Source organism: Poecilia mexicana, unplaced genomic scaffold, assembly GCF_051168715.1.
Source record: "Poecilia mexicana isolate PSO_F unplaced genomic scaffold, ASM5116871v1 scaffold_16, whole genome shotgun sequence".
NCBI lineage: Eukaryota > Metazoa > Chordata > Actinopteri > Cyprinodontiformes > Poeciliidae > Poecilia > Poecilia mexicana.
The window spans coordinates 12133590-12257082 of record NW_028263385.1 but is presented as its reverse complement, the minus strand read 5'-3'; the positions used below and the strand labels follow the sequence as shown (position 1 = coordinate 12257082).

The 123493-nt window shown below is 40.6% G+C and overlaps 3 protein-coding genes, 1 long non-coding RNA gene and 1 pseudogene across 7 annotated transcripts; 2 read left to right on the top strand and 3 right to left on the bottom strand.

Annotated features, from left to right (window-relative positions):
* Positions 1 to 1982: 1982 nt before the first annotated feature.
* On the bottom strand, positions 1983 to 19896 carry LOC148155004 (uncharacterized). The gene is made up of 3 exons (XR_015765630.1): positions 17650 to 19896; positions 2568 to 2684; positions 1983 to 2065 (listed from the first exon to the last, which is right to left on the bottom strand). It is a non-coding gene; the product is annotated as an uncharacterized LOC148155004 (long non-coding RNA).
* Positions 19897 to 20057: 161 nt separating this feature from the next.
* Positions 20058 to 49187, top strand: atp1a3b (ATPase Na+/K+ transporting subunit alpha 3b). Of its 2 annotated transcripts, none has more exons than XM_014987138.2 (23): positions 20058 to 20199; positions 20305 to 20402; positions 35196 to 35270; positions 35804 to 35863; positions 36370 to 36573; positions 36781 to 36894; positions 37529 to 37663; positions 37761 to 37878; positions 40334 to 40602; positions 40681 to 40879; positions 40975 to 41219; positions 42166 to 42358; positions 42501 to 42676; positions 42750 to 42886; positions 43109 to 43259; positions 43662 to 43830; positions 44369 to 44523; positions 44621 to 44744; positions 45655 to 45800; positions 45898 to 46028; positions 46112 to 46213; positions 46296 to 46387; positions 47619 to 49187. In XM_014987138.2, the coding sequence occupies exons 2-23, from the start codon at positions 20397 to 20399 to the stop codon at positions 47645 to 47647; spliced, it is 3030 nt and encodes a 1009-aa protein (XP_014842624.2). In that variant the 5' UTR covers positions 20058 to 20199; positions 20305 to 20396; the 3' UTR covers positions 47648 to 49187. The 2 variants fall into 2 exon arrangements, with proteins under 2 accessions (XP_014842624.2, XP_014842623.2); XM_014987137.2 differs by having other exon boundaries at positions 35157 to 35270.
* Positions 49188 to 50733: 1546 nt separating this feature from the next.
* On the bottom strand, positions 50734 to 55362 carry rabac1 (Rab acceptor 1 (prenylated)). 2 transcript variants are annotated; one of them, XM_014987140.2, is made up of 6 exons: positions 55223 to 55362; positions 53373 to 53517; positions 53049 to 53261; positions 52753 to 52850; positions 52439 to 52540; positions 50734 to 51543 (listed from the first exon to the last, which is right to left on the bottom strand). In XM_014987140.2, the coding sequence occupies exons 2-6, from the start codon at positions 53501 to 53503 to the stop codon at positions 51455 to 51457; spliced, it is 633 nt and encodes a 210-aa protein (XP_014842626.2). In that variant the 5' UTR covers positions 53504 to 53517; positions 55223 to 55362; the 3' UTR covers positions 50734 to 51454. The 2 variants fall into 2 exon arrangements, with proteins under 2 accessions (XP_014842626.2, XP_014842627.2); XM_014987141.2 differs by having other exon boundaries at positions 53373 to 53514; positions 55223 to 55327.
* Positions 55363 to 55614: 252 nt separating this feature from the next.
* Positions 55615 to 70588, top strand: dedd2 (death effector domain containing 2). 2 transcript variants are annotated; one of them, XM_014987139.2, is made up of 6 exons: positions 55615 to 55719; positions 56037 to 56232; positions 57776 to 58289; positions 58364 to 58486; positions 58804 to 58944; positions 68763 to 70588. In XM_014987139.2, exons 3-6 carry the CDS (start codon positions 57818 to 57820, stop codon positions 69158 to 69160), a joined length of 1134 nt encoding a protein of 377 aa, XP_014842625.1. In that variant the 5' UTR covers positions 55615 to 55719; positions 56037 to 56232; positions 57776 to 57817; the 3' UTR covers positions 69161 to 70588. The 2 variants fall into 2 exon arrangements, with proteins under 2 accessions (XP_014842625.1, XP_087869663.1); XM_088013537.1 differs by lacking the exon at positions 56037 to 56232 and having other exon boundaries at positions 55617 to 55719.
* A 35090-nt stretch (positions 70589 to 105678) lies between these two features.
* On the bottom strand, positions 105679 to 108735 carry LOC148155003 (uncharacterized; annotated as a pseudogene).
* Between the last annotated feature and the right edge of the window lie 14758 nt (positions 108736 to 123493).

Genomic DNA, 123493 nt, shown 5'->3' with positions numbered 1-123493 from the left:
AAAGCCGAGCACTGGAACGACTGAAGTGCGCTCATAATAATCTCTTGTATAGCATGTATTCATGAAGTGAAGCAAATGCATTAGCTACTAATCCAGTTTGAAACTAAAGACCAAAATATCATTATTCTACTGTAAAGCATTGTGTGTTTTTTTTTCCTTTTCTTATTCAGCTGACATGACTTTTTATACATTAATCTTTTATTTAAGGTGTCACAGCTGTCAGGGGTGCGTTCTCTACTTAACACTTAAATGCGTTTGATAAATATTGAGTCTGTTCATGGAAAGTTTTGTGGACACAGATCTGTACGAACATTAGGCTCAAAATTAGTTACACTCCTGACTAATCATTGTCGTTCTGTCAGGTAGTTTGTTTTTTTAAAGTATAATTGTAAAATACATTTACTGCGTAATAGCTTAGTGCAAAGTTGGAAACGTCAAACCCGGATATCATCATTAGCAGCTTTAGTCAGCAGTGACGTATGGCAATGTTTTTTTATTTTCCGCCTTTTCTGGGCAAATACCTGCTTGTGCTGCTCCCCAACAGATGCCTCCCTGGGCACGGAGCCACATCCTCCAACTCGGGTCATTTGTAAGACTTGTGCTGGCATGTAAGTGGTTCTAGTGATGCCAGCAGAATATTTACTCTACGTAGGATAACGAAGCAGAGCAATCAAAAAAAAACAGCCCAAGGGAAATGTTAGACTGAATGAGAAACGCTCCAGAGTCCATTCATTCATGTTAGAAACTGTCCAAACTGGCTCTGCTGGTACTGAGTTTAAATATTCTGATGATCTTTACTGTTCATCACTTTCCCTACCTCTTACTATCATTGTTTATGCCCTGACAGAGGGTCACACTGCTTTGTTTTGTCAAGTCTTATTTATATTCACAAAATGTCTGATCTTGTTGATCCTGCTGCTGTTTTTATGATTATGCAGTTGTTAAAGAGAAAACACACCTCTGACTATTTGCTTAAACGAATTTGTCATCGTTTGGTGTCGATCCCTCGACTCCCAAATCAAACTGGGCAGCATTTCAATCACAGTTGGATCTGCTCTGCTTGAATTAGTTTGTTTGTTTATTTATGCATCTCGGTAAATTGATATATTATTATTTCAGTGACTCAAACATTATTTGTATAGGTTAATTATACACAGAGTAATGTTTTCAGGCCTTTCTTTCTGTTAATTATGATTATGATCATTTAAGGTTAGAATAATACTTTAAACAAAGCAAGAACATATTTTTAATACAGAAATGTAAACTTAATGCCTGCTTTAAGGTTGTTATTTTTAAATGGCACATTTATGCTGACAATGAGCTTCACTGGGAGGCGTATTCTAATTTACTGAGATGTACCTGCATCTATTCATTTATTTCTTTATTTTATTACTCTTCCCTGCGTCTGCAAGCGTTGTTGGTTAGCGTAGTTTTGCAGCTTTCAGAGCTAAAATGCAACTGGGAAATTTTGCTGCAAGAAAGATTCAAATTAAAGTCTTTGTTAAATCCAGTGCACTCACATCCTTGGAAGGTAAACAGCAGCCGTGTTCACATGCGTCCAACTTTGTGGGCTTGTTTGAGTGACATTTAATTCTGGAAAGCGGTGATGCCGTCTGCTTTTTAATAGTCAGTGCTATCGGCTCAGAGTGGATCTTTTCTTCTGAGTGACTTTCTCTCGTTTAACCAGACGGGATGCCTGTCGTGGCCTTTAAACATCTTGTGAAGTGTTGCTGGTTTCCCACAAATGAAGTTATCCGTAATCATAACCGTTTCCTGAGTTATTATCAGCGGGGAGCAGTTTGCTGTGACAGGGCGGCATCTTTCTTCTGCCGAGGTGTTGAGTGTGTGAGCCGATAAGAAACCAGACGCAAACAGGTGGCTTTGAAATCAAATGTCCCTCAATCTTTTTTTTTTTTTTTTTATGCTTTATGTGCTTGTGTCAGCTAAATTAATTCCCAGAATCCCATTTTGCAATAACGCCAAGTCTTGTCTCCGCTTTTATTAAATCATGTGTCAAACGTGCACACATGCTTGGTCTCTTCACCCTGCTAAAGATGAGCTCCACCTGGACAAGAAGAAGCAGACAGACAGAGAGATGCTGTTAGCTTTAGTCAGCAGACATCTACACCTTCGAAATGTGCTACAGTAGAGCAAAAATGCACTTGAGTCAGCTGATTTCTAGGACCCATTGTACAGCGCCTCCGGAAAGTATTCACAGTGCTTCACCTTTTCCACATTTGTTATGCTAAATTTTAAAGTTTTAGAGAGTTTTGTAGAAAACCAAGAAACCAGATCTATGCAAGTATTCATGGCCTTTTCTTAATATTTTTTTTTATCCTTTGGCCACAATTACAATCATTATATTCAAAAATGTGAATAAGGCTGTAACATAACAAATGGCCAAAAAGCGAATTAGTGTCAATACTTTCTGGATGTACTGTTGATCTTAAAAAGGCAACAGCATATTGTTCAGATATGAAAAAGGTTAAAGCCCAAAATGTCAAAAACATTATGAAACAAAAATGGTCTTAAGGCTATTTATCTGCCTCTTTTTTTTATCCGTTTACCTGCTTGTCCTTGCAGAGTTGCTGGTGCCCGTCTCCAGCAGTCAATGGGCAGGCTGCCACTTTATCACAGGGCAATAGAGAGAGTAGCCAAACAAGGAACGATGCACACACTCCAATCTAGACAGGACATAAAAAAGGCCCTTCATGAGAACGGTGGAGGATCTGTGATGCTCTGGGCCTGTTTCTCCTCCAAAGGCCCTGGGAAACTTGTTAGAATGCATGGCATCATGAACTTTGAAATGCTAAGAGGCTTTAGATAAGAATATGGTGGACTCTGCCAGAAAACTGAAAATGGGTCAGCGCAGGGTCTTCCAGCAGGATAATAATCCAAACACACGGCCTAGAAATGGTTGGCTAGACACAAAATCAACCTTCTGCTGTGGATATCTCCCTCCACCGACTTAAACACTGTGGAAAACCTGTGGACAGAGCTGGCTGGAAGAAAGCATGAGAGAAAAAGAGTCCTGCCTTACTCTCGTGAAACGTTATAGTTGATAGTAAACCTGTCCAGTAAATGAGGATTATTTTACTATACGGTTTCTTACACATATATCTAAGGAGTCTAATTAATGTATTGGGCACTGCAGCTCCTGGTTTTATAAATAGTGAGAAAACAATTCAGAGTTTAAAGGTGTTATATTGAAACACAGCTTTGCAGATCTTTGAAAGATATTTGTTCCTGTAAAGTTGTCTTAAGATGCTCCTGGAAACTCAGTTTGTTTTCCTGTTTTCTTTATATTGATCAGTACAAAATGTGTCCGAAACAGCTTTCAATGAGACTTTGTGCCCCTTGTTCTTCCTTTGGCTGTGAAAGACTCAAGCTTTAACTTTGATTTCTCCAAAAATAACCGTACTTTCTTGCCTGTCGTTTTTGCCTCAGTGTTGGCTGATAAGACAAAGACGACTAAAAACAAAAAAACGTGTCGAGTAACACAATGAGTTCCACTACCTCCGCCGTGAGAACCCTGTTTGTTTGTCTGAGGTTTGCGTTACTTCCACCTGAGGGCGGACGTCATGTCAGTAGCACTGCAAGAGAGGCGACAAATGTCATGCTTGCCTCATGCGAATTACGATGATTGATTTGTTTTCTCCTGCTTAATCAGAAAAATACCCAAAACTAACATATTCAACTATTTTAGCCAATTAGTTTTTACTCAATTTAATGTTCATCTGCTAAATATCCACAAGATAAAACAACTCAATGGACTTTGACCAATAACGCCACATTTAAGCTACTCAAGTCGCCGAGTCGTGTCTGTTTTTGTGGTTCGCATTAAAATCTCCACTTGTTAGTCTGCTAGGATGTGTCCAGATGCTCTCGTTAGTTTGATGAAGCCTGCAGCCGTATCCACGGTTCTCATGGAAACGGCTTTGCAGCTTTAAAATCAGCCCATCGAATCCACAAATACGGTTGACAGATGTCAAAAAGAACATTTGTTATATTCAAGCACTCGTTTAATCTGTCTGATGAAATATTTCTGCACATTCAGCAGCTTGCCTTTACTTTGGCCACTTTGTGCTTTGATTTTCTCTTATAGCACATCAGTTTAAAAGGTAACGTGATATTGCTTCAGGATCAGCCAAGAACGGGAATCTGCCTCAGTTGTTTCTGTGTGCATGTTTTGCAAGCTGCATGTTTTTGGCATGCATGACCTCAGGAGAAATCCTTCCTTAAGCATCGTGGAATACACTAGAGCACGGGGAATTTAACCAAAAAGGCCGTCAGGGTCACACCGTCTCTCCTCACCACGTTACTCCGTCTGGACGGACGCATATCTGCTCAAGATGTTCCAAGTAAAAATGCACATGAATGCAATTTAAATTTTAAACAAGGGTATAAAGGAAGGAAATGCAAATGGTTTTCAGCAGAACAAAACTCCTGCATGCCATCTGATCTTTAAACAGATGTTATGCTGCTGGAGTTTGTTCTGCTCTTTAAATATTTAAGTCACTTCGTCTCAGTGTTGGTGGTGTTTTGTGGATGTATGTGTAAGTGTGTGCCATATGACAGTACAGAGATTGAAAAACTAAAATTGGAAATGTAAATGGTAAAATATCATATTTATATATTTTTAAACACTGCCAGCCCAGTAAGAAGAAATAAAATGAATCTCTCCACCCCCGCAAAAAAAAAAGCTAAATTTAGGAAATCTAAACAATATTTGGGAATTATGCTTTGAATTGGGTAATGTTATTTATATGTTTTGCATTTGCATGAGTTTATTTTCATATATCTGTTTCTGTGCTTATTTCTAATGCTACGCTAATTTTCCAAAAATACCAAATCATATTTCATTTAAGGCAGAAAGTTGTATTCGTGATATAAGGGAGGGAAAAAAACTAATTGATGAAAAGAACCACAGTGTTTTGCAGAAGTTTACATTCGTCTGACACATTCTGAATGTTATTACTTACCATCTGTGTTTCTTAGGATTTTATGTTACAGACCAGAAAGCAGCCATTTGCCATTTTGCTCTTTCTTAAAATAAAAGTTGGAGCAGAAGAATCTACATGACCCTTCAAATATAAAGCAAGTTTATCACTGTCAATTTTATATAAAAAAAAACAAAAACACAATTTTATAATTTTAGCTTGTAGATTAAAGACAAAGATCAAACTTTTATAAGAAGACCAAAGAAAACATTTTCCTAAATGAAACTGTTCAAATCTTTGGAAAATTAAGAAAAGATAAAACAATAATATAAAAATACAAAAGTTAACATGAAGTAAGAGAAAAAAGAGCTAGAATGTTAATCTTTATATTTAAAAGCTTTAATGAGATCTTTACAGCTTTAGAACAAAATGATGTGGAGCAAGTCCAGACAGATCAACACAACGTGATGCATCATTGTGATGTGAAATTGTGATGAATCTTCTGGAAGACTGGCGAGTATTTATGCAATCCAGCTGAATCGGCTCCTTATAGAAACACATTTTGATGCAATTACAGCTGCAAGTCTTTTGGAGTACATCTCTACTAGCTTTGCACATCTAGACCTTCAAGTTCTTTTCCTATTCTTCTTGCCAAAGTAGCTCAAACTCAGTCGGATTTTAAGAAGACTCAAAATCTGACTGAGTTTCCAGTTTGATTTAAGTCTGGACTTTGACTGGACCATTTGAACACATGGATATACTTTTATCTAAACTTTTTCACCGTAACTCTGGCCGTATGTTTTTACTCTTTCTATGTTCGGATGATGGATGGAGCAGTCCCCCATGCTTTATAACCCAGCCCTGTTTTAAACTTCCCCATATCTTTTTCTCTCTTGTTTCTTGGTTTTCATGAGTTAATGTTCTCAGACAAACCTCTGAGGCCTTCACAGAACAGCTGGATTTATACTGAGAATAAATTACACAAAGATGAACTGTCCAATAACTAGGAAACTAGTGTTATAGTGGCAATGGATTTTTCTTAACGGACCCCGAGTAGGAATACCTGCCACCTTTTTCCATCACATAACATCCCGGTAAAATACGCTATATTTATGACAAACGTGAAAATGCACAAAAGATGAGAGTTATCTCGTAAAGCTGAAAATACTGTCATATTTCCTGCATTTATATAACTGCCAATGGTTTCCTCTTCCAAATCCTAAAGTGTTTCTGTGTTTTTCTTCTCGCGATGCGTAACATCATATAGAGCTAATCTCATCAGCCAAAGCATCTTGGTGCTCAAAATATCATCAGATAAAACGGCTGCATCGTGGAAACGATTCACTGCGTTGAGAAATGGCCTCTGGGAGGATGTGTGGCAGGTGCGTTTCTGCAGACACAGTACACTGATCTGGAAAAGCAGTCCGAACTCCTCCCCTGACAGTGATTTATTTCCAGCGCCGTTTGCAAGGGAAATTGGTGGTTGTGGTGTTGCATCTCTCATTAGTTAGCACAATGCAGGCTGGAGAAACCTGGCAGGAGGCCTGACCAGAAGCACAGCGCCATTATCCAGCCTTATAGTGACATGAGGAAAAACCCTCAGATGCATGCTTTTCAAAGATTGTCATATAAAAATTCAGGATCCATTTGCTTCCAACCCCATTTGCCACGACACTCTCAAATTAAATCCATGTGCAATCTACTGACCTTCAGATGTTCTTAATTAGTGAATAGAGTCTGGATGTGAGTGATTTAATCTCAGTATAAATCCAGCTGTTCTTCGAATGACTTGTTTTGTTAGAGAGTGTTTTGTATGGGAGAATTTTACTGACATATCAAAAGCTTACATTTTCAGTTTGCTCTGAACTTAAATACTTGCACTCGAAACTTTTAAACTCTCTCAAATATTCTCTGCTCTCCCTCAGATTTTCTTCTCTCACACAAACTTTCTGCTCAGGTCAATTCTGCGCTTGCAAACCTACTTGCTTGCCAATTCTTTTATGCTTTCTCACTCATCAAGGAGGACCATTGCCTAGCAACCATTACAGCCAATAGAATGACAGTGTTCCTCTGGGAGTGTGTGGGTATGCTTATGTGGCTACAAGAGATAGCTGCATCTCCCCTTCTGACGAGGTATAGAAAACAACTTCAGCTTTCTGCTCCTTCCTTCATGTTGCAGTTGTCAGGAAATCATGCCATGTTCCCAAAAGAATATTTGTTTGTCAATTTAATGGTTTTCAAACTATTCCCTGCGATCGTTTGTCGAGTGAATGCAGAAATGGTAGCACCCGTGTGTTCTCTGTAGCCATTATCTGCTAAGCGTGTCTTAAACACCTGTTTCTCATTATACTGATGCTGTTTTAGACCACATTTAATGTGTCAAAGAAAGTTTTAGCCTGGCACATATGTTGATGATATAGCTAATTAAAATGGATCAGTTTTTTCACTATTTTGAAATAACTTGGTTATATCCTACAAGCAGGGGGAAGCATATTGACTACTTCTATTTTTCATTTTACCTGGAAATCCAATGATATAATTACTCTCTTTTACAAAGGTGTCAGTATGCAGAAGGTGTTCATGTGGGCTCTTTGTGCTAATACTTTGGTACACATGACATAAGACAATACCAACTTGCAAATAACTCTTCAGCAACATACAGGAACTTGTTTTAAGTTAATAATTTTGTAATAATGATACAAAAACAATACTCCACTAGCAGATTATTTCACATATAACGACAATTTTTCCCATGTTAGAAGAGAAATAATCTGCCAGTGGAATTACAACTTTGCTTTGTATCAATATTAAGGATTACAAAAAAAAAGCTCCTATATTTTGCTGAAACCTTATTTGCAAGTTAGCATCATCTTGTTACAATTATAACTGCTCTCAGCATTCATATGCAGCCTTGCAGTGAGATTTTCCAACAGATATGCTGCCCTGTGGGTAACACATGAGTAACAAGATGAGGAGAAATGCTGGGATGACCTTCTACTGTTTGGGGTTGATTAATAAAAATAGCTTACATCTGTCATTCCTAATCATCCCCATAAGTGATTAACCTTTCACCTGGTGTATTTGTGGAATAATGAGACTCGCATGCAGTATCGAGTGGGGGGGAGAAAAAAAAAACGATATATCGTGACGAACCTGTTTCCAAGTAGTTAACACTCAGTCCTACCAGAGGAACACAGTCTGAGGGAGTCAGTAATGAGCACAGAGCAGCCCCTTTCTGCCAGAGCGGCGCTCAAGATAAGGACACGAATGCACATCCAGTGGACAGGCCCAGGGGCCGGATGATACAGAGACACGCACAAAGGCATGCAGAAGCTGCACTTGACACAAACAAGACAAATAATCTTCTAAAATTAGCCCACACAGTGCAGAGGCACATTCTTTTTTTTTTTCTGCAATCTTTGAAAATTCAAGCTGTGCATGCGTAAGTAGTCTGGAAGGGAAGGAGCCGGAGCGGCCGGGGCGAGGTGGGCCATTGTTTGAGGTGAAACATTGCTGAGGTTGCCCGATTATCACAATGCCATGCTGGCACTCCATCACTCTGACTTATTGGGTACAGCAAGAGCCGGGCTCAGTCGCACGCGCAAACTGGGTCACGTTCCAGGCGCAAAAACGCTGACGTACGCAAGTAACAACATATTAAGATGGACTGTGCCATTCTTCTGCTCTACATCTATTCCGTACGTTTTGTCAAACTCAATGGAGAAATGATTTATGGGCAGAGGAGGAGTATACTACATGGTTGGTCTGGATCACTTCAAATAACAGATTTTTCTTTTTTGTTAGAAAATGGGCTCCAGCTCAGTGTTCTCGCATTCCTCTTGCACCTCGAAGAGTAGTTAAACATGTAGGGTTTTATTTTGGCAATGAAACTTGTCAAAATTGCTTTATTTATTCTTGAAATTCGTTCATTTTGTTTAGTCGGATAGTTATGTCTCCTGACAGGCTGTCATAACAGTTGTACGTTGCTCTTGACAGTTGGTGGTTACCGTAGCAACCAGTAACTGTCAGCTTGTCCCTTTTTTTCTGTTGCCCTCTAAAAAAACGTGGCGTGTATTAAGGATCGGCTCCGTGTTTTCTTTGCAAGTATCGTATTTTATATTTTAGATGAATTGTATACAGGCTCAGAGTTTCATGTGTAATTTTGCCATGTTTTGTGTATGTTTTTAATTGTTATTTTCAGTAGTACATTTTAGCTGTTAACGTTACATCTGTTAATTTCCGTCAACTGTTCATTGGGGACTTTTAGCTGTATAGTTTGTTTAGGGTCATTTGTTGTATTTTGTTTAATGCAAAGTCAACTGGATCTCAAACGAAGAATGTCTGCAAATGCTTATGAGATAATACATCTCTTGGTGCCACAGCAATGTTTCTTGTCCTGCTGCCACTGGGTGCAGGTGATTTCTTTCTAACTTAGCAGTTCTGACCTTTAAGCCATCTGCCTTGGGGACGTTTTGTACCATTCGTGCATCCATTAGCGCCCTCCTTAGGGGCATGATTGGTGCCCATCTTCATGGAGAAAGAAACCAGGCTGAGATGAGAACCCAGGACCTTCTTTCTGCAAGACACCAGTGCTACCAAATGCCCCCCTGTGCAGATAAAACACAAATTGTGTGATTTCAGTATTTTTAAGCTTGTGTGGCTTTATGCAGCTTAGGAGCTGATTTTGTTTTTCACTGTTGCCTCACATTAATGAGGCGCCGGGCTTGAGTCTCAGCTGGATCTTTTCTGTGAGGTGTTAGCATGTTCTCCATAAGCATTCGGTTTTGGAATGAACAAGCCTGAACACAAATTCCACATTTTCTAGACATTAATTTGCCAAATAATTACAAAAGTGTGTAATGTTTTCCTTCCAACTCACAATTATGGATTTCTATATCCCAGTAAAATACTTTGTAATTATGATTTTGGTGAAATTTGGAGAAGTATCAGGTGTGTGGGTGCTTTTACAAGGTACTGTAGGTTTCAGAGAAGTGATCTTTCCTCCTATTATTAAGCTTCCTTTTTCTTCGTGAAATGGAGAAAGGAAATGAATCCCTTTCGTCTAACTTTTACCTCCATTTTCCCCAACTAAATTAAAACTGGATCTTGAATCTTAAGTCTTAATTCTCCAGTCTCTCATCTTTTGCAAAGCACTTCTTATGCAATGCAGTAAAGTGACATGCTGTCAATTTAATCTGAACGGGGTGACGTCTGCATGTGTGTCACCGAGTCGGAGAGAAAGAGGCAGAGAGGTGGAGTTTGGCAGGACAAGCTGAACTTTAAATCCTCTTAGGCTCCTAAAATGAAATATCTCATTCATCTGTCTGCTGTCTGTCTGCATCGCCTCATTATTTCGTCCATGTGTCCGTTTCGTGTAGTAGTAAATTGCTTTTGTGCTTCAGATGAATACGGCTGACATCTTGCTGAGTTTTTTTTCCCTCTCAGATTTCCTCCCACCTTCCAGTACTCTCTGTACCAGCTCTTCATTTCCTCTCTTTTACTCGACTCCTCTGAGTGTTCTCGCCTCTCTGCACTCTCCCCATCCCTCGGCCCCCCTGCAAGGTCGTTCCCAAGGACGGTCTGCTCCCAGCATCCCCCTGCCTGATTGGCCGACGGGCATTAAAGGGCCGGTTCCCCCGTGGCGCACATGGCTCCTCTTCAGCTCTGCCACAACACTGTCATCGTTGCCATCACTCCTGAGGCTACTTACTGTACTCCCTTCACACACACTCACACACACCTACAAACTGACTCACATGCAGCTATCAGTTCATGCAACGCCACAGGGAGCACGGGAAGCTGACAATATTTCTTACATGCTCGCAATCTAGTTTCCTAAATCAGGTTGGGGATGCTTCCTCACTCCGTATGACAGGTTACTTATCACAATGATAAAAGATGCTGGGCTGCAAATACCCCAGTGTGCACTGAAGGAAAAAAAAAACACTTGACCCATGCTGACGGAGAACTAGCACCGACTAAAGTAAGCAAATATTTCTTTAGAATAATTTGCGCACTACAAGCTTCTGAACACACAAAAGGACCCAGACAGTCAGCAAAGTGGCCACATCACAGCACAGGCTGAGTAAAATGTGCTGTCTGGGCTGGAAGAGGATTTCAGGGTGGCTGGTAAAACATAATGAGAGAACATTAATGAAAGGATTCAGGAAAAAGAAAAAGTTGGTGCACCTTTTAATAGGTTTTCCAGAGTGCACATGTTCAGTGAAAAGCTTCTCTGCTAATCTGCTGAGTTATAATCGCATCCAAAAGCCATTTTCCCTTCATCCTGAGGGCCTCATTTACAACGTCACAGTGAGGCATGTGGTGCAAACTGATCCAAGCATTTTGTCTCATCGCGTAACCAACTGGAAGAAAGCGTCAGTTGGAGGAACTAACTCAGACTTGTGGTGATTAACCATTTTAGATGTAATGACCTTCATATTTAATGAAAAATAAAATCCAACATGAATTAATCTCATTTTGCAGTAGGATTATCTGATGCTGACAAATTAATCTAATTTAGGAACAATTCTTCAGTTTTAATCAATTAATAGGATTATTATCCTACTGGTCATGTGATGAGCTGGTGACCTCACCTCCCACCCAGTAACCTCTGGAGATTCACACCAGCATCCATTTTTTTTTGTGTGTTGACCATTAATTGTCCAATTTACATAAACAAATTATTTCAGAGTTACAAAAACATTTAAAAACTTCCAAAATTTTCCAATTCCCTCCATGCGAATGTGTTGCACACGGTGGACTTTAAATTATATTCAAATTTTATCTGGTATGTTTTTTGTTGTATTCAGATTTGTCCTAAGATAATTATCAGAAATTAAATTCCCTGAAATCCTCAAGGTATTGGAAATCCATTGCCATACACATTCAAAACTTACCTAAATGAACACTTAAATGTTTTAGTGTAACAGCACAATAACACTTTAATTTAGTTTTTTTTTATGCAATTTCTGTCTCAGTCCCACTTTTTCTATTCCTCCGAACAAGCAATGAAACTAATAAATGCCAACAGCAGCTCCTCTGGCGGTTTATACTCGAAAAGAGAGAAAATCGAACTCATCAGAGAACATGTGAAAGCCATCAAGGGCGCACAACACATCAGATAATGAGAAGAGTGGTTCTTGAAAGCAGCATATGGAATAAACTCATTTGTGTTTCCTAATACCGTTTGTGCCGCTGCGTGCATCTCTGAGACATCTTAGATCACATAAAGGGCTTTTTGGAGGTGAAGGTTGTAGCGGCAAGGATTCAGCCTTTATTGCGTTTCTACCTACGATTCCTGCAGTGCAAACACCAAAAACTGGAAGATTCTATGATTATCTTGCATCTTAGCCCACACCTTCCCCATTCAGGCTAATAAAAGCTGCCTCTCTGGGTTTTATTCAATAATAATAAAGAAAAACAAACAATACAAACAAACAAATGGGACTAAATTCATTACCTTCTTGCAAGAGGTAGTACAGTTTGCAATCACAGAGGGAAGTGAGCAAAGCAAACATGAGAACGTTCTGGTTCTGAGTTCAGTTAAAAGTGAAATAAACCCTGAAAAAGTTTTTCAAAAGAGAAATATGAAGAAACGGCAAGATTTAAATGAAATATGTGAACTAAATTTGTGATCGCTGAGCAAGTTGACGTTAGAATTGTAAACATTTGAAAAATATTGCTCTGGAAAAAAAAAAATACCTGAAATATATCTAGTATAATTATATCTAGTACAAACTCTTACATTGAAGGTGCAGCTGGTATCACTGTTACCTTGCAGCAAAAAGGTTTCTGTGTTCAAATGCTGGCCAGAGAATCCGGCATTCAGATACTCTGGCTTCTTCCCATTGTCTAAAAACACGACTGTTGGGTTGGTTGGCTGGTTTCTCTAAATTGCCCTTAGGCGTGTGTGTGCAGATTGTTTGTGTTGTGTGTTTCTGTGTTTTCCGGACGGACTGGTTACATGTCCTGGACAGGTTAGCCATCTGACCCAATGACTGCTGGAGATAGACACCAGTCCTGAGTGGATGGAAGGAGCTACCTTACTTAATAGAAGTAACAAAAGCTTTAAGTGCACATATCATATTGGGATTAATGGGTTTAAAGGTCATTATCATGTGCTTATTGATTTAAAGGAGGACAGATACTTGCCTTCTAATGGCCTTTCAAACTTCCAAAGGCAGCTTTTAATGTCCTATGCTTTCATTTTTAATATTGCTTCATTCCTGTCTCTGTTTATAAAGTTATAGATTTTTAATACCAATCACTTCTCCACAAAGTGTTCAGATCAGTGGTAACTTTTCTTGAGGAACATCGTGTTCTTCTGACCTTTTTCCTGAGAGTATCCTCTGGCTGAGTTGAGGCTTGAAGCAGAGCTTTGCTGCAGTGGCTGAGATGCACTGAGGAAAGAAACAGCCTTCAGAGGAAGAAGGGGAGCAGAGAGAGGAGAGAACAGGGGGAGAGGATGTGCTTTCAGACTGGATGGACGGGTGGAGTGACAGAGGAGGCGACTTAGAATAATTTAGTGTGCATGGGTTGAACATTAGATAGACTGAGGTCTGTGTAGATTTCACTCCTAAGGAACATCTGAATGTTTCTCTGCATTTTCTGTGAGAATCTGTTTCCCCGTGCTGGCTCCGTCTCAATAAAACTCTCCCTCTTTTTCTTGCCTTCTGTATTGAACATTTTCACGTAGCCGGGGAAGCTAATCAGGTTTTCTTAAATCTTTGCAGTTATATAAACTTTTATTTTATTTTTTCATCCCGTCTATCCAGTCACTTCAGCTAAAAATGTGGCATGCCAGCATTGCTATTAACTTTTCTGGAAACTCTGTAATCTATGTAATCTACACAGTGTTAACAATTTCATTACATCATCCATGCACTTAAATTCATTGCAAGAACAATTGACTCCACCCGATATTTGGGTGCCTGGAGCACAAAGGCTTTGTGGTGCCCCACCCAGAACAGGAATAGCCAGCAACTCTGTATTTTTCAGTGCATTCCTCTTAGACAGACACAATAGACTTTAAGTGGTATTAAAGCAAGGCTACAAATAAAGCCTTGTTTATTTGGACAATAAATTAAATGTAACAGTGTGGAGTGTGATACTGAACTAGGGCTCCTCCTATAAAGTGCAACTGGAGTAAGACTAATTTTTTGTGTTGTTTTCACATCGTTGTTTGATGCGAACCCATAAAAATACCCATCAAAATGGTCTGAGTGACTTTGCAGAGGAAACTGACCAATATTATCCTGACAATTTCTTTTGCTTTCTTGAGGAAGATTTATTAGGAGCTTATTAAAATTTAAAATCTTTTAAGTCTGCTGAACTTCTCCACACATTGCATATTAACAAACTTTAAGACATTTTTGAAGCAGGATAGATGTAAAAAGCTGCACCCAAAGTTTATGTCAAAGTGAAACCTCTTGTTTGTACACAAGCTTTGCGCTGATGCTATTTTCTATTTTCTCAATCTTATTTACCATTTAGAAGTCAAATGAAAGTACAGTACACACCACATCCCTGGAAGTACTTTACTCTGTTCTTACTGTAACTTTAGATTCATAAGATTTATTTATTAATAAAAAATATTTGGAAAAGTGTTTCCTCTGCCAGAATTTGGAACTTAGTAACTCTGTTAATTATTTGTATTATTTCTTTTTCAGTTCTTTAAAATATATATATATATATATTTTTCTGTCTAATGACATCATTTCAAATGTTAAACCATATATTCTCGTCAGTCACGCATTCTGGAATACTTTTTTACTCTTTGTTGAGTCATTTCCTTGTCGGCTTCTTCCTTTACTTGAGTAAAAATATGTTGAAGTAGTTCTACTCTTGCGTTCGTACTCTACACAGGTTTTGTGAGGGATTTAAAGAGGACGTTCAAAACAACGACCAGCACTCTCAGATTCCAGATGAGACCGCAAAAAAATACAAAAAGAAGTTTGTAAAACTCCTCACAGATCATTTCTGGACCTACAGCAGGTTCTTGAAATGGTTGATGCGAAAGTGCATGACTGTACAATCAGAAACATAAATAGCATAGTTTTTATTTTTCTAATCTTTCTATTAAAAATTTTTTAGAGAATTGGCTCATAGACAAAGTTACATTTCATTATAAAGACAAAAGACTTGTCTTCCCTTCCCAGCCTCCTAATAAAACTTCAACCCTGCGACCCTTTTGCTCTTCTGATAACCAAGCCATCACTAACAGTCCTATTTCACTAAATCCCAGAGGAATTTTCCACCATCCGCCCCTCTCTGTCCTCCTTCATCTTTGTCTTACTTAATTCTTACACTCTCCCCTCGTCCTTTTCCTCCACTTCTCCTCACATGCTACGTTTCTGTCATCCTCTTTAGACCCATCTGCCTTTCAATCATCTCTCCCCTGCCATGTCAGTGCTCTCGTCTTTTTCCTTCCCTCCCCTCTTTTCCTCTCTCTCTCTGTCTCTTTTCCTCGCATCTCCATGTTCTGGACTTTGTGAGTGGAACACAGATTATGTCAGACGTTTATAAAACCGGATTAGCCAGGATCACCTTCAGGCAGGCACGCGCACATGAACACGCGTGCACAAAGACTAATGACTCCATGCATCCCTATTTATAAACCTCTATTGTAGCTGTGTATAGGTTTTCTTTAGGTGCTTATAATGGCTTTGGACTGCAAAGGTCATTTATTTTAATGGGGGGGAAAAAAATCAAAAACTTGTTTAGTCTCTATTTAGGTAATGACCCTAGGTTTAGCGGGTAATGTGTTCAAGTAATTTGCATTAATGTGTTGTAAAGTCTTTCCAGCTTTTTCATAAAACTGTATGGATGTTACTTGAAACTACAATAATGTCCCCAGCAAAATCATATAATTGATCAAAAATCTGCTTTGAGAATTATTTCCATCTCACTGAATAATCTTGATTACAAATTTTAAGAAGCAAATATATTCTGCACATTTCTCAGATTAAAATGTATAAACAATAATTACACTTTAATTAGGAAAAACCCCACAGTAGTTGGCTACTAATCATGACGGCTTAATTGAGTAAAAAGAAAGAAACAAACAACCAGATCTAAAGGTATTAATGCTAATTCTACTGTATAAACTAATAGCACAGCTGAATGGGGAGTTTATAGTTTGTGAACTTAATGTTCAAATTACCAGTTGAGCTAATTAATGCCAGATGACTTTGTTTGAATTTAAAATGTTGAAACAAAGCATACTATTAAAAAAGGAAAGTTTATTACAAGTAAATCTGACAGAGTGATTAGTCCTGATTTTGACCTGGTTGGGAAATGCTTCACTGTGGTTTCTGGTTTCTATGAGAACAGCATCGTTCTTCTGGAGGAGGAGCGCTCACGGGGGCCTGATCGACCAATCAGAGATGTGATTGTTTTGTTTTGTTGAACAGCTGAGGAGAAAGTTTTCTTTTCATAAACACAATTCTTTAGACCAGAGAGAAACTAAAAATACCAACAAAGTGTTATTGTTGATAAGATACTGTATCATGACTCAAGCTGTTTTCAGGCTTTAAACATTTCATCATTATATTGAATGACAGGTTTGTATTCAAAGTTTACCTAAGATTTTAAGTTACCTAATTGTGTATTATTTCCAATGCTATCAAATGAGAGTGATAATATTTTGATCCTCTCCATCCTAACCTAAGACAAACAATGCTAACAACTATCTGGGGAAGTAGTAATCAGATTTACTATTTTTTGCTGGAGATTGTGAAGCCAAAAGACTAAGTGCTAAATCAAAAGGTACTTCAACAAAATTAGTTTAAAGGTGTATCCACTCATACAACCGGGTTAACCTGCTTTCCCCCTGCAGATTTATTTACTACTTAGTGAAATAGTACATGATGCTTGTCCTATTAGAGGTGGAAAATGTCTGTAAATCAGTGTGATATATGTCACAAATGAAGAATTTCTTCATGCATGTGTACAATTTTCAGAGCTGCTGTATTTTGAGCTAACAAAAACAGTTCTTGTAGCTGGAGGTTCAGATCGGAGGTGATTTGCGAGCTACAAATCTCCTAAAATTGTCTCCCGGCCAGGTCTTCTTTCCCAGCATCACCTGACTTCACTAATGCCTTTGTGGGAGTAAATCTCTTTAGTGACAAATCTCTTAAAACGCCACCCAGGAGGTTCTGATTTCTTTTGTTCTGGAGAAACTAATAACCCTATTTGCTCTATAATGCGTCCTCAGCAGAAAAAGCCTCCATGGATGCAGTGCAATAGCGTCCAGACTATTTTTGGCATGAGGATTCACTGACACATGCTGTTCTATTTTAGTCTAACAGAGGCGTATTCTCCTCAAACCTACACAGACGCACGACTTCTGACTCTCGAACCTTGTGACATGCGACTCATCCACAGCTCTGACTCACAGAAACGGGGAACTGGAACCATGCTTCCCAGTGTCGCACACCATGGGTATTCTCATGCATACTGCCACACGTGTGTGTGAGGTTTCATCCTGAAAGCAGTCCTGTGCTGAGCCGCTTTCCAAGTCACACAAACCAGCACTATAATGATTAGCATGAAACATAGTCACCAACATGAAACCAGTTTCCTATCGTTAAATCAGTCACAGGAGCAATAACCCCCCTGATATTTTACCCCTCTTTCTCTCTTCTCCCTCCTTGTTCCTTTCCTTGTCTCCCTGCACCCCCGCCCCCTTCCCCAACCTCCTCAATACCTGACTCAGCAGAACAAGTCAGAGGCAAGGTCATCTGGTTGCTGTTGCTGTGTAGCAGGAGAACTGGGTGATTTTTCTCCCCTCCATCCTGGTACTAAGAGGACGGTGAGCTTTTCCCAGCGGGGGGATGAGAGGGTGATCAGAGGGGGTACAACATGAAGGCGTGACAGAGGGTAGGACATGGTAATGCAGGCAGCCATTTTGGTTTTAAATGAGATTGAAAGAACTTTATTAACAGCAGTCTAACATAACATCGACGAGCGGCACTCTGCATCATGATTAAATTAGTGTCCAATAATCTGTGTAAATTGTCTGACTAGTATAAATAATTAAACAGTTTTTGATGCAAAGAGTCCAAGACAAAAAAAAATCATTATCAGAAACGGGAAGCTCAAGACTCTCATGAACAAAAAAAAAAGAAATGTCTCAATAACAGAATCCACAATTAACCTTAACTCTAAAGACACTGGAAGTTTTAATTATTGTTTGAAAGATTAATTTGTTTCCAAAAGAACTTCTTCACTTGGTCCCAGGAAAATAATGATTTTGACTACTGTGATTTTCTCTCATCATTCTGACCATGAGCTTATACATATTAATTTTAGTTATTCAGTGTCACTGTTACTATAATTTAATTTCTCCCAACACAAACACGAACCTTACTGATCTGACAGGTAAAATTAAAATCTGTTTTAATCCAAATTCTTCAATTTCAAATTCAAGCATTACAAAATATAAAATAACATTGCAGTAAATACAGAATTTTAGTGGAAAACCTGCAAAACACTTGGAACTGAGGTTAATCTTCCAGCAATACCCTAAATCTACAACAGACAGAGTACAGAGGAATGATTTAAATTAAAGCATAATCCATGTGTTAGGAAGCAGCAGACCTAAGTCCAGTTGAGAATCTCATATGATTCTCAACTGGAGATGTGAGAGAAGTGTGACAATTATCCACACTTTTCAGATGTTTGCTTGTTAATAGAAATTAAAATCATTTTGCTTGTATCCACCTTATTTCTCCAGATTTTCACCAAAACACCACAAAAAAACCTCCAGTGGAATTAAGTCTATGTGCATTTAGACTCAAATAACAACTCGACTGCATCACGACAGCATGTTTTTGAGGAGCGCTGCAGCAGAGTGTCCTTTAACCCTCGAGCAAACCCCAGACCGATGCTCTGAGGTCCAGTGGTACTGCACGGTCATCACTCAGGCCCTCAGCAAGGAACGCAGCGAGGCATGGCTGCAGTACGCTGCAGGGCCAGCACAAGTGACTCTGACAGCTTTAATCAGGCATTGCTGTGCATGCATGTGTATGCTACCCTCCTGTATGCTACCCTCCTGACTCCATATGTATGAGTGTATATGTGTGTGTGAGCTCTCACTGCAGCATCGTGGACTCACAGCTGCAAATAGGCCAGCCTCGGTGAGGAGAACGTCCTCTGTGTGTCTGTCTTTGAACTCTTTGGCACTGTCACAGTGTTCACGCAATATTCTCTTTCCACGCCCTTGACATGCTGCGTGCTCAAAGGAGGCAACATCCATCAAATTCCTCACATCTCATGATTTAAAAAGGTCCTGGTAGATTCAAAAACTTTTTAGAGATGTTTGACTTATTAAAAAAAACTAAATAATACAAATAGAGAGTTGGTTTTCTTCCACCAAGGTACACCTGCCTTCACTTTTTGATATAAAGTGCTGACTCTGCATTGGCAGAACTGTGCATGTGCTGATATGAGCAGTAATGGCTGCTTGCTGATGTCTGCAGACATGAACAGTAACACATTGATTGCAAATCTGTGACTCCAGCCCTCATTGCAGTCTTCTTTACATTTTGAACAACCCACCACGCACACCTCCATTTACACCTGCAGGTAACTGGAGGTATCAATGGAGGTGTGCTACAGATGCTCGTGATAGGATGACTGAAGAGACATTTAGGTGTGTTCATCACATGCAATATAGTAAAACACAAATCCTCTATTTCTGGTGTTACATAAGCGCAGAACATATGAAACAATTACAGCCACGACGACTTGGATTCTAACCTTGTGCGTCCATTTTTTTTTTTTTTATAAAAAAAAATCAACCTAGAGACTCGCGATGCTGCTGGATGCGAGCTGCGGGATTCTGCAGTAAAGCAGGAGGGGCAGCTTAGCTTTCTGATTGGCCCGCATCGATGAGACGCTCGGAATACTGATTGGTCGCCTTCGCCGGCGGTGGGCGGGTCCAATCGACCCCTTTCGCTTCGCCCATTCGCTCAAGGAGGCGCTTCTTCCCCCGGCGGAGTGGTGCAAGCTGGAAGAACGGGGAGTACTGCGGCAGCCGGCAGAGCCGCGGAAGAGCATCGAGTCCTGGGGAGGTAGCAGGTTTTTTTCTTGCCGGGTCCTTTTCACCGCAAGTATCAGAGAGCAGAGGTTCCACGCGTGATGCTCCGCTTGAGACCGCGACATTTCATCTGAAAAAACAAGAAAAGAAAAGAAAAAAAGAAAGACGTCTTACGAGAGAAAGAGGGCAGCCTGACCTTTTTTTTTTTAAAAAAAGGTTTGAGCCTCTCTTTATCCCAACTGTTAAGTCTAGACTGCAGATATCCTCTCTACTGTGTGTTTAAAGCTAAACAACTGCGCTTACACTGTTCTGCTTTTCAAGGCGAGGCATTCATACACTGACTAATTCAACGTGAGGGGCTGACACCTCTCAAGCGGTGCATCACCTGAGAGAAGAAGAATAATTGCGCCAACATGGGGGTAAGACACACCATTTCCAACTTTCTTAACTGCGTTGTAGCCCAGTCGAAGTGGCCTGAAAACCGAGGGGTGGTCTCCTACCTTTACTGGCATATTTTTGAAATAACCGAGCCGTGATGTCGTTTTGGATATCCTGTGCAGCCTCTGTGTCTGAGTGACATTGACTCTAATGCGGAACTGTGTTTTGCCCAGCTCTCTCTATATACTGCGACAAACTGGTGCGGCCAGAAGCTCCTGTTAGATCAGAACCGCTCAGTTGGGTTTTCACCTCTGCGTCAGGTTTAAAGGTTCGGCTGAGTTTAAATCTGATGCATAATGCAGGGGAGAAGGAAGGTTGTCTTGTTAGGTGTCTCGTTTGGCGTGACCGCAACCTTCCGAGCCAGTAGGCCCTAATCGGTTTATTCCTCCAGATTGTTCTTGTGTTGGGGGGGTTAGGGCGGGATGGCACGTGTTATCTGCGCCCATCGTGGTTTAATAATGTTATATTCAGGTGTTGTATTCACATACTTGTGCAGCTCTTCTTTTGTGATGACAGAGCACATTGAATCCACCTTCCTCCCCATTATCATCATCATCATCATCATCATCATCATCATCTTTTTCTTCTCCTCTCCGGCTCTACGCAGCTGCTTCTGTGCCATTGGAAGGCATTTAGCGCTGAGGACGCGTCCTTTCCACTGGATGCTGTCAGCCGAAGACACCCTCAATGACCCGTGCGTCATAATGCGGTTACCAGGAATAAGTGTCCCACCAGCTTATTTCTCCTTTAATTTGTGACATAACATTGGAACTCGATAATCGCCAGCAATGGCCACACATTCTGGTGAAGAATAATGAGACGACGCTATCTGGTCTCCACATCTTCATGCGCGCATCTTTAAAAAAAAAAAAAAAAAAAAAAACCCATCTTGGTTAAACTTGTCACAGCCGTATCCGTGAATGAATCAATAGATTAATTTGCAAACCCTGGTGGAAAATCACCAACTGTGAGCTGCGTGTGAAATAATAGCCGGGTTTTGCGCATTTTTTTTTTTTCTTTGCTTCATCACCATCTGGTGATGCTGGTTGTAATTTTTAATCTGATGCAGCGCCACGCGGGGATGAATGATGCGGCGGCGTGACGCTGCAGACGGATCTTCAAGGCGCCGGGAGAGGATTTATGGGTCCGTGTGAGCGTCTTTTCCTTCTAAAATGTGCTGCTTTTGCGGGCACTGCGTCAAAAAGGAGACGAGAGAACAGAAAGTGCTTACGCACGTAGCTGCGTACTGATGTGGGGACGTTTGGTTGTGGCTGTATGTGGTGTGAAGGGGAACAAGTCATCCTTTGGGGCACAGTGTGTTCCTCCAGGGGTTGGCATTATGGAAGCCAGTAATTGGAAGAGCAAATAGCGGAGATCTGTGAAGGATGCCGAGGTGACCCTGAACGCTGGGGAGAAAAGACGGATGCAGGTTCTGGAAATCCTACCATTAAATCCCAGATTTCCATTTTTCCTTCACGCGTCTTTCCTCTTTCCTTCGAGAATGTCCTCTTGGCGCACCGTGCAGCGGCTGTCCTTCCACAAGGCCGCAGGGGGCATCGCTTGTGACGCCGCTTTCCGCGTCAAACCAGGGGCGGGGCTTGTGCCGTGGAAATTCCCTGCAAAGAGCTGTGATAGGCTGGAACCAGGAGCCACGCACAAAAGGGACAGCGCTGATGCTGTATAGAGGGGAGAGAAGAAAAAAAAAGCTTTAACATGTGTCAAGAACACAAGGAAGACATATATAGATATTTCTAATTTTAGCAAGCATCCCTTCAGAAAAGGATTTTCACTCTCTCACTCCGCCTCCTCGTCTTGCACGCCGCTCCTTTTCATCCCTGCACTCACTGATGCAGCTTTTTGCCTTACAGAGTCTGAAATTGATTACTGTATAGGAGGAATGTAAAATGAGAATGTGCATCAAGGGCCTCACAGCTGCATCGACTGCTGCTGTTCACCTTCAGACACGTGATTCAGATGGTGGTGGTTGGGGGGCGCTGATGAGAGAACAGCAAGGTGGTGGCTGCATTTTAAAGAGAGAAACAAGGAGTTAACGGAATGGCGACTGAGTATGGACGAGGAGAGGGGGAGGGCTGCTTGACTGTATATCCTGTTACGGGATAATGACCTGAAGCTCACATTACCGTGGCTTGTGTTTCCCTCTGCTGCAGCTTGTGGGATTGGTTATCAGGGGCAGAGGAGGCAGGTGGGTAGCAGGAGGCGGTGTGGGTCTGGGTGGTAAGGGTTGATGAGCAAGGATAGAAAAAATAGGATGTCACCGTGTTTGTCAGGAGGTCATACTGCCTTAGAGCGGTGTGACATTAAGTCCTCTGTAAGATATGGAATATAAAGGTTTCTAGGACAGTGTGTGCATTTATTTTTGCACCACTAGGGCGTGTGCAGGATGGAGGAGACATTAGCCTTTTCTAAAGGTAATGAAGGAGCTGTGTGGCTGCTGCGGCTGCTGCTGCTGCAGAGGCGCAGCCCTCAGTTTGGTGCAGAGAGCTGCACCTGCTGCATGGTGCTTTGTGGTGGCTGGTTAGTCCCTCATGATGTAGAAACCAGCAGAAAGAGGTTCATACACGATGTGGTTCCCCTACATGTGTCCAGGGATTCGGTTAAGGTCAATAGGCTCCTTCGATTTAAGCAACATGACAGCTGCTGCTCCATAGGAAGCAAAAAAGAGGAGCAACGCTCATGAACATTCTGATTTCTCCCATGCAGTTAAAGGAGCTACATCTCCTTTTGGCTTAAAAAAATCAATAGTCCTGAAAGGTCACATCTGTGCTTCATAGCTTCAGCTACACCCTAGTTTGATGCAAAGGCTACAAATGAAAATGTGGCTTGACACTCATGTTCATTATGCTCTTTGCTCTCCTGCCCCCTTCAGATGGTCAGCTGGATTCAGGGATTTAACCACAATGAACCCTTAAATTATTCATAATAACAACAGATTTCCCTAAATAAAATCTGGTTTATCAAAATAATTCCTGTTTTTTTTGTCTTTCAAATTACCAATCTGAGTTCTGTGACTAATGTAATTGCTAAGACTTTCCAATTTCTCTCTCTCCGATACTGTACTGTGCATATTTGATAATCTCCTACTGCAATTCGATTCTGTTGTTAAACCAAGATTTACTTCCGATTAGCTGATCATTACCTCTTGGCAATTCTTCTGTGCTGTGTAGGAAGAAATAATCCAAATTGTCAAGTAAACTATTGTTGTTCTCTCAGATACACTCAAAAAAAAGAGAATAGATGACAAACTTGTAGAAAACTTTCATTGATTCAGAGTAGGTGAACTTTGCAGTCACAAGGCCATTAACTTTTTGTTTTTGTTAGTTTTTTGTTGTTGCTTTGACTGGGATTAAAGTCAGTTTTTGACTAAACAACCTTCTACAGTAGTTAACTCAAACTGGTAGCCTGTTTTGCTCACTTCCATTTCATCCTTTGAAATGGAAGTGCTTATTTCTGGTTAGTTGGCTACTTTTATGAACTATTAGGATAAATAATGACAAAATAAGACCCATATCAAAATACATTTATAAATATGATTTCCTTCAGGGAAATGTTGTACAGTAAGTAAATAATATATATTTAAGAATTACTGTACACAGTGTTTGTCTACTCTGGCACAAAATGTCCCCATAGGGTGTTGATGCAACTTCCTGCATCTCTGGTGGCAGACAGTTACTTTCTGTTCTGGAAAATGTGCACAACATCGTGACCAGATGTGCAAAAATACAAAATGGAGGAATGGAGGAGGAATCCATGTAAAGTGAATGTTTTTGAGCCAGAACTAACTAACTTTAGTCAACACGTTCACATTAAAAAATGTGAATTCAACTGCTATGAGAGGCGGCTGTGTAACTTTAAATTTAACCCAACATCCACTGTAATCATCCAAAGGTCCACTTCTGTAATTTGCAGGCTACGTTTCCCATAAAACACAGAAGTTAAGCCATCTTTCCTCTAAAGGTCAAGTTGTCTCTTTAAGGCATTACTTTAAAACAAGATTATATTAGACTTAGTGATTGATATGGCCAAAAGTTTCCAACTTAACATGCTGATGGTCTCCCATAAAGAGAGTGCTTCGAGAGGGGTAGGTAGCCTGACTACAGCAACATGACACTGACAACATTTCAAGGCGTTGTCCTGGAGATGCATGTGTCCCTAGATGAGTAAATCAAGGCACAGTGGGCAGGCCTGCACAGACACAATGTGTAGAGACTGTTTGTTTTTTTTTCCTTCCAGTTTGAAGATTAACACTAAATAGTGAAATGTTTCATTGGATTGTTTAATTTGTTTTAATGTCTTATCTATTTGATTTTTTAGCATTGTAAATAGATGAATATCAGCTACTTTAATAAATTTAGTCAGTCTGACCAGTCTTATGAATGAACCTAGAAAATACAACACATTTAATCAATAGACGACAACGGATATAGGTTTATAAACATTAAAGCAGTGTGGAAGCGTTACTGATTAAATTAAAGCTGATAAAGAACCTGGGAGTTGCCTAACGGACTAAAGAAAATATATTTTATAGCCTAATTCCGGGTTTTGACTTCAATTTAGTCTAAAAGAGAAAGAAAAACAAAGGTATAAAAATTAATGGATTAATATGATAAAAGAAATGGCTGAAGGTTTTTCATTTAACTATTTAAGCTTTTTTATATACAATATTAGGAATACATTAAAAGATGCAAATGAACAACTAATTCAATTACTTTTTAAAAGAAAATAAGAAAATAAACATTTTATTGCTAAAAGTGCAACAAGATAACATCCCTAATCTGTTGATTAGTTTTTGAATTAACCACTTAATAACTAGATAGAAAAAGATGCCTAATAGGAGCTTTTCTTTAGAGTTTGAACCAGGTGGGGCTAAAATTATGCCACATATTTACAGCGAATTATTTTTTTTCCTTAAATCCAAAACATGTATTTTTTGTCCAATTTTGACTTAATGGCTGCTCTGAATGTATTGTTCTTTCAGCAAAAGGCCCCTTTTTTGAGTCTGTATACTTCAGTTAATGATTAATCAATTACTAAATTAGTTGACAATTGTTTCAATAAGAGATTCATCACGATTAATCTGATTAATCATTTCAGCCCTGCTGTAGATGGAAAAGACCCCAAGAAGTTGGAGGCTTGCAAAACTTCACTCATAAATAGATGAGCATACATGCAAACATATATACTGCTCAAAAAAAAATAAAGGGAACATTTCACTTTAATTTTGTGTGTGGCTCCAAATCCAGGCCTCCATTGGTTAATAAATTTGATTTCCATTGATGATTTTTGTGTGATTTTGTTGTCAGCACATTCAACTTTGTACAGAACAAAGTATTCAGTGAGAATATTCCATTCATTCAGATCTAGGATGTGTTATTTGAGTGTTCCCTTTATTTTTTTGAGCAGTGTATTTGTTCCTTCCTTTCTGGACAAAACAAGTTGGGCGCTGTGGCCAGAACCACAGTGCTTCCTTGTTTGCTTTTTCAGAATGTCTACTGCTGCTCAAACAATCAGAAGCAGACATGTGGTGTAAATATTGCAATGATTTAACTGGATAGGACATGCTATATAACTAAATGTGGACTTCTTTTTTGGCATCCTGGCTTGTGTTTGGTAAAGTGTCAGCAGTGACTGTCGTCATGGCAACGATGAGTTGCATAACAGCACAATTTGGAAAGTTTGACAACCTGGTTCATTTTTGAAGAGTTTCTTTGACCAAGTTGACAAGCAAAGAGTCTCTGGAGATGAAAGGTCAAAATTAAGAGGTGCATTACTTTACAGATACATGCTTTAACCCTAAAATTAACTGGTGTTAGCTTCTGTGTGTGTGTGTGTGTGTGTGTGTGTGTGTGCGTGTGTGCGTGTGTGTGTGCGTGTGTGTGTGTGTGTGTGTATAAACATATGTGTAGCTCCACTCCACTACCCCGTCCTACAAATACTCTCTCTCAGACAGAGCGAGTCAAGACGCTCCCTGCACAAGACTGGAAGCAAGATTTACAATGCTAATCCAATCCAGCTGAAGTGCTGCACAGTTCTGCTCACTGGGCTTGATCAAGTCACACAGCTACACCGTCGCTTTTGTTGCGTGATCAGATGAAGACGGTGACAGGACACACAGATGGGCTGCAGGAAGCGAAGGAGAAAAGAGGGGATGAGACGGGTTGTGGCTTAAAGAAGGGATTTCCAGTTTGAGTTGTGTTTGACTTTATTACTTTGATTTGTTTATTTTTTTATCTTTAGAGTGAAACACAGGGGAGATGATTTAGAGCTAAAGAGAGTTAATCTCTCTTTGTGTCTGCAGGGTTTAGAGGTTGAGATTTTCTGTCTGTTTTTATAAGCGTCTGCATTGTGTTGCATTAAATGTTTATCGCTCACAAATATTGTTTTATCAGATCAGACTGGTGCAACTGACTCATTTTCACAAAGCTTCAATGAAAGCATTTCCTCGGTCCTTTTTAAATTCCCGAGGCTTTTATATTTAGAGAAATTTCTAGCCATTCCCTCAATTTCCAGAAATCTGCCACTTTTGACATATTTTCCCTTTGTTAAAACACTTTACTCTCAAGTATTTTTTGTTACAAAGAAACTAAACTTGCTTATTTATCCAAGCATCTATATAGAAACCATTGATTTTACCCAGCCTCAGACAAGCTCACTTCTCTCAGGTAAATGTGAGGATTTAATTAAAAATCTTGCCTTTTCCTGGGTGTGCAAAGCAGCAACAGTGGAGCAGGAGAAGCACACATTGGGCTAATCCAGTGCTGCGTTCAGAATGCTTAATCCCAGTAGTCGGGTCCCTTGTTCTCCAGCCTGAGCCCCCCTTCTTTGGCCCAGTGCCCTCCGTCCTGCTGCAAGAACCAGCAGATGGCCCAAGGACCTTGCAAGGTTGCACAAACACATAATCAGTGATAAATGAATAGCAAATTTACACTCAGCTGTTGTAATATTGGATATTCAGTCTAGTAACAGCATGTATTATATGTTTTTCATTAGATTGTCCATGAGAAGGACAGGAACAGTCTAGTAACACGAGCCTGAAGAGTACACTGGTAACTTTGCCATTTATAATTAACATGGCTCTAACAAACAAACAAACCTATAAGCCTTTACTTACACCACTACACACACTCATTCATGTGACTAATAAGATGGTATTCCTCAATAAAGCTTTTAGTTTGATTAACATGTAAATCATTACCACACGACAAAAATTAAACAAAGAAATGAAAATCTACAGATACAATGTGGCATAATAATTAAAAGGGGTAAGCATATTTAACAATCCTTGTTTATGACCAGGAGCTTTAAGACTAACAATGTTTTTATTTCATTACTTCATGAGCACATATTCAAAGTAAAGATGTAAATGTGCTCTTTTGAGTCATAGAGCTTCTCAGCTTTATGCATATTTCAGCTGAACAATGACGCAGACTGGAGGTCGAGGTCCTTCACATTCCCGCCGGACAGAACAAAGTGGTGAGATGACCCAGATTGGATCAAATGTCCACCTCTAGTTACCTTTTAAGATGCCAAGAACCACGTATCCAGTTATGTGCCTTTGGTTTTAGGTTCACTCATTGTGTTGTAAAGTCACCATGAAGTGAAAGCTCATGTTCATCATATTTCCTGTTCATTTATCTGCAGACCATTGACTAGCGTTATGATATTGGTCTCATATAATAAAACAGAGAAGTAGAAATGGCAGTTAATTTTCACACTGCCATGCAAGAGCATTTATAATCATATGTAGATTGTTTCATTTTTGTCAGTTACAACCAACAACTTATAGATAGACAAACAGAAAGTAGAGCATAACTCTGAAGTTCGAAGGATAGAAATGCATAAATCCTTAACAAATGAAAACATGAACAATTTGTTCTTCCTCCTTTACTCTAATATCAGCACTACAGTTGTTTTGTGAGAGCTTCAGTGGTTTGAGAACATTAATAAATTAGCAGCAGCATCATTACGAAGACCAAGGAAGTGCTCTGGCCTGATGAGAGTCCAAACATAATTTGATTTGGGGCTACATGCATAAATGTATGTGAAGGAAAACAAACACTATAGATCACCCTTAATTTAGCATCCCCATGTTGTTACATGAGAATACTTTAGACTGGCAGGACGATGCTGGGGGAACACCAGTTAGAGATGGCAACCATAGCAGAGGTTCACCATCCATCAAGTAATAGAAGGGCTTGGATCAAACTATATTCATGTGTTTGAATGGCCTAGTCAAAGTCCAGATTTGAGCCCAGAGAGTCATTTGTGGCAGAAATGTTCTTCACCTGACTGAGCTTAAGCTGTTTTGCAAAGATCAGAGATAGAATAACCGGCTTGCTGATGTGCAGACCTGTTACAGATAAAACACAAAGGACTGGTTGAGTCGAGAATTAAGTTTAATACATTTGAAATCCACACTTTTTACATTTTTGATTTTGGAAAGACTTGAAATGTGCTGTTTATGGACGCTATCTGTACAAAGGTACCACCTTTCTTTCACTTCTTCCACTTAGTAAGACCAACACACTACTTTGTGTTGGTTTATCAAATAAAATCCCAACAAAAGCCTAGAAGTCAGTTAGCAGCAACAGCTTGACAAACGTGAATAACTCAAAAGGCACTGAACTGAGGTTAACGCTGCTCATTGCTCAATAAGAGATGTAGAAAAAGAAGTGTTGCTCTGGGTGTTTTTCCAGTGTACCACTTCCCCTTCTGATGTCATTCAACTGAAACTGAATGCCTCCACAGGGCCATTCTTACATCTGTGGGAACTTGCAAACCTAATTTTGTTTGGTGCAAAGTCCGAATCGTGTGCAGCAAAAAAGGAACTTAAAAAAACAACCTCCTCTTTTCAGTTGAGCCCATAATCAGTTGGCATGCTCCAGCCTGAGGTCGTTAGCATGCTTGACATGATTGTGCCACACCTAGCCAGAGAGTACCCAGTCTGCAACCACAAACCAAAAACTTCACTAGATTTCAGTGTGGTGTTTATGTGCACTATCTGAGGTTTAAAGAAAGACGACGCAATTTAAGACGCAAAGGAAATTAAATTTGGAAGATTATGTTTTGAAGATACTAAATATTTCATTGAGCCATGATAATGTGCCTGTTTCGTCCCTTCCACATCTTCCTCTTCCTCCTACTGCCGCAGTGCGTGTAGAAGCTGCTCAAACACACTGTAGCCAATTCAGTGACTCACCTCTGCTAACAAAGGCGCATACAGACATAAGCGCCTTAAAAAAATGCAGAGCAGTCCTGAATCCATCAGTGGCCTTAAACTAACAGCAGCGAATCCAGTGTCCAGTTACAGATGCATCAATTATTCCTCATCCTGGATAACATCAGGGGATCCTCAGAGTACCAGGCCGCTGCTGAGCTCTGTCACCATGCCAGCAGCCATGCCGCTCGCCATGGCAACCGGCTCTCCTAACACACTCTCATCAGTGGCTTTTTCAGGGCAGATTTGCAGAATCATTTAGGAATCAATTGAAAACGAACATTGAAGCAGCCCCTTAGTCAAGTTATTGATATTTTAAGTGCATTTTAATGAGCTAAAACGTCTCTGGATGTTGGGGATCATTCTGTAATCTGCGAAGGAGCAGCGAGATTTTGCTGTTTCTCAATAATGTAATCGATAAGCGTGTCCATCGTTCTGTTTTTGCTCTGTGCTCGTGGGGGAGTGAGTGTATGTAATTTCAGCCACAAGTCTCTGTTTCCTTCCTCAGGACAGAGGGGGCTCATTGAATTACTCAGAGATGTTGAAGACAGCTGGATAGCTCCACAGAAACACACAGGCAGGACCAGTGAGAATAGATAAACACAAAATATGGATAACAGGAGGCATATCCTTTTTTACCGTGTTTGCAAAACCGTTCTGTACTCTCTGACCTTTTCCCCATTTTGTTAGGTTAACGTGTTTTAAAGAGATCACAAACACAGAATAGTGCAAAAAGTGGGAGAAAAATATTTGCATTATGTTTTTAAATCAAAATCTAAAACGTGATGTGTATTTGAATCTTAGCCCCTTTAATCTAGTACACCTAAAAACAAAATCAGACTTTTTGGCCTACATGGAAAACACTGTGTGGGGAAAACCTAAGACTGAACACATTGTTCCCACAGTGACAAACGGTGGTGGCAGTATCATCCTGTAGGGAATCTGTTCTTTGGTAAGGATAAAAACTGTCATAATGTATTTTTTACACACTGACCTGTATGGACAAATACAATAAAAAATCTTTCTAGCCCACTTGATTGTGGAGAAACATTGTTACATTGTCAGCATAAACTCATTAAAAATGGACAGAGCATGGTGATGGCAGCATCATGCTGTGGGGACGGTTTGAGGCTTCTCCTTACAGCAGGACAATGACTCTAAACATACAACTGAGGCTACAATAAAATCAAATTAGATCAAATTCCCATGTTAAAATGGCCTAGTTAAAACCTGGACCGAAATCCAAATGTGAATCGATGTGAAAGCTTGAGATTTTACATCCGATAAAAGGACACCTCATAAATCTACTACACTTTTTGTTGGCTTATTACATAAAATCCCAATAAAATACAACAAGGATTGTTGTAATGTGAAAAAATATGAGGACTTTTGCAAGACATATACAGATGAGAAAATGAAGATCCCACTGCACTGAACCCCATGGAAAACCTCATGGTTATTTCACCAGATATTGATTCCTGAGTTAAAACATTAGTATTGTTGTTTTTAAACGAATATCAGCTTGTTTTCTTTGCATTATTGGAGGTCTGAAAGCGCTGCATCTTCTCGTTATTTTGACCATTTCTCATTTTCTGCAAATAAATACATTTTTGCTTGGAATTTAGGAGATATGATGTCAGTAGTTCATGGAATAAAATAACAATGTTCATTTTACTCAAACATATACGTATAAAAAGTAAAATCAGAGAACTGATCATTTTAAGAGGTTTCTTAATGTTTTTCCAGAGCTGTAGATACATACACAGTTTATTGTTCATCTTGCTAAATGTCTTCTCTGATATTTCCTCTTTGCCAATCAAACAGTCACTATGCAAACATCTTACTCAGTAAACTGACGAGGATAAGCTGGCCACGTTTCCTTTCTCTGTGACTCAGGCTCACGAATACACTCTCACTCTTATTTGTAAATAACACCTTCAGGCACGCATAACCTGACATAAAAATATGGTTTATTAGCAGTCCATGATGTTGAGATCTGTTAGAGTGCCGTCAGTGTGGGTCAAAACACTCAATATTTAATTAGACTCCTGAAAGACCCACGCCTCCTGGTGCTCTCCCCCCCCCCCATCCTCTCTTCACCTGCTTTCCTCTCACCTCCCACTGATGTCTCCTCTTCCATGTGCCTGTCTATCATCCGCTTCGTCACATCAGTCTCTCTCCCTTTCAGATCACTTCTGTTGTTCGGACCGGTTTGTGTAAGCAAACCGTGTGGCTTTTAGATATCTGTGTCTCCGTCAGCCTTAGCACATACAAGAGCAGGAAGGCTGCTGAAAGGACTGTTTGTATTGTTCAGTTATTGTTTGTGGAAAAATGAGGCAGAACAATAAAAAGGCAGAAACACGCCTGCTAGTCCCATCACTGGAGCTGAAGAGTCGAATTACTCTTACGCGTAATGTTGCGTGACTTCTTGTTCAACGGTCCTGTTCCCAAACAGATAATATCCCACATAAGTTATGACACACATGTACCTGTGTCAGCACATCTCCACCCACCTCTTTTTTACTCAGGACACACTCACACACCTGTCTCGGTGGGGTTTGGCAGCAGCAGTACTTTTCCACTACACCAGTGTCTCTGTGTGCAGCCTCTTCATCACCAGGCCTGCCTCGACATGCTGCAGTGAGAGATTTGCTTACCTGCTCTCTTGTTACTCAGTGTGTTTGCATATGAGTGTGTGTGAGTGTGTGTACCTTTTGCAGTCAGGTCAAACGGTCTCCCTCCCGCTGACGAGCTGCTCCCCTCCCGACAAGCTCGAAAGAAGGGCTTTATTGTTTGTTCCCAGCTCAGATGTGGTCGTTGAGCAACACAATGGCGCCGCTTAATTAAGTGAGAATTGTCCTGCATATCTGGTGTCATAAAAACTCTGTGCATGGGGAGCGAAACCTGAGAGGAGGGTTTTGGAGCCCGAAAAAAATAAATAAAGAAAGAAATTGCATAACACAGGGGCTTCATTTCAGAGGGGTTGCACAATGGCAGAACAGTTACAATTCAAATGGGAGATGCAGGGGCAAGTTGCTCTTTGTTCCAGTGTAGGTGTGTTTGGCTTGGTGTGGTTTGTTTGGGCAAGTCGGTCAACACAGAGGAAAAATGTTCAGATCATAATTCATACTACCCTCCCCACTCCTATACCTATTAAACCAGCACATTTTCAAAAATAAACACACATTGAAGATTTACCTTTAAGATCAAATCTGCTTTTCATTCTGAAGGTAATGGAAGTTAGCTGCTGTTTGATGAGGTTACTTCCAAATGTCACCATTAGAGGGCGCCAGATTAAATTAATTTAGAGCACTAGCCACCAGTTTATTATTATTAATAAATTAAGAATTAGCCATGAAAATTAGTCAAGTCAATGTAGACTTTTTGGCAGCTTAATTATACATTATTATTTTTATTATTATTACAAGATACTTTTTTTTGTATAATTCAGAAGATTTTCTGTTCTCATTATCCAAAAATGTATATGAGATCAGATTATTATGGGGCTCCACTGACCACCATTGTCTCCTTAGGTCTCTAGTTACCTCTGACCTTTGTCAAGTTGAGCTGCCTGAAATACTGAATGTGCAGAGGTTTAGGAGCATTACTAATAATTAGACCACTTTTTAGTCTTCCTCTTTTACAATCCGCTGGGGCTGTCTAGCGGAAAAAAACTGGTTTCACAGTGTTGACGTCACAGGAAGAAGTATAACTGAAAACCACATTTTTTTTCCCCTCCAAAGTGTTCATGGGAAACCAGCAGTGGTTTTTTACATGCATAGCTTCATGCCAATAAAATGCATTGCATTAGGATTTGAAGTCAGTGGATGGATATTTGTAAAGTGGATGAAAAATGGGACATGTTTTCCACAATTTTACACAACTTAAATCAAACACTCTAAAACAAAATCCTGTGTAGTGTTTTGCCTTCTGAAGATGCTGAATTTACAAATAGAGCTAACTAGTATTTAGTTTAGTTTCAGTACAAATGTAGCTCTCTATGAAGACCTCAGATGTTTCTTAGAAAATACTGGTGAAAAAACATCATGAAATGGGTTTAATAATTTTCAGAACAATGTGTGACATGTTATGTGAGGTAGAAAATGAAGACTGCTCGTCACCATAAACAAATCATTCCACTTCCACACATGGTAGTGGCAGGATGCTTTTCTAAAACAGGGATTGGGAAGCCTGTCAGACTTTAGAAAAGGAAATGCTGGATGAAAACCCCTGGGATGGAGGAGTGTGTATGAACCTAAACCCAGGGCTACAATAGAGTCGCTTAGACTGAAGCCTATTCATGTATTACCCCATTAAAGTCCAGGTCTAAATGCTAAATACTCTCTGTCCGTCCCTTGTTATGGATTCGTTATTGTGCAAAGAAGAATGGGCCACAGTTTCAGTCTCAAGATGATCAAAGCAGGTGGAGACATGCCTCAAAAGACCTGCAGCTACTACAGCAGTGAAATTAGGTTCTATAAGATGCAGACTCACGAGGATCGTATTAAAATACATAAATCTAAATATTGAAAGATTTGGGAGGTACGGACGATTTTGCGAAACGCTGTCCCATGTATGAAAATGCAGTTTTCTGCATTAAGCCAAATACTTTTAATTTGTCACTATACTTGCTGTGCACTTTAATCTTTCCTGGTCTCTTCTGTTTGTTCTTTATTTTGTTCATTGCTACTTTGAATTAAAATCAGGTGTAGAATAGTTTTTTTGTGTGTGTGTCTTCCTTTTCAGCTGCATGTTGGCCAGGTAAATAAGACTTAGAATTGACCCACCTGGATAAATAGGTCAAAATGAAATTGTAAGATAAAGTCTGATTTTTGTCCTGTGGGTTTATATTTACTAATCTTGACAGCAACGGCTCGGCTCTAATATTACAAAGCATATTCGAACATAAGAAGAAGTGCTTTGATCGGTGTGCAGCCTTGGATTCTGCTCTGCCTCCCTCTGATGTCCTCATGGCTTCCTGCTTTATAATTAAATAAAAAGGAGCAGGTTAAACCATTTTCACTCTATTAGGTGGTGGTGTGACCTTCTGGGCGTTTTGTTTGTCAGAGCATTTGATCAGTGGATGCCAGATGGGTCTGGCAGAGACAACAGCTTAAGGCTTTGATGTGACTTCACAGTGCTCTTTTAATAGTGGTATGTTCAGGCATACGCCTTTGGTTTTCACTTTGAATAGCATTTTTTATATATATATTAATGTTTTTAATCTTTTACTTTCCTCACTAGCTGAGATTACCGAACCTCTCAAGGCCACCTCATTAGGCTACAACATAGTTTTTGGAGTATTTAAACTTGTAGAAAAAGATCAATCATCCCTAATTTCTGGTGCAGTTTGTGAATGATAGATACTCCTAGAAAAGTAGAAAAGATCCTCAATGTGTCGAGTTCTTTAGTTTATGTGAGAGCAGCTAAACTCAAACACAAAGGCTTTCTCCTCAGTGTAGTCCGAGGGCATGTGTAAAACATGTGTGTGTGTCTGTAGTATGGACGTTCAGACAGTTACCGCGTTGCCACCACACAGGACAAAGATGACCGATCCCCCAAGAAGAAGAAGGGGGCCAAGGACATGGATGACCTGAAGAAGGAAGTGCCCATTGTGAGTAAAACCTTCTCTTCGTGTGTTTTATAGCTAAATATATTGTAAATTATTTCACTTTGTAACCTGTCAATTGGGTTATTTTTTAAATTATTATTATTATTATTTTATTTATTTTTATTTTTTTAAATACTCCATGCCTTTGGTGAAGGTATTTTCTTTGGCAAGAAGAAGCCTAAAGGTTGATGTTTTGCCCATTAGAGGCGTTTGACTTTTTATCAGGATGCTGTGAGTTTGACTCCACATTTCAGCTCAAGAAACAGACAACAGGGCTGCCATACCTGGCTGCCTTAAGACTCTAATCTCTCAGGTGAACTGCATGCATGGAGTACCATTATAAATATTTTATGCGGGTGCTTTACAAATACAGAAAACCTGCCATATATTTATTATCGTTCAGGACTGTTTCTGCTTAATATTGCATGGACAAATGATTACAAGGCACAAGATTTCTGACATCGCAATGTATTAATAGGTGTTTTTGTTTGTTTCTTTGTGTCTTTGTTTTGTTTTGTGTTGTTGTTTTTTTGCAGACGGAACATAAGATGTCTGTAGAGGAAGTATGCAGAAAATTCCAGACTGATATTGTTCAGGTGAGTCACGTTTTCATGGTTCACCACAAGGTGGCAGCAGACCGATTCAGATGACATACAGCAGTGAGAATGGTCCTCAAGTAGAAATACAGGCACACAGAAAATTAAAGGTTTCAATCAACTGTAATGTAACTATTTTATGATAAATTTCTAATTTTAGGATCAAATTACCATAAGATAACTTTAAAAATTAGCCTTGGGAGTCTAAAATAAAAGTATTTTTCTCTAATCTGCAAGGAGTCATAATTATATGTACAAGCTCAAATGCTTATCCTCACTTATATTTGATTCATTATCTCTTAGCAAGTTGCATCTTGACTACACTGTTTGCAGCCATTTACAGGCTTCTGACATAATATGTGTCTGTATGATTTTAACCTTGTTTAGATTAGAGAAGTCAAAAATAAATGCAGACCCAATTGTCACTATAAAATCACTAAGATTATGTGTTTTGTAATCAGTTCACCCTGATGTTGACGTGCATCCTTCCTCCCTTCTCTGCCCAGGGACTGACCAATGCCAAGGCAGCGGAGATTCTGATCCGAGATGGTCCCAACGCTCTCACCCCTCCGCCCACCACCCCGGAGTGGATCAAGTTCTGTCGCCAGCTGTTTGGTGGGTTCTCCATCCTGCTGTGGATCGGCGCCATTCTCTGCTTTCTAGCCTACGCCATCCAGGCAGCCACAGAGGACGACCCTGCAGGCGACAATGTGAGCAAAGCTCTCGTCATTTTTCTACATAAACACGTCCACATATGGAGCGGCTACACCTCATCGGCGCCTCCGTCACACTCATGAGTCTGAAGAAGCAAATAAAAATAAAACCTTGACTAATTGAGTTTAGTGTCACGCACTGCAGCTTTGCTCTTCACACCTGTGCAGATGTTAACCTGCTTCTCTGTCTCTTCTCTGCCACAGTTGTACCTAGGTATTGTGCTCACAGCCGTAGTCGTCATCACTGGTTGCTTCTCATACTTCCAAGAGGCCAAGAGCTCCAAAATCATGGAGTCTTTTAAGAACATGGTGCCACAGGTAAGAATGCAGGAAATATAGGAAACGTTATAATTTTTCTTGTCAAATTTGAAAAATACAAGCTATTATTGTGAGAGTGAAATGTTTGCAGTGATAGAGTTTCTGCTGAGTGTGGGAAAGTTATATTATAATGGCCTGGATCATAAAGAAAAGTCGAATATGGATGACAAAATCAAAGATTTCTGAAAAATTAAATGGATTTTTAATCACAAATTTATTTTTTGTCAAACCTAGTGTTAGTGTTTGTCAATTCAAACTTATTCAAAATAAAATAGGACCATTTCTCAGCTTTTTGGTCTCGTGATTAAACTGTTCTCGTCATATCGATCATCTTCCTTGTTCCTCCGGATGAAAATTATCCCCACTGCATAATGGTGACAACACTGTGTTTCAACAGAAATCCAAGTGAAATACAGCATGTATCTGGAAATTTGTACAGAATGTGCTTTATAAACCCATTGCATGAATTTATTTACAAAAAAAAGACAAAATGAACACTTGGAAATCCTGATGGAGCTGCAGATAATGTCTCCATAAAGGTTTAATTTGAGCCCTCAAGCTCTCAAACCAACTTTAGCTCCTCACAATCTATTTATTAATATGTTCATGTATTCTCCACCCTGTGTCCCTGCAGCAAGCGCTGGTGATCCGCGAGGGTGAGAAGGTGCAGATCAACGCTGAAGAAGTTGTGGCTGGAGATCTGATTGAGGTGAAGGGAGGAGACAGGATCCCTGCTGACATCAGGGTGATTTCTGCTCATGGCTGCAAGGTACAGACACAGACTCAAACCGGTGCAACAGTTGAAATTATATCAGTTTTAGTGTATTTTGATTCATTTTTGTATCTATTTCTGTGCTTTCCGACAGGTGGATAACTCCTCCTTGACAGGAGAATCAGAGCCACAAAGCAGGTCACCTGACTGCACCCATGACAACCCTCTGGAGACCCGCAACATTGCTTTCTTCTCCACCAACTGTGTGGAAGGTACTGGCAGCGAACAATGATCTATAAATTATGTCATTTTGCACATCTATAGCAACCTCCACAATTATTGGTGACCTCATGCAAAAACATTACAAAATCTGGTCTTTAATTTGAGAACATTATGTCCTCTAAGGAATAGAAATCCTTCTCAAAAACAAAAGCAATTATTTCATTATTAAACCAATGCAGTGTCGCATTTCTGTTTTACTTTTCCAGCTGATCAGAGTGTCAGGCATAAACATAGAGGGATACAGAGGATAATTTATTATATGGACGCTTCAAAATGGGAAAGACAGAAGAATGTGTCAAGTAAATGTGTGTTGATCTTTGCAGTTGATGAAATTGGCTACAAGAAAATAGCTGTTCACCTAAATTTGCCCATATTAAGAGTTAATTAAATGATTTAGATATTTAATACAAGGTTTCCAACGTGTGGCCTGTGGTTTATCTCCGGCCCTCTTAATAAATTAGTGCAGCCAGCGATCAATATTCAAAAGTTGGATAAATGTTACCCTTCCGTACAGGCGGCTGGTTCACAGGGACACTTAAAAAAAGAGGTTTACACTGATGCATATCAAGTTAAGAGCTTCTTAAAATGGAAAAAGGTTTGAGACATCACAAAGTTTTTGTATTTTATTTACCATGTTTTTTTTTGTTTTCATTTTAATTTTATAGTAAATAAAATTACTATATTTACTATATAGTAATATAGTAGGATTAAACATCTGCGACTTGTACTCAGAAGCAGACATGGGAGCACATTTTCATTAAACCTATATATATATAAACTTATATATATATATAAAAAAAAAAAATTCCCTTCTCACCGTCTGTGGGTGGTCTCTCTCTCTTTCATCCTCTGAGCTCGGGTCCTCTACCAGAGGCCTGGGAGCTTGAGGGTTCTGCGCAGTATCTTGGCTGTGCCTAGAACTGCACATTTCTGGACTGAGATGTCTGATGTTGTTCCTGGGATCTGTTTGAGCCACTGCTCCAGTTTGGGGGTGACTGCCCCGAGGGCCCCGATGACCACAGGCACCACTGTGGTCTTCACCTTCCAGGCCTTCTCCAGTTCCTCTCTGAGGCCCTGGTATTTCTCCAGTTTCTCATGCTCCTTTTTCCTGATGTTGTGGTCACTTGGTATTGCTACATCCACCACAATGGCTTTCCTCTGTTCTTTATCCACCACCACAATGTCCGGTTGGTTCGCCATTACCGTCTTGTCTGTCTGGATCTGGAAGTCCCACAGGATCTTAGCTCGGTCATTCTCCACCACCTTTGGGGGTGTTCCCCACTTTGACCTCGGGGCTTCCAGTCCATATTCGGCACAGATGTTCCTGTACACTATGCCCGCCACTTGGTTATGTCGTTCCATGTACGCTTTCCCTGCCAGCATCTTGCACCCTGCTGTTATGTGCTGGACTGTCTCAGAGGCCTCCTTGCACAACCTACACCTTGGGTCTTGTCTGGTGTGGTAGATCTGAGCTTCTATTGCTCTGGTGTTTAGGGCCTGTTCCTGGGCGGCCAGGATGAGGGCCTCTGTGCTGTCCTTGAGTCCAGCTTTCTCCAGCCATTGGTAGGATTTCCTGATATCAGCCACTTCAGTTATTTGTCGGTGGTACATCCCATGTAGGGGCTTGTCTTCCCATGATGGTTCCTCCAGCACCTCGTCCTCTGTTCCCCATTGCCTGAGACATTCGCTGAGCACATCGTCCGTTGAGGCTTTGTCCTTGATGTATTTATGGATCTTGGATGTTTCATCCTGGATAGTGGCTCTCACACTCACTAGTCCTCTGCCTCCTTCCTTACGGCTCGTGTACAGTCTCAGGGTGCTGGATTTGGGGTGGAACCCTCCATGCATGGTTAGTAGCTTCTGAGTCTTAACATCCGTGGCCTTCATCTCTTCCATTGGCCAGCTATATATAGCAAGGCCTTAAAGAAACAGAGACCTATATAAAGATTTTGTTGCATTTTTAACAAAGAAAACATGATTATTAAAATGATATTATTACATATTAGTTTTTTGTTTAACAGGTATAAATAAAAATGAATTAACAACAAAATTTGGTATTTTTAATTTTGAAATAAATTAGAATTTTGTTACCTATGAACTTTTGAATAATTTTGACCCACATGGTTAAATGTTTAGACACTTCTGGATTCCATTAAATCTGAATGAGGACCCAGGATTATTTTTTACAGTTAGGAGCCTGGAAGAGGAGAAAAAAGTAAAACGGCAGTAAAAAGCAGCATATTGGCGTTATATAATCTCCATTACAACCATTTATTTCAAGGTGTTCATACATGGCTTTACAAGGTGCACCAATATTTTTAAAGGACTCTATTGTTGCCTCTGAAAACTTAAGGAAAAAGCACAATTTAAGTAGAGATCCCTGATATGACTTTTGTCACTTACAGTATGTGGTTCCGTGTTGCTCTTGTTTTTGTGTCTAACCAGGCACAGCACGTGGTATTGTCATCTACACCGGAGATCGCACAGTCATGGGCCGCATTGCTACTCTGGCCTCCGGTTTGGACACCGGCAAAACCCCCATCGCCAAGGAGATCGAACACTTCATCCACATCATCACAGGTGTGGCCGTCTTCCTGGGCGTGACCTTTTTCATCCTGGCCATCATCCTGGGTTACTCCTGGCTGGAGGCTGTCATCTTCCTTATTGGCATCATTGTGGCTAATGTGCCTGAGGGACTGCTGGCCACCGTCACTGTAAGGGTCCAGAGGTTCTGGATTCACGTATTTTAGGGGAATACAGTGAATGCTAACGTTATGTGTGTGTGCCTGCAGGTGTGTCTGACTCTGACTGCCAAGCGTATGGCAAAAAAGAACTGCCTGGTTAAGAACTTGGAAGCTGTGGAAACCTTGGGCTCCACCTCCACCATCTGCTCTGACAAGACGGGCACCCTGACCCAGAACAGGATGACCGTAGCCCACATGTGGTTCGACAACCAGATCCATGAGGCCGACACCACCGAGGATCAGTCAGGTTAGAGAGGAAAGGCCATGTGGCACAGACGGCGCAGGCGTTTAAAACATGCTGCACAGCTCTAACCCATCCCGTCCTTCCCATCCTTCCCTCAGGTGCTTCTTTCGACAAGAGCTCAGCAACATGGCAGGCTTTGTCCCGTATTGCTGCTCTGTGTAACCGTGCGCAGTTCAAAGCCGCCCAAGACTCCGTGCCCATCCTGAAGCGAGACGTGGCCGGAGACGCCTCGGAGTCGGCTCTGCTGAAATGTATCGAGCTGTCCTGCGGCTCCGTCAGGTCGATGCGGGACAGGAACAAGAAAGTGGCCGAGATCCCCTTCAACTCCACCAACAAATACCAGGTGGGTATTTTCCTCAATATTGATGCCTATGGACAACTTTTATTACACTCTGAAACAAGAGAATGGTGTTTAGTTTATTTGCTTCATGTCATTTAATTGAGTTTGTCAAACTTACTCTATTTACATTTGATTAACATGACACCTTAATAAACTTGAGTATTTACTTGGTTAAACTCAGTTTGATTACTTGTAATAAATTAACTAATTTTTTTTAAGTTGCATCACCTATTTGTTTTTTTTTTAGTTTAACTGTATTATCATATTATCAATGCATTTATAAAGTATTCATACCATTTGAACTCCAGTTTATTTTACTTTATGTATATTTTAGATCCACATCAAGTAATGTGGATTTTTTTTGGGCTTTGACTAGGTCAATTTTACACATGAATATGTTTTGACCTAAACCTGAAATCTAGCTCTTGTTGTATGTTTATGGATTTTGCTGGAAGCTGAACTTCCTCCACAGTCCCATGTTTCCACTCAGATTTAGCTCAACATTTAGCTCCATCCAGCTTTCCATGAAGACAGATCAGCTTCCCTGTTCCTCCTAATGAGAAACAGACCCAAAGCATAATGGTTCTACCACCATGCTTCATCATGGGGATGGTGTTTTCAGATCTATTTGCAGGATTAGGTTTTCACTGCACAAATGTTCTTTGAAGACGACTGTATTTATACTGAGATTAATTACACACAAAGGGTCACTTTTTATGAATCATGTGACTTCTGAAGGCAATTGATTCCTCTAGATTTTATTCAGGAGTGCAGTTCAGAAGAAGCAAATGCAAATGCATGCAACACTTACATTGACCACTTTGTTTTGTGAAGTTTGTGTTTGCAGTGCAACAAATTACAGAAAAGTTCAAGGTGTATGAATACTTTTGAAAGGAACTGGATGCCTTACGCAGCAGGGTTTATCTCAATCTCAATTTTTGTCATTCAGCTTTCAATACATGAGACAGAGGATCCCAATGACAACCGCTACCTGCTGGTGATGAAGGGCGCCCCTGAGAGGATCCTAGACCGTTGTTCAACCATCGTGATTCAGGGCAAAGAGCAGCCTATGGATGAGGAGATGAAGGAGGCTTTCCAGAGTGCATACATGGAGCTGGGAGGACTGGGAGAGCGTGTCCTGGGTGAGGACCCATACTGGTGAAGATAGATGATATTTGTTGTTGAAGTCAACAGTAGTGCTCAAAGAATAGTTTACACTTTTCTAAAATGGACAGAGTGAAGAAAAATGAATTACAAGTAGTAACAATTGGCTTTCCCCTGCAGGTTTCTGTCACTTGCTCCTGCCAGAAGACCAGTACCCCAAAGGTTTTGCCTTCGACACAGATGATGTTAACTTCCAGACGGAGAATCTTTGCTTTGTAGGCCTCATGTCCATGATCGATCCTCCTCGTGCTGCGGTGCCAGACGCAGTGGGAAAATGCAGATCCGCTGGTATCAAGGTGAGTTATACGAAATCACTGGATTGGATGCATCTTAAGGATGGATAAAATATTAAATTGGTTCCTGTTGTAGGTCATCATGGTCACTGGTGACCACCCAATCACAGCCAAAGCCATTGCCAAGGGAGTAGGCATCATCTCAGAGGGAAACGAGACAGTGGAGGACATCGCAGCTCGTCTCAACATACCTGTTGCTCAGGTCAACCCGAGGTAAACATTTGCTGTCTGATATGCACAGAAGGCAAGGACGCACCTTTTAGTGAGAGAACAACCTGAATGATGCATTTTTGATTGATTTATTTATTCAACAGACTCATGATCCACGTTGACATAAACAACAAAGACACATAATACACAACAACAAATAAAAAAATGTATTTGTTTGCATACTGGTGTATCCACAAAGCTTAAGTGTTTACTGTTTACATTTAGGGATGCCAAAGCTTGCGTGATTCATGGCTCGGACCTGAAGGACTTGTCTCAGGACCAGATGGACGACATCCTGAGGAATCACACAGAGATCGTGTTCGCTCGGACCTCCCCACAGCAGAAACTCATCATTGTGGAGGGATGCCAGAGACAGGTTGAGACATTTTGACATTGTTTTAATGAAGAGGCTTATAAGAAACGTTTTGCTGTCTGGAATTACAGTAGTCTGTGTCAGACATGTTATATTTGTTCACCAGCAGGTGGTGCTAGATGTCCAGTAAATGGACATCTCCAGCCAAAAGGAAGGAAGTTAAATAAATAAATAAAATACCTTTTAGTTGCATTTCAGATCGTTTAAACAGTTTACATCAGAAAACAAATTCAACCTGTCAAACATAATCGTATTTATACCTTAAAAAAACAAGATCACATTTATTATAAATAATACTTCCACTATTTAGTCTTCTCAGAATGTTTGAGTTTGACCATTTTTTAAATGAAATGCAGTTCCTTTGGTAGATCATCTCAGCATCTGTTCTCATGCCTTTTCTCTCAGGGTGCCATTGTCGCTGTGACAGGTGATGGTGTGAATGACTCTCCTGCTCTGAAAAAGGCCGACATCGGTGTTGCCATGGGAATCTCAGGCTCCGATGTGTCCAAACAGGCTGCAGACATGATCTTATTGGATGACAACTTTGCCTCCATTGTCACTGGAGTGGAAGAAGGTGGGAAGGCTCAGTGGAGAGGACTGAGAGACTGAGATGAGATCGATAACGTGTTGATAATGGAAACCTTAAATAATGGAAGACGGTGGAAAATTTGATTTCAGAAAAACATAATCTGATGGGAAGTCTTTATGAATAAAATATATACAAATCAATGAAGAATAGCATAATTTGGGTATTATGTCAACCAAGTGTGGTTTAACTTTTAACCAATCTGATTCTGGGCCAGTTAATCAGAATGTAGTTAGGCTCAGTAAACTAGGTTTGGTTTAATCTATATCTTAAATTACTTTAAAAAAAAAAAACAATGTTCAGCTTAAGGTATCTTTATTTCTTTTTGCATCAAACATTCATACTAAGCATAAAGTACTTTTTGTAAGTTTTTCCTTTCTGTACTGACTAAAGGACAGAAGGTTTATGACCAAGGCTTTTGGTCAATGTGTGAATCTTGAACATAGCTTAGCATTTTAGCATTTCTATGCCCAGATGTCCATTGTAAATGTTGTCTAATGTGATTTTTCCACTTATTCACCATCAGGCCGGTTGATCTTTGATAACCTGAAGAAGTCCATCGCCTACACCTTGACCAGCAACATCCCAGAGATCACCCCCTTCCTGTTCTTCATCATCGCCAACATCCCTCTGCCTCTGGGAACCATCACTATCCTCTGCATCGATTTGGGAACTGACATGGTGAGGGCTATTAAAGCCAGACAGTGTGAATTTATATACATACACTTAGAAACAGCTGTGCAGTATTGAAGGTTATCTCTTACTCTTCCTTTGATAGGTTCCAGCTATTTCTTTGGCTTATGAAGCAGCTGAGAGCGACATCATGAAGCGTCAACCCAGGAACCCCTTCAGAGACAAGCTTGTAAATGAGAGGCTCATCAGCATCGCTTACGGACAAATCGGTGCGCAAAAAGAGACTAAAACTAAGTGTACTTGCAATTATTCACAAGAATTGTATGTAAATATAAGCTATTGTCTGAAGAAGTATCAAAACAACTTTAAAATGATATCAAAATTATCTTTGAAAGTTAAAAATCAAGACAGCTAAAATTATGGGGTGATTTGCTGTAGACTATATTTACATTTAAACCTCTGAAAAGTTAGATTTTTCTCTGTATCTATCAGAAAAACATCTTTAGTGAATGTAATTCTTTTTTACTGGTTAGAACAAATGCCAGTTAAATGACTTATAATAGGCCTTTTATTCCACAAAAGGTCACATTCATTCCTATTGAATGTGATATCCTCACCATTAATAGTGAAAAGGTAAATTTTGCTCCGAAATTAAAATGTTAGGTTTTAATTCCCCCTCACATGAAACACTATGAATAAATCCTGAACTTCAGCTGTAAATCATTTCCAACTTTTTGAAACAGCTTGGATTTTGCTAATTTATCAAATCAGTAAATTTTCAGTTTAAATTCTTGAAACATGAGATTAAAGATCGTTTGGTTGACTTTAAAAACAACAACACATCTTTGTTGGACCAAAACATGAAGGTGTCAACAACGATGAAAAAATAAACTACAAATTATATTCTGGGTGTCTTTACTTATTGTCTTTTAAAATTCTCAAAACTGCAACACTAATTGGCTAATATAACATATATTTAGGTGGATTATACAGATAGTATGAAGGTTTGGAGCACAAATAGACTTGTTGATATCAATAAATCTACTGAAACTGTAAATCATGCCTTGGCTTCTTTTAGATGGATTACCTGGAAGTATTTATTTTAATAAAACCTTATTTTAGTCTTACTTGTTGAACATAAACCATGTCTACATTATGTCCACCTGTCTGCCACCACAGGAATGATCCAGGCCTTGGGAGGCTTCTTCAGCTACTTTGTCATCCTGGCTGAAAACGGTTTCCTGCCCAGTCGACTTCTGGGCATCCGACTCGACTGGGATGACCGCAGTTGCAACGACCTGGAAGACAGCTACGGCCAGCAGTGGGTACGTGTGCTTTTGTTTTCTACCGTAGTTTCAGTATCTTTCTTCATATTTTGCCAGCTGGTCTTACTCTCTATCTGTCGTCTCCTTCCTCACACAGACATACGAACAGAGGAAGATTGTCGAGTTTACATGTCACACAGCCTTCTTTGTCAGCATCGTGGTGGTGCAGTGGGCCGATCTCATCATCTGCAAGACCAGACGTAACTCTGTGTTCCAGCAGGGCATGAAGTGAGTGCTGGAGCTACACATAAGCATGTCTAAAAGTCTTCATGAATTGTTCTTACTGATACTTGCTGCGTTTCTGCGCTCAGGAACAAGATTTTGATCTTCGGCTTGTTCGAAGAGACTGCCCTGGCTGCCTTCCTGTCCTACTGCCCTGGCATGGATGTGGCTCTCAGGATGTATCCTCTAAAGTACGTCTCAGAGACCAAGGTTTCGCTCTAAGACCTGACATATTTCTTGCTTGCTTGATTATGATTCCTTTCTTGTTTGCAGGCCTTCCTGGTGGTTTTGTGCATTCCCATATAGTTTTCTCATCTTTGTTTATGATGAAGTACGAAAACTTATCCTCCGCCGGAACCCTGGCGGTAAGTCACTGTTATTAAAGTTATTATTAAAGGTTTTGGTTATTATTAAAGGTTATTAAAGGTTTTGGTTGTAAGGAAAATATGAGATTTACATTTTCGCGCTTTTGTGTTCTTCTCCATATGATTGAAGTTGTGCAGAAATTGTTCTTTGGCAAGTTTTTCAAAAGCACAGTGGTTCTTCTCTCCACCCAGAAGGTGTCCTTTAGGTTCAGGAGTGTTTCTTAGTGGAGAGAAAAAGGCAGGTCACGTTCTGCAGAGCCGTTGTCAGAATAAGCTGGTGTGTGTTCTTGATAAAGGTCAAAGCCATTTTCCCAGCAGCTTTTCTTCTATTTTTAGCCTTTTTTTGTTGTTTCCTGAATTTAGTATAAAATATTTCACTCCAGATTAGGTCGTAAGTCTTTGCTTCTCACATTTTTTATTTATTCATTTAAAAACATTAAACAAACAAACAAAAAACATATCAATAGTGAATTTAAGAAGTATTCCATGACTTTCAAATAAAACAAAAATTTACTTTCATATTTGGATCACAGAGTTACAGTCTGTTCCCTCTTTCCTTTACTCCAGATTTATTTCTGACATTTCTGAATCTGGAGTGGCTTAAAATAAGGAATGTGACAGGAATATTGGAGCATAACCAGGATACACCTTTCTGTACAGGCTCTTGTAGATTTTGACCTCAATGGCTCCAAACTTGCAAATTAGCTTTGCTTCTCAATCCTCTCTAGGCTACAGTCTTCTCTGTCCATGTGTAGTTTTTTTCTAGCACACATTTTCCTTCCACTCAACTTTCTTTCAAAATATACTTAGATACATCCCTCTGTGAACAACCAGCATGTTTCACATTGACCTTTTATGGCTTACCTTTCTTGTTGATGGTTGCAGTGACAGGCAATGCTGGTTTACCATGATTGTGAAGGCAAAAATGTTCCTGTATTAAAATCTTTATTGTAAATTTCAAGGAAATTAAATATTGTGTTTCATCAGCTATGTCATATCTATCAAAGTGAACAGAGATGAACATCTGAGCCATATCACTTTGCAAATAATGAATCAGCATGCCACCTTTAAATTGAATTACTGAAATAAATGACCTTTTCAACTATAATTTACTCAGATGAACCCGTTTTCTTTTTGGTGTTGCTATTTAAGAATGCAAATATGCACATTTCCTGAAATGTTTCTAACATCAAGTGTGAACTTCTCTGTGTTTTTCTTATTTGTGCTGCAGGTTGGGTGGAGAAGGAGACATATTATTGATCAGTGGAGCACCTTTGCTCGAGCCCCTTTACATCTTCTACTCATCCGTTCTCCCCTTCACTTCATCCTCGGCAAGACTCATCTCCAGACGCCCTCTGCCCCCCTTTTAAAGACAAAACCCGCTTTCAAGCAATTTCCATCACAGCTGCCCCAAAGATTAAAAACAGCAAAAGCACCTTTACAACTTTCTACATTGCCCTGCGCCCCTTCTCCTTACCTCCTATGATACTCTTTGCATGTGTTCTCTCACTGCTGTGTACTTAAACCAATATATCTACCAAACGGCAGCTGCATATTGTGTATGTAGATTTGAATGAGCTGAAGATACAGATGGAGTGTCTATGCTCTGCAAAAAAAGGACCATCCAGCTTCCTGTCCCCTCTTTCCCATCCCCTCTGTATTTTAGTAGGCCCATCTCCTTTCTCTCCTCGCCAGCAGCCCTCTGCTTGTCCTCCAATCACACACAGATTAAAAAATCACACCGAGTGATCCCAAACGCCGGCCACCACTTCGACTGCCACCTCTCGCCTCTGTCTCCTGTTTGTGGAGGAACCGCAGAGTGGTCACCTCCCCGACGATCTCACTACATCTATTTTTATTTTTCGTTTCATCTGTTTTCCACAATCAGTGTTGTTGTTTTTTTAATATGTGGGGGCAGGAGGGATTTTGATGATTTATTTGTCTTTTTTTTTTATCTCTGATACGGGAGAGAAGGTGTGTGAGAGCAGCTTTTCCACATTTAGGCTTAACAAAGCACATCTCATGGCGTCCTGTCCTCCCTCTTGTTCCCTTCTGTCTCTCACAGCCCTCCTCTCCCTTTCCCTCCTGCCCCATTTGTCTCCGTTTGTGTGCACAGTGTGAACCATTGTCGTTGTTAATAACTATTACAGTACATCCCCTCCACCCCAAGTTGGTAAATCGACTCAATCTTTCTGTGTGCTCTAGGAAATCTATATAATTCTATCCCTGAATTTAAATGAGACAATAAAAAAAAAAAAATATTGAAAATATGTTGAAAAGCAATGCAAGAGAGACATTCATGAAGAGCATAAACACTTTTGGTCAGGATCTGTGTCTCTCTTTTTGTATTTTCTTTGTTTTCTGTTTTTTGTTGTTTTTTTTTTTTTGCTGGTTTCTCAAGAGGCTAATCTTCAGTGTAACAGCGAAGCAGGGTGTCAGGCTGTGTTTATCAAACCAAAAGGCTTCAGGTTCCCCATCAAGGCATGTGTGCAGGTATGATGTGGTGAAAGTGTGCTGCGATGTAGTTCGAGTGGCGACAGTATGAGTCCATGCACCCGGGGCCCTTCTTACAGGCCCCAGGTCCTGATCCCAATAAGTCCGGCTCGGATCTGTGCACACTTGCGTGTTGGAGACCAGTCGAAGGAGGCCAGCAGTCTCAGCTGGGTCCATCCCAGACCACAGAAAGGGATGAGATTGAAGAAGAAAAAAATACAGTCATACAAAACTTGTAGAAATATTGTGTGTCAAATAAATGAAACCAACACCAATAAAACATCTAGAACATTTAATACAACCTAAACCTGCGTGTTTGGCTTTGATTTTGTGTCACTGACTTCCTGCGTCTTTCATGTCGAAATTCCTCCAGTTTCCAGAGTGAAGTTTTCCAAACAGAAACACAAAAGTTTAATATAAATTTACGGATGAACTTAAATTCACTGTAAACTCATGGTGAACCAGGTTACACATCGCTTCAAGTGTGGAAGCAGTAAAAAAAAAAGATTAGTAGGAAGCAGTAGGATTGATAAAATCCTGATATTTAAACGTTTTTTTTTTACTCTATTTTATAATCATAAGTACATTTCCAAACCTGGAAAACAATTTAATCAAACTCCAAATTTTTCCAGATAGTGAAAAAGTTCTTCTGTTACGTTTGATACATATTTCGCCCTTACTTGAATGTAGTTGTCCTAATTTATTCATATTTCACATTAATTCCTCCTCCACTCAGTTTTTATTATTATTTAATGACATAAATGTAGATTTGGTGCAGATATGTAGCAGTGGTTGTAGCTGAAATGGCCTAAAATGAATCTGAGGATAAAAGAGCCACCTGGTGTCTCTGATCTTAATGCATCGCTGTAGGGGAAGAGTTGGCAGCAGCCCAGGGTAATGCACCAAAACCTGAACATGTCAGCCTCACCTGACTTCAACATATGAGCTTCAATAAGAGACGAGATTACCGAGTATTATTGTAAACAATAAAAATAAGCATTGTGAAGGTGCGGCATGGCTCAAGAATAAGAAAAGGTTGCATTCCTGAAGCCCCTACCTTCAGGCTGTAGCCTCTCAGAGGTCATCTGTTTTAAATAAACCTCCTGTAGATCATCTAGTGCACAGGAAGCCATGCATGGTTTAATTCTGCATCACCTGAGAGAACGGGTTACTTCAATACTTTGCCAGCTGTGGCAAAAATCGGAGAAGCAAAAACTTTCAGCGACTGCTCCACCGCCAAACCTGCTCCCTTTCACACACACATTGTGTCACTCTCGCTGACAAACACCCTCTCACTCTCACCCTTGTTCTAATTTCCCTGGTGTCTCTGCAGTGAGCTCACTGCAGTGCGACTCCCCACCCGCTCCCCCTCCTTCCCGCCGCCCCGACGTATAATAGAATATCGATCGCTCGGCTTTTGCCGCAGTGTGTAAGCGAGTGTTCCTGTGGACGGGTGAATGTCTGGCTGGGGCCCTCCAAGGTCATTGCCATGGCAACCAGTGCATGGGGTCCTTCGGCTGTGCTGTCAGAGAGCACAGGTCACAGGGGTCACATGAAGAGGGGGGAACAATGAGGGAGAAACGAGAGCGAGAAAGGGGTGGGGGGGGCGGTTGTCTGTTAACGGTGCAGATTGCAGCGCCGCAGATGCACAGAAAGACAGAGACAGAGAGAGAGAGAGAGAGAGAGAGAGAGAGAGAGAGAGAGAGGGCGAGCAGGGATTCATGGCGTTTTATTCCACTGTGCATTCAGACCGGACCGGAATAATAACCGAACGGTACAGACGGGGTTCTGAGGGCCGCAAAGTTCGACGCAAAGCGCTGCCAAGCATGTACAAACAGAAGACTACCGTGCTGTTTAAGGACCAATCAGTAACGAGGATTTATTGCACTTCCAAAAATTCCAATACAAAAGAAAAAAACACACCATTTCCATCAAACGTAAACAAATAGTACATTTCTGAAACATGCTTTCATTAGCTGAACGTTCAAAGCAGATTGATTAAATATTCACACCGTGAGAACGGTGAAACTCAACACAGCAGGCCTTCAGTACCTTGAAAATGATCCAGAAGCTTTTCTCAAATTAACATTTTATTCAATAAAAACAGGCATTTTAAAGCTTTATATGGCACTTTACCTTTGGAAATTACACATGAACAGCAGTTTATAAATATCTACAGCAGAGAGTTCATTGCAGAAGCTCTATTTATAGATGGCGAGTACATCAGTAAGGAGCAAGAGGCTTCATGACACAAAGCAGAGGCAAAAGAGGTTAGAAATATGCAGATCAAGGCCCATCATCTCACAATGTGCTTTAATTGATTATTAAGAAATTCATGATTTGTGCATATGACCAGCTATGTACATGGAAGAGTGTAACAACAGTTCTTTGACGCAATGTAAGGTGAGTTGATAAATGCCATAATGTTAAATACCTGGAATATAAGATACACATATAGCTTGGAAACAGGTTTCAGAGCAGTTTCTCCCCCAAACACCTGAAGGCTGGTGCAATCACTGGGTCAAAAAGACGCCCGACCGACAATCAGCAGCTGCTTCGAGTTCGCCCGGGTCGTCACACGGGCTCCATGAGGAGCTCGTCCAAGTCCGTTCCCTCCAGCTGCCGGAAGGCGGCGTGGGAGCCAATCACAAACAGCGTAGCTCCTGGGAGGAGACAAAAATGTATTTTAGGACAGAGAATATGTCGAGCTTTTTAATAAAACAACAACAGTCCATGAAACCGAATATATTAGCAGGAAAAACAAAAAACAAACTCAGCTAACGTCATAAAAATACAACGGCCCTCATTAATCAGACATTTGGGTGTCAAGTTATTCTCACACAACAAATTTAACAATTTGTCTGTGAGGCCGGGCGGCCTTATTCCCACACCAGGCTTCAGATTGCAACAGTGTGGACCTGAGGTGCAGCAGAGACAATTAAGTTGTGCCAAAGCATCATTATTATTCCACACTAGTGCAAAATGATGAATAGCAGCACAAGTTTTTAGCACATTTATTTTAGATTAAAGTGTATCGATAGTTTTTCATCATTAACTTGGTTTGAAAACTTGAGAGGTTGGCAGCATCAACGTGCCATCGGCTGTACAAAGCAACCACTGAGGTGCCCTGCGTGTTTAGGCAGACAGAACAGCACGCCTGGAGACTGAATGGAGTGAAAACTGCACATCTCCTGGAGGAAATCTGTGGTTTAACTGAGATGAAAACAGTATGAATATAGGGATGTTTGTGTCTGCATTGGTTGTCATGCAGGTAAAGCACGACAGCTTTACCTGCATGGCTTAAAACAAAGTTTCAAGTTTTGCTTAAGTGTTTTAGTTTCTTGTAATTCTTGGAGTGATGCACCTGAAAAAAAGTGTGTATTTCTTTTTTGAATAACCTTTTAACGTCTCAGATTTTGTGAGCACGGGCACCGAAGCTATGAATAAACTTGTACAGTGGGTACAGTACCACATATTCTGCTGGCAATAGTTGCCAGCAAACTAATGCTAGCAGATCGGCAACATGTGGCAAAACCTAACTGAAATGGTTTGACTTACCAAAAACCCAGAAGACAGCAGCGCCGGCACCTGCCAACCAGAACACGGGCAGAGAGATGGCTCCAGCTAAGCTCATCTGGTGGGGGACGGTGAGCTCTTTACCTGGTGAACAAGAGAGCACAAAGAAAACAAATCGATACGCTTTGCACGTGCAGGTTTGTTCTGCCAACAGGACTGATTGGGCTTGTACTTAATGATAAAACGACTGCACGCTTCCAAGAAAGTCTGAGAAATAAAATTCATCCAAGGAACACGTGTAAAAAATAAAATAAAATAAAAAATACATAACTTCATTTTATGCCAACTTTACTCACCAAGAACAACCAGCTTGGACTCCAGAGACTTGAGGTGGATTATGTAGAAGGCACCAGCAAACACAGCCAAGGCAATCAGCAGCATGGGTGAGCTGATGCTGAGGATCAGGAGCACAAGCAAGTCAATGGCTCTCAGATTTCAAAGTAGCAATTCTTATCTCATGGCTTTTAAATGTGTTTTGTGTCACACAGAACTACAGAAATAAAACTGCTAATATGAGAATAGGAGGTGAACATTTTTTTTATTTTTATTTTTCTGATTAAACCAACACTGATCCAACTCATTGAGGCCTTACATGCAGTAGAGAATGAGACCCAGAAAGATGAAGGTGTAGTTGCTGTTGTAAACCTCCACGTTCTTCACCACCCTCTGGCAGAGCTCTCCGAAGTTTCGAGGTTTCGAGAACTTCCGCTGGTCGACAAAACTGGCCCACGGTCGAATGGACATCCTGCGGCGGTCAAACCATTCTTTAGCCACGCTGACTGAGAGGCCTTTGGGAAGCCACAGCCTTTGGAAAGTAAAGGCAAGGTCAAATACAGATGAAAATAACAACCTATGTAATAGTATTGAAATAATATGTTGTTTTCAGGATGAAAAATCTAAAGTGACAGGCTCTTACTTCGCCAGGACTCCAGCAGCGCCGCTACCCCCCATTCCAGTCGGATGAGCATCCTCTGCACCAAACAGATCTCCAGCCTTGCTGTCCATGTCCACAAGGCAGTTCTCTCCCTTTGGCGCACCTGAGGACATCTGAAGACTTCCTGCTGAAGGGAGATTTCAAGGAATTTAAAATGTCTGGATGTAAAAATGCAACTAAACATTGAACACGTTTGCAACAATAAGTTGATCACCAAGCAGCTGCTAACCGAAAGCCTTCCTCCTCTACACACAATAGTCTTTATTATTGCTTCAATAAAGACTTTTAAAGTGAGAGGTAGTTTTTTGGGTGGTGGTACTTAGGCTCCCTTTAGAAGTACTCAGAAAATATTGCTTGATATTTACGGAATAAATATCAAGAAAGTTCGCAAAGAGTTGCACTATAGTAGGAAAACATGCAATTGTAACATGGTCTTGTTGAATATTGTGATGAAGCTATACGGTGTGATAAATATTTTCCTTTTCATGTAAATCAGTAGGTGTATTCACATCTCAGACACTAAATTGTGTATCAGGGAGAGGATCAAAACCCATATAACTCACATCCTGTGGAGAATGAATACAAAGCACATGAAATATAATTGACAACCTAGAATTACGTCAAATGAGACTTTTGGGATTGTGAAATTGCACATATGCTTCAATGGTGACTGCAATTCAATATATCATGAAGTTAACCATTTATTACAAGCCAGTTTGGGCAACACATTAGGTATAAGATAAATTGTAAATAAGGATTAGCTACAGATGCAAAGCAACACTTCATTACTACAGCTACTGGAAAGTTTAAAAAGTGAAGCGGCCATATTGGATTTTGACATTTGGTGAGAAAGTCCAAATCTGTTCTTTCAAATGTTAATTATTACAGTAGTACCAGGAAATAATATTCTCCAAACTTAACGAATAAGAAAAATATAATCTGTTTTTTTTTTTATATCTGACTTGGTGATCAATAAAAAAATTGCTACATCTGGCTGACATATTGGTGTATTTCTAGTATTTATCCTGGCAGTACTTGTTACATAAGGTGAGAACCACCGCCCTAGCTCATTCAAATTACTTTACCTGTTGTTGTTTTTTTAATTGAACCAACAGCGAGAAAATGTGTAGAAATAAAATAATTGTTTTAGTTTATTTACAAAATTTGTTTGGAAGACCATCACAAAGCCTGGACAGCTCAAGTTCATTAGAGGGAGAAGAGTTATTAAAAGCAATATACAAATATAAATAAAATAGCTTACATGTTTTTAGAACCCACTATGCAATAAATTTGGTGGTTAAAACTTCATAAGAAATGAAGCATATGGTGAATTGTCCTTCAGGCAACTACACCTATGCTAAAGCCTAAAAACAATATTAATAGATCGCTCTCAAATCCAAAGGCTTTTAAATTTACACCAGAGAAAACTTACTTCATTAAGTATTTGAAAAGATTGTTGTTCGCTCACATCGGCTGAATACTTTGTAGTAGAAGGGCAGTGGGAAATTACACTCAAACAGGGCCTGGTCAATACCACATCACTCAACAAACATGATATTCATGAATCTGTTATTGTTAGCAATGGTATTTTTATTTAGAGAGTGGCTTTGTTAAGTGATGTCCATAAATATACGCTTAAAAACACAACTTTACCGGAAATTCAAGAAACTAACATGTAGCTTCTTTGCTAACGTTTACGTCAACTCTAGTCCAAGCGGACAGCTTATCACAACATCAAAACACTTTACAGATACTCATATGCGATCTTGACGACTAAAGAACATTTAAAAATGTACATCATACAATCCTTAAAACAAAATATAGGTACTCACTGAAAAAGTTTTATCAGACAACCTCCTCCTTTTTGTTGCTGTTCAGGATCACGGATGTGATGTGGCCACAGAGAGAAAGGGGGAAAAAAACATCTTGGTATTCTGATGCACCACACTGCCACCTATTGGCCACACTATGAACCTGATTGAAAACGGGATGCTTCAAAGAATAAAGACAAGTTCGTATTAATGTCATTATCTTTTCATGTGTGTTTTAACTTGAAATGCATGTCTGAATGTATTTCTACAATATGTATTCTTGTAGGTTAAGCGACACCCATGAGATCAGCTGTGTGGTGCCCGTTGTCCTTGTTCACAGATCGCACAAAGAACTGACCGCAGATCAGTGGCGTAAAAACGTGATCTTACATCATCCGTCAAGCCGGAGGGATATGATTGGTCGTTTTTGCAGCGTTGCCGTGTTGTCGTCACCGTGGACGTTGGTCAGTGGAAGTTGCTAGATTTTCCAGCGGAAGAGGAGAAATAACAAAGGAACTGTAAGTATGAATTATGTATTTTATTTTATTTTAATTATGTATTTATTTTGAAAGAGTAAGTGTTTAGACTTACTCTTTTCAAATACTTCAGAGCACGCTCTTTGTTCCTTAGCAAAACTGTGCTTCCATGACAAGAGTCAGGCAATGTTATAGACGTGATGTCGGTTAGCACAAACGGTAGAAAACGGCTGCTAGCAAAGGACCGACGCATATTTAACAACCTACTAAATGCCTGTCGGTCTAACCTCGACTTCTCAAGCATAAGAAACATTTTTGTTAAATTTGAAAAGCATTGTTGTTGGGGGGTTTTTCAACAGAAAACGTGACGGGTTACATAAACCACCACACGGCTCCACCAATCAGCGCTGCTGCTGGGCGTCAGAAGAAAGGACAACTTGTATTTGGCTTCTAGCGTTTTGCTGCATTCTGCTGAACAAAGCGACAGTTTAACAGTCACAGCTGGCCGTTTGTTTGGCGAGTCTCGAAACAGCGTCGAGCTACTGACGATAAAAGGTAAATCCTCAGACCTCGATATACTTTAGTTCTATGCAGTACTGTCCGGTGACTAATGCTAGGCTGTTATGAAGTAGATGAGCTTCTTATTATTAGAGTACCATTAAAAAGCTAATAAAAATTCTGCACACAGAATTGCTTTTCAAATGTTTATTTCTGTAAGCTTCGATGAGTATGGTTTACAGTGAATGAAAAACCTCAATTTAATTCTCCAGAAAACTAGGATATAATGACAATGTGAAAAAGGAGCTTCAACACAGAAATGTTATTGCCTACATCATCATGAATGACTGCTGACTTGACAGTTGTTCAGCAGACAGCTATTGACACAAATAGGGTAGCCCACAGAATGCCATTACTCATGAAGCTGAGTGTTCAAAGAGTGCTTTATCCAAGGGTATAAGTGGAAAACTGGATGGAAGGAAAACCTATGATGCAATAGCGGGAGAGGGGAACCAAAAGCCAATTGAAGAGTTAAGCATTGGCAAGGCGTGGTCATTAGCTAGAGTCAGAACATCAAGACTCGCCACGAAGATGTATCCATGACATGGTTAAATTGCCATTTTGTCATGCTAAGCTACACCTGCAACAGAGGACAACGTGGTTAAGACATGTTTAAGTACATTTTGTTTTTTAAATGTAGGTCCCAAGTCTGGACTGGTGTTGGTCTGCTGTGTTGTATTATGTCTAAAGTCAGAGTAGTCATCAACCAGGAGTTATAGAGCACTCTAAGCTCCTCTCTTCTGACAAACTTGATCCAGGACACAACCTGCTTTAATTACAGTGGTACTTGACTGACCACCAAGCTGCCCTGATCTAAAATCTACAGAGAATCTATGCTGTATTGTCAACTGTAAGATGATACACCAGACCTAATACCAGTTAATGGGGGCATATGCTGTCCAGTACATGAGAATGTTTTTCATTTGATCAACACGTCTGCACAAAAGACTTTTTTTTTATTATACTTAGAAAATATTCTGATTTTATAATAGCAAAGACTTTGGGTTTTTATTTGCTGTAAGCATTGAGATTGGCTGAAATAGATCGGTTAATATTTAAAATATCTAACCACGTGATCCAGAGCCAATATGCAAGTTTTATTTTTTGAATTCAGTGTCCTGAAATAAATGAACTGTTAATGAAATTTTTATTTATTAAGATGACCCCATAACTTGATCTGTTAGCATCTGCTGCTAGTTTAGTGTTATTTGTTAATCCTTCATAATTCAGCATGTGGTCTATCCCATCTCTGACATGTTAAAACCAGCATTTACTGTTCATGTGTCTTTTGTTTGTTTTGGGGTTTTTCCTCTGTTTTTAATTATAAGACTGTGGTCTGAATCCAGAATTTGAGTCACTAGACACTGCGTGTCTAGTGACTCAACACTAACACTGCATGACACTCACCTTTATTATTGTTATAAATAAAAATAATAATAATAATTTGAGTAAATGTTGGCTTCTTGGTACCCATGGAGTAGGCCAAAGATGTTATTGTTTAAAATAATATTTGTGTATCTTTCCTGTTGAAATTTTTCAGATAAGGGAGACCGTGGGAAGGAACCACAGTAGAACCGAGACCATGGCTGCAGTACAGTACCCAGGGCGCCCCATCAGGGACTCACTCCACTGGGACGAAACCGAGTGCCTGAACTACTACGGGATGCTCTCTCTCCATGAGATGTTTGAAGTGGTTGGCTCTCAGCTCACAGAATCTGACATTGAAGCTCTCTCTTTCCTTTTGAATGAAACCTACCCTGCACAACACCCTCTTGACCCAGCGGGCTGGACAGTTGAACCTGCTGAAGACGATTCAGAGGACGCTGGTGTAGCTCCAAGTCCACAGCTGCTGAGGGCATGGAGGCGGTTAAAGCCCAGCGGATCACAGCAGCCTTTAGAGGGCTTGAAGTTTAGAAGTGGACTTGAGCTGTTGCTGGAGCTTGAGAAGAGAGGATATCTCAGTGATGGGAACCTGGAGCCACTGTTGCAACTTTTAAGAGTGCTTACCCGTCATGATCTGCTGCCATTTGTCTCCCACAAGAAGAGGAGGACAGGTAATCAGTCAGCAATAGTCTCTCAGAATTAGTCATTCATTTATTGGTTAGCTAATTTTGAATCTGTTTTTCAGTGTCTCCAGAACGAATTGGACAGAGATTTGAATTGGATAAAACGGAACTGGTGTTTGGATTACAGCATAGCTGCAGAGAGACAGATATGCCACTCCCATCCTTCACACAACAGTTAACAACTGGTAAGTCATTTTTATTGTAGGATATTATTCATGCTGCTTATGCTAATATTTATAAAGTACCTTCTAAAAGTATTTACATCTCATTTCATCACATGACAACAGCATACAGACTGAGTTCAAAGTTCTCTCTGGTGTCCTTATTTCTACATGATATTATAGACTTTTGTTTTTAAGGCTGTGTTTTGAAAATGTGTATACAATTGCTAATGCTGCAATCGTAATCAGAAACAACTGTGGCAACAGCCATTTAAAGAAAATGTCCCATTTTTTCCCATTTCTTACAATCAAGTAGTGACACAGGCTCTGTGGGTTTTCAGATATTTACTCTCCAGCACCTGGGTCATCTACAAGGACGCGGAGGAAGAAGAGGGGACATGGCTGGAGCCGTAGGCCCAAGAAAACAAGCAGACGGGTCCAGCCACTGCCTCTCCCATCAGCACCTCAGAAAGTGTCTTGTGGTAAGTGCAGTGAATACATGTGCAACATGTCCCTTTTCAGTTTCCCCTCCTTTGCTTTCAGAAACACTTTCATTTTTCCTCCTATTTACTGTTTTTCCTTCATTTAAGTTTAATATCCGAAAACATCCGGTCTTCAGTCTGTTAACATCTTCAACAATTCTCTGTATTTTATTTTACTGATGTCCCAAACTGATGTTGTTCATCTCTGCTGAACCTCAGCTTGAATCATTGCGTTTCCTGACAGCCTGTTATCTTTCTCACCATTTAGTGGAAAAACCAAATAAGCCATCTGTTTATTTATAAGTGCTACTCTACAAAATGTTTCACACCAGAGCAATAAATTACTATATTTATCGTTTATGTGAAGATAAAAACAGGCTAAAAATAATTTAAACACTTTAAGAAGTGTTGTGCATTTGAATGAGAACTTGTTGGTCGTAAAGGCAGAGATCAATTCTCCAGATCCAAACCTACTACTAATGTCAAAATTACACTTGTCTGGCTCATTCATCACATTTACCAACCTACAGTTTGAGTGGTAAAATTCCCAACTTGAGGTTTATGTTTGGACAAAAATAATGTCACCGTTAGAACTTTCTACATTCCTCTGTTGATCACCAAACTCCAAAACATTCAAGCTGTTTTCAGTCGTACGTTCTTATTGGATGGACAGTATCCTAATAACGTTCTCAAACAACATCAAAGATTTGTTTTCTGTTTCTTCACCTTGACTTTCCCTACATTCTTGTGCCCTCATATAACATTTTCCTAACCCATTGGTCTGTGTTCAGCTGCTGCTGCTACGAATGGAAACTGGTGGCTACTCCCTGCTCTTTTTGTCTTTACTTTCAAGCCAAGTTTTTTAGTCCTGTCCCCTTAAGAGATGCCCTTGTTCTGCTTTGTTGTGCTTCTTTTATCTAATTTCCCTTTGATATTTGTAAAGAATAATTGAAATGAACTAAACTCATGAAGATATCCCAAGTTGGTTCCTTCAAAAGTGAAAAAAATCCTTTAAGATCTTGAAAAATAGTTGGTAAACTGTTTTTGACCACAACACATTAACTCAAGAGAAAATGGACACTAAATACTCCTGCAGCAGATTATTCAGCTTTCCGTTGCTTTTTATCTGGGATGGGTATCAAGATCCGATACAAAAATGCTCTGAGTTCCTTGTTCTTCAGCTCTGAAATGTCACAATTAGGAATTTCAATGATGACTTATCTCTGTTAAACTTGAACGACTTTCATCTGAAAAAATGTCAAAATAACATGAACATTGCAGTATTTTAAAACTTTCTCCTTGTGTTGATATTTGGATTCAAATCATGTAGAAATCATGAAAAGATACCTAAAATGGTAATTTTAATTTTAAAGATTTTCCTTTTAAAATTGATGATTATCAGTCTAGCAAAATACAAATGTGCAACCTTCTTTGTAACATAGCTGGTGTTCCTTGTAATTCATTAATTAGGCTTCCTCAGGTCTTTTCCACACACATTAAAAATCAGACAGAACTCGGAGAATTCAGCAGTCTTCCCAGTATGCTTTAATCCGCTGTTTTGAACTCAAACATAACTTAGTGGTGAGATCTTGTTGGTTTATTGTGGCAACATGCAGCTTATCCAGATTGTGTTGCCAGGGTACACCAGTGGAGACAGGCCATTAGAGAATTGAAACAGGAAAAGATACGTTAGTCTCATTGCGTTCACACCGGATTGTCGGTACTAAAAAATGTTTGAAGAATTCTTGGCACTGGGGCTTTTGAGTTTAGGCTCCTGACATAGGGATCAATATGTGCTTTGTTCTCAGTTCTGGAGAAGTGCACACTTCTCCAGATTGTGACAGACGAGCTGGACGAGCAAAGGAATTTTTTTTTCTAAGTTATTTTTTGACTCCACTTGTGAATATAGAATCACTCAGCCCCAACCAGTTTAAAATATTGGCAGGATGGCCATCTCCACATTGACCAGTAGTTCATGCAGAAATCAGCCATTATCTAAGTCCTTTCGTTCTGATGAGCTGATGAAGCATTCCACCTCTTCCAAGGTTAAAACTGATGGTGCGGGCGCAGAAACCTTCCATGTATATTGGAGTTATGTAAATTATGAGGACTCATTGTAGTGCAACATTCAAATGTGATTTAGGTTCTGGATACTGTGCAATGGTCTTAATCCAGTGATGAGAGGGACCTAAAGCATCTGAGGTGCATCAGTCTATTGTCTACAGACAGGCCAGGCTTTATTTGCTCACTAATAGTTACAGCTACACTATGTAGTCTGTGGAAGAGGGTAATATCAGTAACATGCAGGTAGGGTCTGCATAGCTGATTATTTTAGGATAGGAAGTGCTTCATGTAATTGGTTCAACATCAGCTCTATGGAATAAAAAGCGTCCATCTACTGACAAACAAGTTATCATCAAATATTACTTAAATGTTCTATTCTCAAATTTTAAAGTATCTTCCACAGCATTGTGACAAGTAAGTCCTATTATGTTTTGACTGTTGTTTCGAAACAGTAAAATTTTCAAAACGGTAACAATTTAAAGGGACCTTTATCAGATGCAATAATTCTAGTATTCATGTCAACAAAATCCTAATGATACCCATCCCTTTCTCAACACTTAAATATGAGTATTACACCAGAGTTTGTTTTCCTTTGTGTTTGCTCAGTTATTTAAGAAGCTTACTTGTTGCTTGTAAAGGCCCGTCTCTGCCTGAAAATACGAGATACAGGCCAAACCAAAAACTTCGTCATCTCGACTTGATCAAAATATAATCTTAGGAAGACAGCCCTCCCCCCATTGGTATTAAAGTTGAGTGATGTGCCTGTGAACATGCTGCTGTCTTGACTCCACATTTGATTCCACCAGGTTGACTCCGATTGTGACTCAGATCGAGTTACCTATGACACAATGGATCACGAAGACAGAGATCGAGACTGAGGAACAAAACAAAAAAGTCTGTCACTCCACTCTGTGCATACGTACTGCAGTGTGCGTGATCAACTCAGTCATGTGCTCTCACAAGTCTGGGCCGATGCCTAAGGTAAAAAGAGGCTCTCCTCCCTATTAGAACAGGGGGTGGAGCTGCTACTTTGCTCTGTATACGATGCTTGTCTATCATAATATAGGTGCTCCTTACCTGGTCCCCTATCATCAGATTTAGTTGGATTTAGATAAATCATCATTTGTTATTTAGACTTCTTCACTGTGGAAAAAGAAAGAAAACCTTGTGTCACAGAATATTTGCAGAACTGACCAGAGTCCTCAGCAGTGCGCTACAAATTCGTCTCACAAATCTGTGGCTCGTGTTCAAAAGTAAAACTACCAAACAGTAGAGATTTCTGGATAGGTCTTCTTAACTAAGGTCAAATATCAGTGGGTTTAATAAATCGTAACAAATATGGCCAACATTCTGTCTTACAAAGTGAGTGAGTGAAATTTATAAAATTTATAAAGTTTATAAAAAAAATTATCCATGAGAGGAGAAACAAGAGATTTTTGTTTCATCTTAAACCAAAAAATTTAAATGAAGCAGATATGTTTCGTAAGATGAGAACCCCAACTGCAAAGTGAATGAAGTCATGGAGCTTCAAGTTGCAACCAGTGCTTTATAGTAATGTACCTTACAGAGTTTTATGGCTGATGTCCTCCATCCAGTTTTGTAAAATGTTGACCTGCCATATGTTTTATTTAACATAAAAGGTAGATCTATTTCCTTAACTTTTAGGCATGTAAATGGCTACCAACATCCATAAATCTCTAAAGCAACCATTGTGAAAAAAAATGGATAGAACAGAGCACTTTTGCTGCAATATGATCAGCCTTAACAAAATCTGCTGAAGTCTCTCGCTCTGTTCAGAAGTTGTCTCCATAAACATGAAAACAGTTTTTAGATTAAATTTAAATCTTTACATCTCCTCCAGCTTCATTTTAAGCACCTTACTGGTGAACAAGTTCCTTTTTCCTCTGTAACATCTTCCACACAGAAGAGAGACAAAATGTCAGATTTTTGGGTTCCCGGCGAGACGGTTAAAAGTCATAGACAGTCTCTCCCCATTATTTTTATTTTTATTTTTCTGATGACGGAAAGAGTGCAGCATTATTGAGATGAAGTGGAATCTACCTATAGTTGATTTGTAATGCAGTATTGATGACAAGATAATTATTTAGTCTAATATCAGTTGAAAAAAATTATTTGTCCAAAATTGGAGAGACTTTTTGTTTAAGGAGGTCGTAAGATAAAAGAAAATAAACAAAGACATATGTTGGTCACATTTGTGAAAAAAGCCCATTTCACCTTTTTAGCATAATTAAAAAAAACAAAACAATTTGTCAGTATGTGAGGACCAGCCCTTTTTCTTTTCAGAAAATCTAAGATGGCTGCCACTTTTAAAGAAATGACTGTTTTTTTCTCAAGCAGTTCTGAGAAAACAGAGTAGTGCTCTGCTGAGGGAAGCTCGTGCTGTATCTTATCTCTGCAACCCGTGTGAGGCCCCTCATGTGCGTTTGTCAAGACGGAGCAGAGATGGATAGGGCAGTTCAGTCCATCACTGGCCCCTAGCATTTCAACAGACCTTAAATAGTCTCTCTTGTCATGACTCATCTCTGAAACCATTTTCACCAGAGTGTCTGAATTAAACTGTGACAATAACGACTGTCATTATTGCTGTTCCTACAAGGGGTGCTTGGGGAAGCCTATGCTTGGTTTAATTGATCCTGTTGGTTAGCCTTTGCAGTTGGATCTTAAATTATTAGTTGTCAAGGTTGAATGTAAGAAAATTGTCCAACATAAGAGTAATCCCAAGCATCCCAGTGTATCATAACGACACATTTAAGTGTATCTGGATATATTAAGTTGACAATGACTCCTACTGGTCAATCTGAAAGCTGATTACAACTAAGAAGTGCCTGCTTGATGTTGAAGGAAAGAAACAGCAACCCAGTCAACTATCATCCAACCCACTTGTGCTTGTCTCTCTTTCTCTTTCTGTATTCACAGTTCTAAACAGTCCCAACGTGTGTATCAGGATGCGATATCCTTACACACAAAGAGAGAGCGAGAGATCGAACACTAAATGTTCAAACCACGCAAAACGGTAAAGAGTGATTTATCTATGGGACATGAGAGGTTTGTGTGCCTGTCTCTCAGATTTCCCCGTAGCTCTCCACTCTTGGTCTGTTGTTCACCAGAAAAATGGATCGATAAAGAGTTGAAGCTCTCCGTGCCAAGCGACTCCTCGTAAATGGGTACTTAAACTTTTTTTTTGGAGGGGTGGGGGGGCTGAGATGAGGAATCCAAACGGGCTTGGTGCTGAAAGTGAGTAATGAAAACTGTGCCTCCTAATGTCCTGTCTAAGTGGATGTCTCTGTGTCCGATGAAGCGTGAAGTGCTCTGTAACCCTAACAAAATGACTATCACTGTGTTCCTGTGGTTTTTAAATGGCCTTCCCCTCGCTGTCACTGTCTTTACTTCTATCCTGCTCAGTGTGAAATGAAGGCCACCCATAAATGCAATAATTGGCAAGTGTTTATCATAGCCCTGGCAATCGCATGCTGTGTAACGATAGAAAAGGTCAATTTATAAGACTTTAAATGCCTCACTCTGATCACAGCAGGTACTTTAAAAAAGTTAAAGCTGTTTTGCAACCTATTGTATCGTCATTGAAGATTGATAAAATGCAACTCATGGCTGTAATACAAACAATAAAAGATTTACCTGCAGGCCTTGATGGGAAACTTCCCAACTGTGAAATTTAATCATGGCACCTTCGGAAGTGTTTTATTTCTGAGTCAAAGCAGATGTACACAAAGGATAGTTGTAAACATTAACCAAAGAAGCTCCAAACCTTTAGACAACAGAATCATTCAAGATTTTTCCACCTTATTCTTCTGTTTCCACTTCATCCCCCACCCTAATCTTAATTATATCTGACTTTACCCTGTAGGGCAGAGGTTCCCAAACTGTGGGGCGCGCCCCCTAGGGGGGGCGCCATGCCATTGCAGAGGGGGGGGCGTGGGAAGCCGTCTGGATGAAAAAAAAAAAAAACATGAACACTGTATGCGCTGGGTTTTTACCTTAGAATGTTCAACACTCTGTTATTCCTCTGTCAATTTGATACAATAGGGTCTTCCGCACTTCCCATATCTGTATCCTCTGTCACTTTTATCAGCAGTTAAAACTGTTTAATCCGTTGTTAACATGTGGTAACCTGTTTTTCCGAGCCGCCTTTAAACGCAACATGAGCGCTACGACGCGCTGGTTTCCACCTGTGCGGCAGTGAAGGAGACCTGCTGCTGTTGTACAGAGCTACGGAGGTGTGTTAGAATCATGGTAGCAAACCAGAAAAACACAAAGAACTTTTCACAGTTTTTCCCCCAAACTAACAGACTGTTGAGTAAAGCTGTTGGATGCAGGCAAAGTTAGCTAAAAGATGACTAGCTAGCTAATATCAATACAGCACCTTAAGTTTGTTAACAAGTAGCTTAGGCTACTGGTGTTGTCTATGTTCAGCTACGATTCATTTTGTCCCCAAAAAAGTTGATTCCCCCTCTTATTTGTCTGGAGCCGGGGCTGAGTATAACAGGGAGTGTCTAAGAATCCCCCCCCCTTTGCTCACACACATCGTTCAACCAGACAGCTATTTGTAATCCATGGGGGGGCCCAGAAATAGTTTGGAAACCACTGGGGGGCCCAGGCGAAAGAGTTTGGGAACCACTGCTGTAGAGTATTGCTGCTTTTGAACCAAATGTGAGCCTTTTCCCCTCCTTATTGATTGATTGATCATTCATTCTTTGTAATATTCCTGCGTACAGTTTTAATTTTTTGTTGTTTTTTTTTTCCCCCATGAAAAAAGTTACTATCTTTTATTAGTCCCCTGATGTGGTAAAATATGACAATGGAGCCATGAAAAATACTTCCACGTACTCACTTTTCAAAATATAAGCAATGAATTGTGGTATAAAAAGGGATATTATAAAATTGTTCATTTGTGTTGTAAGCCATCAGAATTAAATGTCTTCATGAAACTGGAATTGTTCTTGTACCTTAATGCTTTCCTAAGCAAAACCTATTTGCTTTCAACTTTTATGAAACCAGTTGGTTTTGTGCCTGAATCTTGCAACCAGCCCTTACAAATGTAACATTTAGAGTGCCCTGTTTGAGCCAGTCTCCTGCTTTTATAATCTAATTACACACTTCTGAAGAATGCAAATGAAAACCAATGTTTTGATACCACCCCTCTACAAATGTTAAGGGATTCAAAATCAATTCCTTTATTTGACATTTGCATTTCTAATGTTGGCATTTTCTAAATGTTTCCCTAACGAGTTGGGTGCCTTTCGCTGTGGCCTCAAACAAAATGTTGAGTTAATGGGACTTCTCGCATCAGGGTGTAGCTGTTGAATGAGATTGAAAACGAAACGTGTAAAAGTAGTGCACAATGTCATGTCAGCATAGATTGAAACTCTTGCAATTGTCTTTTCATCAGTCACAAGTAGAAGCTGTATGTACAATATGCCCCTGGTATGTATTTGTGAAACTTTTTAAACAAATCCATGTTTTAGTGCTGCAGGATATCTTCATTCTAAAATGTTGGAAAAATGCAGCATTCAATTTGACCAAGCTCAGTGGGGGATATTTGGTGGAAGAAAGTGTTCTTTTTACCAACGCGTTTTAATTAATGACTTCTAGTTCCTATGAGGTTTCAATATGACATGATGTAAACCTTTTTTTTCTTGACTAATATTTGTGCCTGGAGATTATTAAATGATGTAGAATCTCCTTCACTACAAATCTATCACTGCATCTAGTAAAACTCTTTTATACACAAATAAGTTGAAAAAATATAACCAGTTTTCAGTCATGCTTTTAAACATAAATGCTGCATTTAATTTTTCTCTGAAATAGTTGGGGGAAAGGGGGAACTAGCAAGTTCATTGGAGGTAAAATGCGTAAAATTCACTGTTGAGGTCAGAAAGTCCACATCATATTTGAAGGCTTTTCTTCTCCTTGCCAGAGTCACCAATAAATGTAGCTAGAATCTGTTTTCTTCATAAATGAGAGTGGTCCTTCTAACCCATCTGAAGGGCTGAGTTTATAGTTAGTTTCACTAAACATTATTGAATGAGCATGTTTCTAGATTGTGACAACTGCTGTTCTGGGAGAACTTTGGTTGGGAGAGCTGGGTCTTTGTTGCAGCAAAAGTCATCAGCAGCTGGTTGCCTCTTGGAGCTCTGGAAAAATGTCATGGGAGATGATCTCAGCGTTGCTCTTGCTCAGTACAGTATGTATCCTCTAATCTTTCTCGCTGTGCTGTTGCATGACCATCAGTCCTGTAAACTTCGGAAACTCAAGAAGCTACTTATTCTCTGCAAAGAACATTATATTGAGAATCTGCCAAATGTAAAGATTTAAAGTCCGTCTAAAGCTTGGTACAGCCGAGTTGTTTTACAAAAGAAAATCAAGGTGTCAACTTCATTTCAGTACTTGGTTACATGAACGCTTCAACCATGATGTTTGTGGACCTTTTAAAGCTGTCACACTGAAAGTTCTCATGCTCCAGTTTCTTCTGATTCAACCGTTTTGTTAACAGCTGCTAATGATACTCATATTCATAGAAATGACCGACCGAGAAATGGAACAACACTGCTGGATCAGATGAGTATTTCTTTCCTTGCTCCGACTTACCAACTTAAGTTTCACCAAAACAAACCGAGGGGCCAGATTTACAGAAAAGATGCTCTCAGATGGGATGGTCTACTTCCAGTGCCCTCTCATCTCAGTTTACTCTGCATCGCTGCACCTTTTTTGTGTGGAACTGATTTTAAAGCAAAAAGAGATAACACTGAGTTCAGCCTATTGAGTAGGAACTGTGCCCCCTTAACAAAAAAAAATGACTGCTCAGTTTAATACTGATGAATACGATGCCCAGTGGTGATGCAATGCTGTGAAAAATATTTACTCTGTATAGATTTCTTCTCTTTGCCTTTTTGTCACTAAATGTTTCAGATCCAGAAAGCAGCTTTTAATTTATCATTTTACATCTTAAGATGGAAACCTTGTTCTAAATGAAAACTGCTTTTCCCCTAAAGCTAATAACTAGCAGTGCCACATTTAGCGATGGCTCCTTTTTGGTAACAACGAACCACTGAGTCCTTTACCTCACTTAGGAAATGTTTTGACCCACTCTTCTTTCCAGAATTGTTTTAATTCAGCCTAATGTTAAAGACTGGCCTATTAATGTCAGCATCTCAATCACTTATTTCTCCATGCTTTCTGAGATTTTTTTAACCTGTTTCTTGTTGTCAGACTGGGTCCATTTAGAGTATTTCCTGATTCTACTGGGCTCACCGCAATAAGGCTTCAGAATGGGTTTTGAAATGGAATTAAGTTTTCCATTAAAATTCATTTTAATAGTCAATTTATGATTTAGCAAAAGTAGCAATAACTTCAACATAGCCAACATGTGGCACATCATTGTTTAAAAGCTGTGTTTATTTTCACTTTGGTAATATTTCTCTGATATTAAAAAGTTTAATCTGAAACATTCAAGTGTGACTAAAAGAGCAAACAAAAAAAACTATAAAGGCATTGAATGCTTCTTCTTAGCAATCTAGAATAAACCTAAATAATTGGTGTCTGAACATTTTTTTAATGTTTCTCTCTCCCCCCCTTTGTTCTGCCTCATGACCCCTTAAAATCTTTCCCCTCTTTCTGTCATTCTTTTCTTTCCCTTCTTCATTATCTGCTGACTCCTTTGACCCCTTCACTTCCTCCCACCCGCCCCCACTGTTTCCTCCACCTTCTGCTGTTACCAGATATCCGCCTACGCGTACGGGCCGAGTACCTGGAGCACGAGTCGGCGCTACGTGAGGGCGTCTCGTCAGACAAGCGTCAGCCGCTGGAGCGTCAGTTCGAGTTGTTCAGCAGAGCCAGTTCGCTGCTGCGCGCCAGAGACCTGGGCTCCATCGTCTGCGACATCAAGTTCACAGAGCTGGACAACCTGGAGGCCTTCTGGGCCGACTACCTGAGCGGGGCTCTGCTGGAGGCCCTGAAGGGCGTCTTCATCACGGACTCCCTGAGGACGGCCGCCGGCTCCGAGGGCGTCCGCCTGCTGATCAGCGTCGACCAGGACGACTACGAGGAGGGCCGCAGGCTGCTGACAGCCAGGAAGGCGATGTCCTTTCGTAACGGTGGGCGCACACAGACTTGCTAGGCCTTGTGATCCAATGAGACTCTTTTTGTTGTATTATATGAAGCTTGAAGGAAAGAATAGCTGGGACCATGACGGACGGTTCAGGTGGAAGTCGGAAGCACTTTTAAGGCCTTTTTTTGTTTTGCCGTTGACGTGACAACCACTAGATGGCAGAAGTAACTATTGGTCCTTTTTGTTTATATCATGCCTTTCAGTTTTCAGTCTAAGTTGGAACATCAATATTTATGAATGAAAGAGGAATAATTATGGATCAGTCTGTTAAATTTGGGTTCATGTACAGGTGCTACATTATTAAACACCGGGATGAAACTGGAAGGAGGGAGAATTTTCTTTGACGCAGCTAGAAAAGGAAAAGCAAGAGTGGGCCTCCTGATTGAGTGATGACACTGTCAGTTATTTAATAGATTTAGAAACTAATAAGAAAAAAAGCATAGTCAGTTGACTAACTGTATCAAAATTTGAACATTTTATTTTCTTCTATACTTTTTACTTGGCTCTGGAAAGTCTCATTTACAACTCCGCCACTAAAACTACAAACACTATTTTAATTTTGTTTGAATGTTAAAAAAAAAAGAATGAAATTGGGAATTTGGTTAATACTTTAAAAAATGTGAGATGTGGGGGGGGGGAATCATTACTGAATCAAACTAAAATTGAGCAAATTCGGAAGACTCTGCCGCTTTCACCACAGTTTGACTTCTGCATCGAACTTCAGAGAGCCCCGCCGACACAGGAGAGACTAGATAACGCTGGGAATCTCTGCCCCGTGTACCACCATAACCCACCGTATGATTGCTGTGGTCAGTGGATGCTTTAGTCATCAGTAGATGACAGCAGTGATTAGGAACAGGTCTCAACAGACCATGGAAGATTCATCATCACAAGCTTGTCAAGAGTGGCCCTGATAATGTAATGGTGGCTTGTGCCTGGGCTCCCAGTTAGGCCTCAGCAAGTGCTTCTCTCAGCAAGTAAAGCACAGGACGGAGCGTCAGTCAATACAAGTGATGTTGGAGAGATCAAAATCAAAAGTGCACATCCCAGCTCCACTCAGCCCTGCGATGTTGGCCCAGTAGAGTGGCTCACGGACAGCTGTCTACTCGCCCTGCTGGAACTAATGCCTGGACTTCACTCATAGAAGACGATCAATAAGGCCTCTCACTCTTAAGTCCCTTCATACTGGCACGACTTAAGCAGGCAGACACTGTCTGAAGTACAAGTCTCTGTAGGGCTGAGCAGAGACCAGCGAGAGGACAATGGACAGATTTCCATGTTTACTTTGTGTGTTTTTGGTAAAGAAGATAATGTATGTTTGTACTGTTCACCAATTCAGGGGATTTTTTTTCTTTTGAACGGTAGACATGTTTTTTGTGGAAGTCTTTATATATTGGACATTACTTCTGGTGAATAATAAAAGTTTTGATGACCTCATGTTGTCTTTTGATACATTCATATTTGTCCTCAACATTTTGCATAGTTCCAATTGTGATATCGGAAAAATCAGCACTGTCTTTTATTAGCTGTTTGGCTAATTTATTATTGGTTCTTCACACTCTACATCTGAAACATTTGAAGTTGATCCTTAACACAGATAACCTGAAAGGCTCTGCTGAGTACTGACCGTTTAATGTTGCTGGTTTAAAATGTTCCTAAAAAAAGTATTTTAAAATTTAAAGCATAATATTTTGAATTATTCTTCAAAGTTGCGGCATTAAAGTAATTCAAGTTGTTGAAATTCTTAAATGTTAGTTTTTTGATACTTTTGCTGTTTCCCTTAAAGTGTATGCTACTGTGCTCCAGAAGAAGCTGATCACATTCAGGAGAACTTCATGTAAAATTGCACAAAACCTTACCACATTTTTTAAAAGGCAATTTGTTATACAATGAATTGGCTGAGTGGAGATGCAACCACTATGCCACATCTACTCGTTCCTTTTGCTTCAGGTATTGTTTTTTGAATCGACTAACCTTAGCTTTTACTGTTAGCAACAGTCACTGAACAGGAAATAAAACTCTGAAGCTTAGTAACATATCAAAGACTTTTAATTCCAGAATCTGAAGATGAATGGTAAAATGTGTACAAAGCATGTAAACAAATGTATATTTTATTCCACTAACATTATCCTCAACTAAAATTTGACTAATTATACCAGGCTTTTAAAAAGTGTTGGTAGCCCTAAAAGCCCATTTTTTAAATGAATGTAAGTGAAGCACTTCTCGTTTGATTTAATTTTCAATATTGGTGAAAATGTTGAGGAACTTCTGATTGGAAAATCTTTTCCTCGTGGTTTAAATATGCGACACAGTGACCCGCTGGCTCCAAGGCTCCAGAGGTACATGTTTGTCTTGGATTTTAAGGTGGTTAGGAAATATTAAGATCAAAATTGCCCTGTTCCAATAAGCACATTACCTAATGCAAGTATTAATTATATGTAAAATTTGATGTTGAAAAGAATTTGAGGAAGTGTTTCTGAATGTTCTGAATTTGTAGTTTTTTAATTTTTTTATCTTTAAAATGCAAGAATTTGCCCATAACTTTATATTTTGTCTGCCTGTAATTTAAAACGTTAACATTTTATGATCGGTTACTCAGTACTTCAGTAGCCTTTCTACCAAATACTTTTATACTCTTGCTTGAGTAATTTCCTGGACGGCTGTTGTTTACTTTGACTTGATTAGAAAGTACTGCTACTTGAGTAACATTTTTGGCCGCTCTACCCACCTCTGCCTTTGTTTTTTCCAGAGTTGTAAATCTGACGTTTTTGAAAAGCGAATCAAAAGGAAACCGCATTTTATTTAAAACATCTTTTGCCTTCCACAGCCGCTACGTCAACCTGCTGTAAAGATGCCACCGTTGTTTGTTCAGCCGGTAGCTTCCAGCGTCCAGAAACCTCCTCTGTGACAAATGCAGTTCTCTTATTGAACGGCCCTCGTGGAGAGCAGTAATAAGGCCCAACCCTCTGGGAGAAAACCTGATGGGGTGTTTTCTACCCTGTTTGGAGTACGCTTTGTTTGATGGCCAGCTCAACTGCCCCGGGCTTGCCTTCGGGGAAAACCTTCTTGTTTCAGAAAGCCCAGTTCTCACCCGCCCAGCCTTAAAGCAGAGAGCAGTGAAGTGATGCCCACAGGTAGATTTAGGCACTTTCTCTGAGAAGTCAGCAGAACTACAGAGAAACGGCTCAAATGATTCTGTGATGTTCTTCCTCAGAACTCTGACTCTGCCTTGGATGCTCTTGCCATTATGAGATACTTTCTTGGTGGGGAAAAAAAAAAGATGCACACAGTTGAAACCAGACGTTTACATACATAAAAAAAAAAATACTTTATTTTCCCCCCCAAATCGCAGACTGAAGTTAAATTGGATAAAATCTCTTGTTTTAGGTCAATTAGAACTACCAAAATTATTTCTATTTGCTAAATACCAAATAATGAAAGGATAAGTCAGAAAAATATTAGTTAATGCAGTTAATCAGACGTTTACATATAAAATGAGGGGAAAATTCAGATGATGGTCATGGAAACCTCTGATAGCTTAACTGAATTAATTGGGTTTATAAGCATGTTTCTGTACAGTTATATGCAAGTATAGACTTGATCAGACTGCTCTCTGTGTACCAGGAATTAATGTGTTTTGTTCCAAAATGCACAAATTGACCCCCCAAAAAAACTTAAAGACCTTGTGAAAACGTGTTCTTTAAAAACGGGGGCTGAAAGGCCACTCAGTGAGGAGGAAGCCACTACTCCTAAAGCAAACGCACACAGGGATGAAGACCTACATTTTAGGAGACGCGTCAGGTGGTCTGATGAAAGTAAACTGGAACAGTTTGGCCATAATGACCTTTGTTATATTTGGAGGAAAAATGTAGACGCTTTTAAACCTGGGAACACCATCGTATCTGTGGCAGCATCATGTTGTGGGGCTGTTTTGCTGCAGGACAGAACGGTGCACTCCATTACAGAGATGGAATCATGAGGAAAGAACATCTAAAGATGTCAACCAGGAAGTTAAAGCTCAGGCAGTCTTTGTAGTTTGCAGCTTCTCGCATAAAGTGTCTTAAAAATCTACATACCCCTTGGTGAAACGGCAGGATTTTGTGATGTGAAAAATTACTTTTTCAGCTAAAACTAAATCCACGGATGTTCGAAGTCATTATTTTGTTGTTCACATTGATGTAACCATGTAACTAAAGTAGTTCCTTTTAAAAGATTTGTTTCTTTTCCAGTTGGGTTGTACTGGACAAATGTTGCATTTATGTGAAAACTGTTTGCAATGTAGAGCAAGGAAAGTCACTCTGCTTTGGTGATCCACGTCCAGGCCAAAGAATCCGCAGACGGGTTCAAAGATCAACTAGTTTTAGTGAACATAATTCTGTAGGAAATTTTCAGTTCGCAGGAAGAAATCAATCAGTTTTGACACGTTTTCACTTTCCATGACCTGCACCGGGGAATAACTTGAAATAAACTACATAAACCAGCCCTTACCTTTTTAAGCATCACATCACACTGAACATTTGCTGAAGCGAATGTCCAGTTTATTACCTGGCCCACTTCAGAGGCACATCAGAGACGGCTTCGTGTTCTGTGGTGCAAATTGTATTGCGGTACAAAAACCTAAATGTAATGTTGCTTTGTGTGGCGGGGGACGGCTCATCATTCTCTTGTAGACTTTATTCCACTGTCCGCAGGTGTTCCTCCGACCGCCTTGATTGGATGGCGACTCCAGTCATCTTGCGGTAGCTGAGGCCTAAATCAGCCCCGCTATCGAAACGTGTCATCTAAAGCTGATGGACACTATAGACTGCTGTCGGCCCGCCGGGCCCGCTTTCATTGTATGTATACCCCGCAGCATATTGCTCATCCCTTTGATCGGACAGAGAAATATTTAGCTTTTATTAGGGAGAAAAGAATCAGATAAGGTCTTTTTCAAAGTCCATCATCTAGATTCCCCTGCACATGGTGTGTTCAGCTGTCGGCGGCTTCAGGCGCCTTGACGCTGTAACACGGCTTTTTCCTCAAAGGGACATAAATGAGATGAAATCTGTGGAATATGTTTAACTTGTTTCAGTGTAATGAATGTATCAATAAATGAGTAAGTGTTGCACTTATTCAAGTAAGTAGTTGCTGTGGATTTTTCCAGTAACTTTGGCATCAACCAGTCTCTGCGGTGCCTTAAGTGGCTCCTGAATAGAAGATTTGCTTCTGTCCAATGCAAGAGGTTTGTTTTAGAGTGCTCTGGTTGGGTTTGGCAGCTGAAGTTATATCTGGTCTCATTTGGACTTTTTCTGGTCATTTAGTTCTTTGAAACATCTAATTTCGATTACTTTGTATAGGGAAATTTTCCTTGTAAGTCTATCACTCTTTGTGTCTCTCTGTGACCTTAGATTTTAGTTATGTTTAACAATTTAGAATTTAAAATTATTTACATAAAATGGATTTGATGATTTTGATCTTTTGTTTTACAAAACTTGTGTGAGCAGAAGAGGCTTTGTCGCTGTTCAGAGCGGATATGGAGGAACACCAGCTCTATAGAGAGATGACGAGTTGTTCCTCGTCGTCTCTCTAAAGTACCTTCTTGCTGCAAAGCAACAGTGCTACCATCAACCATTCACGATACCATAATTTTGATGTATTGTGAATGTATTGGTTTATTAATTGTTCACCTTTTTTAGTCATACCAGGGCCTGTGTGTTTTTGATCGCCAAGTTTTGTGTTTTTAATCTTCATTGGTTGATGCAGGGGAATTTAAATGGAGATCTGTGTAAGTTGGTTTAATACAACAGGATGCAGAGTGGTGCAGCAGACAGCACTGCAGCAAGATGGTTCTGGGTTCGAATCCCAGCCTGAGGTCTTTCTGCGTGGAGTTTGCAGGTTCTCTCTGGGCAATGTAAATAATTTTTTTTTCCTTAGGTGTTGGTATGTCTGCATGGTTGCTCTTGTCCTGTCTGTCTCTTTACTGAAAGGATTGGTAAAGAGAAGCATAGATAAACGGTTAAAACATGCTGTTTGTTTGACCAACATTTACATTCTTTTAACTACATTTTAAAATTCCCAATGTCATAAAAATGCAACAGATAGTTTACAAGTAAGTCTGTAACTGCTACTGTTTGTTTTATTTTTCCTATAAACATAAACCAGTTGTCCAAATAAAACTTGCTATGCTTACATGCTGGCTGCCAGAGGTCGGTGGTAATATTCTGACCAAAGTGAAGTGCTGTATTTGGCCTGCAGGTGGCAGCATATTGATGCATACTAAATTTGAGGAGGCCTCGTATTCAAAGCAGTAGAGCTGCTGCTGAATATCCGCTCAGGTGAGTCCGGGTAGGAAGTTATAGAACTTATTTAGAGGCCTCAAATGACTCAAAATTGTACAAAGTTATAGATTTAACTGGATTAAAAAATTAATAATTTTCCCAGTACGTGTATTAATTAGCTCTTCAGACGCTTGGGGTCAGAGAAAATGAAAGTCAGGATCTTAAACATGAAAACTGCGGAGCTGTACACCATCGTCCAGATGCTGCTGATAATCTTAGATGTGGCTTCATCCCCCACCAGCACCTCACAAATGACCGTCTCCTCTTCATCCTCTCTTCTTCCTCACTCTCACGCACGCGCCTCTTTCTCCTCGGCAGCATCACAGCCTCCGGGTCGCTATGGAAACCGCTGAGAGACACGCGTCGAGGGTGAGAGATGGAGAGAAAAAAAGAGGGGGGAACATAAAATAAAAGGTTAGGGTGTCACCAAAGCCTCACACGCACCCCCCGAACCCCCACCTCCCAGTTTAATGCCGAGCCCCCCACTCCAGACCCAGCGTCCCACTCGGTCCCTGCCCCGGCCCCCCTTTCACCTACCTCTGCGCCTCTCCCCCAGCTTTACCCGCTCTCCATCCCTCCTCTTGTCCAGACAGGCTGCACGCGTGGCGGGGATGGAGACGTTCACCGATGGAAGCACTGGTAAATTTTCCACACCTATAAAACAAACTAAACAAGAACATTATTCTGATAGGGGTGGGGTCCATCCAGCACATATTCCTCTCACCCCACCCCACCCCTTCACTCTCTTTTCACCTTCTCAAATCTCACCCTTGTTCTGTTCAGCCTGATCAAAAGGAGAAATATTTGAGTCTAACTTTCCTGCTTGCGGAGAAGGGAGTGAGGACATAATGGTTTGTGTGTATGAGTGTGTGTGTGTGCGCGCGCGGGGTTGGGTTTTTTCTTTGTTATTGATTAGAAAGAAATTAATTCACCGGGGCAACCCTCTGACTGTTCTCTCACCTCTCCCCCCACTCCCTCTCTCCTGCGTTCTCCCTTGCTCCTTTGCTCCGCGGACGAATGGCGTTGAGTCCTTTTGCCTGCTCTGCATGTTGCATAATATCGCGGGAGTATTTGATTCGGGATGCGCTGTGTGCCATGCGTCTGCAGGTTTTGCACATTGTGTGCGCGTGATGGTGCTGATTGGCGCTCACATTTGAATTTCTGCGCCCATCCATGGAGGTTTAGATCTCTAGGAAGGGAATTGTTAAATCAGACACATCTAAATCCATTTCCAGTTTTTGCGCTCTGGTGGCGCTGATCCTAACCCTAATACAGATCTCTTTCTGGATCTGTATAAGGATGATTTTTTTGTTTTGTTTTTCCCGATTGTGAATACCCCATGAGGTCTGCATTGATGGCTAGATTCACCTGCGCTGAGGGCTTCTTAATCAATGTGGTCGATATTTGCTCCCGACGTCCGCAGATAGCAACAATACCACCTCAGGATGTAGGAGCTTATGCGCCGCCGAAAGGAAATCGATGGACAGACTGAGTTAATTATGGGAAAATCAATTAAAAGGAGGGGAATTGAGGGGCTTCATAAGCCCGAGAAGGGAGCGCTGAGCGGCAGAGGAGCGGAGGAGAGAGCAGTCTTCCTGCCGCTGCGCTCCTCTGTCTGCCCGCCCCGCTGCTCCGCTGCTCCGCTGCAGCGGCTCCGACTCTCCGCTGTTCGTCTGTGGATCTTCATCATCCACCAAACTGAAGTATCTGCGTGCATTTATTTAGCGGCACCGGTTTTTATTTTTTATTTACCCAGAGATTAATTGCAGGCTGTCACAATGTTTGTAGAATTCAGTTTGCAGACGTTTTATCTTTTTTTTTTTTTTGCAGACTTGACCTTTGCTCGTCCTAAAACTAAATAGTAAAACACAGATTCTATTATGTGAGACCCATTATGTTATGACAGCACATGGGTTTTGAATATAGAGCTGCCATTCTCCTGATTTCACTGGTCTTACTGGTTTCTGAGTGGGAGCTTGTGAACTCGTTCAAGTTTGTGGAGTCAGGCGCAGACAGCACGTCCCACTGTGGCGTTTTAAATGATGCGCAATAAATGTGACAAATACAGAGAACTACACATTTAAATATATGGATTGATGCTGCAAGGCTAAAATATGTTACGAATAAATGAAATGTGCGCAGCGACGTTTTCTAATGTGATTTTAAAGCCAATGAGGCAGATGATTAATAATAATAATATAAAAAAAAACATTTAAAGGAGGATAACTGTCATTTTTATTCGCCAGCTTGTCTCGCTTAAATTGAACAAGAAAATGGAACTGACCGCATGTTGTTGTTTTATGAAACATGTAATTTTTTTTTTTTTTTTTATTATTCCGAAAGTTATCTGACAATTATAAACACTCGAGAGAAATTCCGCAGCCAGGCCCGGTTTTCTTCAATGTTCATCCAATGATTTCACCACTAAAACGCCACATTAAGTTCAATTCAGTTAATTTGTTTAAATTAACATCTTAATGGATCTTAGAATAGATTCAGGTCCAATTCATAGCCAGTTATGTAGAAATATTTAATTCGGTCTAATGACGTAGACCATTAAATTCATTCAAATTAGTTCCTGAATGTAATACGACTTAAATAAAAGTATTCATTTGTATTTTTATTTGCTGTATCCCATTTCTGTCTTTTATAACTTGCCTACTTTACTTTAAGGTGTGTTTGGTGTGTGCAAGTGTGTGTGTGTATGTGTTCCAACCTCCAACTGTTTTTAAATGTGTTTTATCTTTAATTCGGAAATGTGTTTCTTTTTTTAAAATTAAAATTTAGGCTCCAATGTAGATTTAAAATCGAATTAAACTTGTCAGCCTCGATTAAAAACTTTGAACATGGGGAAAAAACGCAACAGATTCATTATTTGCATACGCAGCTACAAGCTCAGTTATCAATAATATTTTGCGTTTTTAGCATTTTCTTTGCTCATTCGGTTCATTTTATTTTTAGATTTTGTTTTTAAATATGTAAATTTTAATTCAGGCTGTTTTGCATGGGGATATTTTAATATTAGGACGTTTGTTTATTTATTTATTTTTAAATCGTCTTATGTCAGGTGCTTTTAGAGGCCTGTATGCTTATTATTCAAATAAAACCATTCACTTAAAATCAGAAAAAAATATTGCTAAATATTTTATGCTTTTAAGTTGAGCTTAGAAATGTGATATTTCTTCACTTTGACGTAGAAACTCTTTGAGTCATTTTCATACGGTAAATAAAGATTTATTATTTATCCGGATTGTTTGTGAGAATTATATGATGATTTTGTCTGTTGCAGTCGCAACATTGATAATTACCGTAAATGATCCCAGTTCAAAGTCACTGTTTGTTGTCACTTCAGAGAAATAATTCAGCTAAATCTTTTTTTTTTTTGCATAACAGAAATAAGGCAAAACACATTAAAGTAAATCCCCCCCTCCCCTCTCTTTCAGAATATTATTTAAAATTCGGTCCAAAATGATTAATGTCCATCGAGATGTTTTTTTTTTTTTTTTTTTTTTTTTTAAAGCTTTAGTTTTAATCTAGTAGTTACTCTAATAATGTATATATTTAGGGGCAAAACCGCTAAGATTAATTTTCGAATAAACAATTTCCCAATTCTGCATATTTTGCACCGAGCTCTTTAAAGGACAAATTGATCACATCGGTGATCAGAAAGTGATCGAGGTGAGGCTCTGTCAGATCCTGTTGCTTCTCCTGACTCCTTATCATCTTCAAACACACCATCACTGCCCAGATCTCTCATTTCATGGTTAATGTAAGCAGCCATTTCCCAAAATCTTCTTCCTGAAAAGACTTTATTGGTTCCGTTTTGATGTAAAACATCTGCATCGCTTCTGCACAGGTTTTAAGAGTGTGGATTTCTTCTTCTCTTTTTTTTTTCTTTTTTTTATATATATATTTTCCCTACCAGTTCGTTTTTGTCACTTACAATTTTCAGTCGGTATCAAGCACCACGGGCTTGATATTTGGAATGAATCCATTTTCTGCGCACGGCTCTTCTCCCCAAATGGTGCTGGCGGCTCTCCATGTCCCGGTGCACAATGAGCTAATGACCTGCAGGTCAAAGGTCGCCTGGCCAGTTCCTCAATTAAGGCAGAGAGATTGCAGTTGCACAACGTGTCGCCTTTTTTTTCTTCCCCCCTTGAGTAGGAGTCATAATTGACCAGCAAACTAAATATATATCATATTGTATTATTTGTTACTTTATATGATTTGTTTATGCGTTCATTTATTTTCAAAATAAGTTGCCAAATTTAAACTTTTTAAATTTAAAGGCCCTCGTTTTGTATTATTTTTTTTTTGCTTAAAATGTGTCTACTTTGAGAAATATATGCCTTCACTGCATCAGTAATTTTTATTTAATGTTTTTTTTAAGAGCATATTGTCCAGAAGTATTAAAAATGCCCAGAATCTAATGCTTTATGCATTTTTCTTAAAAGCCAGCTGGAAAAATAGTGCAAAGTATAAAAATAATTATTTCTAATATTTTGAAGCGTGTGTGTGTGTGTGTGTGTGTGTGTGTGTGTGTGCAGATTGTTGACATTCTTGCCCTGATGTGTGTGTTTTTCCACTGCATCATGTTTTCAGCTGTTACTGGATATAATCAATGATCAGTTCCCAATCATTGTCGCATTGATTAGCTGATGACGGATTCTTTGCCCGCAAAATACAGAAAATGTGATCAATTGTGCTGTCATTCTGAAGCCGACTGGCTCGACCGGTACAGCAGCAGCTGCACAGACGGGGGGGGGGGGGGGGGGGGAGGCTTCAGCAGCACAGACAGGACTTCAATAAGTGACAAAAGAGAGGTGATAAATTGATCAAAAATGACCACAATGAAACGGGGCTCTTGTGAGGCCACACATGTCCATTATGGCAGTGTGTCTGCAGGGTTTGTGGTTGGAATACATCAAGGTTCTCCGGGTCAGAGGTGAGCTTCATCCCAGACTGATGACCCTGCAGACGGACTGACCTCTGAGGGGTCTAACAGCTGGGGGAGGAGGCAGCTCTCTGGACCGGGCAGGGGGAGCGGCCGGTGGGATGAGAGGGGAAGACGGAGAAAGAAAAAGTGAAATAAAAGTTGGAGCGTACAGCGGGACCTAGCCAGAGGAAGAAGCAAAGGTGCATGGTTCCAACAGCGGACCTTCGATGTTTCCGAGTGGGTTCGGTCGCCCCTGGTTTCTGTGTTCTCAGCTCTGGTTTGAAGCAGTGAATTAACACCTGACCCCAGCTTCTGACCCTGCCCCTTTCATCCAACTACCCCCTCCAGATTAGCAAATACGGACTATCTGGCCTGGACACGCACACGCACACAACACAGTCTCTCACAGGAACATACACAAATTTACCTGTAGCAACAATCAATAACAATCACATGTAAACACACACACAGCTACCTAATGTACAGAGAGTTAGCAATATGCTAATTCAGGGTGTGAATATGGTCTGAAGAACCTCACATCCCATCGTCGGCGTCCATTCAATTCCCCCGAGTAGATCTTCAGTGTGTCAGTGCTTGTCGTCGTAATGGTCAGTCTGTAATGGCTATCTCTTCCCCATCACACACACAAACACACACGCACCAACGCACGCACACACACACACACACACACACACACACACAGACCCTCATCCCTTTTACCTGCTGGATATAGTTTGCTGTTTCTCGGGGGGCTGGAGCTGCGACTTGGGGCATGTTCCCACCACGACAGACCGCCACAAGCATTACTTACAGTCAACCAGTCAATAATGGCAGTCTGGAATCTTTTTAATTTATATAGACAATAATTGAAGTCTGTTTATGCAAAGTGGTAAGAGAGTATGGAGCAGGGCAGAATGAGTGTCAAACCACAACACTGACACTGTGGGGCTGTAAGTGATTGGTGCAGTCATACAGCTTGATGTGATGGTTTTCGTTGGTTGGCTGTTTATCAGTTGGCATATTTCATTCACCTCCACCTCTTCAACAAAGTTGTTGTTGTCCTCTGAAACTCGCTTTATTGAATTTGATGCTTACCACATGCTGGCAGATGAAGGCAGACTGAAGCCGTTTTCAGTAGATTGCAATACTACTAAAATAAAACTGGAGTATATTTGCTATTTTTAGACCCGAATACGACAAAACAAATCAGGCTTAATGTGGATTTGACATTTATACACATTACATTCACGAATGTAATAATGTAACACTTTCTGTATTTTGATAGCAGAAAACTAAACCGTAAAATACATAAAAACTGAGAAAGTGATTCAAAACATGAATCCCGTTTAGGTAAAATCATCCAGGTAGCAGATCAGCTTCAGAGCTATAAAAGTTTCTGCCAAATACTTTTTGCATGAATGAAATCAATGAATGCAATCTTTATTCTGAAGATATAAATGAGAACTATCAACTGAAAGATATAATAAAATATAAATAATAATTATAAAAAAAACTCCTTCATATTCTGTTTAAAAATGAGCAGAAAATGAGTCGGTGCTTATTAAATCCTATCCCCGTTTGATAAACTCAGCATAGATATTACGCATTTCAATCTAGAATACATAAAGTATCAGCCTGTAAAGAGTTAATCTGAATTTGACTGTTGTTTTATGATAAGGAGTGAACTGGAATATTTAGATGAATTTTAATCTATTTGATTTATTTGATGTTATTGACTTTGCTTCCACTTTGCTCTCAGTGTTCAGATATTTAATTGTAAATGTATAAATAAGACATATGACATACAGCCTTATACAAACAAATGAACTGTATAGCAATGATTTTCAGACATATTTCTGGATATTAATTTCATCTAAAGGGCTCCGAGATGCTTTTCATAATCAACTGAAATAAATTGAACTGGTTTGGGTTTTTTCTCAGAGAGGAGTCATGACTGGAGTTCTGTGTTTTGAGAATTCAAAATGTCCCTTTTCTAACTGAAAACTATACTTGCAATTAACACAAAATAATCTCTAAAATACAGTGTATAAACACACTGATGCACTCTAATGCAGTGCAACAAGATTAAGTCCACAGCTTAACAGATGCATGAGAATCAATAGATGTGAAAAGACAAAGTAAGATGACAATAGTCATAGTAGTAAAGATCTAACATGACATGGACTGACTGTGCAACAAGAAGCAGAACACAGGCGGTAGCAGCATTGATTGTATATAAATGTGTACAGCTGTACAGGATTATTACTACTACTGTTACTTTAGACTGAAATTATATGCAATGCTGCAAATAATTGTAACATCAGCAAAGTTCAGAGCATGCTTTGTAAAACTCAATGTGAAAAATTAGTTTATTGCTTTCGTGTCAGACTGGATTCCTTCGATTCTCTCATTGTCGGTCCGCCATCGCAGGTCTGCAGCGAGCCCAGAAGCCTGCTGCCAGAATTTTAACACCCAGGAAGCAGGAAGCGCATCACAGCAGCTCTCAAATCCCTCCGCTGGCTTCCTGTAGCTTTCACAACTGATTTTAAGGGTTTTGGTTTTAAATGTCTTCATGTTCGCGCCCTCACATCTTGGTGATGTGATTGGCAGGTTTGCTCCACCTAGATTTTAGGGTAATGACATTTTACTGGGGCTTGAGAGGGGAAGGAAAAGCTGCTTTAGTTATTATGGGAACACAATCCCAGAGACTTTGAGAACTGCTGACCCTTTAAGAAATGATATGAAAACTCATTTTATTTTCTCTCAAATTTCTCGTCTTTGTTGTTGTTGCTGCTTTGTCTTTAAAGCTCTTGACTGCTTTTAAATTTGACATGAGGTGCTGTACAATGTATTTATTTCACCTTTTTAATATCAGAAGACAAATATAAATATTGAGATTAGTCATTAGTATGAATGATTAAAAAAACTGCATATTAGATCATTTATGTATCTTTTTTTATCGTCACAATGTGTTAACTCTGCTTCTGATGCTGAATATCTACAGCTTATTCCAACTAAAAGCTGTAAATTTGGTACAGTTTGTTCAATCTCAAACAGTAGATCTTAATAAATAAATGTTAAACTTGTATTAGGTTGTTTAAGTTTTTGGTAATGCTTTTTTTTATTATTTAATGCAAATATAGGAGAGTTCGAGCTGTACCAAAAGTGATGCTCTGTTTTTCTGTTAAAACTCTGTTGATTTTTTTTTTAAATTGATTTTTAATTTCCTGCATGCCATTCTGGGAAGGAAACGGAAAATGTTTCCGCTTGAACTTGAACTAGACCTCTTTCATTCTCATAGCTTGACACATTAATTATCTTTGACAAATAATCAATTACCTAATATTGGTTATATTAACATGTGAACCAGGAAGCGTTTTCTCTGCCAGCTTGTTCAGATTTTAGTTTTATCTTTGGTGGTGGTAGGCGCCGTCAAGTTTCACTCAGCTTGTGTTTTTTTGAACACTTTCGTGGCTCATCGTACCCACTGAGCATCGCAGGACCACATCCTCTCCTGCTTCATCCCCTCTCGCTCAGCCTCCTCCGGGCCATTGTCCTGGATTGATGGCCGCTAGGTGAGGAAGGCGGGAGAGAGGATAGGGGATGCTGGCCTGGTCAGCAGATTTTGTAGTGCCCTCCCTCAGCCTGTGAGTGTCAGCAGAGAGCAGCCAGATTGTCTGGCTTGATTAGGTTTCCTACCTATCTTCCCACTGTGTCAGACAGAGGAGGATGGTGGCATAGAGAGAAGGGGGTGGGGGGGGGGGAGAGCAGCGGGAAGTTGCCCAGAGGAGAGGGAGTACAACAGAAGAAGCAGGAAAAACACATCTTTTTATCCCCGCTCTCTCTGTCAAAAGCCCTGTACAGTTTCCTCTCGCCGTGTCTCTCATTCTGCTGTTTTTCTGCTGCTCCATCCCGCCTGCCTCTCACTTTGTCCCACTCTCCCATCCAGACCTCTAATCCTCCTCCTTTTACCTCACACTCATTCCCTAATCCCAAATCTCCTGCACCAGACCCCCCCACACACCTTTTTTTTTCCTCCTTCAAATTCTTCTCTCTGTTTCTCACCTCCACTCTGATCTTTCTTTCTGTCACATCAGAACATGCTACCTTTCAGCACAACCCTCTTAGACACTCCAGGTGACGGCAGCACACCTCATTTTCTCTTTTTCGTCACTTCGGCGTGTGTGTGTTTGTGTGTGTGCTCAACATGTTCTTTGTTTTCTCCAAGAATTGTCACCCAAATCTTCTCTTCATGACTTGCTCTTATTATTTATGCTTTGATATAAATGCTAGCGCTGCCGTTGTCTGAAGGCGGTTGCCTGGTTTACTCGTATCCTGAGCGAGCTCACACCAGGTTTAGTCGCCGCAGCCATTTTGTTGGATGTGATCAATTTTCTGTGATTTGGCCTTGGTGATTTTCAGCTCATCGGGCATCTCTGTGTTTCCACTCGCTCTGCAACATTTTGAGCTTATCTGAGGGTCAGGTATCAAATTTTCATTTTACGGGACAAAAAAAACCTTTGGTTGTTGCTCATTTCTTTATATTTTCCTTGCAAGGAGGCAGACATTTCTTGTCATCTTTTGAATAATTTGCAGCATTATGTCAGACAATACACAGATGCAATTTGTTTTTTCTGTTTTTTTTGTATTTGGCTGCTTTCTTCATTCATTTTTATTTTGAGCTCTGACTCGTTCTGTGATAAAATGGCTCCTGATATGGGGTCAGTTTCATTCTTGCAAATAACAAACAGAATAGTAGAAAACCAGTTTAATTAGATTTTTAAGCACTTTGTTCTGATCAGTGTCACAAAGACAGGATTTATTTCTGTTTCTTTAGATGAAAGTATACAAATTCCTAACTAGTAAAAAGTGTAGCACATTTTACCAGAAGGAAAAATATCATTTTAGCACAAAAAGTAATGAGATTTGCACAGAGTTGAGCTCTTAAAACTTAGATGATCAACTGAAGGAAGATGCATCTCTCAGGTCCTGCGTGCAGGGGCGGCTCTGGCCTCAACGCGGCCCTGGGCGGGCTCCTGTTTCTCTTGCTACATAGATAACTCAGTTTATACATGAACTATAAATACATATTCAGTTATTGTTGTGTAGTGTTTTGGAGAAACATCTATATGCCATTTGAACTTTATCACAGACTGTCACATTACAACCACATTTTTTTTTATTATTTACTTTATATGTTTATGTGATAAAGTAGTTCATAATCACAAAAAGGGAGTTAAAATGTATATGGTTTTCAAAAGCTTTTAGAAATAATTTGACAGGTTGGTCATGCATAAGCATCCTGCTCTCTGAATTAACGTGCAAATTTCATGTAGAAAGACCCCAGCCTGGGATTCAAACCCGGAACGTTTTTTTGCTTTCAAGCAGCAGTGGTGTTAACAGAGCTGCTGTGCTTTCTCCTTCACAGAACAGCTGCATTTATACTGAGATGAAACACTGCTTCAGCTCACTAGGTAACCTATGTTTGGACTGTCGGCTGCCTAAACACGCTCACCACACTTTTCAGATTTTTATTTATTTAAAATTTTGAAAACTGTGTATTATTTTTCCTTCTCCTTCCTAGTTAGGCTGTACTTTGCTTTGTTCTCTCACATATGATCCAGATATAGTGCAGTTGAGTTTGAGATTATGCTGTGACAAAGCACAATTGATATGAAAGAATATGAATATTTGCAGTCAATCCTTCTTGACTAGACGAGGTGTGTGTCCATCTCTAGTTCTCTAGAGCTAAGGTCCTGCAGCTTTTAGATGCATCCTTTCTTAAAGACACCCGAATCAAACGACTCGTTTCCCTCATCGACGTAAATCAATCAGTTCTGCAGAAAACTGGTAATAAACCTTTGATTTGATTCAGGTGTGTTGAAGAAGGAGGAAGGAAAAAGTTTCAGATCGATGACTCTCAAGGACTCGAGTTGTGTCTAAACATTGTGGATGTGATGGCATCCTGGCTGATATGTTCCCACTGCTTCTGTCGGGTTCTGTGCAAGATTGTTTAGGTGATGTTAACTTAGCTTTTTGCATGCTGCAGAATGAGCTTTTGTGGTACAAGACGAGATGTAAAGTTTAAAAAAAAAAAAAAAAAAACTCTCACAACCTTCAGATGCTCGTCTCCTTGGTTGCAGAACAGTGCGAATGTCCTGCTTCCCCTCCGAAAAAAGGTATAAATTGATATTTTCCTGCCAACTAAAATTATAAATATATATGTCACACATAAAACGATGTTGCAACCATAGCGAAGCGTACTTTCACTTCCACAGCTGAGATTTTTTCAAGTCGTGATGACAGGCTGTAATTTCACTGTTTCACACGCAGCGTTTCAGTGCCGCCTCAGCACCACTCACATTATTCAGATAACAAGAGAGCCTCTGTCACGTTCTGCAAAATGGGATATGTTTTCTTAATCTGCAAATGGCTCAGCCCTCTGAAAGACTTCATTTTGGCTGAGCTATGAAAAGGCTCAGAAAACATCAATATGGCTGAGCAGGATAAGAAGAAAAGGGCCGTATTCTTCAACTGCATCACGTTCCCTCCATATCCCCCCCATTTGTACTGGTGCAGATATTGGGTCTCAAGCGAGAAATCGGGTTTGCGTCCCTCTCTGAATGGCAGCATCCGTCTGCTGAAGTGGAATAGGAACGTTATACGGAACCAATGCATCGGGGCTTGCCTGGACATCTTCAACAATGCGACTTCACACTTTCACCCGTCTCTCTCTCTCCCCCTCCTCTGTCCACTCCTCAATATGTTTCCTCCTCTCCATCTCCATCATAACCACAACAGTGTGAAGGAAGAGGTTTGGATTAGCCCTAAACATACAATCATGTCGACCCCAGCCATGACTGCCTGCTGCTCACCCCGGGTCCACCATGGAAAATAAAGGAGGAAAGAGAAATAAAAAAACAAACAAACAGGAAATCCAGTCCATTTCATACGCTTCTCACTTCCATTCTCTTTGTCCGTTTAATGTGTGAAAACGGATTGCTCTGAAGATGTCAAGCAGCAAGGAAAAATAAAGAGAGTTGCTTTCTCTTTCCTTTCAAACTGCATGGTTGATTCAAGGAAACATGCAGAGTCTGGATTTTGGTCTTTTCGCATAACTTGTATGTCTGAACGCAAATTTAAAGGCCGATTTTTATGCATCCGTCCGTAGCAGATCAATCGTGTCCTTCTAGCCACACTGCAGGGACATTCTGCCCGCATGCAGAAATTCATCCACTTCTTGCATTGATATTAGTTAACCAGAATTAGATGTAAATGGATCAGTGTTTTTTGGTGGTCTGTCAGTGCAGAGATGTGTGCATCTTCCACTTTTTCCCTTCACCTTCACTCATCCTGTTGTCTGCTCTTTATTTTTTTTACACAAGGGAAAAAATGAGGAAGAACAAAACCAACATATGAAAACTAAAACATGAGAGACAGAAAAAAGGGGGAGGTGAATGGAAAGGAGGAGGAGGAGGAGGAGGGCAGGAGGAACAGAGGAAGGAGAGGCAATCTCAGAAAACAAGGGGGCTTTCAAAAGTAAGGGATGAAAGCTAGTCGGGTTGTTATTTTTGAAAAATGATCCTTGTGTAGTGCTCCTCTTAAGAGCCAGGTACATATTATTTTATCTTCCTGAGGACACTCAGCGAGGTGTTTTGGCACAAAGGAAATCTGCAACAGTTTCCTTTAAGTTGCACACTTTATTGCTCTTAATGTGATTTCTGACAGCTGTGTGCTATCTCCGCTCTAAAAGGCTTTTTTGATCAGATCTGGTATTTCTTTAGTGAGTATTGAAATTCTGATTCTACGGATTGTTTTGCCGTTGTTCTTCACTGATTCCTAACAACTAGATGTTTGAAAATGTCCAAATGAGTCGGTCAGAACTGGAAGAGTGGCTCCGCAGGCCTGGACCTGCATCCTTGCAATGAAGGCCGGAGCTGACTGGCTAGTGGTATCCACGCAGTCGTTACGGCCGACCTTAAAATCATATGCCTGGAAAGATGAGGCACATAATTACCTGCGTTTGAAAAATGTCAAAGCCACCTTTCATGCCTGGGAATCCTGCTTTTCAGGACAAGTTTTGCAAAAGAAAACTAAATATTTCTGTTTTTTTCTGCATGAGATCGTTTAAGAGATCCAGCGTTGGAAGGTATTAATTTCTCACATTTTTTCTACATCACCACTAAAAGCTAAAATGTTAGGATTCTGTTAGGATGACACACTTTACACAACATTTGCATTCAATTCTGTTTACTCTCAGACGCCTCAATGCAATTTACTGCAGCTAATTTACCTTAAAAATCACCCAATTTGTCAGCTTACTAGTGCAGGCAGAGGTTTGTCAGAGGAAATTAGTGAAACTAAGACCAAGAAACAAGGTCAGATTATAAACCAACAGAGGACAGTAGACAAAATGTAAAGATTATGACACGAGTGCAAATGTACCAACACATGACTGCCCACCTGAACTGTCAGGGAAGCCTTGCAGAGGCCCAAAGAGGAGATGCAGAGATCCAGTTAAGGTGAATCTGTTCACTTCAACTTTCAGCTATAGAAAGAACCAGCAACAAGAAACTTCTTGATGAAAGAGAACAATGGCTGTCCTTTTTGCCACAAGTCAAATTGGAGACATGACACATGTTGAAATAGATGACTTGGAGGATGAACACTTTTAATGGAGGACAAATAAATCAGATTGAATATCCTGTAGTTGAAACACATGAGTGGTTGCACCAAGGCATGGAGATGCTTTATGGATGGAGCTAAATAGAGAGCAAGAAAACTTGCAAAGGTTTTGAGACCAGGGTTTTACCTTCCAACAGGATACCGACCCTAAACGTGCAGCCAGAGCTGCAGTGGAACAGTTTAGATCGAAGCATTGTCACATGCCAACAACCCAGTCAAAGTCCAGGTCGAAGCTCAGCTCAGAATCGGAGACGAGATTTGAAGATTGCTGTAATGAAGAATGAGCAACAGTTTCAAGCTCTGCACAGTGCAAAAACAAAACCTTACCAAGGATTTTTTTGGTCTTGTTGGTAGTAAAAAATATCTTGAAATGGCACAAAAATAACTTGCAAGTAAATTTTCAGCAAAAAATAGGAGCCTGTTTTAAGTCAATAATTTCGTAATATTGATGAAAAACAACAGGTTCCACTGGCAGATTATTTCACTTATAGCAAGACATTTTAATCTGCCAGTAAAAATAGTACTTTCTAATCAATAATTAGAGGGCCGACTGCATCATGCTCCCTCCATATCCCCCCATAATATATAGGAGCTTGTTTTAGACACTTAAAACAAGCTCCTATATATTTCTGGAAAGTTACCTCTAAGTTTTTGTCTTATCTCACGCATACTAACATTTTTATAGTTGAAACTAGACAGTTTTTTGTGTTTTTATAGTGCACAGATGGTGATCAGTTCATGCCACCAAGGCCGTGCTGGTGTTGCTCTATCCCAAAACACTCCAGTAAAACATACAACGATTGTTAATGGTTTTACAAAATGCTGTAATTATTTTTCCCTCTCTCTTTGTCAGTCTTCAGCGCACGGCTCTGTGTTGGAATCCGTCCACGTGAGCGACGGTCCGTGTGCGTCCAACACGTGTCTCCCTGTATCAATAGGTTAATAGCTGAGATGTCAGTTTCAGTGAGTGGCTGATTAGTTGTGTGTTCACTAATCCACTCCGGGGCAGGGAACTATTGGCTTCCGCATTGATTTTAGCGTGGTGAGTAGGCAGAAGATAGAGAGAGGGGAGATCTATTGATTGACCCCAAATTAGCCCACCACCCTCCACCCACTTTCCCTCCACCACCTCCACCCAACCTGTCGTTCCCGTACTCAGCGGCTGCGGTCCCATTGGGCCGCCACCCTGTTGAACGTCGGTTCTGATTGGCTGCTTCGGCGGGGAGCAAAATGCCTCCTCTGTTTTTTTTGTGTTGTTCCTGATTTGGAAGTGCTGCTTGTTTGTGATTTTGCTGTCACTTGATTGGCCGTCTTGTGAGGATGAGTGAGTGACTGTAGGGCGCAGCTGCTTCGGGGGGCTTTGATGAGCGAAATAGCTGCACTTCCACAGGGACAGCATTACTTTTGTGTTTCTGATCACAAAGTGTGACCTTATTTGTAATGGTTACATGCTCTTTTTTCCCCCCTGTCTTGGACAAAGAATACTCAGAGAAAAAGGCTGGATTTATAAAAAAAGAAAAAAAAATAACACACAAATCCTTCAACTTTTTCTCTTCTCCTTCAAGACTGTCAACCTGCTGCATCATTTTCTTTTTTTTTTCCTGCTCTTTATCTCCATTTTTTATCCTTCACTCACTGCCTATCTCGTCCCTGTCCAATCCCTCTTTCCCTGGATATGAGCTCTGAGCTTCCTCTCCTGAGCCTTTCCCTCCCATATATCACTCCATCTCATCCTTCTGTGTCTACCTCGGATATTCCTCTCCAGGCCCTTCTGTTTTTTTCTCCCCCACTGTCACTCTCTCCCCTCCCACCCCCTCTGTCTATGTAAGCAAGAGGAGGTTGTTAAACATTTTTCTTCCCTCTTAATTGTTTTGACTGGGCCGATTGGCATCCCGATTAGGCCCATTGATTTCCTGGTGCTAAGTGCATTGATTTTTAAATTTCCTATTGATCCTCGCTCTAAATCTCTTGCACACTCGCTCGCGCAGCCCTACAGCATTCGCCAGGGCTGAGACGGAGGAAGAGAAGTGAAAGGGGAAGCGGGGAAAAAAAGGAGGAGAGGTCGGTGTTGGGTAGTTATACAGTGGTGTGAATTAACAGACGGACTGGAGAAGAGCAGGAGATGAAGTTAGGAAGTGAGAGAAGGTGTGAATCACTTCAACACAGAACAAACTTTCTTCTACTCACGTTTTAATGAAGGCCAGATTTACATAATGCCATCAGATCCTCCCACCTGAGCTGTGGTTCTCAATCGCTCCTCCAGAGTTACCATTATCTTCTCTGTTTGATCCTTTGCTTTGCTGGTCTGTCAGTTCAGATAGACCAGACAAGTTCTGGCTGGTTTTGCAGATGTTAAACTGTCTCCATTTTTAAATGATGTGTTGAACGGCTGTTTGTGAGATACTGGAATGTTGTCTCATAACCTAACTGCTTTCTACAACTTCCTCTCTTAGAGCTGGCAATGTAACTTTTATTTTTTTCCATATTTGTTAAAAATGTCACCATTGCATGACCGTATAATACGAGGCAGATAATCTGTGAAAATATCAAGTTCCTCTGCCTTCCCCCAGTGTTCCCAACTAGAAATAACCAATCAGAGCCAGGAGGCGGGTCTTAGAGCTGTCTATCATTCTAGTGTACACTCCACTCACAGCCTCCTCCTTCATTCTCTGCTATGCTAAAGCTATAGAGCATGTTGTGAATGCCCAGGCTAGTTATCATCCGATGATAGTCGATAAACATTTTTTTATTCTAATGGTAAGTTATTTCTCCACCTTTACCACATTGAGCAGCGCATACACAGGGTTGATTGACAGAGCTAAGACCTTCCTCCTGGCTCTGATTGGTTGTTTTCCACTGGGAGTAGAGGAGGAGATTGATCTTTTCACAGATTATCTGTTTCACATCATCATGACATGGTGCCAGTTTTATGTTTTGTTTTACAAATATGTTAAAAACATCCTTTTGAAAAAGTTACATGTGCCCCAGCTTTACTGATGCTGTTTGGTCATTAATGTTCAGTAACAAACCTCTGAGGTGTTTCCAGGACAGATGGATTTTTACTGAGATGCCAGAATTTCCCCCTTCATGGTTGCAGCATGTTGGAGCAGCTCTGATTTGTTTGGTTAATACATTTTTGTTCATAGTGGCCTTTTTTGATGATTATTCCCTCTGGTTTTGGACACGGGCTGCACAGTGGCACAGTTGGTAGAGCTGTTGACTTGCAGCAAGACGGTTCTGGGTTCAATTCCTAGCCCCGGTCTTTCTGCATGGAGTTTGCATGTTCTCCCTGTGCATGCGTGGGTTTTCTCCGGGTACTCCGGTTTCCTCCCACAGTCCAAAAACATGACTATCAGGTTAATTGGCCTCTCCAAATTGCCCCTAGGTGTGAGTGTGTGTGCATGGTTGTTTGTCTCTGTGTTGACCTGCAACAGACTGGCGACCTGTCCAGGGTGACCCCGCCTCTCGCCCGGAACGTTAGCTGGAGATGGGCACCCTCCCGACCCCACTAAGGGACTAGGGTGTAAAATAAATGGATGGATGGTTTTGGATGCTGTGTAGCTGAAGCATTTACCTTTTTTCTTTTGGAAAGTTGGAAAGTGGTGAGTAACAATTGTGGCAAGGTACTTATTATTATTATTATTATTATTATTATTATTATTATTATTATTATTATTATTATTATTATTATTATTATATTTTACAGTTGGGAGCAGATGATTAGCATCTTAAAAGCTCAAGTAAATCCTGGAGCTAACAGTAGCAGGACCTAAGAGCAGCAAGAGAAAGAGGATGTTCAAACCATCTTTTTGCAAAAGCAAATGAGGTGGATTAGCAGTTTTTGCCAATGACTGATGGTGTCATCTAGAACATGTTACAGTGAAATATTGTCCCTGGTGCCCTGACATTGAGCGTTTCATGACAGTCTTCTGGCTCCAGTCAAAGGCTTATTCAGATTTGTTGAAAAGCTGACTGCTTCCTTCCTGCCTCAACATCACCAACCTTAGCGACTCTTTGAGGACACTTGGATGATATGAGTCACAATAACATTTAATTTCCCTTTGGGACCAATAAAGTAGTTTTGAATTCGCTTGAGTTAAATTATACATCAGTGCAATCTGTTTGCCAATTGGAGGAATCAGAGTAAAGGTAGATGAAACCAAACGCTCCCAGATTTTTAGTTGTAAAAAAGTTTGTTAAAAATTATGTTTGGTTTGTTCCACTAAACATTTACAGTTAATTTAGTGTTAGTCACACAAAACCCAAATTTTTGTGCAAACATCAAGTGTGTGGTGTAACATAATGGAAAAAAAGTTTGAGGTCTGAACAGTTTGAAGGCTTTTTTATAAATCCTGAGTATTTAAGATAACTTGTCATAAATGCATCTGATTTTGCAACAGCTGCCGCATTTAAAAAGAATCAATATTTTTGTGCGGGTAACAAGAATCACGGCGGCTGTCTGTCGGTAAGCTGGCAGCCGGCTGGATGGAACATGTTCATCTTTGAAGAATGAGACACTTTATGAGTGAACAGAGGTTTATAAGGGATAGACAGATATTGGAAATGTCAGAGATGGAATGGAGTGTTTTGTCTTTGCCTTGCTATTTCACATGGTCTGCAGAGCCTACATGGTCGCGTGTGAATGTGTGTGCGCGCGTGTGCGTGTGTGTGTGTCTGTGTGTGTGTGCGTGTGCGCGTGTGTGTGTGTTATTTCTGGCTTATGACTGTGTTAGGGTTTTAGAGGCCTGCGAGACTCTGAATCTTACATGCCCACTGGTGTTTCTCAGAAGGTGGTGGGCCTAATTGGCTGAATCCGAGTCTGTGCATGTATGGGCACGCTCGCTGACACACTCCGCTGTGTCTGTGTGTGCACGGCGGCTCTGCTGTACGTGTAGCGAACGTTAAATTCGCTACACGTATATGCATGGTGCACGGGAAGCTTTTTGTGTGTTTTTTATAATCTGTTTGTATATTTTTCCATGTGTATGTGTGCGTCTGACCTTTTCCTGACTTTAGCGTTGAGGCTCACATTCAGACGTAGCTTTTCCTTTTGTGTCCTCCGTACTTGACGGAATTGTGCTAACCTTTTCTGGAGTCATTTGCTGCTTTTTTGATTCTGTTTGTGGCTTAAGCGGCTTGCATGATGCCCAATACATGGACTATATGTGCCATTACTCTCTTGCAATTACACTTTACTCTGCGTGGATCCACTTAAGATAAGTGCTTTCAAAAGGCGAAAGGAGGAAAAGCAACCATTGTCGACAACACTAGAAAAACTTTAATATCTCTGCAGCTGTCGGAGACGGTTCAGTGCTCTGATCTGATTTAAAGTTTGTCTTTTTTTTAGTACAGATGTTTTATTGAGACTATGGTGAATGTTTAATTATCATACCACAGACAATATGTATAAAAGTTTGCATTTGCAGAAGCAAGTTTGGATTAAAATAAAACATCCCAGGGTTGTGCAAATAAACAATGCAAGATAAAGTGCTTAAAATGCATCCACAGAGCCGAGCTGTTTGCCTGTAGTGATGGGGCTTGTGTTTGCTCTGATGATAGGCCTGACCTGACAACGCATGCTCTCGAACGCACACACACACACACACTCACGCACACACACACACATACATACAGCTGGTTTACAAACTAATGGATGCATTAAGAATATGTGTCTCTGCTTGCTGTTTATTACTATTTCTGGTTTAATGATGCTCAGACGAACTGATGGCTGCTCAAATTGACCGCTCCCTCTAACGGACTCGGCCACACACACACACGTCTCTCCTGGCTCATGCACATACACAAACACATGCTCTATCCTTGGATCTCACAAGCTTTTTTGTTCAACACAAACTCAAAAATTACCCTTGGCCGGCATCGCTGTGAGCCTGCACGTGCTTCATCCGATGATAGAGAGAAGTCACACGTGTTTATGTGCGTCTTTTAGCACAGACAGACCCACACGGGCAACGGGCACAAATTCAAACCGTCTTCTGTGAGAGATCTGCAAAAAAAAAAAAAAAAAAGCTTTCGAGCTGGCAACCTTGTATGCTTGTATGTTTGTTTATTCTCAATCAATATTTAATAGGAAAAAAGGTGTGAAGATATTTTATTGCTTTAAATTGCTTAAAAAGATAGAAAACACGGTGTTCAGATGTTCAAGTAGTGAAATAATGTTGAGTTTTAACCTTTAACATAAACCTTCGAGTACCTTATTTGGATTTTTGTTCTTGGTTGACCAACTCAAAGAAGCACATTAATGTGAAGTGGAATAAAATAAGTTGCCTGGTTTTCAATAATTTATATGGTGTAACATTTATTCGACTCCCTTTTTGCTCTTTCACCCCTAAATAAAACCCAGTGCAACCGTCTGGGTATAAATCCAGCTGCTCTGCGAAGGCCTCAGAGGTTTGTTGGAGCGCATTAATTAACAAATAGCATCATGAAGACCAAGGAAGAGAGCAGAAGGTCAGGGAGGAAGATATGGAGAAATCCAATGCAAGGTTAAGTTATAAAACACTATCTCAAGCCTTGCAGACCCCACAGAGAAATGTTCGGCCCATCATCTACCAAGACGTGGCTGGTCACGAACTGATAGGCTTGGCAACGAGAAGTTACTCTGGATGAGCTGCAGAGAGCAACAGCTCAGGTGACTGAAAAGAGAATAAGGGGCAGCATCATGAAGTGGTGACTCTTTTATTCACAAGAAACAGTGAAACTTGTTAAAACAACAGAAATATCAGTGGCAGCAAAAGAATTGTGGTGATGGTTCACCTTGCAGCAGGACATTAGACTTACTGACCAGAACTACAATGTATTAAATTAAAGGATATTCATCATGTGTTAGAAATATCCATCAGAGGTTGGCATTTATCGTGATAAATGTTTTATCATGATAAGATTTTTGTCTTGAGTATCATGATAAATTAAAAAAATACCTTCCATACTGTCAGGATTGTTATTTTCACCATGTATCTCCACTGTTTGATCAATGAGACTATCAACAAATAATACATTTGAATATCAGTGACGTGCGGTCAGGGGAGGCAGGTGAGGCAGAGCTTCACCTGTCATCATGGAAAAATAATATAATAATAAAACCATTTATATTGCTATTTTCACCCTGTGGCTTGTACTATAAAGTATCTATTTTTTACTTAGCTTAACCAATTCTGATGATTTTTTCTTCAAAATCGCTGGATTTTCGCATTTTCCCGTTCAAATGCTCAGAAGCGAAGCCGGTGAGGCAGCAGCGAGCTGAGCCTGGGACTGATCAACCTCTCGCTAACTGCACTGGCTGCCATTCTATGGGAGTAAGTTCTTCCTGTCTGTACGCCGGTAATAAAATGGCTAAAAAACATTTAATATATGGACTGATTTTCCATAATTTCGCTTATGTATATAATGTACAGTGTTTTTTTTTTTTGTGTGTGTGTGTGTGTGTATCGTGTTTTGTGTGAGGAGGAGCGATCAGAAACGGCAGAAAACAGACTCCAGGGGAGGCAGGCAGTTCTCTTGCCTCATGGCAGGGGGCGCTCATGATCCCAGATATTGTGACTGCACAACTGCAGAGTAAGACACAGTGAGCTAGCCATGAAGCTAGCCATGGATCTACCCATACAGTTAATAAGTAAAGTACAGCGATATATTTGTTTTCTCCTCTCTTCCGACGTCAACATGAAAGACTACATTTCTACACTTAAACAGTTTTCTAAAGTGGATTTTTATTTGAAGCAGGAGATAATAACTAAAGGAAGACCAACACCGGAGCTGAAAGTTTTGCTTCGAGAGTTTGATGATTCTCAAACGGAGTAGAAAAGACATCCCAAGGATGGACTTGGCTTTGGATGAACGGATATTTTTGTACAGAATTAACGGTGCATGGATTTCATTGATAGATAAAGGTAAGACAGCAATACGATTTTTTTTAATGAAATATGCGTTTTTTGGGCTACAGTTTGTATGTCTAAATAATTCAGTACTGTAGAAGCGGTAGCTAATCTACCAGAGCAATTATTTATTAATAAAACATTAAGCCTAAAACATACTACAACAACAGACTGAATGTTCTGTTCTGTGCGCAAAATTCTTGAATGTTTTTTTGGTGTTAAATCCTAAAACATGAAGTGGCATTGTTGTCAGTTGCTATGGCAACGAATCTGCGTAGCTTAACGAATACAGACAACTTTGCTGTGGATCATAGCACAAAATCAATACCTACATTTCTAAGTTTCACTGAGTTAACGCGGCTATGGATGACATGTAAATGATTAGTCTTTTTGCCCTCCAGCGTTGTATGCATGCGCGAAATTTCTGTAGGTCCAATAACATGCATGGTGTCTAAGTCATAAGTCAGTGCCTCACCAGCAATGAACCTCACCGCACGTCACTGTTGAATATATAATTAAATACAGCTACTGTGTGCAGTTTAGTAATAAAAATGACACTTCCTTATGTGACTGGTGTCCTAAAGTAGAACATTACAAATAGGAATTTTTTTCAAGAGCAATATATTTGTGTTTGTGGGCCTGTGAATGTCATGCAGTCACACCCATACAGGTGCCTAAAAAGAAGTAATAAATAGTTTTATCATTTTCACAATAGTGCCACAAAATATTGCAATAAAACTTACGTCCATATCACCCAGTCATGGTTCATGCCTCATATCTGTGACAAGAGTTAAAGTATCTTCCCACTTCCCAGTTATGTGCCACTCTGATGGTTTTCAGTCCCAGTGAAATACTACATCAACGTTCCTTGATACAATATGCTATTACGCAGAAAAGTTAAAACTTTTGACTGGACAGTATCAATTCAACTCTTTGTCCAGTTATTAATTGAATGAAAGGCAGAACAAAACTGAGAGAAATGCTTTATCACACCTTCAAATAGCTACTAAGACAAACTCAAAGTACTGGACCTTTATTATCAGAGAGTAAATCCTGTTAGCTGTAAATCCTCTCTCTATCAGGTCGATGGTGGGTTTAGGATTTTAAATATTGGGTTGGTCAAAGCCTTTATTTTAGTAGTTTTTCCTGCCCTTTGCACTGGGGCTGGATATGATTAATTTTTGTATTTGTAAATGTTTGCTTCCACATTTTGGAAATAAGATCGACTCGTCTCCCAGTAGTTGCATGCTAACAAGGTAACTCAAAAAAATTAATATGTGAAGCAGTTAAAACACAAAAAAATATTGTAAAGAATTTAAACCAAAACATTTTTTTGCAAAAAATTTTTTTTGCTTTGTTGGTCAGCTGGATTTCAGTTCTATTTCTCACATCTCTGTGTGTTTGTTGGTTTTCTTCCTAAAATGTGTCTGTAAAATTAGAGCAGATTTGGCCGAACCCGGTGATGAATTTCACTGTCAGAGACAAATTCGAAATAAATCTCTCGCCATGCACTTCCAGCATGTGTCGCACTCTGATAATTTCCACAATATCCTCTGCAACCCCCCTTGGGGGCAGATTTTTTCCCCCCCTCTCTCCTCCTGTTATTTCTCTCTCCATCCGCTCCTGTTTGTTTCTGTCCCTGTAAAACGCTGGTTGCTTTACTGAAATACTGCAATGTGCTTTATCTGCCCTCCTTTTCCTCCCTTTTTGCCCCCCACCACCACCCACCTCCTACACCTTTAGTTGTTGTTGTTAAAGGCGCTGCTGCTGCTGCTGCTACTGCTGGTGATGGAGGTGGAAGATGGGGTGAGGAGGAGGTAAAGGGTGAGACGGAGAGGGGAGGGGGCTGGTAGCAAGAAGCAGGCCCAATGACGTGGGTGCGACATGTAACCGTGGTGCAGGAGAGGAAATCAATACATGAAAGGATGAGGAGCACTGGGGTGGATTACCGTCTGGGGCCCTGGCTACAGGCGGACGAGGGGGGGTGTAGATGAGGCCTGTGGGGGTGTGGAGTAAGAGAGGGGGGCGTGCGGGGTGGATTAAGGAGGGCGAGAGGCCAGATTGTCCTGTCCCCTCTCTCCGACATCGCCTCCCCTTGACCAAGTGCTGTTTGAATCTTGACCCTCCTTCCCTTCCTGCCTCCTGTAGAAACTCCCTCGGTTCCTAAACGCCGCTCGGCGCCGCCAGGTGAGCCTCCCGCTCTTCATGGACTCTCACACACAGCCAGAGGACTCCATAATGCTGGGTGAATGCATGGAGCGGCCGCGGCCCGATAACCCTGCACTATCTGTGTGGGGAATAATCGCCTGATATTACCAGTGTAAATTAAAGACTCCCAGAGAGACTGTGTGTTCTCTCCTGTGTGTGTGTGTGTGTGTGTGTGTGGGTGGGTGTGTGTGTGAGGTCTTCAGCAGGGTGCATCTGCAGCACTGCCACCAACCCAGATAATAAATATCTATTATAAATATCATTATTATTGGGCCAATCTCCCCCAATAACAGAGCCTCAGTGAAAGATGGCACGAGGGACCGAGCTGGATATTGGCAATATATCAGCATTGATTATTGGGGGTGCTGACAGAGAGATGGAGGCAAAGTTAATAAAAACTCATAAAAAAAGACAAGGAATACAGAAAGAACAAGGGCTTTAGCTGGATCAGACGGAGGGAAGAGGGAGTGGACGGTGGAGGTATGCAGGTGGGAGATACAGGCTGCATTTTCTGGCTCTGTATCTGACTCCCAAGTCTTATCTTTCCTGCTGGGTATGTGGTACTTTTTTTGTGTGTGTGTGTGTGTGTGTGTGTGTGTGCGCGACTGTGAACCGGCATTGACATCCTCATGCTTACATCCACCAGCGGACTCGCGCAACTGCCGCTCTTTCCGCTTCTGTTTGTGTGTGTGTTTTCTTGGAAATTGATTGGATCTCAGTTGGATCTGAACTCTACAGTTTGGTGGTGGTGAGGGATCCAAAGCCTGCCGAAAACCTCGCACCAACCCACACACCGTCACCCACCGAGATGCACAAACAACACTTACCTGCCCACATATACACAGACTGAGACGCCAACAAATAAAGCTCATAAAAGCCCATGCATCATATCCATATTATCTTGACAAATCTATACATCATGTCAGAATGTGGTTTTCTGTGAATATTGCATTTTTGTTCCTGCTGGATGTTATTGGTGCGGTTTTGCGGAGAGGATATGAGACGAGCATGTTGGACGGTTCTTGAGACGGAGCGGGGGGGCCGCTGCGTCCTTCCTAATAGGGGGCCTTGTTAGGTCGCTGACAGAGCCAGAAACGCCACCGTTGGCCCTCTATTGATTCCTGACCAAAGCTGTTATTGATGAGTGAGAATTTAATTCAACCAGCTCGTTTGTCATCGTGACATCACCATTTAACTGTGACCATGACATGGATGCGAACACCCACAACAGAGCAGGGTCGTATGAGAACACTCACACACACACACACACACACACACGCATACGCACTCACACATACACACACACACACACACACACACACATGCATACGCATGCACACACGCACCAGTTTTTCTTCAAATTAAACTTGGTTCATTTTCCATTTTATGTCTTCTGCACCATTTGCCATAAAACTGATGCTAATTATTCAAATCCTGTTGAAAATCGGTCAAATCAATCATTCAAAAATGAATAAAAGGGCGATTACCAAGAGTGCAATAAACAAAATGACTAATGGATGGCTCCGGTTTATGACTAATGTGTAGCCTGAGGATACTTTTGTCTCCTTTTGATTGGATAAATATTTTATGCAGCGTCCTTCTGACCTACAGCATGGATGTGACATTGAAAGCATGTGGTGGTGAGAAATTGAACAAATTGCTGTTTGTCGTGATGGAAAACCACATGATCAAATACATCTGCAAAGAAAATACTTCAAAAAAATTTAAAAGTGTGACATACATGAAAAAACATAGATAGATAGATAGATAGATAGATAGATAGATAGATAGATAGATCAAATTAGAGATCAAATTAACTGTCACAGAAAAAGTTTAACAATGCATGTTTTATTTATTGATTAAAACATTCTTGTTTATTTTAATATACTGTGAGACTGACATTTTTTAAACAAACTGATTATGTCAATAATTAAGAACCTTTCAAGCATAAAGACAATGATTGATTATTCCAATAACTTGTTTATTCTCGAGATGTGTACACTTTAGAAATGAATATTTTACTTCCTAAGAGTACTGTAGTTCACTTAATGCTAAATTTAAATGCAGCATTTAAAACAAGCAGAAATCAAAAATAACAAACAGTAAAAAATTTTACAAATATATATACATTAACTGATGAGATATGTGCATCCTGAATGTTACAGAAAAATTGGAAGAAATGAAGTTTGCTGATTTTAGAGGAAAAAGTCTCCTGAATTTCTTTGATAAAAGCTTGGATTCTGCAACAAAACTACATGAATTATCTTCAATCTCTGAACTTTGCAGAGAGCATCCACTGTTCAATATTTCATCCATTACTGTATCTCAGAAAAGAATAGAAGCAAAACACCACAAAGAGAAAAAGAGACTATTTTCTATAAGACCGTTTTTTGTGTGTGTGAAAGCACCGAATAGAAAACAATGGAGCCAGATATCATAGGTCTGTATGGATTGTAAGGGGGATCGGCGGGAGGGGGGGACAGTCAGGACAGTCAGTGAGAGCGGTCCAGTGGGGGTTATTGGCTGTAGCGACCCCTCCTGTCCCACCTCAGGGGAGTCCTCCCTGGGACTCCCGGGGGACTGAAGCTCGCTGCGGGGGCCCCATAGGCAGCAGACGAGAAGCACCGACTGGGCTGAAACTCACGATGTGGGCTTGAGACGGACAGATGGACTCAATGTGAGACCGCAGACGGGTGTCATCACCAGGTATCCCCGCCTTTGTGTTGGGGTTTGTACTTGTCAAACTACACGACGCAGTGGAACATGATGAGGGAGATCCGCCTTAATTGGGTTAAAAAAAAATACTAATAATTCGATTGAAACCCTCGTTTGCCTCATTCTGCCGGTGAGCGAACGACCCCGAAACTCAGGCAGGTGTTTTAAAAAGGTTTTCATGTCTGGGAGATTACCTGGTTGGCAGTTTTCCGTGTCAGGTGGAGGAAAAAGAAGAGTTTGGCAAGACGAGTGTGTGGAGGACAAACGGGTGGATGCTGTTAGCGCCACCACCCTCACCCCCCAACACCCCCCCCATTCTCCTCCTCATCTTCCTCACCCCTTTCCAACACCATCTTATTTTCCCCTCCTTCAATCTCACACACCCTCCCTCCATCCCTCTCTTCCACAGACGTGCACAGCCACACTACATTCTACAAGAAATAATTGCTTTTGTCTGGAAGGAGTGCAGGGAGGAGGGAAAGGGGGCGCGCATGGCTCCCTTTGTGGAGAGAAGGGGGTCTTTGAAGGACAACTAGTCACTTCTCCCTTCCCTCATTTCTTCCTTTCTCCTCTTCTCCTACCTTTTCATTACTCCTCTCTCCCTCCTCTTCTTCATTGGACCTGCGGATGTCATCTGTCATGTGTGAAGCGGAGGGAGAAGGACAATAAAACCGGGTTGTCTTCTGCAGGGGATGAGGCATTTTTCATAATTAAGAGCACGCCAGATTAGTGTGCCGCTCACATTTCTGGCAATTAGGCTGTCGGTTGATGACTGAGTGAACGGGGAACATGGCGATGAGAAGCAAATAACTCACTGCACGCGTCCAATCTCAAGTTCAAGCAGGCCTAATCACCTGCAGATACTAAAACATGCAGCCCTGATGACGGAGGCATGGAGGGAGGAGGTGGAGGTGCTGGTGGAGGAGGGGGGGGGGATTTCTCGGGCCCAACAGGAGCAAGAGCGGGCTCATTCCTATTGATTTGCCCGTATTGACTGTGATGTTTAAAGTATAGATTTTTCTATTTAAAAATCTATATCGACAATAATCTGGTGTGTAAGCGCCCGGCGCTGACTGATGCTGGCCCGTAATTGACAAGCATGTAACACGCCGCTGCAGAGGAAGCGAGGACAGAGGGGAGCTATCCAGGGACGACAGGGGCAGATAGTGATTTTACCTGTAACCCGGGAGCATCGTCAACATTTATTCAAAATACAATCCTGGGGATTTTTCATGCACTTATCAAATTCATGCAGTTCACTCTAAAAAATAATAGTAAAAAAAAAATACATGAAAGGGTTTTTTTTCAGCCAAGTTACTCATACGTGCTTCCTGTTTAGAACTGTATTAGGAAAACATGACATTTCAATATTATTTCTATATTTTCCATTTACTACAAGGACTTTCAAATGTTTCCCTCCCTTTTCTCAGGATGTGGATCAGTAAAATCCAACTCACCAGGGAGCATAAAACAGAAACCAAGTGTGTTAAAGCCATGACATATTTAATGCACTCCACTTGAAGTATCATAGCCAACAGAATATTGCATCTAATCAGCCCTCCATGATTTGCTGTTGTTGCATGGCAATGGTGAACTGATACATTATGCAGTTGTTCCTGTCTTCTAGCACCAACCTGAAAGTCCACTTTGGTCCACTAAGGAGAGCCTAATGTGGTCAGGAGCAGGACAGGCCAAGATTCTTTGCAGCTCTAAGCAAAATTTGATTTAGAGACGGTTTTTTATCACCAGCAGCAGGACCACAAAAGTCCTGTTTGATTTGTCTCGGAGGTCGGAGCTCAGATCTGGGAGTAACGTGGCACATGAGAAGAACCGGTTCCAGCTCTGGAGCAGAAGCAGTTGGGTCTCATAGTTGTTGTGGAGCCAACTTGACAAAATGCTTTTTCTTTATTTTATGCATTTAGAAACTAAAGTGCTAGTAAACAGTTTATCAAGGCAACACGCACTAGTTATTTGATATATTTATAACTTGAAAAACCTGACTTCCAAGTATAAAAAGAATGAAACATAATATTTAAAGTAAATTGTCTAAGTTGTGTTTTTCTTCTTTTTTTATATGTTTTGAAGTGACCCCCTTCAGACAACAGCTTCAATAACTATGTCACACAACATACTTTCCTCTGCTGATTTGTACCGAGCTTCATAACTACACATTGCCATTTATTTCTTTCCCATTTCCTTAAAATATAATCAATTTATATTTTGTACCAACGTGGCCCACCTACACCCTCACATGCCAGTGTGTTTTTCTGTGAATTAAGTATTTTTTATGAATTATAGAAATGCAAAACATTCGATTGCGATTTGGTTACAGAACAACCAACACTACAACAATAAGAAAAGAAAACAGAACATTTTTAATGCAGAATTAGATAGTTTGTAATGGGGGACATTTACATTACTTTTGGTTACAAGATCACAAAGAAAATAGTTATTTATTCATTGAATAAAGCGGCGACTACATGAAATGTGACAGCAAGTTGCATAAATAATCAAGCTAGCATAATTAAATTAATGCTGCAATTTATCCCAGTATAACTACAACTATTTTTTCCATTTTAAGTAAAAAAATATTCAAATTATGATCTATTTAAATTCTTTCAAATTTGATGTTCAAAAACCTTTAAGGTAAAAAAAAAATGACTGAAGGATATACAGTCTGTTTAAATGGTGAGCCAGTGTTGCTTAGCAGTGAAGTTTGTAGCCAAGACCTGCAGAACAGAGATTTACTTTATTAACCGCTGATGTTCGTTAATTCATCACCCCATTTATCCTCGATGCTTTACATTTTTGTCTTTTTCTTCTTCCATTTACTGCAAGTAAACAAACCGTTTCATACCCATGTAATTGAACTGCAGGAGAAACTTGTTGTTCTTGTGCCTCAAACCACCACACAGCCATGGTGACGTTTCTACACAGCTAATGCCTGTTGCTGCATTTAAAATACGAACAAGCACCATATTTACTCACATTTAGCTCATCTGAATGCTAAATATCTATAGTCAAATTCATCACCTGTGTTATATGATGATTAGCAATCACCACTCTGCCTTAAAGTTAAAACTCATTTAATTGTGTATGTAGTTGTACATAAATTCAGGAAGTAAGTTTATTTTTTCCTATAATTAACTTTCATAAGTTGTTGTGATAAATAGTCATTAAGATGCTAAAATGTAATCTTTGCATGAAAAGTCTGCTCTGGCTTTGCATTACACTATATTTACATATATTTATTTTTTGTTCTGATTTCATGTTGTTATAAAATTTTGTCTACAAAGCACCCTTACTGGATACAGAACCCCTGTGACCTCTGACCTTTCTGGTCAAAATGCTGGCATTTGTTCCATTTTCTATTGGAAACTAGAGAAAATCAGTCTGCGAAGTATGAATAGAGCCCATTATAAAATCCCTTTAAATGGCCCAAATCTTTATTCCATGTATTGCATTTAACCCCCATAGATTCATGTTTTACTAGCAGTGCAACAATAAATTATCTGTATGAGATAATCTGGTAAGCTGGACCCTCATGTGACATGGTAACAAAACCTGCACACGTAAATAATCATAAACATACTCAGATGGCATGTAATGTAATTCAATTACGACTTTTATTTTCTGAAAACCTTTTTTAAAAAAAACACTTTATTTTGATTCTGACTCATCAAAACAGATCAAAACAAAAATAAATGAGTGATTTCATTTTTCCCCCCTACAGTTTAAATAGAAAATAGAAAATAGTTTTACATGCTTACCCCTCAACCAACATAAATGATAAATATATAGAATAAAATGCAATGCAGCTCTGCACAAAGCATTGCAAGCTAATCTTGCTACCAGGAGGTTTCCACTCATCCCCATCGACCGCTCATGCGTCAAGCAATAGAAAACCTCTTCATGGCCCAGGTGACAAATATCTTCTATATTTCTATCTGGTGCTCGTTGCCCTTTCAATGCGTCCCTGGGCAACCTGGTACCTGCATGCACCTGTTTCGGAAGTCACTCTTGCTGACTGGGGTGGCGCAGCTTAATTCGCTTATTCCTCGGGCCGGCTCTGGACAGGAGCAGCGTGATAACTTCATTATGAGCAAGCCTTGCATCCTGACGGATATCGGCTGTGGTGTAGGTGCCTCTTATGTGGACTTTTGTCCCTTCTCAAGGAGTCCAAACAGTAATGCACTGATCAACGCTGGCATCATTATAGTCGGTATTATTAAGAGGAGGTGGTGTTGGTGGAAGGGTGGGGGGTGATGGTGGCGGTGCAAAAAAAAAAAAAAAATCAATACAGGATACCTTTTGCAGCGGTAGTGAAAACGAGAGAGAGGTGGGAAAGGAGGGGCGGTGGTGAGGAGGCGGGAGGAGGGAGGGAATGAGGGAGGGAGGAGGGGAGGTGCGGAGGTTGGGGGTGGTGATGTGTGAGTAGTAGCGGCTCCTCTCTCGCCTCAATGTTGCGGCCAGCCTGGTGGCAGATCGCTACAATCCTGGAGGGGAGCCGGGTCGAGTGAGCTATCTGGGGGTTCCCAAATTATAACGGGAGGGGGACTAAAAAAAAGAGACAGGCAAAAATCAAAAGAGAAAGAAAGATAAAAAAAACAAACAAAAAAAAAACAAAAAACAAAGACACACAGGCGGATGGACGGAGATATAGGCAAGTGTTCCGATAAGACGCGGCACCATGGTCGGATTCTAGAATAGCAACGCCGTCTTGTGTTTTTATTTATTTATTTTTGGTTCCTTTTCTGTTCGTGGGGACTTCCGTTTTTAGTACTTATTTATTTAGATGTTTATTTATTTATCTATCGATTGATTGCGTTTTAATTACTGCCTTGTGACAGAGAGCGAAGGAGGAGGAGCGTCAGTGCCATGCGCGCTCGCTGCTGTGTTCTCTGACTCTTGTTTGTTTGTGCCCCCTTTTATTTACCATTTGTTTATACCTATTTATTATTAGATTTAGGAAAGAAAAAAAAAACGCTTAAACCGAGCTGTGTTGAATGCGCGATCCGGCGCGTTTGCGCGTATTGGATGAATGTAGACGACTAAGGAGCAGCTAAAGACCAAATATATAAACAATAGCCCCTCAAAATGCATACATCTTAACAACTCTGCGTGTCTTTTCTTGTCCTGTCTTTGTGTTATCTCCGATGGTGTTGTTCTAAGCTGCAAAAGCGAATACCAAAGCGGCGACGCCACAGGAATAGGCTCAGCGACTGTTCTCATGCCTTCTTCACACCTACAGGAACCGCTGAGGAGTGAGAGGGTAAAATAAGCTCCGGGGGCCTCTATGTTTACTCAAGGAGAAAGCTTTAACAGAGCAAAGGTAGTAGAAGGAAGGCGCAGGTGCGTCAGCTTTTATTCTCAGCTTTAATTCTAAGGGAACTTTTCACGTAGCTGCAGAAGTCGAGCTCCTCTCTTCCCCGTCTGCGTGCTAGTTACTCAAGGGACCACCCTACGTCTATATAAATATATATCTATATATAAATGCTCTATGCACATTTAGGCTACACCAAAACTCTAATGCATCACACGTGTACATAAAAAAAAAAGTGCGCAGCCGAGGCTACATGTGCACACATCTAACTGCGAATGTTGTGAGCTCTACAAACCAAATATTCCCCCAAAGCTGTCTGCCAGAGAAGAGCCAGAAGCATCAGAGGAGGACAGAGCTTGTCACCCAGCTTGTGTCAGATTATTTGCATCCAAACGAGAAGCAGGAGGAAGAAGAAGATCATGTTTGTTCCCTTGCCGGTGCCGTTCGTCTTTCAGAGAACTGCCCCTGACCTCAGCGCCTGGCGTCTCAAGTCCCCTCTGGCTCTCCGCTCCAACTCCGGTAAGACATTTTTTTTTTATTTGTTTTTATTTTTACTGTATTGTTTTATCTTTCCTCCTTATCCTCCTTGTGCTACACCTCCTCCATGTCGGCCAGCCTTGCAGACCCGCCCCGATGCGCTTGCAGAGCTGGAGGAGCTGTCGGCGCACACACACCCACTTTACACACTCACTTCCCCCGGTCTCCTCTTTTTTTTCTAACCAGATTCCTGTGCACCTTTTGTTTGAATCGGAATTAATTTATCCGTGCATTAAGATAGAAAAAAAAAGATGTATATCCTCGTATTTGCTGTCCAGTCCGATGCGCCGTTACTCCATCCACCCCCTGCGTGTGATGTTTTATTTCCTCTCCGCCTCTGTGCTCCTTTCTCCGGGTATTTCGCTCTCCAGCCTCCGCTCCCCGTCCTTCCCCTCTCCTCCGCTGCCTGCGCCTGAGCCTCAGCCTCCGACTCTCCCCAACTAGACTCTCGGCAGGCAGGGAATATTCATGCCAACTTATCGATCCTGCGGAGATCGATTCCGGGGCCGGTGGAAGAAGTGAGAGGGGGAGACAGAAGGAGAGAGCAAGGTGTACGGAGAAGTGCAACCATGCTGAAGGAGAAGGGAATTACACCCTTTTATTCCTATATTTATTTTTTTGTTTGTTTGTTTTTTAATTGTGTGCATGAGCTTCATTCACAAACATAATCTGTAGGGGAGCCACAGACTAGTATTTATTATTGTTTATTGAGGCGCATGAATGCTCCCATCTTGGCAAGAATCTCCACTTGGAGTGACTGACTGCGTCTCTTTCTGTCCCCATGGCTTGGCTGCTGCGCGGTTGGGAGCGGAGGGAGTGTGGAGTCAAGGAGGAAGAGGAGAGGAAGATGAGGGGGAGACGGGGGGGGTGAAGCAGTGGCGCCGTCTGTGTTTTATCTGCGCTCATGTGGAAGAAAAGGGACGCATGTTGGGAGCATCCAGACCGGCCTCAGTGTAAAAGTGCTGCTGTCAGAGGAGTCTGAGCTCAGACCAGCCTGGTCTGGTTTCTAGGCATCCAACAGATTCTTCTTTCTGTCTCGTTTGTGGACGAATAAAAAGCAAAAACTAGTTCAGCAAAACGTTGTAATAGTAGATCTCCATAGCTTGTGAAGATGGCCTGAGGTATAAGCAAACTTTGAACCTGCAGAGTTACACAAATGCACAAGTTTTATGCAGTTGCCTAAAACTTAAGTTGTACCATCAAAAGTTTTATTTAATTAAGTGATTTGTTTTAAAAGTGAAGCTAAAGTTACAAAACCCGACGACACAGTGTGTTGTAATCATTTCGACGATTTTGGTTTACAGGAAAATGCGCCTCTCCACAAGGAGAGTACTCCACAAAACGCTGCTGCTGCTAAAAAAAAAAAGCTAAATGTTCACAGAGCGCTGTATGCTAGCATCTTCATGCAAAGTTAAGTGGAAGGAAAAAGGCGTTGTAGAAAAAGATGAACAGTTAATTTGTGATTGCCATTAGTTGTAAGATGTAACCATCAAAATGGCAATAAAAGCTGGAAATATCTCGAATTTCACTTTTTGAAAACTCTTTAATGATATTCTAAATTATTAAGACGCATGTTGCCTTTGATTTAAATTAGCTTTTAAAGGGACAGTTCAAAATTTTGGAATTTAGGTTGTGCTAAAAGACTATTATTTTACCTTCAATATGCCATTCCACACTTTCAGTAAGTATAATGATGCACTGGTCATATGTGTTGTTATGTGCATCCTTGCTGCAGCTAAATAGTTCAGTGTTATTTGTAATTGTTTTAGACATGAATGACAACAATTCTCTCCATGTCATGCACTCAGACACTAAATGACCTTTTTCACAAATAGAGGTGTTACAGTATATATAGTAAATATAAATCATATGTTAAACAGATGCAACTTTTAGGATATTTTCATGCATGGCAGCCATCTTGGAAGCTGAATGTGGGGCTTCTTGGCAACTTCCAGCTTCACTAGTTATAACTCTGGTTTCAGTGGGGCGTTCTTATTTTGTTTTGGACTGGGAACCGAAAGAAATTTAAATTTCCCATAAATCCAGACTACTTTGACCCAGAGGCTGAAGAGCAAGATAGCTTTTTTCTAATGTGGGGAAAAAAATTGTGAACTATTTCTTTAATGGCACAACGAAAACAAGCCGTCCCAAATTCCTAGTATCGCTTTTAGAAATCTGTTTCGACTCATTTCATTTTGGAGACAGCCGGTTTCACCTCTCACTGCAACCAAGACAAAAGGACAAGTGATGGAGATAAAGAGAGAAAAACAGCGTGCAGGGACGAGAATGACCTGTTACCTGCCATTTCTCCAGAGACGTACACAAAGAGGAGAAGGGACAGATGTTGGAAGGAGGGCGAGGCAAAGGGACCCGCGGGGAGGAGTTTTTGCGCTCCAAGTGTTGAAAAATGGCAAATGTCAGAATGAGATACAAAAGAAAAAAAATGTGGAAGGAGAGGGAGAGAGAGAGAGAAAGGAGAGAATCACGTGAAAGCGAGTCAGATGACAGAGTGAAAAACGAGGAAGGTGAGGAAAACTCAGTTTGAGCTGGAGAGGTGAGGATAAACCACAGATGAGCCATTATGTTGCGGCGTCCCAGGCCGTGGCCTTGCATCTGAATAAGCAGACAAACGGATGGGGAAGTTTGCGCAGGCAGCTGGGCTCCTTGGACGAGCGGGATGACAGTGATTCACAATGCTATGCTGATTTTATTCTGTTTAGATAAAGCAGAACGGCGCAACGTCCTTCTTGAAATGCGGGGTTTGTTGCTGCAAGAGTGCTGGGTTGATTCACAAACCCTGGAGTGAAACGAGACGTTGGGCAACAAGTTAATACTGAAACCAACTAAACAGTAAATCAGCTGACATTTTAAAGATGTTTAACATTTGAGCTTTAATGCTTCATAGCTTTTGCTCTGTGAATGTACTTTTGTCACCGACTTTCTCATATCTTGTCATGTTACTACCACAGACTTTAATGTGTTTGGCCAAAAACAATTTGTAGAAAAGTGGAAGAAAAAGGGATGCATGTGATTTTTACTAATGAAAAATTACAAAAGTGTATCAAGGATTTACTCTGAATCCCCCTAAAGAAGTGAAACCTGATGGCTTCAGAAGTCAACTTGTTGGTAAACAGAGTCAAAATGTGTGTAATTTAATCTCAATATGAATCCAGCTGTTCTGTGAAGGCTCCAGATGTGGAAAATTGACGTTTGCAGACACTCTGTGAGTTCTTTGCAAAGAGACAGAGTTTTTTTTACTTGCGTAAAAAGGGGGTTCTACAAAGTGTTGATTCAAAATGTCTACATACAAATGCAGGCCACACGTATTTGATTTTTATTCATAAAACATAACTGTGGTTCGCTTTCCTTCCACTGCAAAAGGATGCTCTGCTTTGTGTTTGTCTCCCACAGCGAATCTCAGTGAAATGCACTCAAGTTTGCGATTGCGACGTCACAAAGTGTGAAAAAGTTCAGGAGGATGTTGACACTTTTGCAAGGCACTCAGATTTCCCGCGTAGTCGGTGGGCTTTTGACTTGAGCTCTCGGTTAACTTGTCTCTTTGACTGGTGGCAGCTACTTGACTCCTTTGCGTCAGAGCTTTGTGCGGGGTCAGAGGTCACAGCGGCAGTGTTAGACTCAGCCCCACCTGACCCTCGTCTGCCCCCCTGTGTGTTCGTTCTCTTTTATGTTACAACAGGCCTCGAGCACTCATGCACAACCCCTGTGGGGGCTCACACACACACACACACACACACACACACACACACACACACACACACACACACACACACACACAGTCATGAAACAGACAAGCCATCACATACAGTAGCATAAAACAAGCGTGTTAGACCCTTTTCCACCTGGATGGCGAGCTGCTGTAACCCATCCAGGTTTTGTTCTATTTTTAATGGCACCGTGTCTGTGAAAGGTACAGGTCAGTGGCACCGCTGTGTGAACTACCTGTGTGTACGTAGTAAAGTGGTTTGTAGAGCCATCAGCATTAACCGGCGTATGAAAGTTTAATGGGACATAGAGGAGAAACCGGTGAGTTTCCCGCACAGTGCTGGGCTTGCTGGGATATGATATGATGGGGCCAAAAACTGCCTTTTTCCTCACACACTCATAGATTCAGTTCATCTTCACTATGCACTCTCTGTCACACACCATTAGCCACCGTTTCCTACAAGGCTGGCTCTCTTTCACGGATGCAAGCTCTTACACTTACAAATGGGTTTCAAATTTCAGATTTAAAACGCTGTTTTTTTCTTTTTCTTTGCTATATTTCTTTTTCTGCTTTTATCATTTAGTGACATTTAGAGACATTTTTGCTGTGAAGTTCCTCCAAGGTTTTTATTTATATGACAAATTAAAAATTTGACCTGAATCCAGTACAGATCAGGATTTTCCTGACTGATACAGATTTCAGTTTTTTTTTTTTTTGATTCAGTTTTTTTTTCCCAGAAAGCCATAAATGCTGATATGAAGTCAACACATTTCCATTTACACTCGTCACATTCTTGCTGTAGAAGTCTGAGCTCCACATTTCGTTGTGCAGAAATTTGCTTCAGAGTCTTTTCATATTTTGAAATTCTTTTGAGCCTTTTTTCTCTAGGCTTTCCAAAGCCAAACTCTGGCTCCTTTGGTTCCTTGCATCCAAACTCAGGCCATATTTCTACTCATATAAGATGATTTTGCCTTAATTTAAGAGAGACAACAGTCAGGCTTTTACACACTGATACCTTTCTCAGTTTTTTAAACTGTATAAAAGAGACATAAATGACAAAAATTGCAGCAAAAACGTTGTTGCAAAAACGTCAAATCATTTAACGTGCCTTGTTAAATGATTGGATCTCTTAGTTTAAATGCATTCCCCATTTTTCCACCAATCAGAGCTAGTCAGTGAAAACTGATGAATTCCAACCTCTGGTTGGTTGATTGGTGCATCTCATTCTTCAGCACAACTCCTTCTTTTGCTCATGTTTTTTTGTCCTTTCGTTTATTTACTTGTAACATGATGTAAGGGTCATGCATTCATCCGCTTTGTGTGTGTGTGTGTGTGTGTGTGTGTGTGTGTGTGTGTGTGTGCGTGTGCGTGTGTGTGCGTGTGTGTGTTTAATGAAGAGGGAATAAGTGTGTACATGTATGAACACGTGTGCAAACTGGTGTGTGCAGGTATAGATTGGCTTGTGGAGGGGGAGCGTGCAAGTCGCAGTGTTAACATGATTGCAAATGACAAAATGTCAACCTGGGTTTGTTAGCAACATAATGGGGAATCAATAGACACGAGAAAGATGTCAATACTACATGCTTTATTGCATTAAGCTACCTCTCTCCTCTTCTGTGGCTCTCTCCCCGCCCTCTCCTCTTCTTTTCCCATTTCTTTCCCACTCTCTGCTCTCTGTCACAACCCGAATCCCTCTCACTCCCTCCGCTCCGCTCTGCTCTCCCTGTGGTAGTAGAATTAGATTGCAGTTTATGAGGCAGCCGTGGAGTCCTGAATGTAGCACACTTATGTCAGGATGCTTCAGCAGCTAATGGGCTATCAGTTGGTCTATATTAGTTTGACAATGTGACAAGACCCAAAGAACGCCGGAGGCGGGGTGGTTTATGTTTAGCTGATGTGGAATGACTAAGCCATGGAAGTCGGGATCGGATTTAATTTTAAAATCGGTGTATGGCGATACAAGCATGTAATCATAGCCGCTCTAATTACAGCGACTTCATGCTCCTGAAATACTCGCTGGGAGTTAAACCTGTTATGTGGTTCTGGATTAATCCACACAGATTCAGTCTGAGACTGTATATAATGACACCATTAGTAAAGATGTCTTATTTGTTTCGGAGCACAGTTAATCCTATTAACGGTTCACCGCTTATTGGATTTGCACAGGTGTGCACATACAGCAGCAGGGCAGAAAATACACATGATTCTGGGTAATTGTGTGTTTGGTGGTTGACACTAATATAGTATTAATGCTCATTAGCTGCATTAGTAGTATTAAATTTCCCTTAAGAACCACAGGAATCAAGATGCATACATATAAGGGGCATTTTAATATGCGTTTTTGTCATGTTACAACTACAAACTTCAGTTTATTTTATCAGAATTTTGTGTGCTAAATCAGTACAAAGTAAAGTACAACTGTAAACGTAAAGAAAATGACCAGTCTTAAGTTATACATTTTTGTGGCTCTTATTTGCAGTATTCAGAAAGTAAATGGGCAGAGAAAGAAGAGAGTAAATGAAGCAAAAGTCCTAAAGTTTGGAATCAAACTCTGGATTACTGCTTCAAAGCTCAGTATGAGGTTCTCACTCTACCTCTACACAGCACAGTGGTGGCAGCATGATGATGCGGTAGTGACTTTTTCAGCCTGAACAGGAAAGCTGGTAGTAGTTGATGGGCAGATGATACAGAATTAGTCCTGGAAGTAAACCTGTCAGAGGCAGTGAAAGACTTGATAGGTGGAGGTTCTCCTTTCTACAACAACAGTAAACATACAGCCAGAGCTACATCAGTTTAAAGGATAGTCATGTTTCTGAACGGTCCAGTCAAAGTCCAGGTTAAAATTCTGTGATAAAACTTTTAAAACTGATGTTCACAAATGCTCTCCATCCATTCTGACCAAGCTTGCCTAACTTTGCGGAAAAGAATATTTAAAAAAAAAAAAATTCAGTCACTTGGTGTTTAAAAAGAGCAAAACGTGTCATATGAAGATTTGATTTGGCAGTGGAGAGAGACAAGCAACACACATTCAGATTTTTACTTTACTAAAAATAATAAACTGGAAATCACGCATCCTTGACCCCTCAACACTTTGTGCTGGTCTATCACATAAACTCCCAATTAAATCCACCGAATTTTGTGGTTGTAACATGGAAAAAGGTGAAAAAGTTCAAGCGATGTGAAGACGTGCGAAGGGAAAGTGACCTTTACAGCCACGCTTTAAATGTCCATACCTCCACAAAGACACTTTGAAGCGCACGCAGCTGGACGTCATTAAAAAAATATCACTCACCGACCTCGACGAGCTGCATCTACAGCCTGATTAGCTCTGGATTTGTTTGCCGAATCGCTGCAGATGCATTTGGTGGTGCTGGCCGATGTGTGTTCGGTGAAATGAAGCCCGACGTTTGCCCCAACCAGGAGCTGGATGAGCGGGCCACTTAATCACACCCCGAGACCTTAATCAGCTGAAGAACACACACATACACACAAGGATGGAAGAAGAGTGTGTGGTATGTGGTGAGGTGTGTGCAGCGCAGTTAATCAACACATCAGCAGGACTAAACACATACAAACCTCCTGACTCCATTCTAGATATTGATTTATACTCCTTTCTCTGGTTCTTGCTCCCATTCCTCTTCTTTCTCTCTCTCTCTCACTGTTTCTCTCGGAGCGTCTCTCTCCGGCTGCGTTTGGATGCTTGGTCAGAGGTAGAAGCTCTGCTATCAGGGTTTGAGTGGACGTCTCAACAGGCTGCCAATCACAAACCTCAAACTATCAGGAAGTCCCAGTAACTGTTTCTAACACTTTATTAACTTATTAAAGATATTATTTAAACTGTTTACTCTTAATGTCCTCCCTGGGAGGTTGGGACCAAATTTCAGATTCAAAATATGAAATTATTCAAAATAGAGCAGCTGGTATTGTGCTTTGCTGTCATTACTTTACAAGTGTTAGAAAACTGCATAATATGTTGGGATGACTTTCTCTTACTGCTAGATTAAACTACTCTCTACTCGCATTGAACATCTGTGATTTCATTTCAAAATATATAATTTAGCCATTTTCACTTTACTAGGCATGCTATTAAACAGAAATGCATTTTTACAAAAGTTAGAACTAATGTACAGAAGAGAACTGTTCTGTGTAATGAAACACCAGCATATGTTATATTTATTGATAGTTAAAAAAAAATTAAAGGAGAAATATTTAAGTTTTCTGCAGACAATGTAAGTTCCTGGTTGTGAGTTGGATATATTGCACCAACAGTTAATTATGTGCTTTGTTATGTTTTGATTTAGTTTCTAAAAATGTTTTTTTTTTTTTTTTAGTAACTCATGTGACGCGTGGATCACTGTAAGAACAGCGGCAGCACTGATGCAGCTAAATGTGGAACTAAACTAAGCTAAACTGAAGCTAAATCTATTTTCTCTTCCCGCTCTTTTACATCGGATTGGAGTTGTGTGTGTACTACTTTCCTCCTCTTGCTCCTACATAAGGGCTAAATTTCATGCATATTCTTCATGCACAATGTGCAGCATCTGCAGAGATGACTGATTTACAGACTACCAATTGTGTTTCCACCGACCGTTGTCTTCTTTTGTTGTTGATTGCTACGGGCTGTCACCTCTGCCACCCGGCTCATGTGCCAGTACATTTAGATAATAAAAAAGACCAATAAAACGCAGGGGTTTGATTGGGTGTCTCCCTTTTAGCCCAGCGGAGCAGGAGGCCTAAATCAGAGCCCCTTCTCGCCCATTTCATTTAGCTGATAAGATTTATGGTAATGAAGAGGTCCTATTAACCTCCGGGGTTCCATCGCATGTCCTTCAGGGTGCGGGCGGATGAGAGTGCTCAGCGTTTGGGGTTTTCAAACCAGCGGTGAACGTGTCTTCCAGAAGCTATGTCACATCACTGCAAATGCATACACATTCACACACATCCACAGGCAGCAGAGATCCCCCCCACCCCCCGACTCCCCTAAAAAAAAAAAAGAAAAAAAAAAAGAAAAGCACTGCAGCCCTTTGAGAGAGCTGAATGCATGTTTAATCTCCATTCTCTCTTTTTTCTTCTCGGCGTTTTCCCCGCTCCTGATCCCCTCTATCCTTCCTGCTCTCTGTCCTTCTCTCAGCAGGAGCATTCTGTTCTGAAATTAATCTGTTGTACTTCACCACCTCTTCTGCTTCTCATTTCCCTCCCTTGTGCAGCTCCTCTCACTCCTGCTGCATAAACTTTTGTTTTTATTGCAGCTGCAAAAACGTGACGGTCTTTAGCAATTATTTGTTCGCTTTTAATCCATATAACAGTCTTTGTTGCCTTGCAAAAATATTCACATTCTTTGCCTTTTTTTAAATTGTGTAACTTTACGACTACAAACTTCAGTGTGTTTTATTAGAAGTTAATATGATGGACCAACGCAAATAGTGCATAGCTGGAATAAATCTGGAAGAAAACTGAACCAAACGTACCGAGCCTCTGTGAAAATGAGCTTTCAAGTTTCGCCTCTGTTGGAGTTGGGGTCCAGACTTTGACTGGGCCATTCTAACACATGAATATGGTTTCATGCCAGTGTTGCTCTGGCTTGTGGGTCATTTTTCTGTTTGAAGGCGACCCTCTGGCCTAGCCTCAAGTCTTTTTCAACCTCTAAAGCCTGGTTGATTTTTATGCCGATTTTCTGCCCAATCTTCGTCTTCCCCCAGTCTAAAGGTCGCTCCGATTATCGTGATGGCTCTTTAGATAATCGTAGGAGATATTCCTGCTCTGTGTGATGTCTTAGGAGTGATCTGGTTTGCTCAGAAGGATGTCTGGACCGCTATGACCTCAAATCGTAGGGATATTGAACATGCCGGATTGTCTTGGTCTGATATTTCGGAGTGTGAGTTGTTCCCCGTGGAAAAATGAGGACGCAGCCTCTTGAATGTGACCTGAAGCCAGACAGAAAGCGAAGTGACAGAAACATGGAGGGGAATCCAAAATACATAATAATAATTAAACCCTCACCTATCAAAAAACTATATACGTCTTCAACTAACACATTTTACTTTTGAGTCATTGTTTCTCTTAAAAATAAGCCACAAACTATCGCCTTTGCTCCTTGTATCGAGAGGTTTTGTGAGATTTTCTTTCTGGCAGCTGAAATGTTTGTGAGTGAAATCTCCTTGTGTCTGTCATATCTATGATTTGTCTTCGTCGTGTGTGGAGCCTCTGAGGTTTTGAAAATCAGTGCAAAGTATTAAAATCTTGCCCTTTTAACCAGGCAGAACAGTTTTTCTTCCAGGATTGCTTTGTGTTTACATAACGACTAGTTTCTCTGTCTCTTCTGAAGATAGGCATCCCCGCACCATGATGCTGCCACCGCTGTGTTTTAATGTGGCAGTAGTGTTTTCAGGGTGATCGGCGCATCTTCTTGCATGGTTTGCAAACATAACTTTTTAGAATCAAAGTATCTGATTATTCTGGTTACTATTTATATGTTCAAGCTACATTTTTCAGATTTTTATTTGACCAACCCGTAACTTAAAATCTAGATGCTGTCTAAATAAAAATGTTACACTTTGCCCGCCGTCTTAATACTCTCGTGGTATTAACTGGTTGTCCGGAAATATTACCAAGCGTGGAAAAGAGGGGAGGTGTCTTAGGATGTTAGAGGGAGGCACAAACCCCTCCCTCCTCTGTACAAGGGTGGCACCCCTCTGTCCCTTTGTCTGCTTGTAAAAAAAAAATAAAAAAACACAAGGGGGGACGAGGGAGGAGGCGCAGAGTAGGGGCGCCGAGGGAGTGACTAAGTGACCCCTCTCTCCCCTCTCTTTTGACGCGTCCATGTTCTGTCCATTTTGTCCCTCTCCCTCTCTTTCATCCTGTTTCGTTCCCCCAGTTTTCAGCCTGGTTAAGTCGGCCTCGCGTGTCCTGGCCCTCTCTCCCTCGCGCTGTCCTCACATCTTCTTGGGAGTGGAGGGGGTGGGGGACACCAGCCTTGTTGCCAAAGTGTCTCTAGGACACATTAAGGCCCATAAAAGCCTAGTCTGCCGTCGCACTCTTAACCACCAGTCAGAGGTAGTGTGCAAAAGTGACTTTAAATGAGTCTGTGATTACCTTGGAACATAGGCACATGCTGAAGTGGCCAAGAGAGTGTGAGACAAGGCCAAAGCATCGTGACAAGAGACGGAAAGTGCATTTCTCTGCTTTGTTTCTTGAATCCCGTACGGAAGATTGAACAGGAATTAATATTGGTTTCCGCCGTAGCTAAGAGCTAAAAAGGCCGGCTAAGTGGAAGAAGCGGTGATGGGCCTGAAATCTCCCTCCCCCACGTTGCAACCTGCTTGTCCCTTCCCTCCCCTTCACCCCGGCCTCCTAATTGGCCACATGCTGCCATGAGTGACAAGTGTAATCATCAGTCAAATTATGATGCGAAAAGGAGGAGGAGGAAGATGGAGGTAGGAGAGCGGAGCAGCAGAAGGAGGTTGGGGGGCAGGAGGAGGCGATATGAGTGGGGGGTGAGTTTGAAAGGATGCGCTTTGATCAGAGGCAGAGAGGGGGCGAGTGGGCAAACTGACAGAGCAACATGGAAACCTGCTGTCCACACACCTGCTGCTTCAGAGATGGGCAGCATTAGCACCCTCAGGACCTCACAGTGGAACAAAACAGCACCGGAAAAACCCACAGCAGCGGATCAGGAGAACACAGTTCATGCTAAATAGAGTTTAAATAGTGATTTATTATTCGCATTAGTGTGTTTACAAAATGCACCCAGAATTTGCACTTTTCAGACTTTTTTCTGTGCATTTATATTGGTATGTCTTGTCTGTTCTTCATATTTCATAATTTCTTTTTTGTTTGTAACACAGTTTTTATTATTTTAGCACAAATGACATTGTAAAATGTCACATTGTGACCTCAAAGTTTCCCAAAAACCCCAAATCCTCTCACAATGAGTATCGCCAACCCTACACCCCCATCATCCCCACTCACCACCAGATGCTTAATGATCTGAGTCATAACAATAGTTTTACGAAAAAATGAATAAATAAGGAAAATAACGTTAAAAAAATACAGATAAAATCACATAAGCCCCTGAAGACACATTCAACATTCAATCTGATGCCCTTTTATAGGAGCTCATATAAAAAAAATATCAATTACAATCAGATCTCTACAATTAACACTTTGAACTTCCTGATTTCCAATATACAGTTTTGAGCTGTTGAGGTTTTAGCATCATAAACTTCAGCTGAACTCAACTCTGAGCAACAATCATTCAGAAAGTAACAGTGTCTTCAGTCAGAGGCTTCTTCAAATTCACTTGAATACAGTCTGCTACATACTTTCTGCCAACGCCCATCACTATTTATAATAACTGAAGAATTTGAATTAATGCTTTACAACACCATTTAATTTCCCTTTGGGAGAAATGAAGTATTTCTGAGTTTGAAGTTGAACCAGCGTTCCACTGAAAGATCACGAGGTGGACGCCACATCTTAACCACTAATTGTTTTTCACAGTTTTTTCCAGCCATCCCTCATTCGTGGGTGTTTGCTACCACAGAAAAGCTGGAGTCATCTTTTTTCTCATGTAAAACTCTGAGACAAATGTAACAACTTGACAATAAACCATATTTAGATTTTAAAACTCCGGCTTGTGGCACCAGCCCGGTCTTTGTTTTCCTGCTCCGCTACGTCAGGCCATGTTGATGTCACATTTTTGCTTTAGCTGGTCCCAGAGAGCAGATGTTGGCTTTCCAGCCGGCTAACGAGGTTCAGAGTAATTAGAAGTGCTGATGAGGCGCTTTGATTCTCCGGCTGTGGCGGCCGTCTCATTAGCGGCTAGCTGTGGCTAGCGCTGCAGCAGTCACATCCTATTAGGCGGCTCAATGTACTCTGTGAATTAAGAGCGAGAGATTAAGAGGAGATGAAAACGGTCTGTGTGCACACACACAAATACATATGCACACATGCACACGCGGAGACAGATGACTCAGAGTGCTTTGAAAAGATCAGCAAAGTTCACATCTGCTCACTCCTGTAATGAGACTGGAACCAAAACTATCGTAGACAGTTTCACTTTACCTTCGTTTAGGCCACTGGTTCACAAACTGTTCAGCTTTCCAACCTCAAAATAGCAGAGGGAGGAAGCGACCTGTGACCCCAACTACCAGATGAGCCTGCAAACTTTACTGCTCAATTAAACTGGAACACAAGCTGCAAATATGTTGTCATATTTGCTTCATTTTCTCAGTTTTTCTCACTTAAACAAGTAAACTGCCAAGCAACCAAGTAGCAGAGGTGTAAATAAATCCTGACATAATTCTCATTGAATTAAATGAATCTGTCATATGGATTTATGCTTTATTGCATTTTCATTGCTTAGTCATATCATAACAGTTAAGTTATAGTTTTTGTACATTTATATTGGACTTGTTTGTAGTTATAATGAATTTCTAATTAGAATAAAAAAACATACTTCTTTAATATAAATGTCTTTTAGCTGTAGATGAAATAGCTACAGCTAAGTCATCATCACTACTTATAGTTAAGCCAAGAAGTATTCATACCGAGCCTCTGACTGAAAAGGAAAAGTAATTCTCAAAAGATAAAAAACAATGTATAGAAACTATATGTTGTGAGAAAATAGTTTATCTGTTTATTTTTCATTTCATTAAAAAAAGATGTAAAAAATTATCTGTACCTTTCTCAATAATGACTGGCTAATTTTGTCCATAATCTTTTATTTTAACATTCACTGCTACTGATGGGACTTGAGTATTTGTGTGCTTTTTATGAGAACAGCAAAGATTTTCTAGATGCATATATACTTTTTCAAAAATGGTGTGAATGTTTTGTCATCATAATTTGACAAATATTACACGTTTTATGCTTTAATGCCTGCAACACACCAGTAGGTCAACATTAGACAAATATAAACTCAGAGGAATAAACTCCTGGTTCTTGGGAACTCCAGCGATTGTCCTAAAGCAGAGTTTAACTTACGTTTTATCATTTTTTTTACTCTTTTCTCTGCGTCATCAACATCTTCAGCTTATAATTAAAGTTTAATGGAAACAGAAACTGGACAAAGTAACATATAAATTCTTGTGTAGGAATGGGCAAAATGGGCTTCTAAGTCATTTCTCCACATATCCAGTTCACATGTATAGAAAAAAATCCTCTTTGATAAGCATTTTTATTGATATCACCAGTTTTTTTCCGCCAAAGCCTCTTTTTGCGTTTTTAAAATGTTGTTTTTGAAAATAATCTGCCCTAACGTTGGCAGGACTTCTGATTGATGTGCTTGTTTTACATACAAAAAAAGAAATACTGCAAAACGGTCTTACTTCTTCCTAGATTTTAAAGCGTTTCCTTGAAATTACAGAAAACAAAAAGGCAACCTTGAAATCGTGTCCCCCCCACCCGCCGTCGTGACTGCTCGTCATCAGCGCCCTCCTCTCCACGGTTCCCTTCCTCTCCTTCTGTCTCTTGTCGTCTTTTGTGTGATGGAGTGATTATTGAGGACGTGGCTCCTGTGTTTAACACTGGTTGATGAAGTCTGCCTTTGTCTGTCTGCGCTAACCTGTCGCAACCGGGACATCGCTTATAGCAAAATCAATACACAGAGTAGAAGAGAGAGGCCAGGCGAGGGAGGTATGGAGGAAAAAGAAAAGGTTGGAGATGATGGGTGGGAAGACGGGGCTTTTTTTAGTGTGTGTGTGTGTGTTGGAGGTAGATAAATGCTGCTATCAGATGGACAACTGTAAGCAGATTTAAAACTGGAAAAGGGCAACGTGAGGAGAGCAGGGCATTTATATGTATATGTTTGTGGAGCCTGTCGATGGCCTTGACCCAGGTGACTGTTTGCATCACTTGTGGTGTGAATGCAGGCGGTTGTGTTAGTCGCAGCCCCTATCTGTTTTCATCGTCTTCCGATCCCCAGAGCTGAAAGCGGTGTGAAGAGGAAAAGGGGGACCATTGAGAAAGGGATGGGACGAGGAAAAGGAAAAACAGAGGTGTGTGTGTGTGTGTGCGTGTGTGTGTGTGTGTTTTTGTGTAAAGGGTAGAAGATCCGGGGGGGAGGGGGGGTGCTGGCTGTTGTGTGAGAGAGGCACAGCTGGGAAATGAGAAATGCAACCCCCCTCTCCATACCACTACCTTGTACTCACATATCCAGCGCGCGCACACACAGACACACGATCCCCATCTCTTTATCCTCCCCTCAGGAAAGATGGTTTGGAGGTGCTGGTGCTGAAGGAGGAGGAGGAGGAGAGGTGGAGGGAGGAGAAGGGAGAGGCATGGAGAAGGGGACAGATAGGGGCATTAAAATTCATGGCTCCTTTTTTTTTATTTTCCCTGCTGAAAATCAATAGTGTTTACTATGAATGAGTGGAACAGTGGACAACAGTGGTGCCGGGGGGACATGCAGAGGGAGAGAGAGAAAGAGAGAGAGAGAGGGGAGGATGAGGAGAAAGGAGGAGGAGGGGTGACTTTATTGCGATAGGCAGAAGCACCAGAGGCCAAGGTTAAAGACTATCCGGGGCAGAGAGACAGAAAGAGATAGCAGTGCAAAGTAAATTCACTTGTCTTCTAAATCAGACATACTGCCCCCGTGAATGCATATTTATCGTCCTCTGCCATAACAATGTAATGCAAACCACAGTTTTTCATGCTGAGGCAACATCAGTTGTTCCACCTCCTGTGCTTTTTTCCTTTTTTTATTTTATTTTTTATTTTATCTTCCCATTCCTCGTTTCCCACTCCAGCTAACTCTGAGTCTGTGTGTTAATTGGAAGCACACAAACATCACTGACACGGTTTCTAGCAGACAAACACCAAACTCCCCCTCCAAAAAAAAAAAAAACTGAAAGAACCCCCCCCACACACACACACACACACACACACACACACACACACACTCTGAAGCTGGCTCACACTGCGTTGTTCAGCAGCCTTGACCCCGTTTCTTGCAGCCGAAAGCCTGGAAGTTCAGGATGGCTTACCAGTGTTTTGATTAAGCACTGTGT

Excerpts from the sequence above, each read along its gene's own strand:
- atp1a3b (XM_014987137.2), top strand. Across the intron at positions 36,895-37,528 it reads TTAAGAACATGGTGCCACAG|CAAGCGCTGGTGATCCGCGA; the intron begins GTAAGAATGCAG and ends GTGTCCCTGCAG. Across the intron at positions 43,831-44,368 it reads TGTCACTGGAGTGGAAGAAG|GCCGGTTGATCTTTGATAAC; the intron begins GTGGGAAGGCTC and ends ATTCACCATCAG.
- rabac1 (XM_014987140.2), bottom strand. The coding sequence starts at position 53,503 with ATGTCCTCAGGTGCGCCAAAGGGAGAGAACTGCCTTGTGGACATGGAC. Across the intron at positions 53,262-53,372 it reads GCTGCTGGAGTCCTGGCGAA|GCTGTGGCTTCCCAAAGGCC; the intron begins GTAAGAGCCTGT and ends TACTTTCCAAAG. Across the intron at positions 51,544-52,438 it reads TGCTGTCTTCTGGGTTTTTG|GAGCTACGCTGTTTGTGATT; the intron begins GTAAGTCAAACC and ends GTCTCCTCCCAG.
- dedd2 (XM_014987139.2), top strand. The coding sequence starts at position 57,818 with ATGGCTGCAGTACAGTACCCAGGGCGCCCCATCAGGGACTCACTCCAC. Across the intron at positions 58,290-58,363 it reads CCACAAGAAGAGGAGGACAG|TGTCTCCAGAACGAATTGGA; the intron begins GTAATCAGTCAG and ends TCTGTTTTTCAG. Across the intron at positions 58,487-58,803 it reads CACACAACAGTTAACAACTG|ATATTTACTCTCCAGCACCT; the intron begins GTAAGTCATTTT and ends GTGGGTTTTCAG.